This window comes from Cimex lectularius, unplaced genomic scaffold (genome assembly GCF_000648675.2).
Source record: "Cimex lectularius strain Harlan isolate CLEC.00 unplaced genomic scaffold, Clec_2.1 scaffold49, whole genome shotgun sequence".
NCBI classification, from domain to species: Eukaryota; Metazoa; Arthropoda; class Insecta; order Hemiptera; family Cimicidae; genus Cimex; species Cimex lectularius.
In genome coordinates, this window is record NW_019392644.1 from 985260 (window position 1) to 1129438 (window position 144179).

The window sequence follows — 144179 nt, forward strand, 5'->3', positions numbered from 1 at the left end:
CTTGGACTCTACTCTAATCCTGGAATCATAGTAGTACACTTGATAAAAGACTAAAAAGAGACAGTAGATATTGGCAAACTGGTGAAACGCGTCTTCAACTCATAGCGTCGATGGGATCTCTCTCATCCCTCGATACCAAGCTTATACTGCCATCCCTCACTCACCCTACAAGGCAGTGAGTTCAATAAAATTCAAGTTCATCAGAATAGAGTACTGAGACTCATCACGTCCGTGGTTCATATGGAACCAAGTGGCCCAGGGAGAATTGGATGTTCCAGAGGACAGCATAGCTGTCCCCAAGCGTACTACCGCCTCCACAGCCCAATACTTTTCGTTTCACCCAACCTCTATCTCCTCTGATTGACGTCTGAAAAATAAACTGAAAATCTCCGCCCTGAAGAGCTATTAAAACTAGCAAGTATCCTTCAAAATTTGTTCTATTTCATATTATTCTGTATTACGCTTAATTAACGTGACAAAATTAGAAAATAAAGTTGTCAGGATGAGTCATTTTTTATCCGGGTACCGTCTGTATAACTTTAACATTTTCGTAAGTCCACAGGCGGAACTTGCTCCTGACGTATCTCGCTTCCAGGATGGGTTTCCGACTCGGGTTCGGAATTCCGGAAAGAAATCCGACACGTCGTCAAATAAATATTGACTTACTCCAACAGCCCACCCAGAGCAGGGGGTCTCGCCCGGCGAAGAGAAAGAGGTTGGGACCGCTATGAATGAAAGGTGGGAGATTCTCTTCCTTCAACCTTCACCGCGGGCCGATTCACTCAGTCACCTGTGCCTTCTTAGAGACATCGACATGGTACCACCTTCGTAACTGGCCACGAACGAACACAAACAGTAAGTCCATTCATCATTGGATAATTTTTTATATATATAAAAAAATTGATTTTGAAACAACAAATAAGACGAGAAAACACATATTGCAATTCAATGGCACCAAAACTCGTTTGATATGAAACGCCTTCTTTTCAACGTAAAATGAACTAAAAAATCTTTTTTTCTATAATTTTCAAGTAAAAAAACTTCTGGTGAATACAAATTGGATTCAATGTTACAAAAAACTCTTTTGATCTGAAACTTATTTGCAAAAAAAATGAACTTGTTTTTTTTTTCAATTATTTTCTAGTAATAAATTCTGGTGAACACAAATTGGAAACTCTTTTTTTGTCAATTATTTACGAGTAAAAAATTCTGGCGAACACAAATTGCATTCAACGGCACCAAAACTCTTCTGATCTGAAACTTCTTCTTTGCAATATACAATTAACTTTTTTTTCAATTATTTTCGGGAAAAAAATTCTGGTGAACACAAATTGGATTCAACGGCACCAAAACTCTTCTGATCTGAAACTTCTTTGCAATATAAAATGAACTCTTTTTTTCAATTATTTCCGAATAAAAAATTCTGGTGAACACAAATTGCATTCAACGGCACCAAAACTTTTCTGATCTGAAACTTCTTCTTTTCTATATAAAATTAACTAAAAACACTTTTTTTTTCTATAAATTTCCTTAAAAAACTTTGGTGAACACAAATTGTATTCAACGGCACCAAAACCCTTCTGATCTGAAACTTCTTCTTTGCAATATAAAATTAACTCTTTTTTTTTTCAAATATTTTCGAGTACAAAAATTCTGGTGAACACAAATTGCATTCAACGGCACCAAAACTCTTCTGATCTGAAACTTCTTCTTTGTAATATAAAATTCTCTTTTTTATCAATTATTTTCGAATAAAAAAATTCTGGCGAACACAAATTGCATTCAACGGCACCAAAACTCTTCTGATCTGAAACTTCTTCTTTGCAATATAAAATGAGCTAAGCACCCTTTTTTTCTTTCTATAAGACCGGTAGAATTAAAGAAATCTTTGCTAAAACATTGATCATCACGGGATTGCAACAATTTGTCGTGGTAAAACTATACAAATTTATAATTAAAATTTTTACAACCACCCTTAACAAATTATAAACGTGACATGTCCGGAAAATGTAAACATGGTTGCGAAGGTTTTTTTACTAGTTTGGATATTCAAAAAAAGGGCAACATGTAAAAGATATATCAAAATATATCGTACATACACAAAAAAATCTATTTGACATAAGATTTTAACACGATAATTGTTCTAAGAAACATGTATTCTTCTATTCCCCTAGTTTGTTTTGCTTTTTAATAAAATTTATCCAAGAAAAATATGACTCCAGATCATATTTACTTCATTTTAGCTTTTCTTAATGTTTAAATATTATTACATAGATTTTAATTAACTTAAAGTCTATTTTATTTATTGTTGTGTTGTTAAAGTACAGCCGGGTTGCTGTTCTCCACGTATTCATTTTCTGCTTAAAATGTAACGGTTCTTTTTTGAACCGGGTCACGGAAAATTGCCTTTATATTTTTTTAAAATGCGAAAATCTTTGTTTATTTTATTTTGTTATTTCGTTACTTTTGTGTTGAACATTTCAATTTGTTTGTACTGCAATGGCCGTAAATTTGACACGTTAAGGGGAAAAACGATTCGCCAAGTATGACAGGCGTGTCTGTCGCGACGAATACTTTTACCAAAATGAAAGTGCTGGATGCTATGGAAGAAAATACTCGATAAAAATCTTTAACTGTTTAAATTTGATTATTTTTTACTTATTTTTAGCCAGTTTTTTTCCTAGAGATTAAGAGTATTATTGCAGGACAGTTTGAAACAGTGATGCCCGAACAGCAGTCAAGTTAAGATTCTCATGTTGAAGAAGGTCGGTGAATAAATACGAAAATCATTATAAACGCCTATACAATAAACTTAGATAACGGTTCTCCGGAAGGAACTAGGTTACCCTTTGTGGATGAAGAGGCGTCGGGTCGGAAGCCCGAAAGAAATTGATTTAAATGCCAACATCGTCGGGTCGCGGGCCTATCACAGTTAATCCGTGCGCTTTGAATTTTAAAAGGACTGTTAGCGGGTTAATTGATTTAATAACTGTCGTTATTCGTACTGATGAAGACGATGCAGCAGTGTCGGTCGAAGGTAAAATTTTCGACGGCCTCTTTGTAACCTGTGTGATAAGCCTTTTTTAATTAAAAAAATTACATGCAAAATTGATAAAATTTGAACAAAGAAGGAAACCGAACTGAAACGGCAAAGATAATCCATATCGCCTGATCCCACCAAAAACTCATCTGATCTGAAAATTCTTCTTTTCGATATAAAACGAACTAAACACTTTTTTCCTATAAATTTCAAGAAAAAAAAAACGGGAATATAAAAAGTTGGACTCAACGCCACCAAAACCCATCTGATCTGAAACTTCTTCTTTTCAATATAAAACGCCCTAAAAACTGTTTTACGTATAAATTTCAAGAAAAAACTAGGGAACACAAAAAGTTGGATTCAACGCCACCAGAACTCATCTGATCTGAAACTTCTTATTTTCAATATAATATTAACTAAATTTTTTTTCTATTATTTTAAAATACAAAAATCCCTGGTGAGCACAAATTGGATTCAACGCCACCAAAACTCATCTGATCTGAAACTTCTTATTTTTCAATATAAAACGAACTAAAAACTTTTTTACGTATAAATTTCAAGAAAAAACTAGGGGACACAAAAAGTTGGATTCAACGCCATCAAAACTCATCGGATCTGAAACTTCTTCTTTTCAATATAAATCGAATTAAAAACTATTTTTCCTATAAATTTCAATTTAAAAAAAAACTAGAACACTTAAGTTGGATTCAACGCCACCAAAATTATTCTGATCTGAAACTTCTTTTTTTCAATATAAAACGAACTAAACTCTTTTTTTTTTTTCTATTATTCTGCGAGATAGACGGATCGGAGAAATGATCAGAATAGATCAGTTCAGTATGAATTCATCTACTCGTAAACCAACCAATTTTAATATTTTTCTTTGTATTAACAAGAATTTTTTTTTCTAAGGACTAAACAAGATACAATAACAGAAAATTTTGCAAAAAAAATTTTGAGTTGAAGAATAGAGAAATATGTTACTAAAAAATCTAAAGTTTTCAAGCAAAAAGGCTAAGAAGAAATAGCCTATGCAAGGGAACATGGAACAAGAAGAGATGTACCAATGCACCTCACCCAAGAATTGGAAAATGAGAAAAAAGAGACATCAATGAAGACGTCCCTCAGGTCTACAAGTAAAAATTTTAAGTTTCGTGTGCACGATGAAAAATTATGATTATCCAAGCAGGTTTTTATTAAAGAAAAAAGATTTAATTTATAAATTTCTGTAGAATTTATAAACTAGGGCCTACAGTTTTAGTGACATCATTAAGATTCGCGTGAAAAACTATAAGAAATTTAATTATATAAATTTGTAGGCATTTTTAAATTTTTTACGCTTTTACGTAACAGTTTTGATCTAATTGTAAGTTGATATTTACCTTCTAAGTCTTTATGTGGAATATTGACCATGATCTCTCAAATGATCGGCATGTTTGATTCAGAAACCCACCCACGATCATTCGCATCGGACTTTTGACTCTTCTGCACTTTTCAATGTACCGAAATGATTTTTACTTACACCTTGGAATGCGGAGAGTTCAAAAGGAGAAGTTGAACCAGGAGGAATTCATAGAATTTCTCGTTTGGAACGAGTTTTATCAGGTCAATTCGAAATTTCTAGAGACATACTTAGACGGCGGGATATCTGTCTTTCCCTCCCAAAAAAAGGTCCCAGAGCGAAAAAAGCCCCATTTGTAAAAGATCTCTTTCTCGAATGAACCAACAGTTTGAATTGTAATGATATTAATTCATTATGCAAAAAAATGTATAAAATCAACATCGTTCACTCTCGTTGTGTAATCAAAATTTTTCCAAGTTCTGTAAATAAAACTCTGGTTATTTAACCAGATATTTCGCTCATTAGTTAAATAACGCACTGGTAGGATAAAGATGGATATTTTATACCAGTTTTAATTTGCAAGACGATTATATTGATAGTTTACTTTCCCCTATAATTTAATACTCGGTTGTGTTCATTAACGCCTTTTCGCTGGGTTGATCGAATATTTAAAAAAAAAGAACTGTCTAATGGGAACGTTTCAGTTTCATTTTTTCTCCCTTCATTTGAAACATGTCTGACTGTTTTTCCCCCTGAACCGCCGATCAGACCATATGGGCAAGATAAACGATGGACCGCAAGACAATCATCTTCTGGGTGTTCCGGATAAAAGAACCTTTTTTTTCTGTTGTTCGAACTGAAAAACCTAAGAACAACAAAACAACTTAAGAATCATTCAACACACGCAACAACTTCGGTTTCTGTTAATAAACCTGAACCAGATTTTTAATATATAAAATTAAATCCGCTTTATCCACAAATGCTAACATTCAAATGTTATGCAATTTTTTTTACATAATAAAACTTTAGTAGAGGACCGCCACGCCATTGTTTCTAGGTTCGTGAACAATAAGATAAGCTAGTGTGCACTTAAAATATAAAATAATGAGAGACAAGGGAAGAGAGAGAGAGATAGATAGATAGATAGATAGATAGATAGATAGATAGATAGATAGATAGAGAGAGAGAGAGAGAGAGAGAGAGAGAGAGAGAGAGAGTTCAATCGAGAAATGAAACTTGATAGATAGTTCCATCGATAAATAGAGAGATAGCACATATAAAGATAAGAAGATAGATAATAGAGAGAGAAAAAAGAAAGAAGGAACAGGAGAATAAGAAGAAAGAGAGGAGGGAAAGGGAACAAATAAAGAAAAAAAGAAGAGAGAGAGAGAGAGAGAGAGAGAGAGAGACAGACAGACAGACAGAGTTAGAGAAAGAGCGATTTATATACATATTGTACTTACTCAATTGCAAGTTTATAATCCATTAGAGTTCGTTGTCCGATTGACACTTCTTTCAATTAATTAAACTTTATGTAAAGTTCACTAATTTTCGTTCAAGCGGACCACGAAAATTAGTGAATTTAATAAAGTTAAAATGAAGTATATCTTCACTAAAGCTCTCCGTGGCCATTTCATTTTTCGCCGAGAATCAAATAGATTACACGACATTTGAAAAATGGCAAAAAGGAGGGAAAATTAAAAAGGTGGGGTTGAAATGGGAAGTTAGTGCCCGAGTGGATCGAAGTCACGATAGCTCAAGTGGAAGAGTAGCGGCGTATTTAGCCGAAGATCACTGGTTCGAATCCCGCTCGTGATATACCGTTCCCGAGAACTCATCGTCAACAAGACAAGAGGATCTTTAGCGTCCGCACCTGGCCTTTTCGGCCTTATCGGACGTTTTGATTCTCAAGATGAGAGCTGACGCACCTCCGCATACGACGGAATAGTGTTACCGTCGCAGCATTGGTGTAGAGGCGCCCCAGCCCCTAAGGGCCGAGAACAACCTGCTCTCCGCTTGTCCACTCCGAATAGTCGGGCCCGCATTGTGCATAGGGTCGTATGCCGCGCGCAAAGGGCTAACAAGCCGAAATACATCAACCTGTTCTCCCGCGTACTCCCTAGATAGAGAAGGCCACTCTATCTCCCTGAGTATAGGGGTTTCTCTAGCGTAGAAACTTTCGCGGGAACGCCCCGGCAGCGGTTTAGTTTAAAGTGGAATTGCTAACCACACCCTAGATGGGCCCGCCTACGGTAAAGTCTCTTATCGAGCTAGGCCTACACCTGCCAGGCGCATTCGAGGGACGCCATAGGCTCAGCCTAGGTGGTCCTATCCTTCGCTTCCCCAAGGGTACCACGCTGGTCACACGCACAACAATGCAAAGCATACTCGAGTCAGAGACACCGTTCACTACCAGTTTCCTTTCGCTTACTCACGCATTCGAGGGACTATTCAGCATGATCATCGCGTCCTCAACGCTTACACGCTGTCGTCCGGTCGCAACGTCTCCCGTGAGGCCGGGGGTAATTACGCTGGCCATACGCAAGCTTCACGAAGGTCATAGGTAGAAGACAGCCTCTTCTCTAAGTTCCCGCCAGGGGCGTCACCACGCGCCACCACGAATCCATTCCCAGTGTAACTAGAGCTGAATTTGGAATGTTTAGTTACCCCGTGGTACAGATGGCCATACACCCTCCCTCGTCTATGCAGACAGGGTCTAGTGCACTGGCCCTCGTGTGACTCTGCTAAGACACCCGCCACCCATGCCGACCCTAGGCCGACACCCATGCCGACCCTAGGCCGACACGAGTACAGCTTGTGCTTTAGAGAGGTTGCCACGCCCTCTGGACTGCACCTTTATTTTGTGCCCGGATACCCCTCTTGCAACCAAGGGTTGGGAGGGGTCACAGGATAGAATGAAGGAACTCGGATTGAGAAAAAGGGCCGTGGATGAGAACACGAGGTGAGCCGTTTCGGGGTCTCGAGCCTCAAACCACACTATACCACCCGTCGTCGTCGTACTTCCACACATAGTGAGCCACGACTCCCAGGGTGGTGTCCCGCTCGTGACACTGACTTTTTTATCTCAACTAAAATCCTTAATTAATTGAAATTTATGTAAGGTATTTATTTAGAAATCGTGAGATGCGGTCAGGTGTGATGTAGGTTTCAGAAAAACATTTTCTTTATCGTGCCAACGTTTCGATCTTTATTGAGATCATCTTCAGGGCCTGGGATTTACAAACATTGTTTACATATTATAATTACATTTTGGATGTGGAAAAGTGAAGTTATACAATGCAAAATATTTTTTATATATTCAATCAAAGTATTTCTTATTTCTTGTAAGGTATTGGTTGAGATAATTGTCATTGACATTTGTCGCCGAGAATCGAATAGATTACGACATTTGAAAAATGGCAAAAAGGAGGGAAAATTCAAAAGGTGAGGTTGAGACGGGAAGTTGGTGTCCGAATGGATCGAAGTCTCGATAGCTCAAGTGGTAGAGCAGTGGCGTATTGAGCCGAAGGTCGTGGGTTCGAATCTCGCCCGTGACATTAATTTTTCGCCTCAACCAAAAACCTTAGATAAAAAGAATTATTCATTAGAATAATTAAATATAGTCAATTATGATCACTATTGGCTTGCTAGTGTTGATTTCTTGAGCAACTTTCTCCCAATTTAGCCGAGAAATATCTCTGCTGTGATATGACTTTTTTTTATATCAACGAATACCTTACATAAAGTTTTATTAATTGAAAGGTTTTATGTAATGTTGGTACTACAAAAAAATAAAAAACTTTACTCTTTTTTCATCAAATATATCTCACAGTTTCTTTATTTTTATGTATATGATTATAAAGTTTGGCTCCTTGTGTATAGGGGGACTATTTAGTTTATGTTATTGTATTAAAATTCGAAAGCTGGATGAAGTAATGTTTTTTTTCCAAATTGGACTTTCGTTTGTTTTTCTTTATAATACAAAAGTGTAATGTACAAAAGTAAAAAATTTAAAATAGGTCGCTTGTGCAATTCAATTTTTTTTCTCTTGCTTATATAATTAATATAAAATTTCTATATTGAAAGCCAACAGAATGTTGCTGTGTATAGAGTGTCTATTTGACAAAGCTTTAAACGGTCTTCGTCACAATTTTAGGAGTGTAAACAAATAATATACCAACATCTCGTCGTAATTTTCGCATAAAACAATTGTGCAATAAAACTCACCCTAAAATGAAAAGTTTATTGAAAGTGTTATGTAATTCTCAGGTAGGAAGAAAGTGGTGGCGAGGGGGATAGGAGAAGATCGATTGTAAAGTAGGAAAGAATGTGTTAGTCGGAAGTCCGTTGGAGTCAAGGTTGAAAGTCCGTTGCACCGAAGTGCCTCAGGAACTGTCGGTAACGGTAAACCGGAGGGAGACTTGTATGGTCGGTCGTACAGATACTACCTTGGCATACTGGCCTACATCTTTATATTAGCCGGGGAAAGTGGGCACCTATCTATTCCGCTCTGCTTCTCGTCTCCTTTTTACACGTTTTCTTCCTTCCTTTATTCACGTTATAACGTCCTTTCCTTACAATCCTCGACAATGGCGTGTGTGAACCTCTTCGGGCGGTCCTTGTGGAAATTAAAGATTTTTTTTGTATCCATCCTGCCTGGAGTTGGAAAGTTTCTTACTTGCAATAAATTCCGGTTTTTTTATTCTATCGCCTTGACTTAACCATCGAACACTTTGCTGATTTGCATCGGATGTGGTTAGATGCAATAACATTCCATCAAAAAGGATGATTTCTCGGATGCAATGTTATGATAAAACATAAAATAATTTGTATTCTGTAAAATTAAATGATCAATGCAAAAAAATTCAAGTTTCTATTTTTTTTAATGACACGCGTCTTCTTAATTATTGTGAAATAATAAGGATAATGTAATTACCTATATTATAAATATAAACACTCATTCCTGACGATGTCCGTCTCTCTCTCTCTCTCTCTCTCTCTCTCTCGTTTCACTTCTTTTCTTCTCTACCTCTCCCTTTTTATTTTATTTCTTTCATTTCACTCTTCAATATCTCTCCTTTCTCTCACTCTCGCTCTCTCTCTCTCTTTGGTCCTAGAGACCAAACCTTGAGCGATTGTTAAATAAAGCGATAATCCATCAATATTCTCTCTCTCTCCCTCCCTTCCTCCCTCTCACACACTCTCTCTCTCTCTCTCTCACTCCCCCCTCCCCCTCCCACACTCTTATTTTCCTATACACATACATACTATAAGCAGGCTCTGAACTAAATCGTGTGTGTGTGTGTGTGTGTGTGTGTCCCTGGTTTTTTAAAAATTATTCAACCTAAAAAGATTTACACGGAGTTCTCACTGCCTGTGACGATGCGATGCTGAAAAAGGAGCTGATTTCAAGACGTTACGACGAAGTACAGGATTTATGCTATGGGTATTCAATCTCACCTTCTGTAAAATTTTAAATTGCCACATAAAAAAGAAAAGGCATTACCNTCTCTCTCTCTCTCTTTCTTTCTCTCACACTTTATCGCTTTCTGTTTGTATTTATCTCTTTTAATCGTCTGGAATTAATCCCAGAACGGCTGTCGCTATTTACGTATTATCGTTATTAAGTGCACACAGTTCAAAAGTTAAAAAAAAAACCAACACACAGATCCGTAATTATATTAGGCAGGCCGTTAATGAGAAATTATTGACAGTAGGGTGTATTTAAAACACCGGAAGGGCATGTTTAAAAGAGAACAATGAAGATTCGAAGGAAGTTTAAAAGGACGTGACTGGGCATGATTAGAATGCAAGAAAGTGTACTAAAAACTGACTACTTAAAGTCCCAGGAATCTTAAAAAAGTCGTTAACCGGTTCTTTTGTGTTATAATCTATTTAACCTGATATATAAAAGATAAAATTAAAAAACTCAAAGATTTTGCAAACTTTTATTAAGTCAACCTTTGTCGTGGGTGCTTTATATTGTTTTAAATTGAGTGATTTAATGTTTTATTTTAATTGATATATTAGTTTTTAATTTTTTTTGTAATTTTACCTGATAGAAATGTCTGAATCTTACAATACAAAAAAGTAAATATCATGTGTGGTGATTAGTGACCGTTAATCGATATTTATTTGGAAATCGTGAGATGCGGTCTGGTGTGATGTAGGTTTCAGAAAAACATCACGACACGCAAGAATGGCACAATTACACAGAAGACAAACACTTTGAGTGAGTAGAAATACTTTGATTGAATATAAAAAATATATTTTGCATTGTATAAATTCACTTTTCCACATCCAAAATGTAATTGTTATATGTAAACAATGTTTGTAAATCCCAGGCCCTGAAGATGATCTCAATAAAGATCGAAACGTTGGCACGATAAAAAAAATGTTTTTCTGAAACCTACATCACACCAGACCGCATCTCACGATTTCCAAATAAATAGTACATATATTCACGATCTCATATTTTTGTACGTCTTCTTTGTAATTGTTTATTTTTTCAGTATGATATCACTTTTATAAAGAGAAACTCGCCAAGAAAGAAATTGAGAGTGCAACAAGTTAAATTTATCGGAAAGTGAAATCTGTTTCTTTCGGCCTTTTAACATACGATAATTTACTTTCTCCAATTTAATCTCTGCTTGGAGAATAACCGTATAACGATCAATTAAACGCAAATTGTGTTGTCTTTGCAATTTTCTTTTAATGAACCTATTGCGAAACGTTACGCGCTTGAAATAACCTCACGAGAAGTTGGGGTTGTCGCAGGATGTTTTCTCAGTGTCATAAATCTCAAAACGGATTTGTTGAACATCTCAAAAAACTTTTCTTTTCCCACTAATTCCTAATAATCTATACATTTTGTAATCCAATAAATCTGTATATTTTCTTGAAATGTTTTCTTCAACCGTTCTGAAAAATGTTTGAAACTCAGTTCAGGAAAAGTTTAAATATTACGAAATAACACGCTTCGCCTTTTTTATCAAGTCAAAATCATTTGTTCTTCAGCTTATGATATTTGATTTATTTCTACTGCTTAAGACCAATGGATTATTTTTTTTAAAGCTTATGCGATATCGCGCGATTAAAATCTGAAATCGCAAAGAAAGGTCATTGAATTTGCAAGAATCTGGCGACCTTTCCTATATAAAATGGAGGTCGAAAAATTAATTATTTGTGACGACCAGGATCTCGAACCGTTTCGACATTCTCAAATTCACTCTAGACATCAATTATGAAGAAATAAACATAAAGTTATATTTAAAAAAAAAATTAGATGGTTACAAGTTGCGTCAAAATAACTCGCTTTGTTGTGAACAACATCTCTAGTAAGTTTAGGCGAATTTTTGTTTTTTTGTCTCTGTCTGTTATCTGTGTTTGTCGTAGAGTGTTGTACACCATATCATTTGATCCATTCGGTAATCGTTTTTCTTTTTTATGTGGCAGTTTAAAATTTTACAGAAGGTGAGATTGAATACCCATAGCATAAATCCTGTACTTCGTCGTAACGTCTTGAAATCGGCTTCTTTTTCAGCATCGCATCGACACAGGCAGTGAAAACGCCGAGTAAATCTTTTTAGGTTGAATAATTTTTAAACAACCAGGGACACACACACACACGATTTCGTTCGCAGCCTACTTATATTATGTTTGTGTATAGGAAAATAAGAGAGAGAGAGAGAGAGAGAGAGAGAGAGAGAGAGAGAGAGAGAGAGAGAGAGAAAGAAAGAGGAAGATAATGAATGAGAATGAAAGGCCTAAGAAAATCCGGGCAAATAAGAAAGAATGAAAGAAAAAAGTATCTTGCGTGGGGACAAAAAGAAGTAACGAGAGAGGGATCAAGAGCGAGAGAAAGACAGAGAAAAAAAGAGCGAGAGACAGACACAGACAGACAGAGAATGAAAGAGAGAGAATGACGTAGAAATAAGTTCATAGATATATGGATACATAGAGGTAGAAACAGGTAGGTAGATAGATAGATAGAGAGAGTGAGTGAGTGAGAGAGATAGAGAAAGAGAGGAGAAAAAGGACAGAGTGTCAAAGAAAGAGAGGGAGAGAGAAAGAGAGAGAGAGAGAGAGAGAGAGAGAGAGGGAGGGAGGGAGAGAGAGAGAGAGAGAGAGACTGACAGACAGACAGAGACAGAGAAAGAAAGAAACAGAGAGAATGATCTGGAAATAAATTGATAGATATATGGATAGATAGTTAGATAGAGAGAAAGAGAGGAGAAAAAGGGGAAAGAGAGAACGAGAGAGAGAGAGAGAGAGACAAACACACACACACAGACAGACAGAGAAAGCAAGAAAGAGAAAAAATGACGTAGAAATAAGTTGATAGATATATGGATAGATAGAGAGAGAAAGAGAGGAGAAAAAGGGGAGGGGGAGGGAGAGAGAGAGAAAGAGAGAGAGAGAGAGAGAGAGAGAGAGAGAGAGAGAGAGAGAGGGAGAGAGAGAGATTTGATTTTGATTTGATAAACTATTTATTTTTACAAATCTCGCAGAGTTAGGCCAATTTGAACTTGCATAAATGCGCATCTAGACGATCATGTGTGTATAATAATAAAAATAAATAAAACATTTAAACTGATTGTGGAACAGTAGAGAAAAAGAGAAAAAGAAGAGAGAGAAAGAAAGAGAGAGAGGATGACTTAAAAAATGGTAGATATATGGATAGGTAGAGATGTAGATAGATAGAGAGAGATGGAGAGTAGAGAGAATTAGTTAATCTTAAAATAAATTACAAAACACTTGTTTGTTTATCAGTAAACCATTATATTCAATAGGCACCACGAAAATGAAACATGGATTACAAGTTCAAATTTGAATTTTGTACAAGGTAATCAAACGAATTCCAAATTTGACCCTTGAGTCATTAAAAAGAATTTTTGTACAACAACAAACATGTTTGATCACTCGTGGGTATTTAGGTGGCCATGAAATTTTTAATTTGTTTGAATAATCCATACTGATATGAGCAATTTGAGTTGAAGTGTCGTTTTGTACGGTTTTCTTTGTTAAAGAAAGAATCAGAGCGTTTGCTATTTTTTTTTCTTTCTGTGTGCCTCGTAGAGTTTGTGCGTTTCGCATTGACGGTCATGCTCTTGTTTCAAGCCGCAAAGGGTCGTAAAGTTGGCCGTATTACGGTCCCGGTCATCGATGGCTGACTCCTGGCGTGAATAAAGAGGCAGTTATTACATTGTAAAATAATCTCGTCTAAACCGGCGTTTTCACAGTTGATCTTCTTGTCAACACCAAATGCAGAATCGTGTCTCAATTTATTCGGATGATACCGAACAAACCCGACGTCAATCCGTCGAGGAATTGACTTTCGCTTTGGGTCAACGCGGACGTGACTCTCACGACTCGGTTTCACACGCCGCGGGGTTGGTATTTGAGGATCGGTTTACTTTTAGGATTCTGTACGACTCAGTGGAATCGGTTTACTCAGCCCATTTCCAGCGTGGTACACCGTTAAGGAAAACAACCGAGATATAGGCAACGTTGTATCTTTCCAAACACAAAAGGCAAATAGAAAATGCACATATTACTATCAGACTGGGAAAGAAAGAGAAAAAAAGAAAGCAGTCTTAATATACCCTGAATTTATTTATATCTCAAGGAACGCATGCGTGAAGTAGTGAAAACCACCTAATTTTTTCGCGTTAATTATTAAATATCACATAATATACGTTTTCACTTACGAACACTCTAGATCAGGGTCTTGAAGAAGAAAGCAAAGCTTTGGCAACGTTGGGTCGGTCTTCAAGGAAATTTGAGATCACGTGTAAAAACTGTAGAAATATTTAAGGTTGTTTTGCCCTGATGATGACCTTATAATAGGTCGAAAGCTTGACAGTCTTTCCCGTATACTCGGTCGTCCTAAAAAGGATAATGAGGATTTTTAACGTCCGCACCTAGCTTATTCGGCCTTATCGAACGTTTTGATTCTCAAGATGAGAGCTGACGCACCTCCACATACGACAGAATGGTGTTACTGCCGCAGCGTTGGTGTAGAGGCAACTCGGCCCCGAAGGCCTACGACAACATCACTCCCCGCTTGCCCAATCCGAGTGGTCGGGTCTGCATTAAGGATCAGACCGTATGCCGAGCGCATAGGGCTACCTAAGCCGAAATACATCACTCGGTCTCCCGCGCACTCCCTAGATAGAGAAGGCGACTCTATCTCCCACAGTATTGGGGCTCCTCTAGCTTCGAAATCTCCGGATTCGCTCCAGCCTCGGTTTCGTTTAAAGTGGAATTGCTAACCACCCCGTAGAGGAGTACCGCCTACGGTAAAAGCCTCCAATCGAGCTCAGCCTACACCTACGTGCAAAGCACACTCCAGTAGGAGCAACCAATTCACTACCCGTTCCCATCCGCACTACTCACGCAGTCGAGGGACTTTTCAGCATAATCATACCGTCCTTAACGCTTATTCCCTGCCGTCCGATCCGCCGTATCCCGTGAGGCTGGGCGTATAACGGTGGTCATACGCAAGTTTCGTGCAAAGTCCACAGATAGAAGACAGCCTCTTCTCTAAGTACCCGCCAGGGGGTCTCGCCACGGACACTACGAGTCCAGTCCCAGTGTAACAGCTGGATTTTGGAACATTTCTGTTACCCCGTAGTTCAGATGGTTATGCACCCTCCCCCGTCTATGCAGACAGGATCTGGTACCCTAACCCTCGTGTGCCTCTGATAAGGCACCCGCCGCCTAAGCCGACCAGAGGCCGACACGAGTATAGCTTTTGCTTTACAGGCCCTACGGGCTACACATTTATTTTTCGCCCGGACACCTCCCTTGTAACCATGGGTTGGGGAGAGGGTCACAGGATAGAATGAAGGAACCTGGATTGAGAAAGGGACGTGGATGAGGACTCGAGGCGGGCCGTTTCGGGGTCTCGAGCCTCAACCACACTATACCACCAGTCGTCGCTGTAGTTCCACATTGAGTGGGCCACAACGCCCTGGACGGGTCGAAAGCTTTGCAGTAGCAACTAAATTTTCTTTCTACTTCAAGACCATACCTTGATTCAAAGTGTTCTGTCAAGATGATGTGAGTTAATGTGCAGGCCAAGTTTCTACTGACGATCTAAGAAAATATAAACCTTCCAAATACAAACAAGTATTTGGACAGAAAACAAAGTCCAAATACAACTATCAAGGCTATAATAAAAAAACTGAAGATAGTTATAGTGATATAATCCTCCTTCTTAGCAGGAGCATAATAGTTCTAAACTGACAGACAACAAAATTCCACCCAATTGATTTTTTTTCGTTTTCTGAATAAAAGAAAATTCTGCCCTTATTTGTCTCATTGTTTTTGCCAATAAATATTTGTTTTAAATTGAGAATATCAAAAACACACGTAATCCTTAATCCAAAACAAGAAAAAAGGATTTTTCAATGTTGACCTTTTACGGAATTTAAGATGTTTATTCAGTCTCATTTGATTTATAATGCAATAAACTATTTAATTTTCACCTTTGTTTTCTTCATTTCAATTTTTAAACTTAAAAGTGCCACTTAGTGCTGAGGATGATGCGCGTGGTGTCGCACTTATTGATGATGACGTTCCATTAGGAATGCGGCTATTGCCATCGGAGTTCCCAACGAAACCCTGCGCCATTAGACGTTTTCGGGAAACTGGGTCCAATCACGGAAGGCCCGGTTCTGGACGCCCTAGGGTAACAGGACCACAGGATGACTGTTTTTTGTTCTGGGAATTTTGCGAAACGGCACCTTGTTGTTCATGAGATTCATCAGCTCCGGGAAGTTCGAGGCGTCCAAATTTCTGAACGCACTGCTCGAAGACTATTAAATCAGTATGGACTGATGGCTTTTCGCCCAATAAGAGGACCAGAATTGACCAGAACACACGGAGTTGCAAGTCGCATTTGCTCGAGAACACAGCCATTGGTATTTGGACGATTGGTCCGCTGTACTATGCACAGATGAGTGTAGATTTGCTCTACGATCTCCAGATGGGCGGGAAAGAGTGTAGAGAAGGCTAAATGAAAGGTAATCCTGTAATTTTCCCCTGAGCCAACTTTTTCAACGTAGTTCAGTGATGGTGTGGGCGGGAATTTCAATGGAGAGTCGCACAGAGTTGGCTGTTGTTCATGGAGGGCCTTTGACTGCCTCTCGCTGTCTGGATGAAATTTTGGAACATCATGCGTTCCTTATCCTATCACGTCGAAATCAGCAGCACTCTGTCACGATAATGCCACAAACATACCTTCAACAGCATAACATCACGGTTTTAGACTGGCCAGCCCGTTCTCCAGACTTGAATCCCATCGAATATACGGGATAACCTCAAAAGACGAATAATAGCGCGTCCATCACTTCCTGTACCCTCCATGATGTTGAAAGGACTCTTCATGAAGAATGGGCTAACCTCCAGCAAAGAGACGATTCCAGACTGATAGAAAGCAGGCCGAGGCGTCGTAATTTCGGCAAGAGGAGGAAATACGCGATATTAAAATTAATTAAAAGTGAATTAAAAATCTAAAACAAAATTAAAACAAGTTTTATCTAACTTTTCATTTTCCTTAGCAATTTACTTTTTTAAAAACTGTTTTAGACAAAGACTCAATTATTAAACGTTAAAAAACGTGAAACTTTGATTGTTATATAAAAATACGTACAAATCAAGTAATGTTACAAGTAGGTGGATTTTTTTGCCTATCGGTGTATATGATGGACTCAGTGCACAAGGCTCTTTAGCCATCCTAAACAATAGAAAATAAAGGGCCAGACTATATCCAATTTAAATGAAGTACATCAATTACAATTTTAACACGTTTTAATAAAAGAACATACAGACAGAAAGACGTACTTTTTTTGCTTTGATCGAGGCAGCCTATTTCCCAGCTGTTCAGTACACATTTCAAGCTGCGCCCGCGTCAAACCGATTTCTCTAAAAAACGAAGCAGGTGCAAAAAGCGTTGATGTTACCACAACCGCCCGACTATTCCAGCCTAGATATGCTCAATTTGGAACATCTCGACATTTCATTGTCTGAAGAAAAGACAATTTTTATATTCTTCTGGGAAAAGCTGTCCGGTTGGGGTGACGTTGAACCTTTTAACCCAGAGACGAACTTTTTTTTCAGCGGCCTAGTAATCGAAAATCCCGTTCCTCGGCGATTATCTGTTATCTAATTGCGGTGTAGAGCCACTTTTGATTCGTACGACTCCTCCCTTTGGGAATTTTAATTTTACTTTTTATCATTTAAAAATGCCTGTTTTGACCAAATTAAAACAATAAAATTAACTTATTGTCTTCTGTAGCTGTAAACGCCATTTTTCGAAGACTTTGAGCCCGGGGTCCGGCGATGTTAACGCTCGGTCCTCTTCGCCTTACACAGTTGGCTGTTGTCGTTCGAACCATTCATATCGGCCGTTGGCAAATCGTCGTGCAAATTTGCTATTTTGTCTTTTTTTATTTTCTTCTCGCGATCGTCGTGGCGAGATCACCGATTGACAGGGGCTCTTCGAGGAAACGAGATAAAAGGTATCCTGATCCCGATTTTCCTACATCGTCCGCACGCCTGTCCTTTCCCCCTTTAATTCATCGTGGAGTCATCTGAATGCTGAGTTTTTCTTTCTTTTTTTCTCTTTTTCAATTTTACCCTATTATTTCTCGTTCGTAAAATTACAGTCCACTTGCTCGTTAACACTGGTCCTTACCGGGTCGGATCAGTAATCGGCTAATTTTATTGAAACTCCGATTGAGTTCAATTAATTTAATTTTTCATTTTGAGTTGGTTTCTCAATATTATTTTAATAAAATTCGTTGTTAAAATTGGGTTGATCGTGAAGAACCCGTTTGTTGGAACCAACTTGCGGCCGGTGCGGATCGCGTCGAGACTTGCCGGACCCCCCTTCCCTTGGCTCTACCGTCCGTTAAATTGCGTTCAATTCCATAAACTTATAGGTTTGTTTTAACAATTTAATTTTACAATGAGCAAATCAATCGAAAATAAATTAAAACTTTTTCGCTCGAAAAAAAGAAACTGTTTCAGAGAATACAACGCGTGTACGATCTGACAAAAAATATAGACTACCCTAATGTCCAAAATCAATTTCGGATTTTATACCGATCGATAGGGAAGACGGTAACCGAATTTGATGAGTTAGATTTCCAGATTAACGAATTGGAATTGGAAAAAGACCCCTCGTACATGCCGAAATTCAACGAGGCCCTGCACGAACTGGTCGAGAACGTTGAGACAGTCGCCACTAAACTTGAGGCTGTCATGAAACCATCGGCAGAACTTTCTTTTGAATTTCCCACCATACCGAGAAGTTCTATTAGGCTTGAGAAGATCGATCTTCCTCATTTCGGAGGAAATTTTGGAGATTGGCCAGTTTTTTACAAACTTTTTAAATCTCTCGTGCTCGATGATAGTAACCTGTCGGACCAGGAAACGGTTCAATACTTGGTCTCTAAATTGACAAACTCTGCCTTAAATGCCTGTAAACATTTAGCACAGGTCGCGTCCAATTACGAGATTATGTGGGACTTACTGGTCAAACGTTACAACGACCCTCGGGCGTTAACAGATTCTTATTTGGAAAAAATTTTTGAAGTCAAACCAATGCGTGTGGAATCAAGGGAGGGATTGGTCACAATCCTGGACCCCAATCGCAGCGGTCAAAAGACTGGATTGTCCAGACCTGAGCGGCGCAATTTTCTTACATTGGGGCTTGAAATTGTTCGACCCCATGTCCCGTCGTTCGTTTGAGGCGGCTGTCCGCGAAAGATCTGTGCCTACTGATGAGGATTTCGTGGATTTTATCGAAAAACAGGTCAAAACAGTCCCTTTAGTCGCCCGACCGCCCAGAGAAAATCAGGTTCGATTATCTCATAAACCCCACGCGTTTCTCGTTCAGACGAGTCAGAACGAGAATTGTTTATGTTGTAAAAAGGGTTCCCATAAATTGATCAATTGTAAACTTTTCCTCAAGCTTTCCCCCTGGAATCGGTATCGTTTCGTCAAACAAAAAGCCATTTGCTTGAGGTCTTTTTCTACACAACATATTTCGGCCGGGTGTGAAGAGGAGAGTTCATGTGTGAAGTGTCATCAAGCCCATCATACCTGTTACATTTTGGATTTTCAAAATCCTCAACCCCGCGTTCAGGCGAAAAAGGCACAGAGAATGCCAATAATGTTTATTGTTGTTCCGCAGAGGCCTCCACTGTGTTGGATCTACCGTTTCGTTCGTAAAATTACAGTCCACTTGCTCGTTAACAATAGCAATAAAAAGTCTTAAGCACTGCAGCGTTTGCTTGTGTTCCGAGACGATGGAGGCTCTGACAATCGCGTCTGGACTTCCTGAACGCGGTTTCAGCCATTCGTAGATTCGTGGTGGACCCTGGTCTCGGAAAAACTGTGGAGGTCGTCTGGGCACCAGGACACGTTGGGCTGGAGGGCTACGAACATTCAGACCAAGAGGTGAAAGCTAGGACGTCTTGTCATCCACATAGAACCACCGCGATGGCCGGATCGTCCGAGAATACAAGTTGTCAAGAGAACGACTAGCCCGAGGATCCGAAGCTCATCCGTTTGAGGACAGGCCATACTCGATTGACATACGGACATCTACTTATGGGGCAGATCCCGCGCAGGTGTCCTCAACAAAGATTGCTCAGTGCGTTATACTTGGTCAAAAAGTCTATCCTTACTGCCCTTACGGGGAGCGTGTAGGCATAGCACTTAAAACTAGTACTTGGTTCTTGGGTCCCCTGTTTCGACTTTTAAGAAAACAGGGGTGTTTCCCCTTCTGTAAATATTATAAATATAATATATATTATTATTATGTAGTTGTACAGTGTGTTTGTTTGTATATAAATTTGTTTATACAGTTATTTGTTTGGGTGAATGAATAAGGAAAAGGGCCGATGGCGGAATATCGACTCTCACAGTGAATTGGGGGCTTTTATGACTTCACTATTTATTAAACAATAAATAAATAAAAATAAAAAAATCAATAAAAAGTAAGACAATTGATGCTCCGTTTACGTTATTTCAACACTAAACCTTCACGACCGACAGGTCATGCGTCTCAAGTATTTAAAAAGCTACAAAATAGACATTAAAAAAAATACAAATAAAAAAAGGAAAAGTTCAGAACTGGCATATAACAAGTAGACATGAGTTAAGCGAATCTTCAAGTTTGGACTTGAACTTATTTTGAATGTAGAGTGGTTACTAAGAAAATTTTTCTAATAAACCAATTTTCACCTTCCTACATTAAACAAGTAATAGTTCATAGAAAAGATAAATGGTGGAGTGAGTGTGTTCAATCTTTTTAAAAAGATAGTTCCTGCTCACAGTAAGTTGTTTTCAACGATCCGGATTTCATGCCTACGCTCATCTTCAGGTTGTAGAGCTCCTTCAAACTGATGATGTAGGAACTATCTTTTTAAAAAGAGTAATCGTTCATCTTCCCCTCAAAAAGAAATCTGGATTTGATCTGATTACTTGTCAAATCCTTCGGTACTTTTCTTTACTTTTATCTTTAATTCCGTCCTGTGAACATCTTTCTTTAGATGTAGATGTACTAGGATGTAATATACTGCGCCTTTTAAGAGTTATTGTATACCACGTTCTCTGCCTAAAGCACACCGGTGAGTCTTTCGTCAAGGAACTTGATTAGTAGGCCCCACATTGTACATCCCAAAGCACTTCCTCCTGCGGGCAATGTGGCACTGGAGTTTGTTAATAGGTGTGTTGGTGCCTCCTCTGCCTCTTTGCAGAATCTAAATGTGCCGTCTTGGGTTATACTAATTTTCTTTAAATGTCCATTTAGTTTGGAGTGTCCTGTTAAGAATCCTGTTAGGAAACATTACTTGATATTTGGAAATTTTCCAATATAATTCTTTTCCATAAACCAACCAAACTTGCCCATCTTCCTTCATCGTACCGCCGTCAGTTTCCTTCCTGATCATTGAATCCCTAGAAACTATTGTTTCAACGGTTTGGACTTAGGTCCTTACACTCCACAATCCATCACATCGCATTGTGGACGTCATTTCATTATCCCTTGAGCAGAAGCACTTGACATTGCTCAAGCCTTGTGGCCTCTTGGGGAAGTTGGACATGCTACCCAGTACGCGGGATTGAAGCGGATTATGAATTGTTGAGTAAGAATCGTGTTCGGCACCCCACGGGGGTCCCGGGTGTCGGGGTTGTATTCCCAACTTTCCTGGCTCTACCCCTCCTTCCGTGAATCCGTGCACAGTATTTCCTAGGTTGCTATCTTTTCCAGTTCATCCAGTAGGAGTAGTACTAGTAATAATCTTTCAATTAATTAAGGTTTTTAGATGAGATAAAAACGTCATTGTCACGAGCGGGATTCGAACCCACGATCTTAGGCTAGATTCGCCGCTGCTCTACCACTTGAGCTATCGTGACCTCGATCCAATCGGATACTAACTTCCCATCTCAACCCCACCTTTTGTATTTTCCTTAATTAATTGAAAGATATTAATTGGTCAAGCGGAACACGAAAACCAGTGAATTTAATAAGTTAAAATGAAGTATACCTTCACTAAAGCTCTCCGTGGCCATTTCATTTGTCGCCGAAAATCAAATAAATTGCACGACATTTTAAAAATGGCAAAAAGGAGGGAAAATTCAAAAGGTGGGGTTGAGATGGGACGTTAGTGTCCGAGCGGATCGAAGTCACGATAGCTCAAGTGGTGTAGCAGCGGTGTTTCTAGCCGAAGGTCGTGGGTTCGAATCCCGTTCGTGACACTGACTTTTTTATCTCAACCAATACCTTTCATACCGATTAATTAATTAAAAAAATATGTTATGAATTTTAACATAGGTTTTTAACAATAGGTTTTTGAGCTGGATAAACAATTTCATTTTTGCGTAAACATTTTCGCTCCATCAATTTCGCGGGAAGTGCGCTTGGTTGTATTGGCTAGGGATTTAGGCTTAGTACCGTTAGATTTAGGATCAAGCTGGATTAGGTTAACATAGATTTTCTGTAAATTATAACATTAAAATATAAATATTTCGTCGTTAAATAAAGATGATTCGACAATTCTGACAAATTTTTCAAACAAAACTTTGTCAAACTTGCGAGATTTAGATGGGGTGATGAACCTCGTCGTTATAGATCTGGACTGCCTATGCTCGCTGACTTTCCAAAAAATTATACAGACAAACTGATAACTCAGCGAGGATAGGAGGATCATGATGATCGGTAACGACCAAATTACACATATTACAGACTTGTTAAGGTTTCTTTTAACGTCATTAAGTCAAAACCACACTCTGGGACTCTTAGGCTTTTTCTTGTCTTTACTCCCACAAGGAACTGCTATGTTCTAGTTAAATTTCCGTGAAAAAAGATCTGAGGATGCACTTCCGCAAAATAAGTCCGTGAGAATCCAGTTACTCAACCAATTATTCACTGTTGAGTTTAATTGGGTATTCCGTGAGAAGTTTTTTTTTTTTAAATCTAATAATATTGGCTTTTTACTTTCTAAGACGGAGAGAGTTATGCGGTTGAGCGCTGTTAGCCACTTCTTTATATGCCAAGCGGGTAAAAACGCATTTGAAAAACTAGACAACGCCTTTCGAAGTGCAACGGGATTATACAGTTACAATTATTAATTTCGCAACTGAGCTGTGGCATGAATTTTTAAACTTTTAATTAATTTTTTTTACCAAAGGAAAAAACTCGTATTAAAAACATAAGGTCAATAATATAAAAACTGGAACTGCCTAAATACTAGAAAAAATTATGATGCAAAAATAGTTCTTTTTAAAGGATTTTGGGAGATGTTGACAGTTCTTTCCTGCACTGCGACCTAAACAGGTCTATTGTCGAACGGTAGGCTGTCCACTGGAGCCGTTTTCGGCCGAATAGGGCCGGATGATCCAAAAGCGAAGAAACAAATGAGCACGCGTCCATTAGAACCAATTCGTTCGGTCGTGTTGGGCGTGTTCGGCCGAAGCACTTTCCGATCCAAATAAAGTTGGATTTTTCAGTTCTATTCGGCCGAATGGTTACTTCGACTATATTTTTTTCTTTCCAAAAGGTAGATCGGGGATGAGGCGTACTTCGACTTCAACTGTCAACCAGGTGACATCAAACGCTCACCATTGTTTAACGCCGTTCTTTGCTTTTTGCTTACCTTTTCGTTTCGTTTTCATTTCGATGGATTGCGAAAAATTGATAAGTGCGGTTGAGGAGCAGGCTCTTGGGACATGCGTGATCCACTCTATCATCGGAGAGATGGCCAGCGTAAGCTGTGGTCTTCCAATATTTTTGTTTATTTCTTTTATTCCATTTGTGCGTAAACTAAGAATTTTCGAGCAGCAACAAATCTTCTACATCCATTTGGGCTGTGTCGTGAACTGACGAAAATCGGCTACAGTGGACGACGGCGTTCGGCTATATTGCCGGTCGTCCGTTTGGTCAAATAGTTCGGCTGTTGAACGGCCGTCGAAGATCGGTTCCAATTATAGGTTGTACTCATACCTCGCAAAGTATATTCCTTACAAAACTGAGCACTTTCGTCGATGCCTGTTCGTGGCCAAAATGGCTGTACGTAAACGTACTTTATATTCACATAGGAAAAATTCATTCTTCCTCCTGAAAGAGCTGGCTTTTTTCTTGCCTTTGCCCATTTTCTTAAAGGCAGTTAATAAGGCAGTGGCCTTTTTTCTCCCCAAAACCTGCCTGCTGAAAGAGAGAAGTTACTTCGACTTCAGTTTTGAGAGATTTATAAATCTCTTAGCTTGCCTCATACCTGAGTCAGGTTTTCTTTCTTAATCTATTTTTCAAGTGCCAATTTAAGCTCTCCGGAGAATTTAGTGGTGGTTCTTGTCCCATGGATGAGAAGGTTGCCGGTTTTTGGCTAGTCGATCAGCCTATTCATTTCCTTCTATGCTTTCATGTCAGGGAACCCAGTTTACGGTAACCTTGTTTTGCTTTCCCAGAGTCATTAGGTCTAGGTACTCCAAGACAACTTTGGAGTTGAATCCGTACGCATTAACTGTCTTAATGACTGCCTGGCTGAGAGTACGTATGTCTGTCCTTTCATATTTTTTCTTTATTTACTCCTGCACCGAGTTGAATTGCGTGGACTTAGTCCAAGGGGCTTCGCTAGTGTGAAGGCCCTTTTATATCTTCGATCCTTCTGTGAACCATATTTGAACCTCTTCTTCAAACCTGAGGCCACCTTACCACCAATGTCTCTAGTAAGTTTATTTGGAAAGGTCTGCCATAGTTGAGATTTCTCCGTTGTAGCAATTTTATATTTTCATTCTTTTTAGAAGTTTATAGTGGCTCCTTTCTGTTGACACTCTCAATAGCCACGTTTTATACATAAACATTTAAGGGTGAGTGGTAGAGTGCTGTTTTGCCGTGGGATGAAAATGAACACAGGGATACGACATTGCCCCTGTAATGTAGAGACGCGCACTTTTTATTTAGTGTTTTTGGCCACCGTGCTCCATATGTGACCAAGGGTTTGGTGTATAAGCAATACTCCATTCTGGGGTTTATTTCCCAGTTTTTCCCACTGATGATTCCTATGTGTTTTTCCCATTTGAACCTTTGGCCAAGTGTTACATCAAGGTTAATTATTTCTTTGGAGAAATTTAAACCTTCACCTTTTATTATGGGAGCCTTTAGAAAAGGCTTCCTTCTTTTTGTGAAGGGTATGAAATAGGTTTTTTAATTGTTTATATTTAAACCCTTCCTCTTACACCATATTTCTATAATATTTAGAAGGCTTTGCATCTGATTTGACAGAGTGGCATAAATAAACTCTAAGGTTCCAAAACATGGCTGGGAAAAAGAGCCAAAGAGGAGAAAAAGGAAGCCTACTAACAGAAATCAACTCTAAATTCTGGAGGACATAGTACAACTTTGGACCATTTGGACTATTAATTTTTTTTATTACAATCTGTAATTATTATTTACAATGTGTAATTTGCGGATACATGATCTTATATACAACTATTTACACTGAGGGGAGCAAATAATCAATGTTATCCTCCCTCTTCACTTTGTTTATGTTTATTTAGAAATCGTGAGATGCGGTCTGGTGTGATGTAGGTTTCAGAAAAACATTTTATTTATCGTGCCACCGTTTCGATCTTTATTGAGATCATCNGCCCTGAAGATGATCTCAATAAAGATCGAAACGTTGGCACGATAAAGAAAATGTTTTCTGAAACCTACATCACACCAGACCGCATCTCATGATTTCTAAATAAATATCCATTAACGGTCACTAACCACCACACATTTGTTTATGTTGTTTGACAGTTTACTCAGAAAGGAGGTCGCGGGGCGATTTCCTCTAGAGACGCCTTATGGGGTTGTAGGGATGGGTTCTATTGGACAGGGCTTGGGCAAGACTATTTGGATGGTGGGAGAGTTTTCTGTGGAACTCTTTGGTTAAATTTTTGGGAATTAAATTTTTTGGATATAACGAATGTGAAGGTCGTTGTGGAGTGTAGCATTTGAGTCATAATAAGGAGCATTTACAATGGACCTGAGGACTTTAGATTGAAAGGATTGGAGCCGTTGGACACAGTTCTATTCCGTATGTCCAAATCGGTTGTAGTAGTGTTTTGTAAAGTGTTTGTTTTTTGTCGATAGTTTAGACTGTCGTCCTATAAATCTGTGCAGTAGACCATACCGTCTGTTTAGGTTTTGTCGTGTCAGTCGTGTATGTTGATTCCACGTCTCTGCTATACATGAGATATGTTCCTGATCTTCCGAAGCAACCGCAGGATCGGAATTGGAGGATAGTACAGCTGTATCATCGGCGAAGGATGCAAGTAGGGTGGTTTAGTGGGAATATCTGCAGTGTAAAGGATGTAGAGGGTTGGTCCGAGCACACTGCCCTGCGGTACGCCCGCGACCCGAAAGAACCACTCTGTTAGATAAGAGGGGAGGATTAAGTAAAGGGTATTTGGAAGGACACGCTTTAATTTGTACAGGAGTCGCCTGTGCCACACACGCTTGTGCCGCATCAAGGAAAGCTCCCATACAAATTCTTTGACGGAGGAGGATATACGGTCAACAACGCAAACACCTGCTGGACTATGGAATGATGGGGCGGACGCCAAACTGGTGATCGGGGAGGAGGTTACACTTTAATTGTAACAATAGCCTTTTAAGGAGAATTTTTTCAAATACTTTGGACACGATGAGAAGTAAACTAATTGGTCGATACGATGAGGGTTTTTGAACTGGTTTGCCAGGTTTCAGGAAGAGGATGATGTTAGAATATTTCCAAAGTAAGGGAAAATGGGTAGTGCGGAGTATACAATTGTAGAGGTATGTGAAGAATATAATGGCTTTTTTAGGGAGTTGTTGGAGAATTTGGGATGTTATTAGGTCAAAACCAGGAGCTTCGCGGTTCGATAAACGAGACAGGATATACTTGACTTCGGCGGGAGTGACGGCTTTCGGAGGGAGGACTATTAATAGATAAGCAATATTGACTATGTCTAGAGGATACAGATGCAACAGAACATATCCTATGCAATGGGCATTGCAGTAGCTAGGAAAAGGCTATGGTACCTAGTAAAGCCATCTCTAGCAACACCTCTGAAAAGAAATCTCTTCTAGGATAACCATTAGACCAACCAATAGACAAAAGTGCTAAATAATGTTAAAAAACATTATTTCAGCTTTTTTTTCACTGTTGTCATGATTAGACGTAATACAAACTTACGACTTTTATTCCTTTTTATGTCACTGTTACGAAGTCGGGCCGCGAGAGATTCCTTGTTTCCGAACGGCATGCTAATTGGCTAGGAGTGTTAATGGATGAGAAGGGCAGGGAATCTCTCAGCATTATTCCTAATCGCTTCCAGGTGAAAGTAGACGAATGACTCACAAATGACAAATGACGACCGACAATCGTAGACAAACATTAGTCACACCCATAAATCTCTGTCCTACATACGATAGGTTAGATTCCTTTTGTTCCATTAAGAAGTCGATGACGCCAGGTAATTTAGAAAAAAACGAGTTTTAAAAACAAATCCAAATATCTGACGTGTTTACTCTAAACCTGGAGAATATCTAGGTAAATAAGGAAAAATCATTAGTGGCCCTGATCATCTTTTAATTAGAAAATTTAAATATTTAAATGTTCAAGAATAATCGCTAATTATATGGAAATAAGTAAAAATAACAGTTGTATAAATCAGAAGAAACAGATTTTTTCCAACCATCTATGGTTTGATTCAGCCAATTTTAACTTCTGAATTATTTTCTTCTTGAAAGTAGGCTATGAATCTAAACAAGTAATGCACTGAAGAGGCGAGGTCTGTAGGTCCTGGTGGGTATGGCAGAAGTTTGGCCCCACGAAGATCTTTCGATTTGTCCCTGGTCCGAGAAATACAAAAAGGCAAAATTTCTTTACATTTAAACCGTGTTCTTTTTAACTGCTGGTAGAATAATTCAAAATTCATATAGCATCGGGAACAAATATTCCAAAAAAACGAACGGTATTGATTTTTTTCCTTGTTGCAAATGCAAAGGCCGTTTGACCACGATCCATTTTCCACGGGGTTCTATTTCGCCACTTTACCCCATGCCTGGCAATCTTCGGTTTTTTTTTAGAAGATTTGTGAAAGTTTCTGTTCTCTTGGTGAATTGCTGTGATAGATGTTCTTGCTGATCAAATCTGCTGTTCTTTTTTTTTTCTCTTCATGATGATTTAAAGATGTCGACTGCCTATTTCTTCGGGACACTCCACACTTATTGGAAAGTATGCGAGTACTTGGCAAAAAATCGTCACAAGATCTGATAGCACGGCAGCCATTAAAGCATTAGCATGTAAAAAACAATCACATCAAAGTCAGTGAATGCATCCCAAATCTCCAAAACCTGGGGAAACCAACAACCTGGTGATATTATGGGTGCCAGGACACAGGGGGAATTTTGGGTGATGAGAAAGCAGACTGGCCAGAGGAGGATCTGCAAGAACATACATAGGCGCCGAACCTATCCTTGGGATAATAAAAACAAATATAGAATGAAACTGATGTATTGGATCTTCTTGAGGTCATTTTGTCAACTAGAAATATAGAATCCTCCATCGCCATCCAAGACTGGCAAACTTTCTTCTGCAATTGGACAGGGCTACTCAGAGGAGTGATAGGACTAACCGGTCACTGGCATCTGAGGACACATCTGCACAACATGGGTATATACAACGATGATCCCATCTGCAGATTATGCAAGGAGGATAACATCTTTGAATGCGAAGCAACAGCTCCTAACATACGAAAATAATCTAGGGAATGAAATTGTATCAGCGACAGTCAATGACCTGATAGATCAAAGAAGGATTGAGTCTATTGCACTGAATTAGGAAACTAGGAAGGTACAATAAGCCAGAAGGCTGCAGTGCCTGGGGAACAGAAACACCGGTTCCTAGTATTCTCATTACCAGACCATACCAATAATACCATGCAGTACTTGTAACTGGATTAGCTTACAGCGGAACTTCATCTACGGCCATGTTCGACGTGAGCTCTTCTTCCTTTCCTAAGATTTGACCAATGACTCCATTGTTTCTCAAAAAAAATGTGTGCGTGTTTGTGTGTTTAACACAGAGAGATAAGAAGAAGAAGAGAGAGCGAGAGAGAGAGAGAGAGAGAGAGAGAGAGAGAGAGAGAGAGAGAGAGAGAGAGAGAGAGAGAGAGAGAGAGAGAGAGAGAGAGAGAGAGAGAAAGAAAGAGAGAGAGAGAGAGAAATAAGAAAAATTTAACATGAGTTGTTTCGTAAAATTCATTGGTCTAAAAAAAGTTTATCAATTACATTCTAACCGAATAATATTTTTGTAAGAACGTTTCTAAATTGAAGGATGGAAAAAGGAGAAAAATTGTCCGAATTTAGACATTTTGCAAATATTACCAAATCACTGTCCCCCTTTGACTCAGGTCACCTATTCTCCCACTGTCTATTGTTTATTAATTACAAAATAGAATCGTTGAAAAACTGCTGGGCTTTTTCCTGCTGTTTCATTGTTATCAATATAGCTATCTTTTTTCATAGTTTCATGGATGACGTTTTAGAATTATAATACTTAAAAACTGTAATATTTTAACGTGGTAATGATGTTATTCTATTCTATTGGTTGTTATTATAATTGATATTTTATTTTGACCCACACTATTCCAAAGACGGAAACAACCAAAGATTTTGATTGTCTCCGTCTGTGGAATAGAGTGGGTAAAGATAAAAAAAAATTATAATACTAACTGGCAAGATATATAAAATTCTTGGGCGGTGGATTTCCTGTGAGAGGAAAAGTGAAAGAAAAACCCATTTTCTCCAAATCTGGGTTGACAGTTTTAAGTATAGTCCGAAAGGTTAAGTGCTCTTGATGACCGTACCGAGATAACATTGAAGGGACGGCCCGTTAGGACGGATTTATTTAGGTTTGACGAATTCCCCAACAGCCTTAGACGACCTTCTAAATAATGTTTCTCACTATCAATCCTGACCCACTTATAGCATAACGGTTTAGTTCTCTTCCATCTTGCATACCTTACTCCCTAACGGATATCAACGCCTTCTTTCATCGTTTTTTTTTCCTCCTTTTTTTCCCAATGTGGCAAACGCTAAATTAACTCTTTGCGGGTGTTTGTGGCTAATTTCGCAGATCCGCTACCGTTATACAACTGAGTTTACTTATTCCGTACGAGGACTAACTGTATAACTTATTTTTAATCGGGCGGATGCTAACAATAAATCTTCTGAAATCTTTTTAATCCTTTTTTAAGTTACTTTCTATTTTATAGATTTGATATTCTTTATCTGCAGTTTATGCATTATTTCGTTGATTCAATTATAATTTCACATAACTTTGCAGATGGAACGGAATAGCCAAGAGATTTTCAAGCTTCTGAATGTTTCTAAAAAAACACATTTTTTTCTGTGTCTTTTTGAATCAAAAAAACACTTCTTTTTGTTATTTTTTCTAGATTTGATATTTTTTATCTGCGGTTTATGCATTATTTCGTTTCTCCAATTACAATTTCACATAACTTTGCAGATGGTACGCAATATCCAAGAGATTTTCAAGCTTCTGACAGTTTCTAAAAAACAATGTTTTTCTTTGTCTTTTTGAAACAAATAAACAACTTATTTTATCACACAATACTGAATTTCCTTACGTTATCTTTACAAAAGTGTATTACGAATAAATGTGTACTTTTATGAATTTCTTCGGTTTAATATTGTTTACATGTGAAAAATCATAAATTGAAATAGTTTGTCTCATGAGCTTTTTTAATTGTTTATTGATAAAATAGCCGAGACATTTTTTTCAAAAAAATGTGAACCCTAAGAATGTGGCCATTTCTCGATTTTTTCACCATTGAGAATTATATACGCTTTCTGCCCTGTAATTGTTTAAAAAATCTTCACCTTTTTATTTATCGTTGTTACTTACGTAAAAGGTGGAGTTTTATATTGGCAAAATATATTCTTGGCCTGATATTGAGATTGGAATTTGTCTATCATTCCGTTGATATACCGTTTCCATTTCCCATTTTCACCAAATGCAAATTTCTGTGATTCCAAAAATTTGTTAACTTGATAATCCATATCGCAACTTTACAGAAGGAAGTATATACGTTGTATATAAGAAGAAAAGTATTATTTTATTACCGCGGACAATAGAATATAGAAAAGCCTAAATTAAAAGCTAGTGTATTCAATCTGGAAATTAGGGTTTTTTCCAGAATTCCATAAAGTTGGAAATAATAAGTTCGGATAAGCAGCTTGTGTGCTAGTAACAAATTAGAAAAAGGACAATACAATTTTGTTATTTTCAAGTACTCAATATGTTCTAAGTTGTCCATTAACCCAGTTTTGAAAAAGTTTTCAAATGTTGTTTAATTTCAGGACGAGAATGGAGTACTCGCCAATGATGGTGCTCATGCTTTGGGCGCTGACACCAAGCGAAGCCACGAGCGAAGGAGGAATTTCAGCACGTGTCCAAGAGTTACCTCAGCCTTTGATGTCCGTCCAGTCGTTCACGTTCAACAACGGAAAACCGTTTTTGGCAGAAAGAGACCCTCTAACGGGAGCGCTCGACCTGCGGACGACCCCAGTCGCAAAAGGAGCCGATTACCTCTACGAAGAGTTCGACGAGTCTGGAGAGACCATAGACAGAAAAGACGGCGTATCGAGTCAGAACATCATAACACCTTTTACCAACTCGAAAGAGTCCGAGTTGCATAAATTCCTAAACTTGCCAGTCCATTATTCCAGCTCAGGGAAGTACCCTCTTGTCTCGAGTTCTTACGCTAATACAAAAATACAAGGGCATGCGAGCAATCACAGACTATCGACTACTTCGACCGCTCAGACTCCTTCGACAGTACCTCCTTCTTACTATACTCACAAAACCACTTTACAAACGACCCCTCGACCTTCTACTTCTTCGACGACCGTGAGCACCACGACATCTAAAACGACCACGACGACCACACCCCCTCCTTTGTACGAATACGAATACGACTACGACTATTCGGATAGCAAGTCGAAAGGAGACTATGAATTTTTAGGCGTTTCGTCCGAAGTCGGCAATGGGACTAACAAGAACGGTTCAGAGATCGATGTGCCCACGCCATTCACGGATAAGCCGTCTAAGGTCGAAACGTCCACGACAAACGAGGAAGATTATAAAGAGCCGTACGAATCCAACGATAGCATCTTTGAAAACATTTTGAGCTTTGTAAAAAGCCCGGAAGTGACTCCTAACCGGGGAGCGATTAAATACCATACGTCCAGTACTACAAATGCACCATTCCGACCAACGCCAGTACAAACAACTGCGGACAATCGGCTGACGACAAGGATCACAACCCTTTTGCAGACAGTCAAAACCACTTCTACAACCACGACCCCCTCGACGACAGTACGGACCAACTATCCCAAAGAAGGCATTTCTACTTTAAAACCAAGCGTAGAGGATTATAATCGTGAAAACGTTAAACCGACGACTGATTCACCTCGAGTAACTTTAAGCACTGAAAAAATATCAATTGTAAGACCTACTGATAGTTCTCAACCTGAACAACCATCAGACAAACAAAAAGTCAATGATACCAACGCTCATACTTATTATACAGGTTATCGGCCCGATTTACAACCACCTTACCCGACTTACGAAAGTACGACAACTCACAAACCAACGAAAGCACCAGCTACAGAAAAAATCCCGTCTAAACACGATGTGGCCGAATCGGGAATCGAAAATCAAAGTCCTACTAAGCCACAAGGGGATGATTTGAAGTCATCAGAAACACTGAGTCATCCAAAACCGGTTGGAGTCGACGATTTTGTCAAACCGACTGGAAATCAAAATCCGTTGAAACCACCTTTCCAGATTTCTTTTAAACCGCCTGGCCTTCCGAACCCCGTGAAACCGCCTTTCGAGATACCCTTCAAACCACCGGGCATCCCGAACCCTATTAAACCACCTTTTGAAAATCCCTTGAAACCACCGAATATTCCCAACCCTATTAAACCACCTTTTGAAAATCCATTGAAACCACCGAATATTCCCAACCCCATTAAACCTCCATTTGACGGTTCCTTGAAACCGCCAGGGATTCCTAACCCTGTAAGGCCTTTCGAAAACCAACCCGGTGTTACACATGAAAAACCTTCGGACAATGACAATCCCCTATCAGTCCCTCAACTTTTCCATCTAAGACCGCCTGTGCGTCCACCTCTGCGTCCGCATCCAGAACCGTCGAACGTAAGGCCGCAGCAGTACCCTAATGGGTATCAACATAATGTCCCTTCTAATGTTCATCATTCAGAACAGCAGGAGCATTTAAATAAGAGACCTCCGTCCGGACCGCATCACTACCTCCAGAGACCACCTCAAGATGTAAAACCACACCGACTAAATCAAGAATCGGCTAATTCTAGGCCACATCCTAATATCTACCCGCCTATACCAAATCAACAATATAATGGTCCGTCTAATGTCCCACAACAAGGAGCACAAGAGACACAGTATCAACTACACCCAAGACCTCAAGACGGAAAACCGGCTAACAATAAACTTTATTTGAACGCGCATCATCCTGTCAGACCTAACCAAGGTGTGACGTTCCCTCAAAAACCATTGCCCTACCCACATTTACCACCGTGGCAATCAGAACCAGACAGGCCGTACCCCAACCCCACAAGAAATCAAGAAAACGATGGAAATGGTTGGCCAGCCAGACCTGCTCTGCATAACATCAAACCCACGAAACCCCCGTACAGCTTCTTCGCCAGCAAACCTCAAGAAAAAGATCATAACAAGAAAGTTGCGGAATCAACAGCCCAGGCTGTAGGCAGTGTAGAAGCGGTAAGTGTAGGAGATCAATCTCAGCCCACGAAAGCTCAATCCCACTTTATCAAAATCTCTCCAGGACAAGAGAATCCTAGCTATTCGTTACAGACGTCCTTTTCCATAGGCGTTCTGCCTTCATCAGATGGGAACGTCGGACAAGTGCAATTCCCTCAAGAAGAGCATGTCAAGAAATTACCAAGGCCACAATGGGATCACCAGCAAAAGCACCCCAAACCTCCTAGCAATCTTCCGAACATCCTTCCACAATTCAGACCCAACGCGAAAATAGGGCATGCTGAGCCTCATGTGCATTTCGTAAGAGAACCGTTGGATACTCTCCAGCCTCCTCCACTACCTAAGCCGGAGTTCTTGCGCGCCGAAGAACCTTCAGTGCATAGGAGAAACGGACAAAGCAACCATGTGACAACATTACAAATGATGCCCAACCCACCACGAGGCGTCCTGAGAGCGGAAGACAAAGAAGAGCCTGTTTTTGTGGTATACCCGAGCAACGGAGGAGAAGGCGTAGTCGTTGGAACGAGAGGGCCTCAAAGGCCTCTTCCTCCCGACAATCTCAACCTGAACGACCAGCTAGACTCCTTCCCATTAGAGAGTGAAGGGTTCAAATCCAGAATCGACACACCCATTCTTAAAAGCAAACCAAATAAGCCTCCCGTCAAAAATGATTTTCCTTATCCACTCGTAAAACCGTTGCCTGTGGAAGAAGAGAGCGTGAGCACCAAATCTCCTCCTGCAAAGGAATATTCAGCATTCAGCCCAACTGTGTCTACAGTGGAGAAAGATATAGCAGAAATCAATGTTATTCCATATTTACAAGACTACATGCCTTTTGCTACAAAGAAACCGCTACCGAAAGAACCCCAATGGCCCGTCGGATCGGAAAACAAACCGATTTCGGTCACTTTGAACACAAAAACCACAGTGGTGACCGCTTCTCCGGCGACAAATCACAAACCTCAGGATTCTCGACCTACGCCTTTGGATTTTCAAGCCCCTTTTCAAGCTTCTCTCACTGCCCCCAACAGGGGTTGGAGCGTAGTACAAAAGGGAACTGAGAACGAAATCTCAACCGCTCAACAAACCACGACCCCTGCTCAAGAGACGACCGAAGAACAACCCTTCGACGCTCAAAATTTCAAGCCTCAGTTGTTCGGGGGGTTCAAGCCAATTTTACCACCTGGTCCAGTTGAAAAAGTAGAGTAATACCGCTGAATACCAAAAAAGTTTTTAAAACAAACGGAAAACGAGAATTCCTTTTAAAAAAAATATGCGCTAATTATTTTTCTCTTTACTATCGCTTTGATTATGCATTCTAAGTAAATGATTGGTTATGAAAAAAAAGTTTTTATTTAATTTATTTTTAATAGGAATGGCTTAACCGCCTCGTTTGTATCATAACTTTGGAAATGGTGTTGGGGATTAAACGATTATTATTTTACAGATGAGTTGCAAATGAAAGCAATAGTGAGAGAAAATACTGTAAATAGGACACGGAACATTAATTTATTTCTTTTAATTATAAGGTTTTGCACTTTAAAAAAATATATATATTTAAAATTTATTATATTATAGTGGAATTAGGTAAGAAAAGTGTACAAATGTTGAGTCTTCTCATATTTGTTGTAACTCACAATGTAAATACTGTATGAAAGTATAGTTAAATAATTGTTAAGGTTGTAGCTAATGAAGACTAGTTAATGGAAAGACTTATTTTTAATGAATCAGATAAATCAAATTAAATTGATATGAGTAAGCCAGATGCTGGCTAATCCGAAGTCGATATTTCGCACTTTATTTATCTTAAATTTGTCTATTTTAAAAATAAGTTTACTCATTAAAACAATTGTTAATTTGTGTAAATAGCTAGTCAATTGTCTTTCATGAAAAGACATACAAACTAATCAGCTACATTCAACTGCCTTTAGGATTAATTTTTGTACTTTTTCTTTTAAATTAAACGTTTTTTCATTTAATGCAAATTGTATTCATAATAATTAAAATATTGATACATTTTCATTGCTTTTATTTTTTCCTTTGTACCCAGAACCTCAAAATGTGTATTCATAACTAACATCTATTAATTAAAATAAACAAAATAATAAATTTAAACCATCAAACATAAGAGCGTGTAATTCGTAAATACATAGAATATTAAAAAAAGTAGGAAGGTGTAATCATTTTCAGAATATAGTGTTAGACCACAATTCTACGGAATTATACACATAATAATCCGCATATGAAATATAATAACATGCACCGCATTGGGAAGCATTTTTCAACTGCAGATGAAAATAAAATGTTTCAAAATTCAAACAAAAATTGTTCAAAGAAAACCATTTTTTTTAGATTATAAAAATCCTCTTATCCCTTTACCCGGGTTGAAAGAACTGGATAAACTTCTGAAAAAAAAGTTTCTCCTAGGAAACACACCATGCTCAAGAACCTTATCTTCTTTTTAAAAAATGTCTTAATAAATTTGTTCAATAGTGTGAAAAAGAATTTCTTCCCCAGACACATTTTGTAAACAAAATATTTTAAAATTATAATATAGTTATATGTTCTAAACTTAACAAGCCTAATAAGCAATAAAAAGTAAATAGCGGTTGGGATGTTCAATAAATAACCTCATCATAAAATCAGCAGCATTACCAAAAGTGAACAACTTCCATTACCACCTTATCCATTTATGGAGAATCTTTAAGAAATCCATAAAACTACCATTATCCGTAAATACTTATCAAGACTGTCATGGCATTTACTTCAGCTGCCTTCTACCTAAATGTTTTATGGTAGGTGATTAAAATCAGCCTAGTATCCATCACCATTTTGTTTTTGTTCATCATGAAAGAACTAAACAATTTGGACGTCGTCAACAAATACCATGGGAGACCACGATACCCAAGTGGTTAGCATGACTCAGGTCATAGACCCTGCGGTTGTAGGTTCAATTCCCACCACCACCTTCTTTTCAAGATCCCCCCCAACATACATATGCATAATAATTGTCTCCTTGGAATATGCATCGATCATAAGACTATTAAAAAATAAATAAATAAAAAATTATGAAGATCCTATTGCATGATTAAAAGGAAGTACAATAAAATCTTGATATTTTGTATATCCCGAACTATCATACGAAAGTACTGGTCCCTTGAAAAACTCATTAAATCATATAATACCAATGCATTTCAGTCCCCTCAGAGCAACATATTTTTTCTGCCTTTAAGGTCGACAAAATATCTTACGATTCGAATTTTAGCAATGAAATCCTAATTAAACTTACAATACTTATAAGGATGGATTGTCTACTGTGACCGACCAGTGGTGTGTTTCTAAGATTTTGTTTGTTACACACAAAGCCACTGACTCAAGATAAATCACACTGCGATGAATATACTAAAGCATAAAAAAAAGAAAAGCAACCACAAATAAAAAATTGTTTTAGAACGTTAGCTATAGAACGGGAAAATGAAATTATGCCTTCGGATGTCATGTCACAAAATGAAAAAAATCCTGTCATTTTTCAGTAATTCATTATTTTTGTTTTATATGTTGCAGTTACTGGAATTTTTAATGACGATGAAATTTTCACTGTAACAGAAGTGGATGGTGAAGAACTGGAAGAAAAAGTTTTGAGTGTTAATACAATAATATTAATACAAATAGTGTTTATAAAAATAAAATAATAAAAAAATGCTTTCTTTACATACATATGTATGTATAAACGATACACATTACAAAAAATTAAAACTTTCAATATCTTATTTACCCTTGATATAGTGAACATGGTGGCGGCGATATAACGTACTTTATCTTTCATCCCTGATAAATATATACAGCGATAAATCAGGAGAATTTAACCATAATCCCTTCTGCAGTTGAGTCGTGGCAACCATTAACCAAAAGCATAGAAAAATGTATTGAACCACTAATAACAGTCATCCTACAACGATATAAACAAAAAATATAATTTTTAACATTGCTTTTTTAATAGCTATTTTTGATGAAATACGAGAAAGAATTCGTGAGTTAAGACGAAATGATGAAGTAAACCGATGACTAATAAAAAATGAAAGCTCCTGCAAATGATTTTATTCAACAAATAAGTAGACTTTGCTGAATACTTCTTAAAAGAAAAAAAAAAGAAAAAAGTAAGGACTGTAAAAATTAATAATTGAAAGTGTAAAAAGGAGTGCGAGTAGAAATAAAGTAAATATTAAAACTAAAATTAAGGTAAAAACAGATTTATTTTCTGCAAGAAATTAGTACAATCTCTGAGGAGGCCCCATTGTTGATTTAACATGGAGAGACCTTACGTTCTGCCAATGTTTCTTCAATAGAGAAACAAGGAAGTTAACTGCAAGGTGGACATTTTGTACTAATTCATCAGCGGTCATACCAACATGGCCGACAGCAACGGAAAGGCACAATACCTGGGGACAAAAATAGAAATAAAAATACATACACTTTAAATAAATGATTTTGTATACCTTTTTCATTTGGAACTTGATGGTGGCTTTGACTTCATCAATTTTCTGAATCATGGACTCCTGGTGGGAGAGTAGACCAGGGAACTTGCCCGCTTTGTTGAGACCAGGACCGAGGAGACGGGGAATCTGCTTAATCAGGGCTTCACTGGCCAAAAAAGCGTCGTATTTCTTGGCAAGTTTCTTTACTAACTTTTTGTTTTTATTCAACTTTTTCAATGCCTCTACATCCATGAACGGCACATTGTTAGCCTGCGCTTCATCACAATGCTGTTGATCACCAAGCATGCAAACTTGCATTTTTGGCCTTGGAATATGCTTCAACCTGATGGTAAAAACCAATTTATAGTGTTGTCAAATCTTAAATCTACTACTTAATAATTTTTTAATGTATAGTTTAGAAAATCCAGATTTACTCACGCATATCCGTAAGAACTGTCTTAAAATTTATCGGGCGATTGCCCTCCCCAAAGATTTAAGACCCTGGGTAGGGGTCCGTCTAGTAAGACTAGACTACCTAAGCATTAGAACCCTATTTTCCATATAAAACGAGCTTAAATAATTAACAAATTCGTTTCAGTAATGTTCAACAGAAGATAAGGCTCATAATGCTAGGTGTTAAGTAGAAACATGACATACTTGACAGTTCCCGAGAAACGTTTGTCCTTCTGAGGATCGTAATTTTTGAGACCGACTTGGATTTCGACAGTCTCAACGAAATTCCTCTTCTTCTCCTGCGCATGAGTCAACACAGCGTTGACACACTCGTAAAGAGTATCCTTTGATACTTTTGACCTGTTGACAACAAATGCCAAAAAATATATTTACAAAATGTAGTACTTATTAACAATTTTTATCTAGGCCATTAGAAGGCAAGTATTTTAAGCTGATGATTTCCATGTGAAGTAGGTAATGCTTTCCTCACTGCCAAGAGAAGGTTTAATTACTTCATGTAAATTCCTTGATAGTAATGATTATTTGGAGATTATGAGATGCAGTCTGGTGTGACGTAGGTTTAGAAAAACATTTTCTTTATCATGTCAACGTTTCAATCTTTATTGAGACATCTTCAGAACTCAAAGTGTTTTTCTGTGTAGACGTGACATTATTGTGTGTCAAGTTGAGAGTGCCCACTCAAACACTTTGGGCCCTGAATATGATCTTAATAAAGATCGAAACATTGGCACGATAAAGAAAATGTTTTTCTAAACCTACGTCATACCAGACCACATCCCACGATCTCCAAATAATCATTAACTAACAGTCACTAAACACCTCATACTAAATAGTAATGTTTTGCGAGAACTAAAAAGTTTCAAATAACCTACAGATGAAATAGATTTCTTTACAAAAAAAACAATTGTGCTAAGAACAGCAAGAGAAACACCCTTACAAATTATCCAAATGTTAAAATAAAACTTCTGACCCCCTTCCTCTTATTTTAAATCATGAAACTATAGGCAATGGAATGTCTAGACAAACAAAAAATTTTGGCCCAACACAACCTCAAATATAAATTAACTGGAATTCCAACTTTTTACTAAAAAAATAAAAAATACTATATTCAAATGCATGTTTCAAAACAATTTCACATGAAACAAATATAACACCACAAAAATAGCACGACACATTATGTGAGCATTAAATACTTAATTCAAAATTTATATTGACATCAGTGTGTATTTTTTCCAACCAACATGTTTTGTAATTCACTCAGGCCCTGACCCTATAAAGGTCGGCAAAAAATGAATAACACGTTTTTCTAAAGGTGTCTCCAGACTTGGGAATCACCAAATACAGATTAGTGGGGACAGGTGATTGGTTATTCGCTGATAATATTCGGTGCTTGCCTTGCTCAGCTTTCTCATCCGCTTCGAAGTGCATTTGCAAAGCATTCAGGAAATGTAAATCTACTGAAATTTTCAATTAACAGTAAGTTTTCATTTCTATTTATTACTACTTGCGGCTAGTATAGACATATTAATGAAAAAAAGCATTGTTTCTGTTGGTTAGGCCTAGCCCAACGTAACAGTCTTGGAGTTCCTCCATCTGTACAAAGCTGAATCAATATTTTGGAATGGTTGTTTAACGAGATTTTTGATGACTTTGTGACTGAGTTTGTAGTGGTTACAAAACAGAATTGCAGCTACAGCAATGACTGTTTCACTGTTGACCTCATGACTGGAAGTTAAGTCATTTATTCACAAGGCACTTGACCAACATATTCACCATTTCCACACAAACTAGGTGGTAGTACAAACCTCGCATGTGTCTATGCGCACACTATTTGGCAAACGCCAGGACGAGCATCTCGAGACTTGGCACATATTCTACAGCAACCAGCTAATACAGCATGTCTGTAGCCACGTTAAAATACATCATTCATGACCGCACCTAATGACCAACTTCCACAATTTTTGAATCGGTCACTAAATAAGTTTTTATTGCACTTTTTTTTTTGAGATGCCTAGAAAATCGGTTTACTACAATCAAGGACCATTCCCAGGCCTAGTTTGTATGAGGCTAAGGCTTATTTCAATAAGCACAGTACTTCACACCTAACTTCTTAATTGTTTAAACCACCTTTACTTTAGACTTTTTAGTACTAACATGAGACAGGACAAAATTATAGCTTAAAAATTCATAGCTGGGCTAGCCGATTAGCATGGAGAAAATGGAAACCACGTGGTCCACTTTCTCCAGATAACTCAATATTCCATACAAAGGTTAAATATGTGACTAATACATTTCTTCCACTTCGAATAATGATCTTTTTTTAATAATAAACAAAAAAACAGAGTGCATAAATGTTTCAAGATGCTCCAGTAATATATAACCCAAAGCGAGTTCACAAATAGGCAACTTTTACAAGTATGTTATTTTATTGAAATGTTAAAAAATAAGTACATAAACATATTATATGCAAAATAAGTATACTTACGTCATTTTTTATGAATAGATTAGATGAAATTTACGAAGTTGTCTTACGGCCCGATAAGAACACTTACCGTAAGACGATCTCCTACCGGAATGGAAAAATGGTTAAGGCTTAGAGGAAACGTGGCTGAATTGCGGACTAAACGGAAATCAGTGATAACTAAATCGCAAATAAAACCAATTCGTAGTTATTTACAGACGATAATTATTAATTCTTGGCGTTTAAGTAGTACGATTAAGTTTGTTTAAAACATATAAGGTTTTTGTTTTTAATATAAAATTCGTCGGTTTTGTAAGTTGCCGTCTGTAAAGTTGAAAGTGGCATAGTGGTTACTGATTAGTGTCTACTGTCTAGTGGTAGGTTACTCACTGAGCCGGACACAAGCTTCAAATTGTATCTATCCGTGTAACTATGGGTGACAGATACAACATCCACAGCCAGTTGGAACATTTGCAGTCCAAGTATATAGGAACTGGCCACGCGGACACGATTAAATACGAATGGCTCGTAAACCAGCACCGGGACAGCTACTCGAGCTACGTCGGCCACTTCGACATCCTCAACTTCTTTGCCATAGCTGAAAACGAGGCGAAGGCGAGGATAAGGTTCAACCTGATGGAGAAGATGCTGCAGCCGTGCGGACCTCCACCTGAAAAGCCTGAAGACTAATTTGTGAACTGAACAAAGACCGTTTTTTTTTTTGTAAATTGTGCTAATTTTTATTGTATATTTTTTAATTGTCGTGTATGTTCACACAAGAACCTTTTTATAAGCGTTTACCGTTAAAAAAAATTGTTAAAACTAAGTATTGTAACAAAATATATCAAATAAAAAAACTAGTCTTAGAAAAAAATCAGAAGATTCCTTTTCATACAGAATTCAGTGCTTTTCCACCAAATTCAAGTTTCAGTTTAAAAAAGAACATATTATCAACATATTTATTTGGGAGACATTTTTTTAAAATGTGGTGATGAACCTGCAGTATGAATTAGTTTCCTATCCAAAGAATTCAGTCGTTCCAATCCCAACATCTCAGAACGAGACAATACTCCTTACTGTCTTCAATACCGCCCTCCACATCGACCTCAAAATACCATTTTTAAATAAATTAATCCTTGCCGAATTCTAGGTTTCTTGATAAACTCTCCCTTCACACCAATGACTGACATAATGGATGGGGACCGCAGTAGACTAGTGGTTAAGGAGTCAGATTCTGCTGCTAGTAGATCCCATGACCGTTGATTCAATTCAGATTGTTGCCTCTGTTCTTTTTTTTCTGACCCCTAAGTGGACCGGTGGAATGAATACTGACTGGCACTTATCAATGAAAGATGTGAGGCAGGATCGGATCTCGGTGACACTGAATTTTGTTCTGGCCACCTTTGAAAATTACTTTCTTCGATGGAAGAACACTGGGGGTTCACTTCATACATGTTCAAGCTCCCAGAAATGGGGCCAGGAAGAAGTAAAATAACCTGCCATGCTAGCAGTCCTGGGTTCGAATTCCTGCATAGCCAATGAATGTTTAATTAGACTAAATTTAAGGCAATAAAAGGATAAATGCTGTCTGATAAAATTGACATTAAACAATAAATAAAGGTAAAAAACTGTACAAATGCTTTAATTGTTTTTAAGTTCATATTTATCCGTTAAGGTTTAATGTTTCTACCGCTGCTCTTGCCTGAGCGGTATCTATTATGTGCTTGGCTGACAGTTTCAATTCTCTCATCAAATGCTGAGCACAAAGTTTGTGCAGTTCTTGGCAACGATTTAACATACCCTGCAGAACTTGATCCAAAAGGCTAGGTTTTGCAGTTCCATTCATCTGATAAAGAGTAATCTAAAATATATAGTAAATTTCATTACATTCCATGCTAAAAATGAATTATAGAGGATAAAAATTTTAGAACAAACTTGTTTAAGGTCGTTCATATAGGCGATTGTTATGAGCCCGAAATTTTTTACAGATTTGGCATCGTAAGGATTGCTACAAAAGTCTTCTTCCAATTTTGATGGATCTACTATTACTCTATTGTTGTGTATTCCCTGGAAACATGATTTATATGTTTTAAAGGTAAAAACAAATCCAACGTTGATAATGTTTTACCACTGTGACTGCTGTAACAACACCAAAGGTTGGAAGACGAGCCTGTGTCATGGCAAGACTTGCTGCAGTAATTGCCGCTGCTAAAGCCGATCCACCGTCTTCGATTATAAATGCACTTACTGTGATTTGCAAATTAGGAAACTCATGCTGCAAAAAGTATTCAAATAAATAATTGTGAAATAATAAAACCAATTTGTCAATTTACCCGACAAAGCACAGGTTCTAATGCGAGTCTCAACGCCTCAGCCATAAAACCCTCATCGGACGTCGGCTTTTTGACAAATGGCGCATATTCGACAAGACACTCTAATGCACAGAGCTCAGTATATTCCTGGATGTTAGGGATTTCTTTCGGCCCTCGGATACTGAGAATAACTTTAGTGTCACCCAGTTCCACATAGCAAGATCCCCTAGCATCAGAAACAGTTCCAAGTTGTATGACTGAAACAAAAAACCATCTGTAAGCTGTTATATTAGAAATTATAATTTTATTCTCCTTTTGGTGTAAGGAGGTTGGGTTAAAAATACCAGGGGTGACGGAAATCAAACCCATGACAGTGGGATTTACAAACAAAGAGTTTGGTGCTCTAACAATTCGACTACTGCTAAATAAACCCTTACAACGAAATTTATACTTTTAAGCAAGAGGGAAACTAAATTTTTTATAGCACAGTGTAAAAAAATTGAAATTTTTCCTATAAAGGTGGGTGTAATAATTATATCATAGCCAATATTTATACAAAATTCATGAGTTCAAAATCATGGGTAAAACCTGGTAATTGGTTGGATAAAAGGCCATGCTGGTATACAGAAAATGAAACCGTTGATACATTGGTCATTGAAGCCACGTCATCAGGAGTACCTTGTAATATAAAAATTCCTAATGATGTAAAATTGCCAAAAAAAAATTAATTGTATATGCTGCAACCTTAGAAATGAAGAATGGTGGAGTGAGTGCGGTGTTCAATCTTTTTAAAAAGGATATGTTGCAACCTTTGGTAGAAGAATTATGATTCAGCAAGACTATTGTTCCCCCCCCCAAAAAAAATGTGGTTTTTGAAGGGCGGTAGGCCAAACCATTTTTCTCTTATATCTTCAGAAAGAAGACAAGCCATGGCCTCTGGGGAGGGGTATCTTTTTAGAATAGGATCAGCACCATTACCAACTTGTTACTCCATAATGAGTTCTAGTCACATCATTCTAGAATGCCCATATTTCGAAAACCAAAGAAAACAATTTTTAAAAGGACTTATACCCTATGGAAAGTATTACAATAAGCTTAGACACACTATTAACCTATAATGAGCTAGCAGTTTTTGATTTGCTATACACATTTCTGAATTCCGTCAATATCTCCTTTTAGAATCTGAAATGAATATTTAACTTTGGAAATTGTGGAATATTCAGGGGATGGGGGTGGCAGTCCAGCCTGTCCAGGTTTGCAATGCAACCCAGGTTGATTTGAACTCCTGTCTGGAGGGATCTGAATGAAGGCGGCACATTCCCTCACATAAAGGTACGCACTAAGCAATTTTTGGCCAACGAATTACAACCAACCACTTTGTTGATTTGCTTAGTGTGCATGGGAGTCGGAGCCAATGAAGCGGTTATCCTTGACTGAGGTTCAATCTTCTGGCACTAACGTTAAAAGGATTGATGTTGACTGCTTTTCCACATGGCCCCAACCCCTTGTTTTGATAAGGATAGCCAATGTGTCGGTGACCGATGTATATTGGTTGTCTTTCATTGACCAGGATTTGCTTAGTATGCGCCTTATGACACAGGTAATTAATATGAAAGAGACATCCTCCTCTACTCCCCATCTGATGCGGGCAACCAATATGGGCAATCGTGTGCGCTTCATCAGGTCTCCCCTCATGATGCAGTTATTAACGTTACTTTTTAAGTCAACTATTAATCTTTATACCGGGTTATTTTGAAAAATGTACAAATAAATACAAATGTTTGGGTTTTTGTTGTTTATTATTACAGTAAAGAAATATACTCTTAATTCTTTGGAAAAAAATGATGACTGGATTTTATGTAGGTAAAACATGCTTACATATTTTTCTGTGATCATTGTCCTTCCTTCCATCCTTCCTACGCTCTTTGTCTTTAAATACTTCTTCTCTCTGCTGAGTATAGGATTTGTATCTCTTCTCTAGAGGTAGAAAATCGTTTAAGGACTTGGATTCCTCTTTGTCCTTCCTTTTAATCTCCCTTATCATTTCCTCAATATCAATCATGATGAAGGATTTTAAATACAATGTTTATGTTCAACTCCCAGTGCTAATTTCTTTACTTTTTGATCTAGAAATGTTTACACTTTACAGAAGGGCAAGCGTGGGAATCTCAAAGCCTCTATCACGTGACAGTAAATGAAAGGTTAATTCCTGGTTATGAGGATCAACAGCTACAACGTTTGTGGTGACTCTTGGTAATTTTATTTATACAAAGAATAATTGTGGTAATTTTTAAATCATGGAAGTGGAAGAGGAACGAATAAATCCGACGTGCATAATTGTCCTTGGAATGGCAGGATCAGGTAAAACGACATTCGTGAGCAAGCTTACTAACAAGCTATATTCTTCGGTGGTCCCACCGTACGTTATTAATTTGGATCCCGCCTGCCTCGAAGTACCTTATCCTGCCAACGTCGACATCAGGGATGTCGTAAATTATAAAGAAGTGATGAAACAATACGGCCTTGGTCCTAATGGAGCAATCGTCACTTCGCTCAATCTCTTTTCGACCAAGTTCAACCAGCTCCTCGCGCTCATGAAGAAAAACGAGGGGAAACACAAGTATGTACATGAAATTGTTAATGTTTGAAAATGTCATTGATATGTTTTACTTTTCAGGTATTACATATTTGACACACCTGGGCAGATAGAAGTTTTCACCTGGTCAGCGTCAGGAAACATCATAACTGAAACACTGTCATCTACTTTTCCAACTGTTATTGTCTATGTCATGGATACAGTTCGCAGTGTAAAGCCTGTCACTTTTATGTCTAACATGCTTTACGCTTGCTCTATACTTTACAAGTCACAACTCCCGTTTGTTGTCGTTATGAATAAAATCGATGTCGTTTCTCATGAATTTGTACTGGAATGGATGAGAGACTTTGAATCTTTTGAGGAAGCCTTAGAATCCGAAACATCTTACGCTTCAAATCTCACGAGGTAATTATGGTAAGAAATTAATTAATTAACATTATATATGTTTTTACTTTTTTAGATCGATGGCGCTTGCATTGGATGATTTCTACAGGGATTTAAAGGTTGCTGGATTTTCTTCACTCACTGGTCAAGGATTCGAGGAAGTGATGAAAGCGCTGAATGAAGCCGAAAAGGAGTTCCAACAAATATACAACAATAAGAAAAAGGAAAAAGAAGACGAGCTGCAGCAAAAGAAAGATAACGAATCAAAGAAAGGAACCTCCAGTCAGGGTGAAGAAGTTAATCTAATAAGCTCAGTCTCTTCTGGTAAATTTTTTCCGCTTATTTTCTAGTTTGTTATTTATTTTAAAATAATAAATATTTTATTCTTTTGCAGGTGTTCATTTATCCGAAATCTTTTTGAGGCCAGACAACGATGACAGCTCGGATTCAGAAGGAGAAGAATTGTCGGCAGAGGTTGCAAATGAAAAATTGGAGCATGAAAGCTTTACAGAATTTGTTTCTAGGGTAAAAAAGGCTAAAAAAGAAAAAGAAAAACCCAAGCTTCAAACCGTACACGAATAATTTCATTTACAAGTCACTATTATATATACTTTTGTATTATATTTTATTGTAAATATATTTTAAAATTTACAATTTGTGTTTTAATTGTTTTTTTTTTTTTTGCTGACTAACTTCCAGGGTCATTGCCGGCACCTCACATATATAGCCTTCTCACATTTGTCGTGTACATTCTTTTCTAAGTTCTCTTATCCCCAACTAAACGACTGTTGCCTTCCGATTCACCTAATTCACCTGATAGGAGATTTGTTATCTTTGTTGTTTCCCTCCCACACGTCATAAATTAAAATACATAGATATAATATTTATAACATTTCATAATTCACATTCTTACTAATTTACTAACCTTCACTACAACTAAATTGGAGGTTGGAAGATTATCATGATCTTGCGGCCTCCTTTCTTTCACACTAATAAATACATTCAAACGGTATTTACAAATTTCACTCGGTTTTAGCACCTTTAGTTTTTCATTCAGGGTGTTCCATCAGTTTTGCCATTCATTCCAGCTTAATTGTTTCAAGGAATTTTTAATATCTGCCGGACTAACCAGTGTCCAGTTCATGCAGCATTTTTGAAGTTTCTTTTGCCTCTGTCAGCCTCTTCGTTCCCTTTAAGGCTGACGTGACCCGGAATCCAGGGGAAGATAATTTCACACTCATTTTGTGCTAATATGTTCAAGTTTTCATGCACTGCTCACACCAATGGAAAATTTCACAGAAATTTTTTTTTTTGTATGGCTGAAACTGTGCAGATAAAATAATACACCGACACTACAGAACTCCTTGTCCTCGACAATGCTACGAATATGTGGAATGCAGTTTGTAAAGGCTTTGATTTTGTGCTTTGTTAATTGGGACATTATTATTATTATTATATTATTGCCACTATAAATAAATAAAAATATATTATTTATGAAAGCAATTTGATTAATTAATTTATGTGTGCTTGAAATGGGGGATGCACTATAGTGACAAAGTGGTTGGGGGTCTGATCATATTTGCTAGAGGTTCTGTGTTCAAATCCTGGTATATATTATGAGATTTTAATTGAGAATAATATGCAAAAAGTATTATGAAGTGGTTTGACCCCTCATCCGTGACTCAATGGGTAGACTGAATGTTAAGCTGTTCAGTTTGACAGGAGTTTTACTTTTATATCGTTGAAATATACCAATCAGTTTGTTCTGTACAACTCTGCCTATTTTCATTTATCAAATAAGTAACAAATTGAAGAATCGAATTCCGCGAGGTGATGAGTGAGTTTGACATCAGGCTGTCTCTGATCGTCTCGGTTTGCTTGCGTCTAAATTGTTGTTATTTTTGTCTAACAGGCGTTTTATCATCTTCAGTGTCTGTGGGATAACCACATTTTTCTCACTGAAGTCCTGGGCAGAAAAAAATAGAATGGACAAATATTTTAAAAATTGGCTGGGGGTGTCATTGGCTGCAACAGTTTAGGCCTTGAAAGCAATGATATATCAAAGGGAATTTGAACCCAATGTATTTAAAGATTTTTTTTTCTTTCAAAAACGACACTTTATATCTTGTTTGAGTTAATTTATTATTAACAATAATCTTATATTTAAAATTATACATATACGAGCTAAAATTTTCTTCCTTTCTTAGGTTGCTTTTCTATTTTTGATTTTTGGAGGAATTTTAACTTTATTAAATATTGGCTAAGGAAAATAAAGTTTTCTGCTACCTTGAAGTAAAATGACGCCTGTAAAATTCATAAATCAAACTTGTAAAACAAACTGTTGAATCATTTATCCTTTCTGAATAAATTTCCAAATGCAATTTGTAGATGAAAATCGAATGAAAAGAACAAAGCAAGAGGAATATACTTGCGATGACTTTTTGGTCAGAATTAAATTAGGTAATTCCTGACATAAAGAAGGGCTTTAACATGTAACAACCTGATTATTCAAACAGTTTGCCTACATGTGAAGTTTGGAAATGGGGCGGTAATTAGATACTACAGATTAGCCGCTGGATTTAAAGATGGGACAATGTAAGACAATTTACACACATCAAGAAATATGCATGTTTCAATTGATTTGTTGAATAAGATTGAGGCATAATTATGGAGGAACTACAGTTTTTTTTTTTTTTTAATTTAGGAAAATGGCAGGGATATCATCTGGAACAGCAGGTTATTAGACTTGAGAGTTTAGTTTTTTAAGTTACTAACGACTGAAATTTACTATTAAGTAGTTAATTTTCATTGGGTGAGTGAAGAGTGGAAACATTATTTACACCAGAAGTGTAAAATAGATATGAGAAGGCATCAGCTATCTGTGCGCCAGTGTTTTCATTATGGCGGAATAATGGTTAGAATTGGATTTTGAATTTACATATTTCCAGAAATTGCTATAACCTTTAGTAATTGACTGAGGGTCTCAATATACTCCAGGTAACATTGTTTAGTTAGATTTTTGCATTTGCAAGTTTTTGAATTTAATGTAATCATTTAAATTGTTGGTCGATTTATATTTCTTATGTAGTCATTTTGGGTAGTTAGATTTGTTTAACTCTTGAAACATAAGTTGAAATATATTATTTTTATTAATTGTGGTGTTCCACAGAGAAGTGTGTTAGGCTTTATACTATTTTTAATTGACATTAATGACTTCAACTAAAACTTTCAGCTAAAATATTGGGATATGCTGACGATACAACTATACCTTTTTTTCTGGCAAGAATTATGATGATATAATAAAAAATATTAATGTGTGGTGATTAATGACCGTTAATCGATAATTATTCAGAATTCGTTAGATTATTCACACCAGACCACACCTCATGATTTGTGAATAATTAAAAATATTAATGTTGAAATAGTAGTAATTCAAAAATGGTTAGATAGTAATTTCTTACTAAATCATTTCGTTGAATTATGCCAAGTTTTCTATGAAATATTTATTTTGAGTAATGGTTTATTAGCACCTTATTTATATTATTCAAAATAAATATGTAATTTCTTACTTTTAAACACACTTAAAACTAAAATCATTAAATTTAGTCTCTCAAATCAAAGCATCTTAAATGAGAACAGTATTACATTTTTGAATAAATTCATTTAACTGTAATTGCCCAATTATACCCTATTCTAAAAAAGTTAAATATTTGGGAATAATTTTTGATAATAAAGTAAACTAAGTTTCATATTGGTGCTTTGGTAAAAAAGTTTAGGAAATTAACGATGTTTTCTTATATTTCGACCTCAACAGTTTAACTTATGATTTTTCCTTCTTGAAGGTGGATAGTACGGCATGTGCGTCCCTAACCATTTAGAAAATTATTTTATAAAGTTTAAGAAACATTCTTCAGCTAGATTTAATGAGGACTGTTTATTTTGCATTAGCACAATCCTTGATAACATATGGGATCTTAGTTTATGGTGGTACCGTAAAATCTACAATTTCTTCAATTGCTCAAATTTCTTTAAAAAAATATTGTTAAATAAACATAGAAGATACAACACAAAACAACTTTACATTGATTTTTAGTTAAAAGTCATACAATTATTTATGATATACTCTTGTCTTCGTATTTGTAAGCATAAACTTTTATCTATTATGAATTTCAATTACACTACAAAAACCAATGTGTTAATAAAATTTATTGTTCCTAAAGTAAACGTTCCATATAATGTAGGATTAAGATTCTTATATCTCAACAAAATTGATATAAATTCCTTTCCCTCTTATGATAATTTTTTTTTATATTACATTTATTTGGTATTTACAACTACAAGTGATGTATTAAGTAAATATGTTCATATATGTTGAATTATCATTTGAGGCTCTTGTAGGAGAAGTTGCCCAGTGGTAACACTCCTTCACACTAATATCTTGTTCAGTCTTGAGAAGGTCTCGGGGCCACTTTCGCTTCAATTGTCTTGGAGGATTTTCAGGTAGGGTTGGAAGTGATAAATTTTGTACAAATAGATTACTGTGTGTGTTCAGTGATTGATGAAATTTGTTATATCGGGTTTTGATAAGTTCATGTACAAACGAGATGTGTAGGTCTTTATGGATAGTGTAATTTGAAACGTAAAAAGGAGCATTTATAATTTGACGGAGAATTTTAGATTGGATTGATTGGAGACGCTGGGAATTGGAATCCTTGGTTGAGCCCCACACTTCACAACTGTACGCCCAGAGAGGTCTAATAATTGTCTTGTAAATTAAAAATTTATTTTCAAGGTCTAATTTTGATCATGAGTCGAGTAGTCTTTTTAATACTTTATAACGTCGGTCTGATTGCTGACTTTTTAGTCTCGAGGATTCCAAGTCAGTCGTTTATCCATGAAAAGTCCAAGATAACGCACAAGGTCAGTGGTAGGCAATGGAATTCCATTTATACTCACCGCAGGACAGACATTTTTATGTAAGGTAAAATTCATTTGTGTGCTTTTTGTTAGGTTTACCTTTATTCTCCACTTTGTGAAACACATTGTTCATTCAGGTGTTGTAAATGTTGAGTGTTAATTGAGAGTTCTGAATTGCGTGTAAGAATCACTGTATCATCAGCGAATGGTTGTCGAAATGTTAACGTGTGTAGGAATATCTGCAGTGTATATGGAAAATAGAAAAGGGCCAAGTATGCTTCCCTGAGGAACATCCGCCCTTATGCGTATATAAGGTGAGAATTCAGTTCCCTGACGGACTCGACAAAATCGATCTGTCAGATAAGATCTCAGTATAAGATAGTACGTATGAGGGAGGATGTTCCTCAGTTTCCAAAGCAAGCAAAGCAAGTTTTAAAAATAAATTTAAAATTAAAAAATTAAAAAAAAAAAAAAAACAAGAAGAGAAATTTTTAAAAGTAATATATTAATAAAATAATTTTTAAAAAATACTTAAAATGTCAATAGTCAACTAAAGAATATACTGCTATCACTAATTTGTACAAATATGTGTTTTGTTAATTTTTGTAATGTATAAAACTATTTGTGAGATCTGAACTCCTGCTCTCAAGCACAAGTTAAGCTTACTGAGAGTAGACTTCATTTTACATTATTGTGCCCTACATTTCGTTTAATTTTTTTTTCAGAATAACGTATTCAATGTAAAGCAAATAAATTCATTTTTGTCTTGAAATACATTTATCAGCCTATATAAAATTTATTTTTATTGCATTTCTGCAAGGTACAATGTAATTTTATGCATTGTACATGTTTAGATAGAATAGAGAAAAAAATAAAATGAAATAAATAAAGAGCTTTTGGTTTTGAATATTAGAATGTTTCGATTTTGTCAATATCAGACATCAGACATCAGACATCAGAGAGCGCTTTAAACTTGAAAGCTGATGCCATCTACTCTCCACCTTCTCTACCCAGCGCTGGAAATGGAATGACGTCGTCTGTAAAGCAATTCAATCAAATTAACGGAGTACGTGCCGCGGCCCACGACCCCACAAGCCTTTTGACTTGACTCCAGCGCACATTAACCGACCTGTTGCTTCCTGCCTGGCCGAGGTACGTTCCACTTTTTTCTCTCTCTTTCCGATAAAAAATTAAATTCAGGCCGGTATTTCATTCTAAATTAGCCCCAGAATATGAAAATGAACCCCTAGAAACACCCAGAAAATGAGAACTAACTTATTTTCTGGGAAATGTCTCCTAATTGAAGAAGTGCAATGAAATAATATATTTTCATTAGCTTTTAAAATGTACACAAAATTTTTATACTGCATATTGCACAGAAATGTAGAATAAATTACTTGTTAGAATATAATTGGTCTATGAATTATCTGTAATTAAATATTTTCATTGTTTAAAAAATATATAAATAAGATTTAAGAAATATAATTCTGTATAATATTACAAGGAATATGTGTTGTAATGTTCATTATATTATATATTATTTTATAATATGCATATTGTATTGCAAAATAATATATAATATAATCAACAGTATGTAATTTTACACAGAAATATATTTCTTAAATATAATTTCAATACCTTTTAAAATGTATACAAAATTTGTATACTCTACATTGCACAGAAATGTAGTATAAAAAACTTGTTAGAATATAAATTGGTCTCTGAATTATTTGTAAATATTTTCAACCGTTTAAAAAATATGTAAATAAGATTTAAGAAATATATTTCTGTACAATATTAGAAGGAATATATGTTGTAATGTTCATTATATTTTATAATATGTATATTATATAAATATTTTCAATTGCTTAAAAAGAATAAAAATTTTATGTAAAATATCTTTCTGTATATTATTGCATGGAATATATATTGTACTGTTCATTATATTATATATTGTTCTAAGTTTTCCTGCCTATTCTATTTAGTTTAATTCTATTTCATTTGTGTAAAATGCTTATTGAAAGATTATGGGTCTAACCATACTCCATAAATTAAATAAATAAACGTAAATTACCACAATTTCCTTTGCTCATCCATCACCCTGCCATGCCTTAGGGAGACCCTATTTCGGCGGACTGCGCCAATTTACTAAAATTTTGTTTCTTCAAAAGGGCCTTTTAGTAAATAATCACATTTGTGCACAAATTAGGAATGGATTAGGAACAAAGTGACATGTGGAAGGGTTGAATATAAATGACAGCACTTATATTAGTAATAAGTAAAAAAAACGCCAGATGAAAAAAAAATGTGAGGAGATCAAAAATAAATAAAATAAAATACTAATAAAAAATAACTGTCAGGATAGAATATGTCAAATTAAGATATATAATAAAACTTCCAAGAAATCGATGTGGAATATGTAATTGGCCAGAAAACCATTTCTAAGAGTTGTACTATATTTTATTGAATATTGATCTGCCTGAATCAATAGCTATATTGGATTCTTTTCTGAAATATTTTCAATGGAATGGTCAAATATTTTGGTTGTTACATTTTAACAAAGCCAAGCCAGATTTAACACTAACTTTTGCTTGATAATTAAACAAACAACAACTAATTTTTCTCTCCCTATAATGAAATGGGCCATTATCAATTCTTTGTTTTAGATAAGACAGACAAGAAGATGCAGTAGGTAAAAGAAGATTGTATTGCAAGCTTCCTATTATTAAATAGTTGAACATGATTATTTAAATGCTTTACAAAAGCATAAATCAAAAAAGGAAAAACTTAATGTTTAGCTGAGTTTATAAATTGATCTTAATCTTTAGAACTTATTATATAAGTAGAAGATAAGAGGTCTAGATAAAAATAAATTGTATTACCTGTTTTTGAAGTCTAGTGGATCGAACAAACTTTTTTTTTGTTCTAAAAAGAAATGGATCAGAACCAATTTTCTAGATAAAATAAAGTTTGGCATTGGCTAGTGAGACTAGATAAATAATTAAAATACATTTATTGAAATTTTTGAAAATGTAGTTTCTTTTAAGATGTGTTTAACGCGAGTTGTAATTTCAATTTTAATCGATCTTGTAGGGCACACAAAAAAAAAAAAAAAAAATTAAACGTTCTATTTATTTTTGTAATTTGACCTGTTGGAATACCTTATCTTCCCTGAAGGTCAGCCGCATTGAATGTGTTAAGATCATAATAATTATTTGGGAGCTCTGACCTCAAATTGTTTATTAATGTTTAACTCACAATAAATTCATTTTAAAAGTTCATAAAAAATTTACTAGATCAAAGAGTATAATTATATAACACAGTGTGGGTGCAAATTGTGTAGCTACTGATTTTTTTCTTTACTGGCCATTCGTACATTAATCGCATATTTTTTTTAATAGATGTCTCAATACAAACTTACATATTTTAATGTGAAGGCTCTTGGCGAGCCCATAAGAATGATACTTCATTACATGGGCAAGGATTTTGAAGATGAAAGAGTTTCACTTGAAGAATGGCAGAAGTTAAAGCAAAGTAAATTTTTTTTTTTAAATATTAAGATTTGAACAAATTAGTAATATTTTTTTCCGACAGGATCTCCTTTTGGAAAATTGCCGACTCTTGAAGTCGATGGAAAGGTTTTACACCAGTCGAATGCAGTCTGTCGTTATTTGGCCAAAGAAGCCAATCTTAGGGGGTCGAATGATTGGGAAGATCTGCAAATTGATATAATTGTCGATACTTTCCAAGATTTTAGAAAAGGTAAACATTTTACATTGAAATTATATATCAAAATTGTCGAATTTAACGATATTTTTTAGAGGTGAGTTTATTTCACCACGAACCTGACCCAGCTGTCAAGGAAACGAAGAAAGCTAAAATTTTAAATGAAACTTTACCCTACTACTTTAGCAAGTTTGATAAAATGGTTGAAGAAAATAAGGGATATTTCGCTAATGGAAAGGTAGACAGTTTAATTTTATATTTAAAAAAAAACTATAATAATGTGCTATAATTTGAATTAATATAATATTGTTTTAGCTTTCATGGGCTGACTTTTACTTAGGAGGGTTTTCAGATTCACTCGTGACTCTGCTTGGTGTGGATATATATGCGGATTATCCCAATTTGAAAACCTGGAGGGCCAAATTTTTTGAAATTCCACAAGTGAAGGACTGGATTTCCAAGAGGCCACAAACTGCATTGTGATTCAAACCATTTTTAATGATACCGTTTTGAAATAAATAAATTATATAAAAAGTTTATAAAATTTTTAATTGAATGTTTAAAAAATAAATTTATTTAGACACATTTTGTTATTGATTGTTGATCCTTCTAGTACAAATAATAGGAAAAAGACAAAATACTTGCATGTAAGAACTATGCTACTATCAAGAAGTGAAGGTACTATGAATCAAGACCTACACAACAAGTCTCTACGACAAAAAATATATAATACATTATAATGGTCAAATGTGTGGTGATTAGTGACCGTTAATCGATAATTATTCAGAAATCATGAGATGCGGTCTGGTGTGATGTAGGTTTCAGAAAAACATTTTCTTTATCATGCCAACGTTTCGATCTTTATTGAGATCATCTTCAGGGCTCAATAAAGATCGAAATGTTGGCACGATAAAGAAAATGTTTTTGTGAAACCTACATCACACCAGACCGCATCTCACGATTTCTGAATAATAATGGTCAAAAGTTAACATTTACAATTGATAAATTGGTATTTTGCAACTGATAATTTCTATCATATGCTTGTTAGTAGTTTACATGCTGTTTATCAAAAATTGTTTAATTTTATGTTTGTTGTTTTGTAAGTACTTATGAGAAATGTGGAAAATGTGTTCTTTTTTTTCTAAATAGAAATTTTCTAGGCTTTTTTATAACGGACTTCTCATTGCCTTTGAACAGTCCTGATAACTCCTTGGCCCGATACCCTTCAAGTCAAGAGATGGTGCTTAAAAAGCGTGGAACGGGAGACTTAGCTCAAGTTGGAGATTTAGGAAAGTCTGCGAATTCGAATAAATCGCTGACCGAGAGCATTAATACTGTCACATCATCTACACGCAATAAAGAGGGACATCAAGAAAGCAATTTAAAGAAATTTGGAAGGATTTTGTTCGTGACAATTGTAGCACTGATATACTTCATTGTGTTCTTAATAAGCTGCCTTTTCATATTCTTGCTTATATGAAATTGTTAACATGATAATGTACATATAAACTTTTAGTAAAATATATTGAAACAAATATATTGTTTCATAAGATTGAACATAATTAAAAATTGAGAGAGTAGTTATTTAAATATATTTAAAAAAATATTTTTAATATAATTCTGACAAATATAATAAAAATTGTTAAAAATGTAACAATTCAAAAAGAAATTTGATCAATATCACTGAACATTGGTGAATCTTAAAAGGAGTTAGCTTCTTTAAGAGTTGCAAACTTTGACTAACATTAGTCTATTCTGCAGTCTCTAATATGTCTGGAGGATATTTGTTAAGTTTATGGCTTGTTGTCAGATCCCAAAGCTTTATTAAGGGCTCCCATGTGTAGCCTTCAAGCCTTGGCTTTTTCTTTCTCGAGAGTAAAATCTCAGCCTGTATAGGACATATTCTGTGGTTTCTTAGTTTTTCTAGCAATATCTGCACAGGCTGGTTTCTTCTGCTTTTAATTTTGATACCTCCATAGTGCAGTGTCACATCAACAGTCCTAATATGTACTAAGGTTTAGTAGTTATGGTGTTTAGTTTTTACATTGGTCCTTAGATGAATGTTTTTGCATGCCTCTGTCTGAGGTTATATTCCCATTAAACAGAAGGCTTATTTTTAAACCATTGTCTGATGGATCCACGTTTTTTGGCAGTTTGGTATGCCACTAAAGGGTTTGAGGAGAAAAGGTGTTCTCATGAAATTTTCCTTGCCCAATGTTATCGCCCTTTTTGCTGCCCTTCTGCTGTGTACCCTGATAGCCAGAGAAGTGTAATTTTCTTGTTTTCCCCCAATGTTTTTATTTTCCGAACTGTACTAAAGTTTAGTAATTCTTGTAGTTTCTGTGATGTATGGGAGTTAGTATGTACATATAATATGAAGTTTCTTAAAATAAAGAAAGAAAAAAAATTAGTAGCTGTAATAGATTTGAGGACATTCCTTTGTGACTGAATTAACAATTTGAGTAAATTGGTTATAAATCCTTGTAGCTTTGTTAAATGTTTAGGAAAATTGATCATGATCCACTGCCATAGAATTATCATTTTGAGTGAATTGATCATGGATCCTTGTAGCTTTGTAAAAATTTAGGAAAATTGATCATGATCCACTGCCATAGAATTATCATTTTTAGGGAATTGGTCATGAATCCTTTTATTAGGTTTCGTGGTCCGCTTGACCAAATTAATTCTTTTCAATTAATTAAGGTTTTTGTTGAGATAAAATATTTAATATTTTATATATTTAATAGTATAGCTATATTTAATAGTACCCATACTTTAATTCGCCCCAAACCCAGATAGGAGTGCTAGCGTCTGTAAATGACCTCTGATGGAGGTTCCATTTAGTGGCATTTACAGATACACGTGTTGTTCAACGGATTTGTTGTTGACGGTCTACAGTACCGGCGTTTTCCGTGTTTGTTTTTATTAAACAACATCTCAAGAGCCTTAAAAAATGACTAAAGACAAGAAGAAACAAAGCCTGAGCGAGTTTGAGGAACAACCGCCTGAAGATACATCGATGATGGATAGTAAACAGGTCTTGACTTACGAGGAGAGGCTCAAGTTCGTCAATGAAATCGCTAAACCCCTAGCCAGTAGGAAGCTCACGAAAAAAATCTACAAGCTGATAAAAAAATGTACGCTTGGAGTATTTTCCCGTATTTTATTTTATTTGTTTTTAAACAAATTTTTGTGTTTATAGCGCACAAGGAGGGAAAGGCATATTGGAGTGGTTTGAAGAACGTACAGGCAAGACTCAGGAAAGGAGATGTTGAAGGGTAAGCTACATTTAATATGACTAGCTATACACTTATGACTATTGCTACAAATGATCTATTGGTAGGACAGCAAGTTGTATATTTCAAACTTCAAAGATGCTTGTCTGAAATTGTTGTAACCGTATAAACTAGGTTTCACTTTTCCTGCATCAGATCTGATTCTATTAATTGTACAGCCTCGTAGCAGCAGAACGAAATCTGGGCAGATATTACCAGGCAGGAGAAGGAACAGCAGAAAATGTTTGCTGTTGATGCAAAGGCCTATGCAGGCTGATATTCCTACTGCTTAGAGAGGAAAAGCCAAGGCATGAAAGGTACAGAACAGCTCTTAATAAAAGCTTTGATTTGATAAAAAGCCTTAAGCTTAATGAAGAATTCTGAATCTGAAGCTGGAAATTGCAGAAAATCTACATTAGTATTGACAAAGTAGTTTGATCAACTCTGAAGAAGAAAAGGTTAAGTACTTGATTAGAACATGCGTTTGTATAGACACTCATGCCACATATATTACACAGGGCGGGCGACCAGGACCCGAGGGGTTAAAAGCCTGAGTAGGCCCGTACCCCATACTCATGCCACATGCAATCAAACGGTTGTTACATGTCAGATCCCCTGCTGGAGTATTCAAGCCAAACAACAGGTGATCTGGGAAAAGGTCAAGGAGTTTAGTGTAGGGAATCATTAATGACCTCAGATATAGAATATTAACAGGAATAATTTGATTTAAGATGAAGATTCTATTGGGTTGTCTGGAAAATAACGCAAGTTTTCTTTCAAAAACCCCCCTATCAGATAAACTGTTTATGTTTAATGGATTATTCTTTTGTATGAATGTCAACATTTTTTAATCTTTTTACAAACAAATATGTTTGTTTACTTCAGTAGCATTTTGTTCAGACATTCTAAGATGTCAATGCGCAATTTTTGTGTAATTTCGTTCTATAAGTTTAAACTTGGATGGAATGGTGCCCAAACAGCCAGAAACAAACTCTGAGGTAATGACAATGTGTGGGAGAGCAGCGTTTAGAGATGGTTTAAAAATTTTGAGAGGATACTAGCTTTGATGACTAAGGAGATCATGGGAAGGATTTCTTCCCTAGATGATGATACTTTTCAAGCCTTGGTTGAAGAAAATTTCAGAGAATCTTTCAGTTAGCAAATCGACCGTTGCTGACCACCTTAAGACAATTAGTAGGGTGAAAAAGCTTGAAAGTTGGGTTCCACATGCATTAAACTACCACAAGTCATTGTTATGAAGTTTGCACAACACTTCTTTGCCAAAACAGAAGTGAACCTTTTCTGGATAAAATTGTTACTTGTGTTGAAAAGTGGATATTCAGCGATAACAGCAGACATTCTGGACAATGGCTTGACAAAGGAGACGCAGCACCACATTTTCCAAACTCATCAAAAAAAGGTGATAGTGACTTTTTCGTGGGCTTCATTTGGGCTGATCTACAGCTTCTTGAATCCTGGTGAAACATTCAATACCAAAATACAATCACTCCAAATGAAGCAATGATAGAAATTGGCATTATTGAAGCCATCTTTGGTCAATCAGAAAAGGCTGATTCTTTTACATGATATTGCTCGGCCACGTGACAACATGAAAACTTAGATCTTGGTTATGCTGTTCTGCCTCACTCTCCCTATTCTTCAGATCTCTTGCCTACCACCCTACCATCTTTTCAGACACCTGGACAATGTTTTACAACATAAAAACATTTATTGATCAAAAGTCATTGGAAAATGCATTTACAGAATTTGTTAATAATAAAGACTCAAAATTCTATTTAGAGGGTAAAGAGAAGTTGCCAACACGTTGGGAGAAGTGTATTGAAAGTGATGAAGAGGATTTTAATTAATAAAAAATGTTTGAAATCATTTATTTATTTGTTTTTATTTTATAACCATAGAAAATCTGTTTGGCTCCTCTTTATGCTTAACCATGAAGTAGCTACTTTGGTAGGATGTACAAAATTAACACAGTACACCTATTATTTTAAAATATATAGTCTATTGACCAATTTTTTACTCACGAATAATCTGAATCTTGGTATGGTCTGGGCAAAAAACCAAATTCAGCTGTTACAGTTCAGGGTAAAACAATGTTAAGTATGTCTTCAAATTGAAATAATTAGATTTTTAATAGGTGGTTTCAAATTTCCTTGAAGATAAGGTTAATTACAGTCCTTGACAATGTTGGGACTGAGTCGTTCTTCAAAGAACCTACCAAAACCTGCTTAGACTACTTCTGTTACCTTTTTATTAGGTGTGTTTCGGATTTTTTCTGACCAACATATAGCCAAAATTGGAGACAAACTAGTTTTCTTAATGTTTGCATTTAAATGTATTGTCATTGCTACAAACAAAACCCACTTTCATAAGGATATTGCAGAGTTAAAACTCGTGCTCATATTAATTATGAAACCTGTATTTTTTTTTCCAGAATTGCCATTTTAGCAGGAGACGTTTCGCCAATAGATGTCTATACTCATGTGCCAGCTGTGTGTGAAGACAAGGATGTACCGTACGTTTTTGTTCCATCAAGGGAGGATATTGGTTTAGCGATGGGAGTAAACCGAGCAGTCATCGCTGCATACATTGGCGAGTCTGAGGGGTATAAAGAATTATATGACGAAGTCAAAAGTGAAATAAAATCTCTTCCTATACCCATCTAAAAAATAGAGTTTTAATTGATCCATTAAACACAAAATCTTATATTTTACATTGTAAGTTTTAAACAATTTATAGAATAAACATTTTAAAAAAATTAATTTTATTCTCTGTTGTTTCTGCCCTTCCTTTCATGAATATTAAACCTTTAAACTAGAATCATGATTAACAATATTATGTAAAATCTCAGCAACTAACAAATAAAAGATTTTTTGACAAGATGAAAATATTACCAGATGTTTTATTTAGAAACATAGATCATATGATCACACAAACATGAACATTTAGCAAGTTAAGCAAGACATGTAGACAAGGCAAGACAAGAACTTCAAGACTCAAGAACTCAAGAACAATTCACAAGCACACCCAAATAAAACAAATAAATCAGTAAAAGAAAAATAAACACAATGTCGTCATTAACTCCAAAGCATGATATTGAAGCCTGCAGAAGCGCCGGTGATTGCTACCGAACTACCCTCAACAATTTGAAAGCATTGCTCAAGGAGGTTGAAGAGTAAGAACAAAATTATTATTTTAATTTTTTTTAAACTACATATTTCAACTATGAGGTTATATGAACCTTCAGGGTGAATAATGATATTTAAAATATTTGGAGATTGTGTGATGCGATCTGGTGTGACCTAGGTTTAGAAAAACATTTTCTTTATCGTGCCAATGTTGCAATCTTTATTGAGATCATCCTCAAGGCGAAACATTGACACGATAAAGAAAATGTTTTTCTAAACCTAAGTCCACACCAGACTGCATCTCACGATCTCCAATCAGTCTAATTAACAGACACTAAATACCACACATTATCTAAAAAAAAAGAAAAAAAAAAGTTCTTCAATATCTTACCTATTTTTGAAAGTTTATTTAATTTTTATAAAAGTAATTTTATAAGCAAATTTTCACAAAGAGTAACATTAGTTTGCCTTTCTACTGCAATTGAAATTTTCAGCACTTAGTGCGAATTACAGAGATTTTATACTAACAATCCAGGATAAAACCATTCAGTTCCATAGTCAAGCTTGCAAGGAATATATATTTCCTTCATCAGGACTATGAAACTATTATTAATAATTCACAAGGTTAACAAATATGAACATCTACATACTCTGTACAGACACTTATTGTTTTTTCAAAGTGCAGTTCAATGGAGTGCTGTTGTGAAACAAGATCTATAGCCTCCATTTTATATTGGAATTGTCTAAATTAGATCCCTGATTTTTTATTTCAAAATTATAATATTAAAGGCTGATATCGATTATTTTAAGATGGATACTTTAATGAAGCTTTTATTAAACAATTTTTCAGATGTGACAGACAAACTAAAACAGGAAAGAATAAATGCTGTTCAGAAACCTTTCCTCCAGATTGGAGTATCCCAGTTATTACATATCCCATTACTCCCCAAAGAGAAAAGGAGTATTTTATGAATGTACGTATAATAATTTCAAATGCAAACCAAATATTTATATATATATATATTTTTTTTTTTTTAAAGCTGAAAATGCCTTGGGAGCGTCAGCATTCCCAAATAATAGCCGGGAAATATTATATATGTTCCTGTGTCAAAAGGGATGGTCTTCAAGCTGACTGCCCGCTTGTGGGATGCCAAGGTAGTGAACTATGCTTGACCAAACCCTATCCAATCTGCCCCCCAAGCGGAAATGCAGAAACGTAAGAAATCGTTTTTATTGATAAACTACAACAGTTGCCAAATAGATATTACAAATAATTTAAATTTTTAACAATATACAAAAGTAATGAGTTATTGTTTTCTGTTTAGAAAAGTAACACCTGAAATGGCTGAATGCTTATTAGGTGGATTACGACCCAATAATCCAAACTTGGAGGTAACTGAGTGCAAAGAGAACGAACCCTGCAACGTTAAATGTGCAGAATGTAATGCAAGCTTACAAAATATTTGCAAATGGAATCCAGATTTTTTTAACTCTGCAGGAAATGCTAACAATGATGCTCGTATTCCCGCTCCACCCACAAAGGATACAGTCCCTGGTAAACCAATTGTTTCGAATGATAAAGTGATTGACCCAAGCCTTGCGAAGATCACTTTTCAATTTAGGATGGCTGGACTAGACAATGGAATGAACAATCAGAATATGGCAGACCCTTGCAATGGGATGATTAATCAGAATATTATAGCAGATCCTTGCAATGATATGAACGGTAAGAAAACACCTGTTCAATACAATGGAATAAATAATCAGAATAATATGGCAGACCCTTGCAACCCTTGCATTGGTACGAACAGTAATAAGATAGCCGTTCAATACAACGTGATAAATAATCAAAATAAGGCTGATTTGAATAGTCAGAACATGAGAGTCCCATACAATGGAACCAATCAGAATAATATGGTCGGCTTGTCCACTAAGAACAATGTTCGAGATAATACATTTGACTTGTGTAATGGGATGAACAAGACAGCAGATCCGGGCATTAGGTCGAATAATCAGAATTACGTGGTTGCCCCAAACAATGTGGCTAGTAAAAGCAATAAAATGGATTATTTCAACAAGACAGTGGAAATGTGCAGTAGGGTTCATAACATGGATAACCAAAGCAATGGGATGAATAAGAATAAAGTGGTTGCCCCAGGCAATGGGAGAAATAATATCAAGATGGTTGACCCATGCAGTGGGACGAATAATCAGAATAATGTGGTCGTCCCAAACAATGTTGCTAATCAAAAGAATGGTTACAATAAGATAGTTGAAATATGTAGTAGGGTTCACTACAACATGCCTTCCCAAAATAATGGGATGAATAATAACAGAGTAGTTGATCCGTGCAATGGGATGAATAATCAGAATAATATGACTAATCAAACCAATCAAATGAGAAATAATATCAACATGAACATCCCTGCCCAAAATAATGGGATGAATAATAGAGTAGTTGATCCATGCAAAGGGATGAATAATCTGAATAATATGACTAATCAAACCAATCAAATGAATAGTTACAGGGTAGTTGATCAATGCAATGGGATGAATAATGGTAAGCCTGTTAACATTGGAACGAATAGTTACAAGACGGGTGACACAAGCAATGTGGTGGATAATCAGAATAATATGGTTGTCCCGTTCAACCCAACTAGTCAGAACAATACGCCTACCCCATACAATCCTGGTAAGAAGACTGAACCATGCTCTAAGATGGTACTTAAATTTACAATGGTTGACCCGACTAAAACCAGTAATGCTAAGTTGGCTAACCAATGCAATGGAGAGAATAGCAATAAGATGACTAACCCATGCAACGGAATGAATAATCAAAATAGAATGCCTGTTCAATCCAATGGGTTAAATAATAACGGTAAGATTGCTGTCCAAAACAAAGGGATGAATCAAAATATGATGGCAGACCCATGCAATCGGGTGAACAATGGTAAAATTGCTGGCCAATATAATGAAATGAACAATTACATGGCCAACCAAAGCAATGTAATGAACAATTACATGGCCAACCAAAGTAATGTAATGAACAACAATTACATGGCCAACCAAAGTAATGTAATGAATAACAATATGATGCCTATTAAATACAATGGGTTGAATAATCCCAATACGATGGCTGTCCCTACCAATGGAAATCAACCAAGTTATATGTATAATTGTTCACCATGCTCAACAAATCCAAATTTGTTTTGGTGTACCTTGCAAAAGTGATTTATCATCACCAGTTCTGTCTTATTGCACCATATGATGCTTTGTGTTTATTTGTATTATCGCTGTACATAATTTTACTACAAGGGATGATAATACATTCTTTTACTGAATTCTTGTGTTTTTATAAATATTATATTTGATATATATGAATAATTATAATATCAGGCGAGTAACCTTATGCTGGCCATGGAAATAATTATCAATTTAGGTAAAACATTGACCACAGTCCCAGTAAACAGATCATAGTAATTTTTAAATTACTTAATAATAATAATAATAATAATAATGAAAACCATAGTAATTTTAAACCTTAAAAAATTCTGAAATTTTAATATATTTAAATATATGTAAGGTTTATTCATATTTTGCATACCAAAAATAGGTTTGGTTGTAACAAAAATAAGACATTTAAAAAGAAAAATTTCAATACCTAATTCTAAAAAAAATTATTTGAATAAATAAAAAAAAAACCCTGGAAAATTCAAAAAACAAATAAAAATGTAAAAAACTTTTTCTATCTCCTTTAATACCAAGTATTTCCAACTCTGGCATGAATCATGTCCGTTAAATGCTTATGCATGCCTTGGAAAAGATTTCCGATAAAATCCTGAGGAATTCTTTCCCATTCATCAAGAACAGCTGTTTCAACTCTACTAGGATGTTAAGACCTGGGTCATATTTTTTGTGTAAGTTGGTCCCAGATGTGTTCGATTAGGTTCAAATCTGGACTTCGAACTGGCCATACCAAGCACCCAATTCCAACCCCATTCAGGTTGTCATCCACAATATATGCTCTATGGGGTCTGGTGTTACCCTGCATTAGCAAGAACTCTCCCCAATGTGGGGGGGGGGCAAATGGCACTTCATGTTCTTCAATGACTTGTGTGTACCTCTGAGGTTAGAGATCTTCCTTGCATAACAACCACTTCAGTGCGGGAGTCCAAGGAAATGCCACGCCAGAACGTTAATGATCCACAGAAAGAATTTCACCTGAGGAACCATACAGCATAGGGTGTACCTTTCTCCTGAGAGTCTCCATATGAAATAAGCCCCATCTAAAGATTTAGGCCAACTTTCACCTCATCTGTAAAAATAACTCGTCCTCAATCTTCCAATGTTCCAAGCGAATTGATGCCGGAGCTATAGTAAGAAGAGATCCATGAGTTGTGTGAGGTTATTTTCATTGAGCCTTCTTCTTACAGTCCTAGAGGAAATCGAAACTTTCGAACTTGTCTTATCAGATTTCTTATCCCATTTTCCCTTTCTGTGGTTTTGTAGAGCCTGATGACAGATTAATAGTTTCTCTCTCTCTCTCTCTCTCTCTCTCTCTCTCTCTCTCTCTCTTTCATTTGTAGACATAGGTCAACCCTGTCCTGGCCTTCTCAAATGAAGCCATGTTCCTCTGAAATGCCGAAGAACCTGAACCCTTCCTATTGTAGAGTGATTTACACTCAGTCTCATGGAAATTTCATACTAGCTGTGTCCTTCCTCTAATAGTGTTGTCCCTGACTCTGTCATACTCACTCAAATGACTGACTGGACCATTGAAAAATGTTTAAGAATAAGAATAATGTCAAATGAAATCATTACTATTCATCATAATCAATTAAAAATCGACAAAATGTTAAACAATGGAATCTGTAATTTATTTGCAAAGTGATTAAAATCTTATTATTATGCAATATTATTAATATTATGTAGTCAAATTGATCAATATATTTGTTATGGATAATTCAATCATGTATTTGTATTATTCAAGCATGTTATAGATCACTAAAAAGAGACAATTGTTTTAATTGATTAATTTTAAATTAACTGGTAAATCTGAAAATTTAAGTTGAACTGGCACCACTGGATCACTTCGTCTGCACTTGCAGGTTTTAATGACACTCAAACACATTACAGCTTGGGCCATCTTCAGTGAGACACTAAAAATGAAAACCCAGTGCTACTTCAACATAACTAGTTTTAATTGCATACAGTAAAACTGTATGTTGAACTATTATATTTTAAAAAGAACATAAAAGCGGAAACAAAAATAGAACAGTAAAAGAAGTTAGCATATTTATTTATTGAATTTAGAAAAATTTATTCATAATGTAATACATAAACATAATTAATTTAAAATGTAAAAGTAACTTCCAACTAGCTGTTGGTGTTGCAAACTTTTTTCATATTCATTAAAATTCCTTGAGCTGTTGGGATGTGAACCCAGAACCGCTAGTGTGGTGAATACGAGCATGATGTCCAATTGGACACAAAAGCCCCCTTAATTATTTAAAATGAATTGAGTTGAAATGAGTATAAGTGAATGCATAAAAATATGCATCTTTAAATATTTAATGAAGGGATTATTTATTTTTGCCAGTCTAAACATCTGGCAAATAAAATAAACTACATATGTTGTAGTTTACAAGTAAATTTTCACGATTCAAGTTCAAGCAAGGAAAAGTAACAAGAGTACTCTTTACATATACACATACACACAACACTACACAACACAACACACACACACACACACACACCAAACACACATACCACACATAAGTAACATTTATTACAAACCATATTACTATGGGTGAGGGACTGTCATGGAATCACGATGTGGTGCGCTGTCACGAGGCAACAGAGATGCAGAGGAATTTAATTTGCAAATTGAAAAGACTCGCTTGCTGCATCGATACGTAAGAACTTTAAAAATATTTGATGTGTTAAAACATTTACTATAGAAAAATCCCAGGTTATAAGTAAAAGACAGGACAGCTTAGTAAGATTGTATTGAAATGAATATTTTAAGAATTTGAACAGATCATTAGATAATTAGACAACAGAAATTAAATAATTTCATTGGTAATATGATCTAAAACTCAATTCTTGATGAGTCTATTTTATTTTTACTAATGCTTTTTAGTAAATTTTGTTTTAAGTGGGTACAAGGTTTTAACGTTGCTATACTAAAATTTTTCAATTCAGTTGTGACAGATACCAAAAAGCAACACATGAACTTGGTGAGCCTTTTCCCCCAGATTGGGCAGTCCCTCTTATTACGTATCCAATGTCAAGACCAAGAGAGTGTGATTTGTTTGACGCAGAAGTAAGTTATCCCCCCAAAAAATTATTTCTTTTTTTATTACAAAAAATTGTCAATAGTTTCAGCCTGAACCTCCTCCAAAAGATAACATCTTAAAAATTAAAGGTGGGAGACGTATAAACCGTTGCATTTGTGGAAAACGAGATGGTTTGCAAGCAGACTGTGAACTTCCGGAATGCACTGATAATGAACTCTGCTTAATCAAACCATATCCTTTATGTATACCAAGCGGAAATGCTGAAATGTAAGACTACTTATATACAATTTGATCTAACCAAAGACATTGTATTTTGCTAGCTAAAATTATTTTGTAAATTTTAAACTTTTACAATCAAGAGAATTTGCTGGATATTTATAATTTTATTTACAGGTGTGTTACACCGTGCCAAGCAGAGAGGTTGCTAAGTTATCTGAGCCCACCAGATTATAGCTCATATTATGGCTCAGAGTGCAAAGAAAACGAGGCTTGCAGTCCGAAATGTCTTGAATGTAATGCAACTTTGCGAGACATTTGCAGATGGAACCCTAGATTTTTGAGGGGCAATTCACTGTGCAACTACAACCCAAATCCTGCTATTATGGCTGGCAGTTACAACAACTGCCTCTCACCGTGTTACACACAGTGTTATCCTTATGCATCCTGGTGCTATTCAGGATACCCAGGATGCTGAAAATCAGTCATTGGTAACGTTATGATGCCATGGAAAACAACAGTAACAGCTTTTGTTTAATGCATGTACAGTTCAAATAATGTGGTTTGTTTTAAATGGTACAAATAAAAAAAAAAAGAAAAAAAAGAAAAAAAAAGACCTTGCTTTTTGTAAAATTTTAATGATTTATAATGCCATTAGGTAATGGAAACAACAAGTTTGACAACAGTCTTCATACCTATTTATTTTGTATTGTTTAACTTTAATAATATTGATTAACTCATATCCTCAATAATTTTGTCTCTTGGATGCTGGGGGTAGCTTGAATAGGATTCAAGTTAGAAGACAATATTGCGGTATCGTTCACGTAGGTGGTGATGTAGGTATTGGGGTGCATGTAGGTACTGAAGATTGCAAAATGCGACCAAACCAACAAGAATAGGAAGACCAAAATTATTGGTAATGATCAAACTACTTTTCACTTTGGTGTCAATGGGTTGAATAATAAGAAATATAGCAGACCCTTACAATGGGATGAATGATAATGAATATCTGCCCAATACAATGGGATGAATAGGCAGAATAATGTGTGGTGTTTTAGTGACCGTTAGTTAATGATTATTTGGAGATCGTGAGATGCGGTCTGGTGTGATGTAGGTTTTAGAAAAACATTTTCTTTGTTGTGCCAACGTTTCGATCTTTATTGAGATCATCTTTAGGGCCTGGGATTTATAAACATTGTTTAAATTATACAAATACATGTATGGTGTGAAAAAAGTGAATTTATACAATGCTAAAAATCTTAGACAACTTAAAAATCACGTGAAGAAGAACCAGTTAGAAATATTATTACAATGAATACATTTCATAAAATTTAATAAACCAAATAGAGAAGTAGTACTATAATTTTGTAAGTCCTGCCCGGAGGACCAAAGATTACAATTTTACCTCATTTGCACAGTCCAACGGTTTAGGAATTAAGGAAATTCACTCATTGTATGTGCGATGCACTTACTTTCGAATATAAAGTTGGACAGGCGTCATCTTGCTTTTGCGGTTAAGACGGCCTGAAATTGTGACCATGAACTGCAAGGAGGCAAGGTCACTGGAGTGAAAGTGCTGCTGAAACATTTTGTACTTCTCTTCCGTTACTAAACAAAAAACGGAAGCTGAACTATTCCAGCGGATCTTTCAAACTTCCAAAACGTACGTCCTTTTCGTGAGAAATCTATTTGGATGCAAATCCCACATTAGAATGAATTTGTGTTACCAAACCTATGTCTGAGAAAATGTCGATGATCAATTTATTCCTGTTGCCTCACCCACGGCGTTCAAATAGTGCTAATGGGACTTTCTCATTATTTCCAGCACCCGCAGATAATAACGGTTGCATTCTAATAACACAGATAATTAATTGTGTATGCAAATTGGTGATTTTTGTCACATTGTTTTCTCGTTGTTACATTAACACAAGGTGATAAGATTTTGGTCCAGTTTTTAACTACTAAGGACTTCAGGAAAGTGTGTTCCATGGACGATCAAGAAGTCCAAGAAAGCCCCATGTAGGGCTCTCTGGGAAGTTTTGCAAAACATGAGTGCCACCAAAAGGGTAGAAACTAGTCAGTGGTTGACACGAGCACGTAGGAATCAGAGTTGTCTCTGGTGAATTGGCCACAAGTAGTAACAGTTAGTCACTGGTCAGTAAAAGCTAGATTTTGAATGCGACAATTGTTGGTCGGAAAAAGGAGACAGTGAGCTAGGCATTTTTCAGATTTTTATGGAGTGAGCGAACTTTGAGGGGAGTGTGTGTCTTCCGCGTCGATACCATCATTGTATATCTTAAACAGTTAATAAACTTTGTTTTGACACGTGAAAACCTGGGTTACTTTTTCGCCCCAATGACGGATTCGGAAGAAAAGCCAATCCTGACGAATGATCGACGCCTCTCTCTCACTCTCTCTCTCTCTCTCACACACACACATCCTTTCACAATCCTGTAATATTTGGCCATTTTAACAGCTTAGTTAACGATTCTCAAGTAAACGTTGTGAATTCTTGTCAATCCCACCCTAATTGACATTTTTTTACTCGGAAAATTAATTTATAAATGACCAAGAGTATGTTTTTTGAAATATTATGCCCCTTTGTCAATATTAAAAATTCTTGTTTGTCTTTACAAGCTGTTGAAGGTTATCCGCAGCTTGAACACCACTAGTCCGCCGGTTCTAGCGAGATTTCTTAACATGACGGTTGATACAATCTATCATTATGATTGGGACCGGTAATATATTACAAATTGTCAAAGCTGTATTTAAATTAAAAAGACTTGGCAAATTTGGCATTAGCTTGTACTCACCTTACAGGAAGCATTTGGATTTTTTGGTTAACATGGTAACTAACAAGGTGAAGCTACGGATGAAATGGTTTTTTGCCTTTATTGTGCATGTACTTCACAATTAATTTTATACACGTCGATTTGTTTTTGTACCTAGGATAAGAAATTAATATGCAGGATAGTGCTTAATGAAATTAGATATATAAAAAGTTACAAAAATGAAAAGTCGCTTCCTGTAAAGTAGGCAGAGTTCTTTTTTTAAATAATCCGAATTCTTTTAAAGCATTTTTTAAAGTCCTTGAATGAATACAAACTTTTAAAGCATAAAATATAAATTTTTGGGCTTAATCGGTTGCAATTAGCCCCGATGGCCGGTGTTCCACTTAAAAATTCACGCCTTTGGTTTTTGTCCAATTTCTGCAGTATATTACAATGGAAGTTGCATTTCTCTTTCTTCTTTGAGTTTAACCAACAAACTTTGGTTTTTATGTTATTATAAGTGCGAAAAATATGAATGGAATCAACAAAAACTCCACAAACGTTTTATTCTATACCGGTTCTGAATTACTCACAAACGCCAGCTTTGTGCCATTATATTTAGTAGTTTATTTATCATTTCTATTACATGATGTTTATAAGATTCTAAACCTGAAAAGTTTCTTTTTTATCAGTGGAGTAATAACAGTTATCACCATTTTTGTGATTTTCGAGAAAAAATTCGTCGGAAATTTTTTTTACAAAAATTTGTGGTCAGGGGTTTTTGGAGGTGCAAAAGTGAATATCGACGCAGTTTCTTGTTAAAAAATATTTTATTCTATATTTTTACTTCATTATGTCTCAAATTATGTATTTCATTATCTGATATACATGCTGTATGTTGCTGCCAAATAAGTTTTGACCGGCAGAACAACGATAACTTTTTTAAATCAGAGAAACAAGGTTACTACAATCATTAAAAGAATTCAGTTATAATAATAGAAAAATTTGTGCCATGTTCGAATAGTGTCAGAATAGGCCAGTCGATTTGCCTACGGTTATTGCAAAATTAACGGAGCACATGACTTAATTTGGCTGTGTTAAAATTATCGCAGTGTGGTTATGAAACAGTGTTGTTGAGAAATGGGCACATTGTGCTTTTGAGGTAAAAACAGGCACCTGGTATGAACCGAGTAATGATAGGTCTCATTCAAGTTCCTCCCCCTACCAATGCATCACTGTCATTGGTGAACTCTATCCTCTGAAATATCTTGAATACTTGGTCCTTTCTTTCCACTTGTGCACCACTTGCAAAATCTGTGATGAAAGTTTGTACATATTTACCCAGGGCGACCCCCAGGGATATCGGCATCCCATATGACGAGTTTCGGCGAAATCGGTCAGCCGTGAAACGACTGAAAAGGCGAAATAGGAAATACGCTCTTGTGAGAAATAGGAGACATCATTCACGAATATCTAATGTAATAACCCGAAGCAAATATCCTATCTTGATTTTACACCGTTCCTTTCGTGGGACAACGAACCCCATGTGCAACGCTCGTTAAAAAATCCAAGGTGTTCGTTTCACGAAATGCACGATATTCCCAAAGATACCATTTTCCTATTTTGGACAGTCCACTTGAGAACGGTTTACATCCTTATTGAATAAACATTGCCTTCAGGCTGGATAATATGCACGCCATGCCTGGCTTTAACACAAAAAATTGGTTGGTGAAGTTAAGTTTCTATGATTTATACGATCAATAATATTCTAATACTTAAATTTTTTACAAAAATAACAATCCTATTTATGTAACCTATTAACTTATCTTTTACAGATATTTAAGAGTTTATGCCGATTACAAGAGGACTGTTGGATAAGAAGTACCGAAGTAATGATGAAACGAAAAGAGGCCTAATTATGCGACTTCATTTCGGTTTTATATTCGTGTTATGGTAACGTTTCACTTTTCAATTAATTAATTTTAAAAATTAATAAAGCACAATTTAAGTTTAAGAAGTTTTGTAGACTGGCACAAAATCTTGCCTATTGATTAGGGTTCGATTGTTCCATAATTGACTTGAATTTTAATCAATTCAGCAACATCGCCTACAAACCAAAAACAAAGATAGAAAAACTAAAGTTATCGTCATAACAACACAAGGAAGTACCATGACATTAACAAAACAACGTTTAAAACGAGAGCACCACAGCATTAACGAAACAAAATTAAAAGCAATTACAAACATCATATCATCGACGACAAGAACATCAATGAAAACTTAAATAATGTTCAAACAGAACATTAACACCATCGATCCAACAAGAACGAGAACAGCATGTTGACAAAGCAACAACAAACATCACCTTCATCATCAACAACAAAATCAATGATTACGACTAATAGCCCAGTTGTCAGCATGATAGACTATCGGCTTGTAGACCCCGGGGTCGTGGATTCGATTCTCACCGTGCCCCTGCCCCTTTTTTTTCAAAAGCAGTAACATCAACAAAACTAAACCAAAAATTATCATAATTAATTTCACAAAAGATAAAACACACAACAATCACTGCAATGCAAACACCGTTTTAAACAGACCACAGCATCAATCAAACAAAACCGTAATGAAAATCTAGAGCAAATATCATCATAATCAATGACAAAGGCAACGGTGACGAATACAACAAAAGTAGCAACATCAACAAAGCAAGAACATGAGGACATCATATCCAAGGACATATAGAAAAAATATGCAATTATAACAGAACGACGACAACAACAAAAATAATAAAACAAAAGCAACACAGTAAACAAAATAAGAACAAGAGAATATCAGATACAAGAACAATATTCAGTAACAACCGCCTAAAAACAAGATTCGGAGGACATGCTTATTAGAACAAGCACAGCAAAAGTGTAAGAACAAAAAATAACAAAAAGAACGACGATGTTCAGATGTGAGAACGAAAGACAGAACAAAATCTAGGAGAAGCAGATAGAAGAACAGGAGTAAGAAAATGAAAAACAACAACAAAAATCACTATCAAGGGAAAAAACAAGTACAAAGACAATGACTACAAAAATGAAAATAATACAACAAAAGCAACAACACAAACAATACAAAAACATGAGAACATCATAAGCAAGAAGATAAGATAACAAGAGGGGCACAAACAAGAGAAGGAAAGGGATCAAAAATAAACAAATAAAATAGAACGGGTACAGCCACATTAATAATAAAAACGAAAAAGAATGATAAAAAAAGAATGTGCAGATAGGAGAATGAAAGCAACGTAAAAATAAGAAGAAACGCAAGTAGAAGACAACTAGTAAATGAATAAAAACAACGACAGAAACTGTTTTATAGCTGAATAAAATGCGTAAAACAGGTTCTAATTTGGAGCAGCTTCAACAACAACTAGGATTAGGTCTTCTATTAAGAACAAGAAATTGAGCTATAAAATTAACAATGAAAGGGAATAGTAATGACGATAGTAAGTACAATAAAAACATATAAAAACAAAAAACAAAACAAGAATAATTTAAGGAACAGTTTTAAGCTAGAAATTTCTTAAATACAAATAAAAATCATGAAAATAAAAATTTTGACAATATTTTTTCAAAAATTGCTAATGATATAATTGTGTAATGTAAATTACATGTCTACTACATCGATAACTGCATGTACAAGTGAAAGAACTGACACAAGGCCAAAAGCAAGTACAAGAACCGGGTCAGCAACGTCAACGATGATAAGACGAGAACTATAATTAAAAAAAACCCAGAAAAAGGTCTAAAAAAAGTGACAAGGGGAATGTATGAACAAGAAAATAAATAATGACATTCATTCATTCCTGATGATGGCATGAATTCGAAAGCGTTTGACTGACATCTAACAATAAGCCCACCAGAGTAGGCAGACCGAGCTAAGTAATCAAGTACCGATCATCAGGCTTTCTTTTTAATTGTTAATGCTAGAATTATGTTTTAAAACAAATTTTTACTATTCTAATGTTATTTTAAGACGGCATTTTTATTTTGAACTACTAGTTTTTTCTTTTTTTGGGTAGGGCAGATATTACATAATAATCTACCAATCTTTATCGATGAACGATCTAAACGCTCCTAGATCGAGCATATTTTCACATGTTGCACACACGAGTAGGGCACGGAGGGCGTATTTCCCAACTTGCGGTTTGGGCGTGTTGGAGGTTCGTGGATGGAATTACAAGCAGCCATTCGGTTTGGCTTCCACGACCTGTGAAAAATTGCATGCACTCGTAACCAAAACTCGGCTACGACCCTGCAAAGTGTGAAGGCCAACCTTGGCGAATCTTTTCTGCAATGCTTCCATAGAGAGGTAATTTGTATTACTTATGGCAACGCATTCACCGCAGCTTTTTACACGTCTGAAGGTGCGGCTGACTATTTTTTTACTAATGGATTTTTGTTAAATCAAGGCCTTTTTAGAATTTCTTAAACTTTAATTATATATAATAATAAAACAATAATTATTAATTTCTTTTATGATATTTACATGTTAATAATAGGAATTAATAACATAAACTTTATGTAGTTGTACAAGTTTATTAGCTTACAAAATTGGCCATGTCTAATCATTTTCCCACCCAATACCCTGGATTTTAAAGATCTACTGGAAATATCACATTTTGAGGCCAAATTCCAACTTTTCTCATGTTTTATTTGATCATTGGCGCCCACTCAGCAATTTTTTTATGTATAGCCCAATTAATTTTCATGGGCCTGATAGTTGCAGACGCCTCTAATTTTCCTAGATGGCGTTTCTTTTCTTCTCTTTATATTGCCTACTTTATAACTTTTATTACAAGTCTGTACCACTGTTATGTAAACATTGGTTTTCGCGACCATCTATCGATATAAATTTTACATTTATTATTAAGAAATTTTAAATGTGTTCCAGAAGTCTAGCTCCGGAGCTTAACCACCGCGATTCAACTCTCACGCTAAAAATATAATAAAAAACTCGATTAAAAGAAACTAGGCGGCGTTGGTGGACCGGATAGGCAAAGAAGTTTTCATGTATCAAGAACACTGTCGATAGGTGGCCCTCGAAGGATCTGATTTGTAGAAGATTAGTTATACTCGCCGGATAAGAGTAGGCCATGCGGGGTTACATTACACCGACACTTTTGGGCCAAAGCCCGCGTGTCTACATATAGAGAAAGGTTCCACGTGTCCCACCTAATGAATGGTGCATTCCTTGGATCCATATAGAGTGCGAATAGGAATGCCACCCGATATGACGATCTTTCTTGAGAGAGTATCTGTGTCCCTGTTCCGATTTATGGAGGAAAAAGAATTGTTTGATTGTATATTATAATGATATAATATATTGTGCCCCTAGATTGTGTTTTATACGTATTTATTGGCATGAGTGTGTAATATGAGCCGATGGAGGCATATTACTACTCTTATTGAGTGAATGGTATGTAAATAAAAAAATGTATTTTAGAGAGAGTAAATGGGTTTGGTTTTAGGAACTAGTGCTGAGGGCTGAACTAGCTGTTGGTAGTCCTTGGAGCCCAGCCGAGGTCTGAGGTGGGTGATTTTCCCAATCGGTAATTTATTAGGCATAATTGCCATTACAGGGTCAACTATGCTTTATAGTACATATCAGTGCATAACCCCTTGATTTAAGTTTATATAAATCAGTAATCAGTAAAAATAATGTGAAGACCTGCAAGATATGAACTTACCGCTTGGTCACCATGGTCTGTCATATCTCACTGGTTGACTCACCACTCTTGTGGCTGGTTATGTTATTTATTCATTTTTTATATTTTAACGAAGCACATTTTATATTTGAATATTCTTTTTCATTTTGTCAGTCATTTTCATTAGTCAATCAATATGGTGAGAACCCTTTCTTCGATTCTTTTGCAAGCTTTTAAATACAATATTTTGTTAGCTTTGAAGGAATAATGTTTTCAACCCTGCTTAGTTATATTTGTTATATGTTATATTGGTTCATATTTTACATCCTATATTTTTTAATCAGTGTCGTAAAAATTTCAATTTTTTAATATTGGTTTATGTTTGGTAATGTTAAGTTTTTTTATATATAAAATAATGTAATGTTGACTGTTTAGGAACTTTTGAAAAACTTGTTTGAACTGTAATTTTTTTAATAAATAAATTACCTCTTATTTGTTTTATTCACATTCATGCTGGCTTTATACAACTTACAATATGTAATAAGGTACTTGCAGATTCACGAAAATCTTGTTTGTCAAGCAATTCATAAGTTAGGTCTAAACAATGTCTTTCGAGTTATTTTATAATTTAAAAATGTAATATGTTTTTGCAGAAAAGTAAGGCGAAAACATGTACAAGAATCAGTAAGAGAATATCAACCGCAAAAATTAGTACGAGAAACAATACAATAATACGAAAAAGAACGAGGGCAAAAACAAAATGGACTGAAAGCGAGTAGAAAGTAAAAGAACAAGAAATGTAACCTGACTGTACGTGAGAACTACGTTTGCTGCTTGTAAAAAAAGATACTTCTTGGATAAATTACCTACTTTGAATTATTTATAATAGCGAAGGTTGTGACCATGTATCAAACTAACTATGAGGCGCTGATCGGAGAAGTTGATATTCTTCGATCCTTGAATCTTTAATTTAAACTGCCCCAAGATAGTAGTTTGTATTCAGCTGAGCTATACGCTATTTCACAGTTACTTAGTTTCACGAACATGAATAAATGCTAAATAAGTTACTTACTGAAGTTGAAGAATTGGAACTTATTGTTGGGCGCTTCAGACAATCAACTCCTATTTGAAATCTTAGAGAAAATTATCTCAAACAATTGAGAACGACAAGAACAAGAAGATATGAGCACGAAAGCAAGAAAAAAAAGAAAAGAAAAAGCACAGAAGGAAAAAACGAAACCGGAAAGTGTATCGATAACAGGTCCACGAGAAAGAATATAAAGTTGAAGAGATGAAAGTACAAGAAAAAGAGCGGTAATCTTACAAATCACTAATGGAAAAACGATAAAAAAAATTAATTATAAAACATATAGTGAGTGAAACTAATGCAAAAAACGATAGCATAACAAGGAGAAAAAACGAAACATATAAAAGTATTTCTTTAGTAAGAGAAAGATTATTAGGAAAATTGATAGAACAATTTACAGCAATTAAATAAAAAGCAAGAACAGAAGGAAGAAAAGGAAGAAGGAAATAGGTAAGTGTATCGAGAAAAAAAAGTACATGCGAAAGAATGAATACAAAGTCAAAAACCGGTACAAGATCCAGAGAAATAATCATGTGAATAACTAGTGGAAAAACGACAATTCAAACAAGAACAAAACTTAAATTAAAAAATAAACATAGCAATCACAGCAATAAAACAAAACAGTGCTGCAAAACAGCAGCAAAAACAAGAAGAAACTTAAGCGAGAAAATGAATGAAGATAAGAAGAAATCAACGACAGCGTCATTGTCATATTTTTTCCCATAAAATTGCTAATGCTAGGATTATTTTATAGATAGTTTAAACTTGACAAAAAAATATACTTTTAGAAGAGAAAAAAACAAAATATTGACATTTACCATCCCTGCTCTCAGATCANATATATAAGAGCAAAATTTGAGATTTTTATGAATTAGTAAAAGTTAAAAATGTCGAAACTTACATCTCTTTTTCCTCCCTTCTAGTTTTGTATTTTGTTTATTTTATGTGTAAAGAAAGAAATTTTAATAGTAAGAGATTACCTGTTTCAAAATAATAATAAATTATCCGATGGTTTGTTCGAATATTTTAAGTAAATTAAAGCTTTATCAGGTCAAATTTCATGTTATCAGATTTTAAAAGTATACTGGCTTATGTGGTATGTTCTATTTGATAATTTTGCACTTATAAAAAAGAAATAAGTGAACAGACCCAACATGGAAATCGGAAACGACTAAAATAACGAAACCGTTTCGAAAACGACAACTTAATTTTCACGTCAACGATTATAACAGTGCAACTGGTGAATCTAAGAAATTCGTGGATGGAATGTTTGCACGACGGGTCCTGGAGATAGAATAAACAGACCTGGTTCATTATTGCAACATTCGTGTTTCTCAACTGAGGACTGTTCGGGGTCGACCCGAGTCCACACCGGGTTACTGTAATTTTTTTAAAACTTGATTGTAAATTTATTACATAGCGATCGATTTAATTCCTCATCCAACTTGCACTTTCTTAGAAGATTAATTGATATTGCATTTACTGTTTTCCTGAAACAGAAGCTCTTTGAAAGGCTCAAATCAACTAGCCATTAGTGTTTTTAAACTATAATGGACTTTTTTAATGCTAGGAGGCCTTGCTACTTAAGCAGTTGCAAGAAAACTTATTCCGTTGCCTTAATAGGGAGATGAGTATGAAAAAAGTCTCACTAGATGTAATAAAACCACAATTGATGTTTTTCACCTTCTAAATTAGCCTTAGTCAATTTTTATAAAGCACACTTTACCCAGTAAAAAATACTTAACTCACAACCAAAAAATATCAAGCATGTCATAGCATACATTTTTATTTGTACACGTTCAAAACAATATATAAAATAATTTTAGAATGTAGGAAAAGTGACATTTCACTGTGGCTTCCTACTATTTACAACTAATCATTTTTATATACCAAGAAGTATGAAAAATTCCACAATAATTTGTTGGAAAAAATTTATATTCAAAAAACCACATGCAGAGGGAGGAAGTCTACATATAGATAAATAAAATAAAATAAATGCATATAAAAAGTGTAGATCAGAAGTAAATAAATAATTAAATACATAAATATTTTGATAACTATAAATTTCATAACTTCGACAAGGTTATAAACCAAGTACATTGTGTTTGAAGCATGTCAAGAATTCAAGTTTGATTCATGCCAAAATATCGATAAATAAAAAAAACACCTATAAATGGCCTAAATAGAGAAATTGAAAACAGGAAAGGTTTCATTTATATTTTCAACGCTTCGTGCTCATTTGAGAGATAATTAATATCATTAATTCATATTTTTCTAAAGTCTTTTCGGTGATTCATAAATAATTTTTATTTTTAGTTATAATTGATATGCTCTGACATTTTGCCTCTGCGTTCTATATATTTACCGCGTAATAACACACTAATGTAATGACAAGGTTTGTTTTTTGTGTAATTACATGTAATTATATGTAAAGGACAAATTTTAACGCTTTTATTTAGATTTAAATTACGTTTACTGATTTGAAAAAGTTGCTTATCGACCCAGATTGCGGTGACCTGTTTATACTCAGAAAATTAGACATATTTCACTTTTATGAGATAGACAACATAGAAAATGTCTATTTTTCAAATGAGGTGTATAAAGACAAATTAAGAACACGGACACTTTTCAAACAGTACATCAATGTGATGATACGTAAGACGTAAGGACTAAGGAAAGTTCAATTCTCTTTTTTATATAACGTTTTGAAGTTTGGTTGACGGGTCCCTGGGATAACAAATCACAAATAATCCTCCAACACAGAATGGTTTCATAAAATGCAAAGAAAAACTAAAGAGGTGCTAGAACACAGTAAGTTCATGCTAAAATAACCCTCACCAAGACTGGCAAACTCATTACTGCAGTTATAGAGGGCTATCAGAGGTGCGACCGGCATCTGGGAAAACACTTACAATATGATCCCATGGCATATGACCCCATTTGAGGGTCGAATGAGTTTTTTTATTGCTTAGTGTTGATTTTGGTCCAAGTGGGTGTCTGAATAGTTCCTATCTTTCGTTAAATTTTTGACGTTTAATCTTGTATAAAATATGCTATCTAAGTAAAGCACTAGGTAGCTGTCTCAGTTGGATTACCTTGTTGGTTATTCGCATTGTTGGGCAGGTTTGACGTTTGAGCATAAACGTAACTTATTTGCTTTTTTACTCGGTCAACCTGATCCGCCTACGGCACCATCCGTAATGAAGTTCAGATATTGTCGGATTGCTTCTTTGGCGAGGAGAGGATTGGAGTGTATTGATAAGATCCCTAACCAAACAATAAATAATATCAAACGAAAACAGGTGGTAAAAAAAGCTGAAGAAAAGGCAGATAGAGATGGAAAAAATAAGCAACATGATTTCAACTAACAAACTAATTAACAAAAGCCACCCTACAAAACTAAGACAAATCATAATACAAATAGTTCACAAAACGGTTTTTATTACTAATAATTACTAATGGTTTTTTTTAAAAACACAATCACCCCGGGGGCTCATAGAACATCGTAGTTTAAAAAAAATAAGTAACTCAATTCAATAGTTGAAAGTAGTTTGTCGTTGGTGAACATATTGCACCAAAATACGATTAAAAAACAAATTCACTGCTAGAAGAATATACCAAATAAATTACAAATCAAAGCTTACACAAAATGAAAAATTCAGAATTGTACACAAAACAAACTATTAATTTAATAAGACATACCACTGGTTAACTTTTAACAAGATCAAAAACAAACGAAAAAACTGTATACTATACGTTGTTGAACAATATACTGCAGCATGGAATTTTCTTTATTAACGGAACTTGCGAAAGACGAGTCCAACATTTATGCATTTTTAGGAAGTCTAGTGGATTTAGAAATGTAATTAACACTGAAGAGGACTCATGTCATGATGTCGAAAACGTTCTGTTAATAAAGAAAATTCCATGCTGTAGTATATTGTACAACAACCTACAGTACAAGTGATACAATTTATTGTAGAGTAAACAGCAAAAATATTTAAGCATTATTTAAAAAAATAATAGAACTATGTATAGAAATACTGCAAAGTCCAAATTTGCTTAAAATTACGCCAATGGAGTAATCAGATATCAACAGACAAATACGAAAAATCCAGAAGGTCCTACAAAGTCAATGATGATTTAATTACACAAAACATGTAATTTACTCTTTTCCAAGAGTCCCGTGAAAGATTGAAACAAATTTAAATTTCTTACAGATACCATTAGAGTTCGTGGTCCGACTGACCAATTAATTAATCTTTAACTGATATTTTAGAGTTGAAATAAACGGAAAAACATTAGTTTCGTGAACTTAAAAAGAATTTGCCAAAACACATTTTAAAGCACACCATTAAAAATAACAACAAAGAGACAAATTTTTTTTTATTGAATAATGCTAAGAAGAAAAAAGAAAGCAAACTTCCGCAAGCTCTCCTTTTCATTTCAGTTTTACCCGATATTACAAAAAGAACGGGGTGAGAGACAGCAGACAAACATTCACTGAAGGTGCCTAATGGTTTTGCTTATAAAAATAAAAATAAGAAGTTCTTTTATTTATTTTTTGGATAACAGATTTTCCCAAAATAATTTTTTCCTTCCATATATAATAATCCGTACAAAGCTTGCTACAAATATGACGTCCTTCTATCAAAATATTTGGCTCATTAGAACATTATCTTCAGCTTTTATTTGGGTACATAATGAAATAAATACATTATATCATGCACGGATGTGGTAATTAAAATTAAAAATTCAATATTAATGCGATTGGTTAATGAACCTGTTGGTCGTTTCCGATTATTTTCGCTTGTCCATCCTTGCTGTTTTGGTCTGCCCTAAGAGTGTCGGCTTTTAGACGTCTTTATATCTCATTAATAGTAACTTTAAATTGAAAGAGATCAAACTGAAGATGGCGAGAAGCAGGGAGACTAATCTGCTGAATAACTGGGAGAATGAGCATCAACAATTTTTTTAAACTTGTTATTTATATTTAAAAAAAGTTTAATAACGTTCAACTGTCAAATGTGAATAAATTTGGTACGTCTACTTTCTCAACTAATTTAATATTTGTATAATTTGAAGGAAATTAAGTTCCGGGGTTCTTACCCAATTAGAATGCACAAAATATGGATGTACTCTTTACAGAGTGTAACCAGCGAGAATAGGCAGATCATAAAGAGATCTTGTTTCTGGTAACAATAAAAACATTAATCGCCCTGAACTTGACCCAGTTCATTTCGTTGCTGATTGAATGGGCGTCCAAGAACAAAGACCGTCGACCTTTAACGATTGACTTTCTTACCTCCTATACGATTATGTCATAGTGGCGAGGTTGCATTTAAAATGAAAACAATATACTCCAGAGGGGAAAAAGTTCGGACACACCTAAGACCCGATACAGAGCGAGCCGGTCGAAAGTAAAAGTCTTCACGTGGAGGAGGGAGGTCGGGCAGTGTCACACTCCGTCTCACGTTGTATGTCAAGTGCAGAACCCGTGAGGAAATATCTACAAATCAGTTTTTTTTTATTTTAAGAATTGGGTGTGGTGTAAGCCGATTGCGCCAATACGTGTTCCCACACTATGCCAAAATCTGAACGAATGGAATAGATTAGCCAATATTTCTTGGCTGTATTAATAACCAATTTATTAACTAGCCTATTGGAAACAATCGGGATACTCGTTTCGAAAGACTGAGCACGCCTTCCCACAGGTTTTCGCACTCACAACACGCGAAACAATTAACTATTATAATTAGGTATAATCAATATAATTTCGTAATATAAATTTCACGTACATCGCTAACATTATATANTGTACTATTCTATTCGATTCTAGCGCTTATTTTAATATTTTTAAAAAGATAGTTCCTACTCACAGGAAGTATAATTAACTATGGTCCTAATCTTAACAGTTTCGGAGTTATTTCACTTTTTCTGATTTTTTAAGATTTCACGACCTTACGTCAAGTAAACAATGATAACTCAAAAACTAAAGAGTTCTGGACAAATCCGTTGATACCAATGAAAACTACGTCAATTTTCCAATAAGATGTGATCAATATTAAACTTGTAAATATTCGTGAAATAAGCGTTTCAGTAGCAAGAACATTGAAAAATATTTTTTTTTTCAACGTTGAAAAACTTACTATGGTGATACCTAAACTACTATTTCCAAACTTAGAGACTAGCAAATTTCAGAAAGCGTACTCCATTTAATATTCTTTTTAGTGGTGTAATTGCTTTTTTAATTACTTTTTTCAGAGATGAAGAAATTGATGGAGGAAAAGAAAAAACCTTGGTTGACGGATTGGTAAGGTGGAAAATTAAAAAAAAAAAAAAAAAATTTAACTTAATTGCTTAAGAATTTGTTGAATGTGATGTTGATTAGTGTGTTGATGTGTGTTTGATTAGTGTTGATTGATGTTGACTAGTGACCGTTAATCGATAATTATTCAGAAATACACAACACGCGAGAATGGCACAATTACACAGAAATACTTTGAGTGAGTAGAAATACTTTGATTGAATATATATAAATCACTTTTTTCGACATCCTACATGTGTACATCCTACATTTGTTAAAAGTAAACAATGTTTGTAAATCCCAGGACCTGAAGATGATCTCAATATAGATAGAAAAGTTTGCACGATAAAGAAAATGTTTTTCTGAAACCTACATCACACCAGACCGCATCTCACGATTTCTGAATAAATTGTTAAATGTTTTTTAATTTTGATTCGAAATACTCTCCACCCGCCGCAATGTATTTTCGACGCGCTGCCGTCGCATTAAACGGGCAAAACCCGTATGTAAGATGTATATCAACGTATTCTTCATTAGAAAAAGTAGCCATAGTGTTAACACTATATTACACAGATAACTAAAAACATTTTGAATCTTTTATTCCGAAGATTAATAATGCAATAATCCTTTAATCAAAGTTGCAGCCGTGTTGGTAAATAAGTAAACACTTGCACTATTTCGGATTCGAACCCAAATTAAAAACAAAAGTTTAATAAATGCATTCAAAATTTCCTTAAGTTTTTTTAATTTTCCACCTTACCAATCCGTCAACCACGGTTTTTTCTTTTCTTCCATCAGTTTCTTCATTTTTGAAAAACCTAATTAAAAAAGAAATTACACCACTAAAAAGGATATTAAATTGAGTACATGTTATGAAATTTGCTGGCCTCTAGGTTTGGGAATAGTAGTTTAGAATCACTTAGCAAGTTTTTAAACTTACCTAGAGACCTGCAAATTTCAGATATTTCATTTGGATTTTTTTTTTCAAAGTTCTCGCTACTAAAACGCTTATTTCACGAATATTGACAAGTTTAATATTGATCACATCTTATTGAAAATTTGACGTAGTTTTCATTGGTATCAACGGATTTGTCCAGAACTCTTTAGTTTTGGAGTTATCATTGTTTATTTGAAGCAAGGTCATGAAATCTTAAAAAATCAGAAAAAGTGAAATAACTCCGAAACTGTTGAGATTCGGACCATAGTTCCCAATATCCAAAATTAACTGTCTACANGAAACGTTGGCACGATAAAGAAAATGTTTTTCTGAAACCTACATCACACCCGACCGCATCTCACGATATCTGAATAAATATATATATATATAATTAATTAGAATTATGATATCAAGTTTTGCTTAGCTGTCTGCTTTTGCATGAGAATGGTAGATTAAGTAAACAATAAATTAGGCTTATATAGCGTACAGCATACTCTCAAAAACACACGCTACTTTAACAAAGATTTTGCAATTAATATGAAAACTGAGTTATGAATGAGTGATGAACCTCAGTTGGTCGTTTCTATTATGCCAGTTTGACTATCTTTGCCATTTTCTGCCTTTAAGAATATTTTGTCAATTTCATTTTGTATCCGATTCTACGCCGTCTATAAAACCTCTTAAGCGGTACTCTTTTAGACCATAATGATATCAATAAAGATTGTAGTAGGAAAATAAGACCAGCTGATACAAGGAGAAAGAAAATTGCCGAGGCAAGATAAATAATTAGTAAAAAAGACTATTATAATGATTTAACTGAGTGAATGGAATGCAAATAGGAAAGAATGTATTTAAAAGTGAGTGAGAGTGCGTAGGGGAGACTACTTACGTTGACCTAGCTGTTGATAGCCTCTAGTCAGATAAGGTCGACTTATGACCCAAGGTGGGTAATTCTCCAGGCCTGACGGTAATTTATTGTGAATTACAAAAGCTTGAATTGCCGGTGGGCTGAGAGAAATGATAGGCTCAACTCTTTACACTTGTGTACCGATTTACATCCGCGTGTAGGTTTTAGATTATATAAATAGTAATCAGTATAACGATACACGAACCAACCATTGAAGATGGCGGAATGCCGAACACGACATGCGCCAAAGTAGCGAGGATAGGCGGACCAGGAAGAGGCAGTCTGTAACAACATCTTTAATTGATTGCTCACCAGGTTTGAATTTTAATGATTCCGTGATTTATTTGATTATTACACCGTTTTGTGTACTATTATTAAGACATAAAATAGAATTGATGATTGGTTCTGCTCTGCGAGTCGCTAAACTCATACTAAACCGGCACATGGTCACTTACTTGGTCCTCTACACAGTGCCGACAAAACAGAGGTAGAAAAAAAGACCCAGTAACTTAAAGAGAAAATATATAAAAACGAGCAACGATAAAGAACATAAGATAGAGATAAAGATAAAAAAACAAGCATGAGTATGATAACATACAAAATCAGGAGCAAGAAGAAAATAAAGAGCAAGCACTAAGCAAATGAAGATGAAAATATTCAAGTACACAAGAGCAGAAGATGTAAAAGATGTCAGGGCAAGAACGAATAATTTCTACGAGATTATAATTACACATAAGCCATTTATTACACGGTTTTGTGTAGTGAATGAAATAGAACATGAGGTAGAAAACATACACAAAGAAAAGAAACAGATAAGAATTATAACGATCAACAATAAAGAAGTGCTAGACGAAACACTCATAACTTATAATTACCATCCCTAATTATCATAAAGACATTATAAATAAGTTGTATTAAAAACAAGCATAAGAACGATGTTGAAACAATTTTTTTTCGTGTACAGCAGTATATTTCTTTGTCTATATTGATCATATATTGAAAAAGGTAAAACATTCTATAAATAATATAGCTAATTTTTTAACTATAAGAATAAAAATCTTTCTAGAATATTATTTATAATTGTTTCTTAATATCGTTCTACTTTATTAAATCTTGTATAAATTAAAGTTCTAATATTCTAAGGCACCATCCTAAACAATTAACTAGTTTAACTAATGAAATTTAAAAAGAAATAAAATAAAACCGGTTATTAAAACACTTGAACCCGTTTGGGACGTGATATTGAACTAGTTTATTAACATTGAAAAAAGTTGTACGGCAAATTTTAAAAACATTATATTAATTAATGGACAAGCGATTGTTTAAATGAAATTTTAAACTTTGCCGCACGTGAGATTTGCCAAGAGAATATGAAAAATATCAAAGTTAAACAGCAGAAAAAATGTTCTGTTAAGAAAATGCAAATTTTTTCCTTATTCAGCATAAAGACCAGACCTCGACCCTTCGGGTTACTTATTGTTGCACAGGTCACTTTTTTCAGACCAAACATTCTAAACAAACGGTAAAAATAGTGTTAAGCTTTTCTTTAATACATCCTACGAGTTTGTCAATAGAGATAGTAGTTATAAAATAAAAATGTCTCTAATAAAAATAATACAAGAACACATAAAATTTTTTCATAAAAACACTAGACAATGGCTGGTAGAATAACAATAATTAATAAGTCAACTATTTATTTCTTGCTCAGTTCGAATTTTACGTTAGTACATACACCTTTTTCTAAATTCCCGTGGCCCTGGACATACGAGATGAGCTATCTCTTGGACGTTAACATAATGCACGTTTACACTCTGTTTTACCTCCATGGTTGTCTTGACGGTACGAACTTAACGATTTTATTTATGGTTTATTTAAGTTTATACATTCATTTCTACTTTACATACATTCATTCATTTAAGGTGGTGGAGTACTCGACATTCCTCCATCAACCCTCTCACATCACACATTTATGCTAACAAGTACATTCACGCTAAGAAATAAATTCACTCTCAACACAAGCTAGGTATACACAACTATCATTACTATATACAACAGAACAACCTAGTTTCCTTCAAGAATAGGAACTGGGGATCCGAATACTCGCTGCCGTCCTCAAGCGCAATTTTAAAATCGGGTGCCATTCCTGCGCGCTCTCTGTATGTATCCAAGGAATTGTACCCTTCAATCTTAACATAAGTGAAGTTGTTAGCACTATCGACAAACAGTCGTGTTCAATAATGATTATTATGTATTACAGAAAGTGTGACAAAAAATTAGTCAAACGTTTTTAATTGTGATGATGCTTCAATGGGAGAACGTCAGGGGAAAAAGTAGTTCAGTTTAACATTGAAATTGTACAAATAACCGACTTTCAACAGGTAATTATTCCAACTAGGAAAGTGTGTGCAAAAACAGAAATGAAAAGTTAAAAACGAATAATTACTAAGAGAGAGGTGGAAAAATATTCAGCAGTCGATTTAAATTACATTCCATGTTGCAAATGATGTTTAAATTGCTTAATTACGCTTGGAGGCTTGCGAGTTTATCGATCAATGTATATCCATAAGATAATCTATTATCCAATAAATGTGCAATAGGAATATAAATTTGATTAAACAATTGAAACGACCACAAGTTAGATAATCGGGCCAGAGGCACAATTTCATAATAGTGCTCTCAAAAAAATTAGGCTGTTAAAAAATGATTTAGGTCGTTAAGAAGGGCTTAACATTCCTCGTCGGTTTTTCATCTACAACACGCACATATAAGAACATTGGAGCCGTTGGCTGTTTATATAGTATATCCTATCGTACAAAATCAAATTGCATATTTGACATGGTGTGTGATACAAATCATCTTTTTTTTTTAAATAAAAAACAATAGAAATATTCTATTTAAGCCTAATAGATTGGTTTATACGCTAGGATAAAAATGCAATTCTTCTACTACAACCGAGTTGAAATAGTGAGAAAAATGTTCTGCTCTGATGGTCTTTTTGTACAGTATGCCGTCTATTATTCCTTTGGGATAAGGATTTGTCATACCTTTCTTGGTTTGCGCAACATCTGAGAACTGTTATATTCATATTGTTTCTTATTGTTTGGTCAATATTAGAATCTTCCGTAGGTCGTTCCATACAACATTGGCCTTCACCCAGATCACTACGACCTCGGTTCCTAGATCTGCAATCCTTACTGTAGGCCTATGTGACCAATTATTTGTGGCATTCCTTAGTTTGGCTGTCTGTCATGAAGGCCATTTTTATTTGCCCTTGAGTAAATTCCTCTGCCCATTGTCTGCCTTTTTTGGACAGGTAGATTCTCAGTTAATTCATTAAGAGCATGCTTAGTTTATTTGATAATTCATGCTTGTTAACCTTTTCGGCCATTGCAGCAAATCATTTGATCTGCGAAGCAAACAATTGTCTTTGGCACACGAGCCGAGTTCTATGACAATGAGGCATTTGCATAAAAAATGTCACGTCCTTTCGATTATATACACATCTAGAGTTTTAGTGGTTTCGTTTGGCTAGATTTCCCCTCAAAGTTTGGACAACCAGCTTTACAACGCAATGCCTTTTTGGATTCAGTTTGAGTCCAAATTCTGGTAATATATTCCATCGAGCAAAAGGGACATTTAATTTACCCTACCAGGCTTGGGAACTCTTTTAAGAGCTAATATGTCAAAGTGTCAGATGGACCAAATAGTTAGTGATGGTGATGTAATCATTAACTCTCAGCCCAAAACATCGTAAATAAATTCGTATTTTCAAATATTGGTAATAAGGAAAATTTCTTCGAAATATGAAAGCTGTTAAACAAAAATCAAAAAGTATTTTTTCTGTTTTTTGGACGAGAATTAGTTGTTTTCCTATTTATTTAGTTTTTTAACTCCACCTCTGCTCGATGGAACTTACTTTTCAAACTCATTTCTTTTTGGGAGAGTCTGTACATTAGGTTTAAGCATCGAATTGCAACAAGTTTTCAAGGTCATATATCATGATATCATACTCCCAAAACATTTTTAGTCTATTATAACCAATATTTTTTTCGTTATGCTACGAATTCGTAGTTTTGGTTTTACAAAATATTGATTCATTAACTTTTGCTAACCACCAGATAAAACCTATTATTGTTCTAAAAAATGAACAAAAAAATCCTTTCGATGAATGAGGAGGTTTAGGGAAAAGTGTACCGAAAGGGGTACACCGAAAGTACAAATTTTCAGGAAAAGCGGTTTTCAAATCGAGCTCGAATTTTTCCTATATGTGCTCATTTTAACCAACAAAAACGTTATTACTCTCAACTTGCAGTAGAGAGCTAATAGTCGATATTTTTTTGTTGTGAAGGTAGTTTTTGCATAGAATATACATAAAAGAATAGACTTCAAACAGTGTAAAGGATTGTTCATAAAGGCAAGATATACCAGAACACATGGTTCGCAACTTCCAAAAATTATTTAAAACACTTCTAAAGTTCAAAATCTTATAGGACTAGTTAGATTCTGTAATAAAAGGTTGTAGTTGATTAAAAAATGCCTCTTACTTCTTTAAGTTTATCTTTTTTACCTCAACTCGAGCGCCAAGTCCGTCTTTATTTTCAACACCTATTTGAATCACACACCCTGCTTTCCAAGGGAAGACAACAGTTTTACAAATTTCCGATATTTACAAGAACCCAATTCTCCATATGGACTAATGGTACACAATAGTCGTAATATGCCACCCACTTCTCAATCCGTCGTTTCCATAGACTTTCTCTGCCCCGGATCATGCAATACTTCAAAGTTCACCTCCTTGTAATGTGGACTGGAATCCTATTTTTTAAATTACCTTAATTTCGTCGGATGCAGGTTTATGTACTGCGATTTTTTTTAAAACGTTATTGAAAGTTGAAGTGTGTAAACGTTGCTAATTAGTTTCTTTTTTTAGACTTTAATAATGTCAATATCGATAGATCTCGTTTATATTTTATTATTGTCTTGATATATTGCAGATGCATAAAGGGGAAATGGCCTTTGGCTGAGTCGGGAAAGTGCGTAATGTGTATAGACGCTGAAAATTGGTATCGCGAGGTACAAAATCAATTAAAATACAACTGCGAGCGTGTTGGAAATGAATAACTGCGAAACCCATGTTATTGTTGCAACATGGCAATTTCAGTGTCGTAACAGGCGTAGTACAGCGTGAGTTCCATCCATTCAAATATTTAACGGAAACTTTGAAATCGAAAAGAGCTTACATGTATTTAAAACGGTATCTAGGTCGATCGGGGCACTCCTTCTTTCATCATTCGGGCAATGCATTTGGGCAGAGCCGCGAGTCTCGAATTCTCAACCGTGAATCAGTCCGTACACTCTATTTCAGAAGCGATTGTTATTCACCGGTTTTATAATAATGATGAGAGCCCCTAGCAATCTGCTTCTTTCATAAATTGGCTCACCGTATGAGATCAGTGTCTCTATGCTAAGATAGAAGGCATCTGACATTTTGTTTGAAAAGGCTGTTTTTAGAAGATGAAGTATGTAATTGTATTTCAGAGGCATTTGGAAATGTCCAATCGCCCTGGCATTAGTAAAACGGAGAGACTCGATGGAATTGGACGATTTAGATGCCGAATTAAACTTGTTTGACGAGGGGCCAATTTGTAGTTCGGTCGTTTCTAGTCAAATTCACACATCCAAACAAGGTAACAAAAACGCATAAGTATACTACTAAACTCAAACATGATTTCAAAATCTTTAAATCCTGGGAAAACATAACAATCTGACGATATCTTGGACGCCAGGGCACAAAAAAAGTTTGGTTAATAACAACTTTAATACTGGCCAGAAGTGGATATGCCAGATAGATTATAGATCTAAAACCTATAATTGAGATAGCAAGTCAAACTTAGAATTAGACAGGTTGAAACTCGGAGGAGTGAGTATATATCGCATCTTAGGAAACGTCTTCACAACGATGATCAATAATGATCCTATTATTCCAATCCTTGTGAGGCACTCTCAACACGACACGCAAGAATGGCACAATTACACAGAAGACAAACACTTTGAGCCTGAATATGATCTCAATAAAGATCGAAACGTTGGCACGATAAAGAAAATGTTTTTCTGAAACCTACATCACACCAGACCGCATCTCACGATTTCTGAATAATTATCGATTAACGGTCACTAACCACCACACAATGATCCTATTTGTAGGTTATGCGAGGAGGAAAAACTGCTACCCATATTACCTTCAAATGCGATGCAATCGGACAATGGAGACGTAACCTAGGGTACTAAGTAGAGTCAGCGAAAAGAATTGCATCAATGATCTGCATTTTCTGGAAAGAACAATTGAGTCAATTGAACTGAACTAAAGAACTAGGAAAATTTATAAGCCAAGGCCGAAAGGATGCAGTGCTTGAGTTATACCAAACCAACATCATCATTATGTTTCACTACAAAAAGGTTAATCTTTGCTTGGTAATTTTGATCCTCTTAATACTGGATTTTGTTTGGTTTCTTATTGGTTTATTGTGCATTGGTAGAATTTATTTTTATGTAACAAAACTGGGCTCTGAGAAAAGCATGCTCATTGCTTGTTGAGTCTTAGGCATGTTCAGTGAATTTTGATTCCCGTTATGCAGTCCTTCTTTTCTTAAAGCCCAATGCTGTTACGAAAAACAAGCACACAAGTAAAGCAAGCTAACATAAAAAAACATGCATGCACAGCATATACAAAAAAATAACTTTAGTGCTCCAATTATATGTTATCAGTCTTTACAATTTTGCAATACAAACTCTGAAGCCTTTTATAAAAAGAAAAACAGATGTCAAATTTAGCAGTTTGATTATTCTGGTCCGCCTATCATCGCTGGTTTGGTCTGTCAGATGCGGTTTGGCATTTTTCTCTTTTCAGCGGTGATCCCTCACAACTCAACGCAGCTAACCACGCCAAGATAATGTTAATTAAAAGATGACAAGTTGACGACGTCGGACGGACCAAAACAGTGAGGATAGTAGGACCGAAATGATTGGAACCGAATAAGGACAGGTCAGTCAAATTGCAGACCCCACGAGAAAATCGTAACAATTTAAAAAATCGTCAAATTTGTCAAGAGTCCGTAATAATGATCTATCTACCCCTTTTGATTAAACACAATTAATTATAATTATCAAAAATTAAGCAAAATGGAAGGTATGAATTTATTTTTAGGACCTACCAATCATATAGCATTTTTGAAACTAGCAGTAAACTTCGCTAACCTGACAACCCCCTCGTAGTTGTCCCGGTTGTACCGAAAGATTGCTCAGTGTGTCACACTTTGTCAAAGAGAGGGACCTTGGCCCCTTACAGGGAGCGAGTAGGCATGGTATCCGACATAAAGCCTTAGGTACGAGAGTGTGTCGTTGGATCTCCTGTTCCATATCCTGTTACATTTAATATGTATCTGTGTGAATGAGTGAGAGCGCCGATCGTTTGGTTTTGCCTATCTTTGCTGTTTTGATCTGTCGCCTGGCCTGCAGGCCAGGGTGATTGGGGATGACCAGACTATAAGTTCATCATCCTGCAGATCTCTAGAAGAATTTTCACTATTTAATAAAAAGTGTATTTTTATGGCTTATTATCATTTTTATATTTATTTTATCCTGTGTTCGTACAAAGAAACGAACGCACTATCAAAAGAAATACCAGCAAGCATATACAGTGCAATAAAACTGTGACTATGTTCGATTGCCTAGCGTTTTGATTATTAAATCACCGTCATGAAATGACATTAAATCATAAATTGCAATTAAAATTTAGAAATGTGTGGTGTCTAGTGACCGTTAGTCGATGATTATTCGGAGATCGTGAGATGCGGTCTGGTGTGACGCAGGTTTTAGGAAAACATTTTCTTTATCGTGCCAATGTTTCGATCTTTATTGAAATATTAAAATTTAGGTAAATTTAAAGAAACTTTTTGAGGACATTGTCTCTTTCAAAATGAAATTAAAGGGTTTGAAAGATCAAAAGTTAATAAGAATGAACAGGGTCAGGCAGCTTTGACGATGGTGTAATTTTCTAAGTTTCGTCATCCTCATTATCAGAGATAAAACTGTACTAATTAAAAACAGTGATATTCTTACTATACAGAGTCAAAAATGCAACAGATTAAAAAGAAAAAAAGAAATGATTAAATTGTGGAGTGAGGAATTATCATTGACATTGTTATCATTGACATGGCGTTCCACGGAAAATGGGCCCGATTTTTAGGGACTTTTCGAACTTCGCAATAAGCAAAATGGTATTAAGACTATGCAATATACATTGTTGTAATAAACCTTCATGAACCAAAAGCCATGAAGAAAATAATATATAAAAGAAAGAAATATATTAATTTTGCTATTTAAATAGTCTATAAAAAGTTGCCGAAGCTGAAAATGTTTTGAAGATTTTTCATTTAGCCCCACACCCGACAAAATAAAATACGAGGTTACGAAACCTAATTGGCCGAAAGAATTCATTAAAAAAAATTAACTATCAAATTAAACTGTTTAGAACAGTTGAGAGAAAAAGAGGAGAGAGAGAGAGAGAGAGAGAGAGAGAGAGAGAGAGAGAGAGTGAGTGAGAGAGAGAGAGAGTGTGAGAGAGAGGTCGTACGTAAAAACCAACAGCCTCTGAATTTCATCACCTGAACTTAATTAGGGTTGTGAAATTTCGCTTGAAGGTCTTTGAGTTGATGAACTGTCGCCTGTCTTCTTGCATTGGACAGCCTAATCTCGCTTTTATTCTGTCGTCAGAATGGTGTCCATGTTTTGAGTTTCCCAGCCAGCCTGCTTGCACAATTGTTACTTTTATGAGACCGATTAAACATTTCGACATAAGAGATATAACTTGCGCGGCCGTATTGATATTAATCGTTCGTCATTGTCATTGTGTCGCTTAGAACTGCTTCATAACAGTCTTCTGTTCAATTCAGTTAAATTATGATTTTCTGAGATATAAAAGAAACCAGGAAAAACTTAAGAATTTGTCTGGCAGAAACAAGGGACAAAACATTGTCCTACATCATTAAAAAAAATAATGCACAGGATTAACTATTCACTAAAATGATTCCGTATAATTAAAAAAAGTCAGTTGATGTACTGTAGTGCTGGATTATTTTGCAAGTTTCGCACCACGGTTTGATGTAGTGGCAAATGGTGAGTTTAACAACTAGAAATTAATATTTCAAAAATCCCGTTGCATAACTATTACATGCCATTTAAGAGGGATTTGTGATATCTAGGTTTTATATAAGAGATCGGGACTGCCCAAGGGTTAAAATATAATGCATTTCGGACTAATCGAAACACTTTCTCATATTCAAGAAAAAGAAGGTGCGAACGAGGGCATGCGTTTTATTTATTTGCGTGCTTTCATTATACATAAGACGCGGTGGGAATTGAATTAGTTTTATTTAAAATTTCCCAATCAAATAAACATGCTTTGAAAATGGATTGGATTTGAGCATAACACTTCTGGCATTTCATCGGAAATTTGTAATTTACAATAAATCACCGGTAGGACTAAATGAATTACCCACCCCCGGGCAGTCCCTCTTCAGTCTTATCCGTCTAGTCATCGAGCTTGGGCTTCAGGTGCTATCACAACAGCTAGGTCATTTACAAAGGCCATTATACAAATTAAATCCAAAATCACTCACACTCCCACTCATTCTTAAATACATTCTTTTTGATTTTTTTGAAATGTGTTAGATAGATGGATTGATTGGGTAAGTAGATAGATAGATGAATATATTGGATAGATAGATAGAGGGAGCGTGTGTTTTTTCCTATTGCTCGCAAATTTGATTATAGGCGTTATAAATATTTATAATTTGAATTATAGTACAATTATTGAATAATTTTTTCTCGTTAGTTATCTTTCTTGTTAAAATAAAGGACATATTGTTAATAAAACTATGAAAGTGACGTAAATATTTTGCTTCCATAACATCCACCATTGGGAAAAGTAAGCAAAATCAACATCTTCATCTTTATCCTTACACAAACGAAAAGTGAGCAGCCGAACTGCCTCCAGTTTTGAATAGAGCTTTATATGGAGAGGTGTAAGTAGGACCTGTTTTGAACATGCCCGCTTAATGCCGTGTGAGCCATGCAGTAATTTCAAAATCGGAACAGAGTTGTGATTGTATATTAGGGAAATATATTATCTTGTGTCATTTTTGTTGTCATAGCATTTATAGGCAGATATATGGATATATGGATTGTTAGGATAAATAGATAGAAAGAGAAGTGTGTGTGTGTGTGTGTGTGTGTGTGTGTGTGTGTGTGTGTGTGTGTGTGTGTGTGTGTGTGTGAATGTATATGTGTATGAGAGAAAGAGAAAAAGAGAGAGAGAGAAAGAGAGAGATTGGGAGAGAGAGTATAGAGAATGGGAAAGGAGTTTGTGAGTGTTTTTGAGAATAAAATGTGTTTTGCAAGGTAAAGAAACAGGGAAAGAGAGAGAGGGAGAGAGTATAAAGAATGGGAAAGGAATTTGTGAGTGTTTTTGAGAATAAAATGTGTTTTGCAAGGTAAAGAAAGAGAGAAAGAGAGAGATAAAGAGAGGGGGTATGTGTTTGTTTCTGAAAGAGAGATAGACATAACAAAAACAGATTTATGAGATACATTGGCTAGATAAATAGATATATTGAAAGATAAAGTGTGTGATTGTTTTCCAGAAAAAAGAAGTTATGCAAGGTAAAAAAGGAGAAAGAAAGAGGAGTGAGAGAGTATAGAGAAAGGTAAAAGAGTTTGTGAATGTTTTTGAGAAAAAAAATGAGTTTTGCAAGGTAAAAAAGAAAAAAGAGAGAGCGAGAGGGAGGGAGGGAGGGAGAGAGAGAGAGAGAGAGAGAGCGAGAGATAGAAAGAAAGAGGGTGGGAGAAAGAGTATAGAGAAAGGGAAAGGAGTGTGTGAGTGTTTTTGAGAATTAAATGAGTTTTGCAGGGTAAAACAGGAGAAAAAGAGAGAGAGAGAGAGAGAGAGAGAAAGAGAGGGAGAGAGAGAATGTGTGTTTTTCTGAACGAGAGATAGTCATAAGAAAAACGGATTTATGAGATACATTAGCTAGATAAATACATATATAGAAAAATAAAGTGTGTGAGTGTTTCGAGAAAAAAGAAGTTATGCAAGGTAAAAAAGGAGAAAGAAAGAGGTGAGAGAGAGCGAGAGTGAGAGAGGAAGGGAAAAACGAAACTTACATTTTTACATTTTTTTGCTATCATTCACATTTACAATATCAAAAAGAGATTTGACATTATATGTGACGTTTGAGACTTTACAAAACGTATCATTTCGACACGAAAGAAGTCCTAGAATCGCGAGACCGGGAACGCAAAACCGAGGCGAATGGAAAAAGCGTTAATGAGGGCGGTTGTAACGTTCATGGAAAGGAGGCCCGAACCCCTGGGAGGGCGAGAGGTGAATATCGTGTGAAGAGAAAGGAGTGATAGCAGTGTGTTTAGAGTAGTGCATGGCACTGACATTGGGTCCGTAATGTCCAGCGACAAGGGCGCACAATCACCGGGCCGGACCCCGGTATTAAACCGGATGCTGATTGATAGGCAATCCATCTCGTTGCATTACACCTTGCGCAAGCTATATTTTTACGCAACCGTACGATTTGGACCAATTTTTTCCCTTTGGAATTCAAAGGGCAAATTGACCGGCTTGGACCAATTGTTTATTTCCTAACTAACACGTTTTTAAAATAATGGTTGCTATTTTTATGGCGCACAGCCTATTTCGTGGTTTCCCGTGGCATTTGAACTTTTAGTTCGCTAAAACATATCAAAATTAAGTTTAGGATGGATCATCAAAGTTGTGAATATATAAATAACAACCGTTTCAATATCGAATTAACCGTAACGAATTATTTAACATAATGTGTTTCGAAGTACTGTGTCACAGGTGAAATTCGTCTTTACTCGTACTGGAATACTGAGCTATACATTTTTTTCAGCAAAACAAACAAATAAAAATACAAAATGGAAATCAATAACGAGCTTTTCAGGTTGAGTACCTAAGTAAGGTGCAATTATCCGAGCCATATATTTTCAAAATCCTGTTTATGGATTGATAGATAGATAGATACATAGAGAGAAATAGAATATAGTGGATGTGTCTTATTCAGAAAAAGAAGTTACGCAACAGAAAAAAAGGAATAAGAGAAAAGAATGTTTTTACACGTTGAGAGAAAGTAGAAGGAAAATGTGTGTGTGTTGGAGAGATAGAAGGAAAGAATGAGAGAGAGAGAGAGAGAGAGAGAGAGAGAGAGAGAGAGAGAGAGAGAGAGATAGATAGAGAGAGAGAGAGAGACGGACAGAGACAGAGACAGACAGAGACAGAGAGAGAGAGAGTGAGAGAGAGGGAGAGAGAGAGAGACAGAGAGAGAGAGAGAGAGAGAGAGAGAGAGAGAGAGAGAGAGAGAGAGAGAGAGAGAGAGAGAGAGGGGGGGGGAGAGTGAGAGAGTAATCAGAGAAGAAAAAAAACTTTTACCACTTCAGAAATATCCATTGTTTGAAAAAATTACTCTACCCTCACAATTGTTTAACTATCTCTTTATTTATTTGTAAATGTATTTATATTTTTTTGTCAGAATAAAGTTAACAGACAGTGTAGTCATTTCAGCCCCGCTGAACCTGTAATATGGTCCTTTTCATTTTTGGCTGCCTATCATCGTCCCGTGGCTTTTGAACCTTTAGTTCGATAAAACATATCAAAAGTTAAGGCTGAATTGTGAAAGTTGTGAATATGTATATAACAACCGTTGCAATATCGCATTAAGCTTAACGAATTATTTGAACTATTAATAATACCATCGTCATTAATCTGACAGACGCGATCTTCAGGTGGGTTTTAACCAAAATTATTATTAAAATGATGGTGAGGATGGCGGTTGTCAGAGTCATAACAGGCAAAAGCGTAGTAATTTTTATACTCGATTGCTAGCTCTCTGTTGCTAGAGAAAGGATTTTTCCCAACTCAAAAATACTACATGGTCGCTGTTCAGAGGATCGGTATTGACGGCCAAAATAGAATTCCCTCAGTTTGATTATGAAGATTAATGAACAAAACACTTATTAATAGATGAGTGGCAGGATCTTTATGACAGCAGTCTGTAAATAAGGGAAACTTGGTAACTTGACCAGGGTGAGAACACGTTATGGTCAGCAGGGACCTGAAAATGTTCAGTCAGAACCAGAGAACTGCATAGATTGTAACGACGTCGACACAGTAGAACGCCAAGTAATGGCGAATTGTAAAAAGTACATATAAGATAAAGTCAAGCTCTTTAGACATTTTCATAACTGGTAGAGGTTAAAAACCTAAAACCATACAGGACCCATTTTCATTAATGAAGCAAAAAGAGTTATTTAACGATTTTGTATTTCTTTACGTAAGTAGAGACCCCTAGAGATAACTTCTACTACTAAAAATATGAAATATCACTGTACATCCAGATCATAATAGATAACATTCCTTAACTCGATCCAAAAATTAATCACACATTTAAAACTTTCATTAGATACGAGATTTAGTTAATTAGTTTAGTTAAATAGTTAATTAAAATTCCCCCAAGTAAATATGAACTTCAACTTTAAAAAAGTCGCGTGTTGGATGTTTTCATGAATACCGCTACTTCCTAATATTAAAGGTTAAAATTTAAATAATTCTAACATGATTATGTACTTTTAATTAGAGCAAAAATAATAGCTTTTAGATCTTGGAGATACCGATACCACAAACGTAATTGTTCCATAAACCGTTTCAGTTGACTTTGCACAACTGACTATGAAACACTTTTTTTCTCTCCAAAACCCATGCCATCAATAAAACACGGTGAAATAAGTGGAGAAGACTGTTTCCCAACCGCCGAGCGTGACCCGACCATCTAAGGACATCGCTTATTGGTAACATTGTCTACCGATGTGATTTATAGCTAACAAGGGCGGGTAATTCGAGTTAACCACAGCTGACACAATTGGGAATTTTTTATAAAATGGCGATAATTGAAATATATTTCGAATGCAATAGGTTCATTTAGATCTATCAAACATCCAGTATAAAAGTTATGGCGTTTACTATGCTTTAATAGAATATGAATTTATATACAAAATCAAGGGAAAGTTAGTGTGTCCTACTCCTATTTACCATGAGAACGTTTCTGAGTTAGAATCCCAGCCAAGCCCAAGCAATTTTACAAGAGAACAATTCGAAAAAAAATTAAAGTAATTAAACCCTTCCCCGACATCCAACAAGTAGTTGGACGTTAAGTCCTCCTGGGCACAGGAATCACTTACATTACTTCATATAGAAGTTCTAATTTTTTAAAAAACTATAAGATTATTTATTAAAAATTTTATAGATATAAATCAGGGTCGGACTCAATACCGACCCTTGGGAGACCCCAAATCTTAACTTCCTCAGTGATAATTTATTTTCCTATATTCATACCAAAAACTTCAGATTAAATAAATAATTGCTTATACGGAGATTTAAATATTTAGGGACTTTCATATTATTTTAAAAATTATCCTCCTTTGTCAAACATAATGGAATGACTTTTATACTCCAATAAGAACCATTCCTATGTTAAGGAAGAAAAATATGTGGATTTGGCAAATATTCAAGAGTTAGAGGACTCTAACAGTCTCATGCTGTCTATATTTATATTATTAAGTATTAAATCTGTAACTCTAGCCAACTTCGAGGTAGATAACTTTGGTCTGAATGTAACTATAGTTGCTGTTCTCTAAATTCGTGGTAGATAATTTGGCCTAAATCTATACTGACAACGCGTAATAATATTAAAAATATGAAAAAATCTTTAAAGAAAAAAATCCTCTCTGCCTACCGAAATTTATTCGAATTAGCGCGAATTCAATACAGTTCCCTTGCGTAATATAAGAAATTGATATCGGCTACACCACATTGACAATGTGGTGAAGTAGGTGGGTGTTATGCGATAGTATTTTTAATTAGAAATTGTGTTTTAATTTGGTCTTTGGGTGAGCCTGAATTCTATTTCAAGTTCATACTAGCTCGAAATCACAATTTCTATATATCAAGCAGTATCTATGACATAAGCTGTCAAGTCTAGAGTTTGTGTACTAAAATAGTTCGGTGTTCAGGGAAACTTGATTTAGGAAGTTTCAGAAGTTTAGTTTTGTTTGAGAAATTATCTGTTATGTAATGATTTGTTGGGGTTTGTATTGTAGTTTTGTGTGGTACAAGTTGGTAAACCTAAAGTTTACTACATTGTGTATATATATATANCTATACTGGGTGTCCTTTTTAGACGGCCCGGCTGAATTTCTCTTGAACCAATGACGATTTCAAAAAATACGTGTTTAATACTTTAGCATAGTTTCAAATTTTTACCTTTTTTTGGAGAACGGTTATACAGGGTACCTAAGCCCCAGTTCAACTTCAACATTTCAAATAAGACTCTATACATCCTGACACATAATTTTCAAGAATTTTTTACGCTGAAAACAATTGTGCATCGGATTTTAAATTGGTCAAAAAATGACACAGTTATGGCAAAAATTTTGAAAAACGCATTTCATTTGTTTCGTTGTTAATTCCCATAATTTGCTTATTCAATAAAGTAAACGTTAATTGCCTTTATGTTCACGTTCAATCATTTATTGTCAAATTCGCATTATGGCAGCAAATTCCTGGAAGGAAATAAATTTTACAATCGTGCCTATTAGTTACATTCAGTATTCCATTCAAAACAAACCGAAGAGGACATTTTGATATGTACGACAACGAATGATTCCCCAGCTTGATGGATGGTATGACACAGTTCTTTGCAGGTGAGACATTATTTGAATCGTCACTTCCGGGATATGTGGATAGGATCTCATGGCCCGATCTATTGACCTCCTAGGTCACCCGATTTAATTCCACTTGACTATTTTCTGTGGGGCCATTTAAAAAACAGTGTCTACGCCAATCATAATCCAGTGACCTCAGTTAAGAACTGCGGCAAAGGGTCGAAAATGCTTGTCAATCCGTCTCCCGTGACTCTATCGTTCTGTTGTGCACCTATTAGAAAGAGCAAATCTTTGCACCTTTACGCAAGGCAGGCAGTTCGAATATGAAATGTGTTAATAAATAGCAAACCAAATGACTGTTTTATTTCAAACTTTTTGACATAACTTTTTCATTTTTTGATTAATTTAAAATCCGATTGCACCTTTGTTTTCACTGTGAAAAATCCGTTAAAATTATGTATAGGGCCGTACTTGAAATTTTGAAGTTGAACTGAATCTGAGGTAGCCTGCATAATTTTTCTCAAAAAAAGGTAAATATTTGAAACTAGGCTAACAAATATTAAACACTTTTTTTATAGCGTCATTCGTTCAAGCTAAAACTATATAAAAGGACACCCTGTATACACTTTTAAATCTATTGGGAAGTTTTTCTCTTCATTTCGGTCAGTGATGAATATAAGAAGAGACGATAATTTTTGATTTTTTTAACTGGCGGTAGAATTTGTTTAATCTCCTTATCCCAGAGTATGGGGAATGTCTCCCGTTTAGGCTTTTCATGTAAATGGATCTTGTGAAATTCAGTTGTCGCTCTCGGTTTAACCTTTAGACAGTCCTTGGCGAAAAAGTAGCAAACATTTACCATTTGAAGGAGAATAGAAAGACTGTTGCCCTATTGAAAAGAAGGTCGTAAAACCATTCCAGTCGATGCCGGGAATTATTTGCTTTGGAAATTTGATCGGACCAGGGGTAAAATTTTTATCCAATAGCACTTCGCAATCTGAGTGAAACATTAAAACGTCCTTGAGAAGGTTGCACTTCGTCTACAAAGCCTTGTGAGAAATTGAACAGAAAATCGAGGATATTTGTTGATTCCGATTCGTTTATAGGCCGTTAATAGATGAAACTAGTGCTTTGGAGGTGAATGGGTTTAGAAAGGAGCTAAAGACACGCCCTTCCCAGTTCACCGTTCACACGCTCTCTTAATAACAACAATGTACATTGCATCATCTCTTTCATCACACATAAGGCACATCCATCATCACCTGAATTTTTTCGTTAATGAGCATTAAATGCATATGTATACAAAGAATGGAGAAATTATAATTCGGTCGGTGGCCAGAGGAACTCGACAGCTTGATATGCATTTCATAGGACGGCCTCTAAGCCAAAAGTATGTGTACAAATGTTAATTAACGAACATAATATAAGGCATGTAATATGTAATTAGATCAGAAATATTCTGGTCATATTTATTTATCAGGGTTAGTTGTTACATTTATGCATAGCGAATAAATTACAGGGCATTTAAAAAAATTGGTATTTAGATCAACAAAAACATCAATCTAGACAGAAGAAAATGGTAATTAGAGCATTATTTAAAACAAACATTGGGACAAAGTGTTTGAACATAATCATCCCAACTTGATCTCTAGCCTCGCTTTTTTTGTGTTGAACATAAAAATTGAACGATATCACAACTTCATTTTAAAAGAACGAATGAACTTTGTCACTGGTTCGTCTACTTCAGCTTTTTACCTGGCGCCTTGAAAGTTTGCATCAATGACATTTTGTAATAGCAGTTTTTAATTAGTTAAAAAAAAGATGGATCAAAAAAGGTAAACCAGTAAACAGTCAACAGTTATATGTAACCCTATAGCTAACACTAGAGCTTAAAAAAATGCTTTTCCTTGTTTGACAGCATGTCCGGATTATCCTACCATAACCACGTATAGGAGGAGGAAAATACGAAACCATAGATTCAACACATAGGAACTGAATGCAGTAATATTCTTATGTCCCTGACTTGAAACTGTTTTTTTTTTTTTTTTTTTTTTTTCATTTGGAAACAAGAAGTACCTATTGTTAGTACCTCATTCATGTAGAGTCTGAAATGTCACCTGCATTAAGACATTCTAAAGACATTCCTGAATGAGACTATTAGACCATATTTTAGGACATTTTGAACCCATTAAATTTTTCTAATAGCGACATAAAAAAAATATATTTTGATGGCCGTGCATCTTTCTCAAAAGCAATCTTACCAAAATAATATAAATAGCTCCCAACATATAATTTCATAAATTATATTTTATTGATATCGGAACGTCATACTTAAATAATCCCAAATTATCTGTGTATATTCACTTCTTAGCACTATGCCCACTTCGATTCAAATTTAGATTTTATAAATTAAAATTTTTTAAAACTTTTTTGATAATTTGCTTTGGCACCACTTATTTATTTCTATAGGACAGCGAGGATGAAATGGAAAAAATCAGTACTACTTATGTTGCTACTTAAGAAATATTAAAGTTACAGAGATTTTTTAATAACGGTTTTAACTATTGACGTAAAAACCTTTGTCACTGAATTTGTATAATAGTTTCATCGCTTATTTTGGGTTTTCTTTCATTACTACCATCCCAGTCAAAGTTCACCCTGGGAGTTAACATTAGAACATAAAAAGAGATATGGACGTATACATAAAAAAAAGAAGAAGGCAATACTTGCTGATAATGTGATAATGTTTTGTAGACGTATGCGAAGATGTGATCAATGAAAGAAATTGGCCAAAATTAAAAATATATTACAACTAATTAAGGTTTTCAGGTGAGATAAAAGAGTCAATGGCACGAGCGGGATTCGAACCCACGATCTTCGGCTTGATAAGCCGCTGCTTCACCACTTGAGCTATCGTGACCTCGATCCATTCGGACACCAACTTCAACCACAACTTTCAAATTTTCCCTCCTTTTTGCCATTTTTCAATGGAAAATTTTTTTGAATGGAATTAAAAATATAGATATAACCTTTTGTAGAGCCTTAAAGAAGGTACAATAAACTGCTGAAAGCTTGGCGAAATTTTTTAAAATTTATTTATTTATTTACAACTGCCCTTTAACATGCAACAAACTAAAATATTGAAATTGTTATTATATTGTATGAACGTGCACACACGATTGTACGTCGGACACACAAAGGGGCATTTAAGGCATGAACGGCATCCATCCAGTGATCCTATCCTTTGCCTATGTTAGGCAACTAAGTTGTTGCGTTAATCTACGACGAGAATTGGCGGGTAACGTTGAGGATGACAATTCGGGATTAAGGGGTTTGGGTGATCGGGTAATTTAGAATGAACTAAATTTTTGCAACGAAATTAGGCAAGGTCGGATACGAATGGGTTTTTTAAGTGGGAACGAATTGTATGGTAAAAGACAAACAAATAAACTATTGTTAGAAGAGTTTTAGATTGTAGGGTTTGTAATCTGTTAAGATTGGAACGCTTAGCGGCTCCGTACAGTCCAAGTCCGTATGCTCGGAGGGAGACTAGCATGGCAATATATAGTCTTTTTTTGCTTGTTACTGTAAGTTGGGATCGTAGTGTCCATGTAAGTCGTTTGTCGAGATACATTTCAAGGTATCGTACGTGGTTCGCAACGGGGATTATTGAAATATAAAGGTGGGAGATTTTTTTTGTTAAGAGTGTAAACAATGTATTTAGATTTAGTTTCATTAAGCTCGATTCTTCATTGGCGGAGCCAGGATTTGTGTGTGTGTAAGTCATTTTATGAATTACATGAAGCTATAACGGGTCTTTGTCGGAGGTGAGTATTGAAAATGAAAGCGTTAGGGTGAGGCGGTAGATTAGCCGTGTAGATTGTGCAGAGGAGAACGCTCCCCACCAGCGAAAATCGGGTAAATGGAGGAAAAATAAGTGTTGGTGGTATGACTTTAGTATCTGGGATAGAGTGAATGATAAGATCCCAGAATCCTCAGGTGCCATACCTTATCAAATGCCTGAGAAATGTCCAGGACGACACCAGGGTGGTACTGTTTCAGCTCGAGGGCAGTGGTGTGTACAACACAATGAGCTTGATGGATAGTCGGGTGGCAACATCGAAAGCCGAATTTGAGATTAGGAATAATATGATATGGAAGTTCGTTATAAGGGCGCAGCAACAGTAGTTTTTCGAAAATCTTCCCGATTATAGGTAACAGACTGATTGGTTTGTAGGAACTAGGAAGGTCCGTGGTTTGTTTGGGTTTAGGAATAACCTTTATTTTAAACATTTAAACTTAAAAATATCTTTCATTGACCACACTCCTGATAATAACTAAGGGAACATAAAAAAACCGCCAATTCAACAATTTTGATTTATTAGATTAAAAAAAATTCTACATATACGATACTGTTGACCTACAGATTACCTATTATTGTACAAACAGCCAGAATAAATGGACTATAGCAGAATATTGTTGACATGTCCTTGTTCTTTGATAATCAAAATATGTTTATCGATGAAAATTTTTATTTTATAGGACTGCTGTGGTTATAAATGAAAATATAGATGTTAATTGCCCATTTTCACGAAATATTTTATTTCTGTAATTTTTTTTCTAGTAATTAATTTAATAATAAATAAAATAATTACCTATCAAAAATATTTAGCTCAAAAATTATATAAACATTTTAAAAATTAACTAAAAAGTTAAAATATAAAAACCATAATAGATAACGGTTTTCTAAAATTGAAACCTTATTTTAAAAAACAACCAGCAGGTTTTTGCCCCAACTAGTTTTTCTTTGGCCGGCTAGCTAGCAGGGTGGCTTAAGCAATATGTTCATGTTCTTTCCTAATAAATATTTTTGTAAAAATTTACGTTTTTTTCTTGAAAAATAGAAAGGATACAGGGACACTAATCAGAATTGCTTATCCTCATTAATTAATTTTTTAACCAAGCATGCTTAAGTATGAGTGAAGATAATAATAGATGTCTGCGAGGTGACAATAAATTAAGGGTAGTTTAATGTAAATCGTTCATACTGGTTCGTCTATTATTTATCGCTTTATACCAAACCTCGACTCAACACCATCTCGTATAAATTTCAATATTTTTGTAAATTTTTACAAGATTTAAATATCTACATTTTTATCGATGAGTATAGTATCGGCCTTCATGATAAATATGAAAGTAAAGTGATCAAAATCAAAATGATCACATGTCCGAACTGATTGTAAAGATTTTTTATTATTATTAATTTTTTTTATAAATGCTTTTTATTTCTACGAATATAACAATGATTATTAGCAAAGCAAAGCATAATGCAGGCATGGATCACAATCCGTCTGCCGGAAAGATTTCTTAAATAGTTTTTCAAAGTCCAGAGGAAGGCTTCAAATACAGCCGAAAGCTCGACAGCAGAAAAACAAGTTGGTTTTCTTCACTTACATGGCTTCATCCCTGATCACTTCACTTTAATATCTACATTTTCATATTTATCTAACATTTCAAAATAATATGCTGTGGCCTGTATATTTAAAAATTGTAATGTAGTCTCAATGAATGGACTTTTACTTTGTAACGTTAAAAAATTCTCGCTATTTGCCTTCTAGACAAACAAATATTATTATTTAATTCTGTTTTATTAAAATTAAATACCAGCCCCGTTATCGTATTTTTTGTCCAATAAATAAAAATTAGTCTATATTATGTCATCTTTGAGGTATTCGATAATGTGGAATTTTCAATTTTTTGTTGATTTGCAGATCGTGGAAAGGCAAACAAACACAAAAAAGAACTAGTCTCTAGTTTTAATAATTTGTTGATTATCAAAAAAACTTTTTTTCGAGGACACGAACATATCAATTTCTTTTTCTTTTAGCTAAAGTCATTTATTTGCAGGTATAGTGTACGATACTGTATAAATTGCTGACTCAAAAATATCTGCATTTTTGTTCATATTCAAAAAATCATAATTTTGGAATTCCGGACGTGAAGTTTGTAGCTTCGAAGACCTTCTTAACCAAATGAATCTTTGCCCTATTACCCAAAATTGAAATATTGGTGTTTCTACACTCCTTGTTTGTTCAATCCGGCTGATTTGAATAAGTTGCCGATCGTAAAAGATCGAACTAATTGATTAACATCAATTTATACTAGTTTCATCACTGTTAGAAGAATCATTAAAACGTTACTATGAAATGTTTCTCAAGGAAGGAAGGCAGATAACGTTTTATCTGATGGGTCTTGTGGTCTCGCCCATATGCCGGTTAAGACTTACAATTTAGAATATACGATGCACAGACCTAATGATAGTTATTAGTAAATTAGTTCAGATGAAGAGTTAAGCGCGATGTTGGGAAAGAAGTAATTTATTCCTCCATACCTAACAGGTCAATTTACATGGATTGTCCAATTATTGAAAAGAACGAATGATCTGAGGGTGGTGACGACGAACACGTGGTGTTGCTAGACTTGATGGAGTGATTGTAGTTGTCCTTGCGCTATTGGGTTTCTTCGCCTAATTTAATAGCCCATTTCGAGTTCGAGAGCAAAAGTTATGAACTCGATAGAAAGAACGAAATCCTACCCTTGGTCTTACGAGGCTATCACATGCTTCCTACCTTTCGAGTTTTCCACTTCCAATTATCAGTTATCGGCTAAGGACATCGTTTCTCCGCTTTATCTAAGACTGAAATACCTAATATTTTTAAACAGAAATGACAGGCTAATATCTGTGCAGTCACATGGATATAAATCACTCAAGCCGTGTCTAATTTATAACAACTACTTGGCAAAAGTTGTAAACACGTCTTACAATATTAGACAATATTTTCATAATTTCAACTGGTAATATTTTGAAAATCTATGGAATAAATCGAATAGACATGATACAGTTATAAAATGTCAGGGGGGAGATAGCTGCTAGATTAAGAAGTGTTATTTGTCGTCTTGACAAGCACAAAATTATTTGGTAATGGTTAGGTCGAAATTGGTGTTCACTATTTGTCATACCAAGACGAGGGAATATTTTTAATATTTTAACTTAATGCCTTAAGTAATTTTAATTTACTATTGATGTTAGATTTTAATATACTCGGGAACAAACGCTAGTTTTAATAGGCAATATACGTCTTGCACCTTTGCTACCTTGTTTTAAAAATTGGAGTAAGAAATACCCACCTTTTTTTATAGAGCGAGTAATTTATTAATTCAAATTATTAATTTTAGCTTACTTAATGAATTAAAAGTGGGGTACTGAAATTTTTATTTAATTTTTTCGATTAAGTTTGTTAGAACGTTTACGAGTTAAAATTAATAATCAAAAAAATAAATTCTTTCATTTTCTGCCTGCGTAACTATAATTTCTTATAATATATTAACATTGATAATAAAAATATAATTAAACTGTGATCAAACTATAAAAAGCATGTAAACTGTTTTCAAATCTATTTAACTCAACACTTCAGAAACATATTTACAATAAAAAATTTACTTCATACTTTGTAGACGTTTAGAGTCTAGTGCTATCTGGCCACCCTATCCAAAATATCTTCATACCGTATTTAAAATAGTTCGAACTCTCTTTTGAAGATATGCTGCTTTTAATTTTATTTAAATCCCTTCCACAGATATTTTTTTATGCTCATTCAACCTGCTACCTCTTCGAAGGGAGCAAACTGATTCCCTTTTCCTCTAATATAACAATAATCGTTCTAATAAAAGATTATTGAATATTTCATTTGATAACAAGAAATGGATAGAAATACATAAATAATCGAGTAGGCAAGGAAATTCCGTCTGCCGGAAGATGGCCTTAGCAATTGCATTTATGAATACATTTTATATATATATATATATATATATATATATATATAAATTAACAGAAAAATCTCTCCACAAACAAATAAATGGTGTATGGTCTACAGCGGTGATACAATGAAAAAAGTGTAAAAAGATATCCTTTCATTTGTTTTTCTTAAAAATTAAATTCATGAACCAGATTTTTTTCTGCACATCTAAGCTGCTCTGGTGACAGTAAATCATTTTTTAAGTAATCATTTACAGCTTCTAAGAAGGCAGCAAGACTTTTTCTTTGTAAGATCGAAGAAAAGGATAACATTAGCAATGTCATGTTTTTGTGTTAAACTCTTCCATGTAGAAGCCTAAAATTATCTTTCATGATGCGTGCGCCATAACCTTTGGTAGCTTGTATGATGGTAAACATGATAATCGAACCATACATGTATTTGAAGTGAGAGTATAAACAAAGATTGCATCCAACTCAGTCACTAATATATAGTTATTCAGATATCGTGAGATGCGGTCGGGTGTGATGTAGGTTTCAGAAAAACATTTTCTTTATCGTGCCAACGTTTCGATCTTTTATTGCGATCATCTACAGGGCTCAAAGTGTTTGTCTTCTGTGTAATTGTGCCATCCTTGCGTGTCGTGTTGAGAGTGCCCAGAAGACAAACACTTTGAGCCCTGAAAATGATCTCAATAAAAGATCGAAACGTTGGCACGATAAAGAAAATGTTTTTCTGAAACCTACATCACACCCGACCGCATCTCACGATATCTGAATAACTATCGATTAACGGTCACTAATCTCTACACACTAATATATAGGTTGGGGAGAAACAATTTACGAACAAAAAATCATTAACCCTCTCGACATCCAGCAAATATTGAAGTCCCCAAACTTATGAAGCGAAGCTTACTGAAGAATTGCTCAGGATACTGAGTTAAATACTCGTAGTTTGGCACTTGAGGGATTAAGTTATTGCTTCTCCTCTATAAACTTATCGAAGCCCCCAATTGCTCAGGCTAATCACCTTCAATGTCAACTCTCACAAAACTGGAATTACCCTTTCATGCTCAGTCCAAACTCAAAGATATAATTATTTACTTCACTCTGGCATCTTTAGAATTTTTAACTGTTGTCTTAGCATTTTTATAACTTTAGATTTTTGTTGTTGTTGATGTATCTTTGTAAATGGGCTTCTTGCCCGTCTATATTAATAAATAAATAAATAATAATGTGTAATGGAACCCACAGTGTCCAAAGAAAATTTATAATTATTAAATTCAATTGAAATAACATTTTAACTACAGTTTTAAACTCACGAATTATCTGGATCTTGGAAGAAGCAACTTCAATTGTTACTTCCACGTTTTCGATCTATTTTAAGGTTTCATCAGGGCGAACAATCTTAAATATGTCTACAAATTGATATAATTAAAATGATTAAACTATTTATCATTAATCATTAAACTATTAAAAAACTTAATTATGTCAAAATGTAGACATATTTACGGTTGTTTTGCCCTGGTGATGACCTTAAAATTGGTCAAAAGCATGGCAGTAATAAATGGATTTATTTCTTCATCCAGACCATACCACGTGCGTTTTAAATTTCTTAATACATATACTACAGCGTAACTATATCAGAATAAGACAAATACTCTATTTCAAATGATTTTTATTAATTTAATTTAGTGGTAAAATATTTCACAATCTGGGTTGTTGGTTAAGAAAAATACCAATTATATTTTGTGCCATATATTTCAAACACTCTCCATTTCATGCCACGTCCCTGCACTCTCTACAAAGCTGTTATTTGAAGAAAAATAGAACACTTCTAATAATCTATTTTGCTATTGTATTGGACAAAAGGTGTGATTGTGTTAATAAAGGGACCAACGTATAAGAATAGTTATACGTGGATATATAAATACATGGAGAGTTGCGTGAATAAAAATTAAGATAGATTTTAATATAAACATTGATATGCAATTGTAGAGATTACATAAATGTGGATTATGGTATAAAAGATGGACCGAAATGTAAATGTACGAGTAAAATTAGATAAAGATGTATTATTCAATATCCGTATGAATGAAAAGAAAAGATACATGTCCTAATAAATATGTGCATAGGTGCGATAATATGCTTGTAGATATCTATAAAGTCAACTGATTGATTACTGTAGAGACCATGTATTATATGAAAATATAGAAAATATGTGTACATAAAATAAATACAAATGAATTAATGAAACTAGGGTAAGATAAAAACATAATATATATTTTACATGATTAAAATAAAAATAGATAGTTGTAAATAATAATAGAGTTACTAAAATTTCTAAAATAATATCCATATATTAAAGGAATGCATGTTTACACATATATAAATTTATATATGTTTAGTAGTCATAATAGATGTATTAATTATTTTAATTAATTATACTTTTTTAATCGTCTATATTCATGTGTTAATGTACTACTATTCTTATACGTTTATCCTCTTCATCATAAACACTTTAGACTAATACGACAGCAGACAAAGTTTATTAGTCCCATACTACGTCATCAACTTTCAAATTAGACCCAATGAACTAAAAAAGAAGCGACGTTTATTTTGCTGAATTTAAATACATTATGTTTAAAGTCGTAATCACTGTAGACAAAATATATAAATAGTTATATAAATAGAGCGTGTGTCTATATGTGAGATGTGAGTGTGTGTGTGTGTGTGTGTGTGAGAGAGAGAGAGAGAGAGAGAGAGAGAGAGAGAGAGAGAGAAAGATAAGATAGATGAAGAAAATTTTTATTTCATATTATTTAACAAATATTCATATTACAAAATATATATATTTAGTAGTCATAAAATTGACCTTTTAATTATTTTAATTAATTATACCTTTTATCTACGGTCTAAGTTGAGATGAAAAATTTAGTGTCATGAGCGGGATTCGAACCCACAATTTGAAAGGTTGTACAGGTTAAGATAATGTAGTTGGTGTCCGAATGGAAGCCACGATAGCTCAAATAGTAGAGCAGTGGTGTATTTAGCCGAAAGAAGTGGGTTCGAATCCCTCTCGGGATACTAGTTTTTCATTTCAACCAAGACCTTAGATAAAAAGTATAATTAATTAATATAATTACAATTAAATATAACAATTTTTGTTTTTAATAACAAATTGTTTTGTGTGAAATACAGGTATTTAGCAAATATAGAATACTAGTGTACTAATTTGACAATTTTGAAAATGAATTTTCCGTGTTCAGAATTATAGCATTTCGATTTCAGGTATCACTAGTCCAATTGTGACAAGAAGAAAAAATAACGATGTGTGAGAAAATTTTTAAATAAAAAATAAATGTTCCCGAAGGAACGAAACCTAATCTCAAAGCATTTTTTCTAATATATGGACCATTTAAAAATTAACAAATACACAAACAATGAACAGCGTTCGGGAACGTGGCGAAGTTCAAGTGGGGGTTGGTGAAAGGGGGCCTCCCTTCCGAGGAGTATAAAAGCTTTAGTCTGCCCCTCAGACAGCATCAGTCAGCTAAGGACTAACAAAGGACATCACCAGCAATGGCATTCAAGGTGAGGCGATTCGGAGTATTTCGAAGTTTGCAGTACCCAAGGGCGGTAATTAACAATGACAATACTAGCTACTACAATGAGCCAATGTATACCTGACAATACTCTATTGTAGGGCAAAAAATTCCAAGAGAACATGGGTTCAAATTAGAATTCAATTTTGGCCACCGTAGTTCAACAAATTGGAATTTAATTTTTTTCAAATATCAGGAAGGATTTAAATTCGATAAGAGGGAAACGGGAAAGTTTCAATATCCGTAAAATTAAACTTGCCTTTAATAAATTAATTATTGTCAATAGTTAAAACATGCAAAAAAAATATATAACGGCGAAATAAATTTATTTCTTACGAGTGAAAATAATACAATTTAGCAGAATATTGCCTCCACCAATAAAAAATCATGGACGTCATAAAACAAAACGCAGACACGAAGGCCATAAAATAATATTATCAATTAATTTTTAAATCTTGGTTTGAACGCCAAAAAATGTTGCTTGTTTAAACTTTTATAAGATGCTAAAAATATTGCGTTCTAATAAATTTATAGTTTATAAAAATGTATATTTGTATTTAAGTTTCTTTTCTTTCCTTTTAGCATACGCCTTTCATGAATGGATACAACAAAACAGACCTATTAACATGTGTAGAATTGAAGAGTGCACAGGAGAATAAATCAATATGAAATTTATAATTTCAAATTTTCACTTTTTCTGTATAGCTTTTGTCTAGTTTGACAATAATTTTACCGAGTTTATTTTGAGTAATCCACCAGTTATAATTTTTATAGGAACAAAAAAAACTGAATTTAAAAAAATGGTTTATCTTTGGTTTTCGCTAAAATCCGTACAGATAAAATTTTTCCTGAAATGTAGCTAAAGATCAGTTACATTTAGTGCTCCAAGCAATTCATAAAAGTGAGATGTTGATTTAAAATCGGTGCACTAGTATCAAATGTTGAGGGAGTCCAAAGAACTAGTTTCGTTTTAAATTTGGTCACCAAAGAGTTATAGGGCACTAAAATATGATAGAGCAAAAATTAAATTCAAAAACGTCTTCAATGACTAAGGGATGTGGATGACGCCAACTCATGGAGGTAAATAAGTTTGTTTTGTTGCAGTTTTTGGCTTTCGCAGCTTTCGTCGCTGTAGCTAGGGCTGGAGTAGTCCCAACTTACGGAGGACACGGATACGCCGCCCCCTTGGCTTACGCCGCCGGCCCGGCTTACGCTAAAGTCGCCGCCCCCGTCGCCTACGCCGCCCCTGCAGCTTACGCCGCCCCCGCCTACGCTAAAGTCGCCGCCCCCGTCGCTTATGCCGCCAAGGCTGTCGTTGACGAATACGACCCCCATCCCCAGTACTCCTTCGCCTACGACGTCCAGGACGGACACACCGGTGACTTCAAATCCCAGCACGAAAGCCGCGACGGAGACGTCGTCCACGGCAGCTACTCCCTCGTCGAACCCGACGGTTCCAAGAGGACCGTAGAATACACCGCTGACCCCCACAACGGATTCAACGCCGTCGTCCACAAAGAAGCCGGAGCCCACCCTGTCGCTAAAGTCGTCGCCGCCCCTGCCTACGCCAAGGTTGCCGCTCCCGTCGCCTACGCCGCCGCCCCAGCATACGCCACTCATGCCTACGCCGCCCCTGCCTATGCCAAAGTCGCCGCTCCCGTCGCTTACGCCGCCGCCCCCGCATACGCTAAAGTCGCCGCCCCCGTAGCGTACGCCTCCCCCGCCTACGGATACCACCACTAAGACTTAACGACGCCAAAGTCGATTCGTTCATCATTCATTTTTGTATTATAATTCAAAATACACCATCTTCCTAATTTATATCTTTTCGTCATTCTTCAGTGTAGTGAGTAGTGAATGTGTTATGGCCACTCATGAGCATGGACAGCTCTTTAACAAAAATTTTTAAATTTTTCAGGCATAAAACATCTCGATTTTCAGAAAGAAAACATCTAAGTTCGAAACATTTCTCCAATGGGGAGAACAAGTATTCACTCCTGATTCCACCCATGACAGCATACAAAACATTGAGTAAAAATCACACAACTGACGGAAACCATTGACTGACCAAAACAGCGAGGTAGCCAGACCAAAATGATCAGAAACGTCCAAAGTGCAGGTTCACACTCCGCACACATCCTGAGGAAATCTCACAGTACATACAAGGCTTCTTGGAAGATATAAATTTTGATCGGCAAAATATAATACGACGTAGCATTAATCTTTTTTCAAAACGTTAAACTATTTAAGAAAAAATATTGCATCCGGAAAAGCAGCAAAAGATGATAAAACTTTATTGCACTTGAAAATGAGAGATAGAAAAGAAAATTTTCAATTTATTATGGCATAGTAAGCGTGGATTAGGTATTTTTATAAAATTAACACAATTAGTTAACACTCATACTATCAATCCAAAATTTTTACATAATTACCCTCCTTAAGAAGATAACAAAGAATCAAATCAATTTTCAAACAATCAATTTTCCCCATTGTATTAAGCTCTATTATTTATGATAGTTAAAATTATAAAGGGGACTTGATTAAGTAACGTACACACAGATCACATGGCACTAAAGGCGAAATGGATTTTTTATCTGACATCTCAAAACAGTGAGAATTAGCAAACCAAAATGACCGGAAACGACGCAACTGCAGGTTTATCAACCCATAGAAAACATGTGGAAAAATCTCAATTTAAAATACAAATCTTAGACACAAAGATTTTATAGGCGAAATCAAATACGACTTAGTGTTGATCAAGTTGTAAAATTTAACGAAATGTTGCATCCGGAAAAGTATGGCAAAAAAAGGTGAAACAAAAACAACGTGAGGAGATGAGAATAGCCACATTTCAAAAAGTCACAACATCCATTTTGTAAAATGGTACTTATTATGTATATTCGTAAACCTAACCATGATTACTCATGCTATTAACTTTTACATTAAGTTTCAAGCAAAAATATAGCTTGATCGTTTTCAATCATTCTAGTCTTCTAAACTAAATAAAGTAACACACAAGCGCACTGAAGATATCAAATCGTCGAAGATAAGCAAACAAAAATAGTCGGAAACGATCAAACTACTGAGCCATCACCTCGTAGACCTCAAGAAATCTTCCGTGGTTGTTTTAAATTATGAACACAATTGAATTGATCAGCCACGCTTCATAGCACTTATCATATTGGTTTCACCCTTCTACCGCACATTTTTTGAAAGAAGAAACCAAATGGTGTAACGTCATTAACTTCCTCTTGCCCAACAGGGGTTGTGGGAAGATGTTAGAACAATGACTATCTCTAGGTTCTTGAGGTTCTTGTTATCTAGACCTTGGGTGCTATTGTTTCCCAACCGATCAATCAATAAAATGATATTGCTTTATGAAAGTCAGCAGGTGACGAAATAAAAAATAGGTTCATGGTTTTTTTTATATAATTAATTTTTAATCCTATGTAACCTTACTGTGACAAATGTGATGGCAAAGTCATATACATATTTATCTTTACTTTATTATGCTGTACTGAACAATTGGTCATTCATATTTAATAAGGTAACTAGTATAATAAAAGATTTATATACGTTTAAGAAATCAACTATCTGATAGTCTTTAAACTTTGACAATAGTCGTTTACTCTAAGTCAGCATTTTTCTTGGCTGTGAAAACACTGGACAACTTGTATTTAATTAAATAAGAAGTTATATTACTATAAGTTTGCTCGGGAGGATAATAGTTTTATTTTGAATATATATAATAATAATATAATTAACAGTATAATATAATTAACATAATTGCTAGATATAGATGTATAGCTATGGTAGGTTTCCAAATAAATTAGGTATTAGTAGATAGGAAATGAAACGTCTGGAACTGAAAGGTGAAGGTGGGTGAGCTGGGAGAGGTGTAGTACCATCGCTGAAACTCATAAAACCGTGTGTTAACGATATCTTGAATGCTTGACGAAAAACAGTAAAACTTATTTGCTTTCTGTCATTACCATACAATACTGTCAAAAGATTAATACTTCATTTATCAAATGATTTGAAACAATCGCTGATTTCTCGCATCTAACATAAATTATTTTCTCTCCAAATCGACGGATCAACTGACGTAGCGGGTTGGTTATTTCGTTGGCTTTGATCCGTTATGAATACTCGGGATGTTTCGAGGAGGATCTCTTGTGCAAACCACTTCCTGTCAATGCAACAGGTGCCGAAATATTCCTTTTGTTTTTACAACTTACGAAATTCCTTGATCTAATTGCATTGACGTGTGCACAGATGGTGCAAAAGCAATGACTGGCCGAATGATCGGGGTGATTATTAAAATAAAAGATAAATCGAAGGATTTCAGCAGCAGTCGTGTTTTCCACAGACATGCTTTAGCTTTGAAACAAATGCCAGCCTGTTTTAAGAAAGTTTTGGATGAGTGTTCAAATTATTAATTATATCAACTTGCGGGCATTGAAATCAAGACTTTTCATACTATGTGATGATATGGGAAACCTTCGTCAATCCCTGCTTCTTCGTACAGAAGTGAGATGGCTATCTCATGGGAAAGCACTTTCACGATTTCAGGAATTACGTTCTGAAGTCTTATTTCTGTTGATAGACCACAATATCAAATTGGCCAATATTTTCAATGATAATAAATGGCAATATATACTGACATAAGATGTTTTCATAAAAATGAATGGGTATTTCTTTGCAAGGGAAGATTATCACGTTCGATGCTAAAAAAAGTTTGCATCTTCAAAAGAAAAATCCAGTGTTGGGTTGAATCTGTTGAGGAGGAATGGGAGTAGTGTTTTCCTGTGTTAAATGAATTTTTTTAAATTAAACAAACTGAAGCTTGTGAACGGCAAGTTGATTGATGAAATATATGAACACCTTCGAAGTTTGGAGAAGTCAGGATAACAAAAACAAACATAGAATCCTCCATCGCAGAATGGATCCAAACAAAACAAAGAGAGAAGTGGATAAACTCTAGCAGTGCTAGACATAGTAAACTTATGATGAAACAACCCTCACCAAAATTGGCAAAAACACTGCTGCAATTGGAGAGGGCAAAACTCAGAGGAGTGGTGGGACTATCTGAGAAAACATCTACACAACATGGGTATATACAATGAACCCATTTGTAGATTATGTAATGAGGAGGAGGAAACAGCCACTCATATCATCTTCGAATGCGAAGCAACAGCTCAATGGAGGTTTAACCTAACGTATGAAAAAGACTCAGGGAACTGAATTGCAGCAATAACAGTCAATGACCTGATACTTCTAAGAAGAAGGATTGAGTCTATTGACTGAACTAGGGAACTGGGAAGATACAATAAGCCAGAAGGCTGCCTAGGGAATACAAGCCCCGCTTCCCAGTATCCTTTCCACCACACCATACCATACCATTGGAGATGTCCTTTGAGCACTACTTCCCAACAGCTTGAGATACAACTTACCTACCGAATCCGTTTTTCTGTCTATACAGCCACTAAAACTAAATACCAAAACTGTCTAGATGCTGAATGAGACATCCGCCTTCAGGTATCAAAAATTAAACTCAACATACCTAAATTGTGCAAGGTAAAACAACCTCACTTTTTCCATTAATTCATTAATCATTAATGTTCAAATTATTACTTTTGAATTTGGCTCGAGTTTTACCTACCTGTTGATTCTGTTCTGTCCTATTTGATTTTTGTGTTCCGAACTTTGCAAAAATAAAATTAAGCATGTCAATTTAATGTTTGTTTTGAGGGGTCCCCCTGGATTTAGTTCTGTGAAAGGAGTCCTATGGCTAAAACTTTTGGGAAACTCGGATCTAGAGGGATGATCTCCTTTCTTTGAAAGCCTATGTGAAGGTTTAATGTATGTGGCCTTAGGGTCCTTTACCAAAGATTCCGCCAATTTGGACTTATCTTTTCCACCTCTCATTGGTTGCCTTTGTTTCTCGTCTTCTTTTTGGAGGCTATAAGCAATTCTGAAAATATTGTCCTTTCTGTGATACGAAGGCAGACATAGCTTTTCCTTAAACCTCTTTAACCTCTCGTAATCTGCCTGTTTCGGTTTCATGAAGTCCATGAACAACTTTATCCTGTGAGACCATTCCAATCTTGTAAAGGAAGATGATGTGAATTTGATAAATATTTCAGAGTTTGAGGGCGTCAATTCAATAAATATTTACAATTAGATTAGCGAGCACAGTCTACTGGCATTGAAAAACTTTATCTGGTTAGGATATATATAAGTATATTTTTGTAATTTCTTAGTTAATTAGTGTGCTATGCAAGACAGATAATGTTGTCCTAGTGCTGTCAGACTGCCAATCGTACAACCTCACATATCACTTTTTCCTTTTCTATCTATCAATCCTTACCAAATTCCTCAAGTGAGAACTGCTTAGATGAGGGATGTGTGGTTAGAAGGAAGACTACTTAAGCAAACTCTGGTTTAAATGACAGTCTTCCTCACCATGTGAGCACTGTGGGGTTTACTGTTTTGACAGGTTATCCTAATCTCCATCTACTTGGCTATTCAATGGAATCCATACAGATCCAAATTTTAAACAGAAAGAAACAGAGGCCGTAAACCTAGCAGCGAAGAGAAAGAAAGCCGTTTAAAAGCCCTCCCAGCTATCACGATGGATATTTCAAAGGGGACAGAGCAGCAGACTCCTGGAAAAGATTGGAATATTCAAGAATTAGAGGGCATCAATCCACTAAATATTTATTGTCACAAATGAATCATAAATATAGTTATAAGAGTTAGTAATAGAAGATAGTTTATATTATTGACTTGTACTAAACAGAATTGGCCATGCCGTGATATGAACTGTTTGCCAATACTTGGACTTACCTAAACCTAAAACTAATTTTCTACGACGAACAAAATTGAACTATTTTATTACTAAAATGTCAGAAAGAACTGCCAAGAAGAGACAAACAACAATAAATTACTAATTAATAAATGGAAAAGTAAATGGTAAGTAAGTGAATAGAACATTTTAAAGCATTTACATCATTTCTTTTTTAAGCTCAGTAATTGTCAAGATAGAGTAATTCTGTCAAAGTTTTTAATGAAAAATAGTGTTTTAAATGAAAAAATTGTTTTATTTACAATAAAAATGAAGGCATTCCTTGTTTTATTTCTGTAAATTTGGAATTTTATTGTAAATTATTCTTTTTTTCATTCAAAGTTTATAAAATTCAAAAGTATCTCATTGCTTGGTTACTCGTGAATGGTGGGGGTTCTAAAATTATTGTTGTTGTAAAATCTAAATTTTTACAATTTTGGAAACATTTTAAAGTTTTAACTTAAATTTTCTGACTATTCTCGTTTTCCCCGTACCCTTCATATCTTACTAGAATTACCTTAAAGCTCACTAACCTGACTGCCAGCAAAGAGAATTGACTTACACTTTGTAAGCCCCCCTGGTAAAAGAAAACAAAATAATTAAAATGATAGATACACATACATATGAATAGTAGGTGTTATAATACAAATGAAATGTACCCTTTGAAGGCAACAATCCTCGCCTTAAACAGCAATGAAGAATCAGCTAACACACTTTTTAACACTCACGGAACAACTTTACCCACTATTTAAATATCACTCGCAAACACAAAACACATGTAAAGATGGCTGGCCAATTCCTGGAACATAAAAGTGCAACAAATAAATGAAGAATTCAATAAATAAAACTTTACACACAAATTATTTATCACAAATTCACAACCAACAAACAGATGTAATACTACTATATGTAATTAAATTCAACTGTAATATTTACAAGAGGATTAATGTAATTTATCATACTAAATACAAATAAATTATAAATAATTAAAGGAAATGTGCTTTTCTAATAATTTTTCAAAATTAGTGTCTATTAGTATCTAAAGTTACCTGCTATGACATGGTAGATATACCATCAATTAATTAAGTTTTAGTACCCCACAATTATAATGTAAAATGTGCAATAGGTTGTAGTATTGTTTTGCAAATTATAAATTTGTCTTTCATTGTTAACATTGAAGGATTGTTGCCCCATAAGTAGGACCAGAGGATCTGTTTAGGGCTTGTTATTTCAGTTGCACATGTTGATTTCATGTTAACTGAAAGTAGGGATATGAACATTGTTATTTAATTATGAGTATTATGTAAAATATAAAATTTATTTTGTGAAATTTCCTCTTATTGTGTTGGAAGTGATGAACCTATATCAACAAATCTATAAGGAGTATCAAGCAGAAATGGCCCTGTGAGGAAATTAATTACTTTTACCTTTTTGAGGAATCATGATAAACTGTTCCCCTCAATGCAAATATATGTAAATATTTGTAAATAGATATCCTCTAATAATAATAAGTATATTTGAAGAAAAGGTATATTTTTTTACAAAATAGTACTTATAAATATATTGTTATATAAATAAAACTTATTCATCAAATTTCTTCTTTTCTTATCTAAATCCAGCGGTCGTTAACGCAATATCAAAATTCCATACTAAGGCTATAGGACCTGACGGTGTCCCAAACAAATTTTTAAAACTATGCCTTCGTCGTACTACTGCCCTGCTACATATCTATGACTACTCCCTCTAAAACTCTGTTTTTCCTTTATCCTGGGAAAAAACCCATGTGCATCCCATCATTAAAGTCGTAACCCAACTTCCCCTATCGATTACCGCCAAATCCTACGAAACCTGTCCAAACCCCGCACTGACTACCGATAATACATAATGCCCAGTTCACATGGAGGTGATCGGTATGAGAGATCGGATCGAGGAGACCGATGTACATAGGGATAGATACAGTCATTCAGACGGAGAGTCTGGCAGGCAACAAGTATGAGATACCAATTTTTAGTCGCATGGGATGTTTGTTTAATACTTTTTATGTATGAAGGCAACTGACAAGCCGTTGCAAAACATGGTGTCATTCACAGTTCATACTGTATTGAGCAGATCACTCCGTCTGTCTCTTGTTCCTCTTTTACCTTTGTAACTTTTAAAAATAGATAGAAGTGACATTTTTGATACTAACAAACTAATTTCATTAGTGCCGAAGTTCTTTATAAAGATGGGCGTAGCTGCCTCTGTGCCACGTTCTGTATTAATTGGGTGAACCCACATTACTCTACTTTTACTTGTTTTTCATCTAATTAAATGCTAAAGAGCTATAGCTTCTAACTCGTCCATTGTAAAAATATGACAAAATGAAGCATCTAGATGTTCAAACTAATTGGGAGAGGATCGGATGGAGATGAAGGGGCGGCGACTGATTCTAGTCGGCTGGATACTTTTTGTATCTCATACCAGTATCGCATACGCATCTCTCATACTGATCACCTCCATGTGCTGATTGGTTTTAAGACGTTATTGTTTGAAATTCAACATTCCAGTATTTTAAAACACTCATATTGTGTCCGGTTACTTAACAACCCTCCCCCCCACACCATCATGTAATCTTTATTCATTTTCATCATAAATTATTATTAAATAAACATTTCTAGTTACATCAGTAAACTTATAAGACTAGTCTTTTTTAAAAGACTTACTCACAATTTGTTTTCAACTATCCGGATTTCAAGCTTAAAGCTCATCATAAGAAAAAAGTAGATGCGGCTACGTCCCTCGACGCGAATTGTAAGAGAGAACCCGCCAAGTGCCTTTCGCCGATCCCCCGCCAACGAGACGAGCCAATGACCATTAATGCCGCTTAATTTGAAAGTGCAAAAACCGTTAATTACAGCACAACTAAATATTATCCTAATAATCACTGTAAGAAAATAATTTGAACTTACTGATCAATTTGTATGTCAACTATTATTTAGGTGCATGCTTAAAATAGGAGATAAGTCAGTATCTATTATATTATTTATGCATTTATCCCATGTTTAATGTTATATTTTTTAAATTCAAATATGTCAAACCATCCAGTTCCCTCCCTTTGTCGAAACTGTATAACACTGTGGTGTACAAATTGAAATTGTGTTTTGTTTCATTTAGATTGTACTTACATTCAGAAAATTTGTTTCTGTTCTTTGTTATGTTCTTTAATTATTTTTATTTCTCCTTTGTCCTATATATTTAATACCGCAATCATTACAATTAAGTTGGTAAGACCCGCTTTTGGACAAGTTGTCAACCCTGTCTTTAAGTTTTGAGTGAATTTTTCTAAGTGAACACGTACATCTTGTGATTTTGTAAAAAATATTCTCAGCTATCTCCGAGTGTGTACAGTTAAGTTTGCATTCTGGTCAGGTCAGAAATAGCTTCTAGACAACTTGTAAGTATGATGTTAAATTATGAAACTACATTAACACATTTTTTCAAACTATCTATTAATATAAACACATCATTCTGTTGTCTATTTTAGCAACATCTTTTAAACCTGTTCCCTTGGCTTAACAGTTCCTTCTTTCACCAAATCTGCTTTCTTTTGATCATTTTACTGTCTGACAAATTATCGATAACATTTTTACGTGGATTATTTAATTTATGTTGACAATTTAATCATTTTGGCTGTTTAGAATATGTCTGTAATAAATAAAGTACATATAGATTAGTGTTGTAGATAGTCTGACAGTAGCAGGACAGCACTATAGGTTTTGCCTAGTGAAACTAGATTCCTGGACTATACGTAACTATATTTCACCATCCTCGATACCACTCAATAGGAGACCGATATAGTTTCAATAAATCCCTCTATTAGAGTTTTAAAAGTTTATTTTAGATTAATTATAGCTATTGCTGATATGCTGATTTACAAAATGATGGGGTCCAGAAGGAAAGCATGTTCTCGAGGGGGGAAATGTACTTTTGAGAATATTATCTACCACACACTAATTGGATCAGGATTTTTCCGCTCAGTCGCCACCTTGCTGTACCTACAGGGAATCTTTCTGACAAAAGCAGCGAGTGAGAAACTCATCTACAAGCAAGAGCCTCTTTCGAATTTTATAACTATGGTAAACCAACAATTCAAAACTTCTCCATTACATGACAGTCCTGCTTAATCTGGAAAAATTCAACTTAAACCAAACATTGTCTAACCCTTTTTGTTAAATTAATCCAATTCCCCAAATTTATGAATAACCAAGTATGTGGACAATATTCCTTTACATAATAACCCTGTAATAATAATGTTATTTATAGTCCATTTAGTGGTCTGATTGACCAAATTACTTCTTTTGATTAATTAACATTTTTATGTAAAGTTTTGGTTGAAATGAAAAAAGTTAGTGTCACGAGCAGGATTCGAATCCATGACCTTCGGTTCAATACACCGCTGCTATAACCACTTGAGCTATCGTTACACTAACTTTTTCATTTTAACAAAAACATTACATAACAATGAAAAGAGGAGGGAAAATTCGAAAGGTAGGTTGAAATGGGGAGTTGGTGTCCGAGTGGATCGATAGTTCAAGTGGTGAGCAGCGGCGTATTTAGCCAAAGGTCGTGGGTTTGAGTCCCACTTATGACACTGACTTTTTTTATCTCAACCAATACTTTCCATAAAAATTAATTAATCTAAAAAAGTTATTTGGTCAATTGGATCATGAACTCTAATGGATTTACAAAACAATGTTAATTAATTGAAAGAAGTTATTTATAGCGTTCTATAAACAAATAGAATTGATAATTATTAGTGTAGAAATGTGTGGTGTTTAGTGACCATGAACCTATGGTTATTTGGAGATCGTGAGGTGCAGTCTGGTGTGATGTAGGTTTTAGAAAAAACTGTTCGGCACTCTCAACACGACACATCTACACGCAAAACAAACACTTTCAGCCCTGAAGATGATCTCAATAAAGATTGAAACGTTGGCATGATAAAGAAAATGTTTTTCTAAAACCTACGTCACACCAGATCGCACCTCACGATATCCAAATAGTAATTATTCATACTATACATCAAGATTTGTTAGAAATGTAAGGCAAATAATACATATTATATGTTATTATACTTTATATGTTTTAAATTTTATGTTTATAGTTATAGTTAATCAAATTCATTGTATTAGCTTCAAATTTAATATTTACAAATGTAAATTGATAATTCATATCTAGCTAGATTATTTTGACTCATTGTAATTAATCATAACACAATAACTGTAAGATTCTTTTGAGGAGGGTGATGTTATCTAAATAATTATCCTATATTTAACATAAAGTATATCATTTCACGCCTAACAGCATTAATCCGGTCTAGTGTCCTCCACGTTATTGTAAAGAAGATAATAGCAAGGGGTATAGACAAATAGATGTATTAGTCAGGATTATATTACACTGGGCCCTTTAAGAGTTATTGTATACCCTGTTCTGTGCTTAAAGCACACCCGTAAGTCCTGTTCATCATTTCAATGGTTGAATCTTTTTGACGGGTATGTTGTATGTCCCAAAACACTTCCTCCTGCAGGCAATGTAGCACGATAATTTGTTAGTAGGTGTTTTGGTGTCTCCTCTACTTCTTTGCAGAACCTGCACGTGCCATGTTGGGTTATGCCAATCATCTTTAGATGTCCATTTGATTTGCAGGGTCCAGTTAAAAATCCTGTTAGGATTCACAGTTTTTTCCTGCTTCCTTTAATACATCTGTTACCTCTTTCCTTCCAATGTTTGTTAAGAAGTTCTTGGATTGTTTGTGTCTAATGAGTGAATTCCACTGTTCCCCCATTTCCGTTTTATCTTTCTTTCTGAGGTGCTCATTGATAGTGTGCATTCCTATGTCACAGAAGAGTTGCAAAGGAAGATACAGAGTACCCATAGGAAATAATTTAGAGATTAAAAATAAATAAATAAACCCTTGCCATCTTCTAGCCTCATATTCAACCAGGTAAGGCCTTAGTTAATTACACCTACTGTCTTGACAACAAAATTTTAGTAAATTAGTATTGTTCACCAGTATAGGGTCTCCCTAGGTATGCAAGGTGGCGACTGAACAAAAAAAATCCTAGATTAACAATTAGTGCTTAATATATATTATACTCGTAGTTACACTCCCCAACAGAACAATGTTTGTTTTTCCTTCTCTTGAATCCCATCATTTTGTAATGAGCTGTAGTCATCGTAAGCTAGAATAAAATGATAAAAAATAATAAAAGTTGGTATTAACGTAGAATCACAGTCCTGCTTATGTTATACAGTTGTTAATAAATTTGCTTCTACATGAAGCCATGATTTGCTGACAATTAGAATAAAATGGGAAGTCGTAATGAGAATTTTGTGGCATGGGTGATTGAAGTAGATCAAGTGGTTGTAGCAGCGGCGTTGGGCTGATGATTGTGGGTTCGAATTCCACTGTTACACAAATTTTTCATTAAACAAAATCACGAATATTAATGGAACATATGTATAATTAAAAATAAAATGATAAAATATAATAAATGTTGGCACTAATTGTAATTATTGTGATATTAAATATATAGGACAGGGCGGCAAAATGAGATTTAAAGAACACTTTCCCAAATAAAAAAATTATCTGAATTTAAGGACCATCTAAATGAAAAAAATACAATTTAAATTTAAGTTTAAATAGAACAGTGTTAGCAGTTTCAAAAAAGGGAGGGAAGATTGTAAAAGGTAGTTTTATAGTATACAGGCTTAGACAGATTGGTTTGAGAAATTTGAATTGAAAAAATATAAAATTAAACATGGAGATAAATAAGATAATATATTTTCATTTACCTCCTATTTTAAACATGTAGCTACATAATATTTGACATACAAGTTAATAAGTAAATTAAAATTAATTTCTTACAGTATTTGTTAATATAATATTTGTATTTAACGGTTTTCACACTTTCAAAATTAAGCGGCATTAAAGCCAGCTTCTCATTGGAACGTCGTGTTGGCGGGGGATCGGCGAAAGGCACTTGGCGGGTTCACTCTTACAATTCGCGTCGAGAGGCGTGGTCGCAATTTCTTTATCATTATGATGAGCTTTAAGCTTGAAATCCGGATAGTTGAAAACAAACTGTGAGTAAGTCTTTTAAAAAAGACTAGTCTAATAAGTTTACTAACTTAACTAGAAATGTTTATGTAATAATAATTTATGATAAAAACGAATAAAAGTAATAGGATGCAATAGTGTGTTAAAATACTGGAATTTTGAATTTCAAACAATAATGTATTAAAACTAATCAGCGCTCTAAGGCCCGGTTCACATGGAAGTGATCGGTATGAAAGATGCGTATGAGATACAAAAAGTATCTGGCGACTATGTTCAGTCGTCTTCCCTCCATCTCTTCTCAATCTTCTCCCCAGCAGACATAGAAGTTTGATTCTGCCATATTTTTATAATGGACGAGTTAGATGCTGTACCTCTGGCATTTAATTAGACAAGAAACAAGTAAAAATAGTGGTGGATTCATCCAATTAATACGGAACGTGACACAAGAGGCAGCTATACCCATCCTTACAAAGAACTTCTGGCACTAACATTGTGTTAGTTTGTCATTATCGAAAATGTCACTTCTATCTATTTTTAAAAGTTATAAAGGTAAAAGTGAAACAAGAGTCGAACGGAGTAATCTGCTCAATACAGTATGAATCGTGCGAATGTCACCATGCTGTTCAATATTTTGTCAGTCGCCTTCAAACGTAAAAAATATTAAACAAATGAACATCCCAAGAGACTAAAAATAGGTATCTCATACCGGTCGCCTGCCAGTTTCTCCATCTGAATGACCATATCTGTCCTTACGTTACATTGGTCTCTTCAATACTGAACTATAATTCCAATTGCTTCCCTGTGAACTGGTCTTGTATTGTAGGTGGTATTGAGGAGAACATTTTAAATGCACTGCACGTTCTGCAAAACGGGCAATAGAACATGGCTAACGGTCAGGCTTTACTCCCATGAGAATTTAATGAATTAACATATTCTCAGAGCCTTTATAGAAGGGGATTTACATGGCAAAATCTATGCTGGTTTGATCAAGTGAGAAGAATTTTGAATAAATGTGATTTCTGTACTCTATGATGACATACCAAATCCTTTTTCTAAAGTATATCTACTATTGGTTGAAGAAGAGAGACATATTAATTTCATTTATATACCAATTATATATAAATTTATATTTAATTCTTATCATAAAATCTTAGATTACAATAAATAAATTTGGCTGTTACCAATAATTTTGGTCTGACTTTGTTCACTGGTTGGTCTATCAAATGTGTTTACAATGGTAGAAAGAATAAAGTTGGTGAAATGCTGAAACTGCCAACCAACCAACCCAGCTAGGACAGGGTTACCTAAATGATCGGCAATGACTAATGACCAAATTACAGGTTCTCATTACTTTAGAGAAGAGGAGGAAATTTCACAAAATAAATTTAACATTATACTCATGATAACATTGTTCATATTCCAACTCAAAATTAACAAATGATCAACATATGGGGCTGACATAAAAATACCTAAACAGATCCTCCGGTCTACTCTACTTACTTATGGGACAACAATCGGGGCTAACAATGAAAAACAAACTTTTTACAAAACGATACTATAACCTATTGTACATTTGGTACATATAACTGTGGGGTACTTCATTTTCAAACCTTCTGATATCCAACATCTCGAAACCTTCCATTTAAAGTCCTTAGATTCATAATAAATTGTGTACCTTAAAATTCCATTTATCCATTAATCCTATAAGGCTCAAAATAATGTTATTAAGAATGTACGTACTATTCTCTCTCTCACTCTCTCTCTCTCTCTCTCTCTCTCTCTCTCTCCCCCTCTCTCCCTCTCTCTCTTTCNTCTCTCTCTCTCTCCCTCTCTCTCTCTCACTCTCACTCTCACTCTCACTCTCACTTCCTCTCACTCTCACTTCTCTCTTTCTTCTCTCTCTCTCTCTCTCTCTCTCTCTCTCTCTCTCTCTCTCTCAAAAAAAAACACACACACACACACACACAAATTAATTGAAAGAAAGTGTGTAGGAACTATCTTTTAAAATGATTGAACATCACTTATCCATCATTCATCATTTCTATTAATTTGCTAGTCAAAGCAGTAATGGACTTACTGTGAGTAGGAACTATCTTTTTAAAAGGATTTCACAAATTAATTAGTTGTATATCAGTATATGTACCATGTTCACAGCAAGTAACTCTAGATACTAATAGATACTAATTTTGAAAAAACATTAGCAAAGCACATTTCCTTTAATTATTTATAATTGATTTGTATTTAGTGTGATAAATGACATTCATCTGCCCTTAAATATTACAGTAGTATTTCATTACATACGTTTGTTGGTTGTGAATTTGTGATAAATAATTTGTGTGTTAAGTTTTATTTATGTATTGTATTTTTATTGATTTGTTGCCCTTTTATGTTCCAGGAATCTGTAAGCCATCTTTACGTGTGTTTTGTATTTGCGAGTAATATTTAAATAGTATGTAAAGTTGTTCCGTGAGTGTTAAAAAGTGTGTTTGCTGATTCATCATTGCTGTTTGAGTGCGAGGATTGTTGCCTTCAAAGGGTAAATTTCATTTGTATTTATAACACATACTGTTCATATGTATGTTATTTACCATTAATTTTAATTATTTTGTTTTCTTTTTCCAGGGGGACTTACAAAGAGTAAGTCAATTCTCTTTGCTGGCAGTCAGGTGAGTGAGATTTAATGTAATTCTAGTAAGATATGAAGGGTAAACGGAAAAATCAAGCATAATCAGAAAGCTTAAATTCAGATAAAATTTAAGTTAAAAGATTAAAACATTGCCAAAAGTGTAAAAACGTAGATTTAGCAACTACTGCAATAACTTTAGTACTCCCACCATTCGCTGAGTAACCTAAAAATGAGATACTTTTGAAATTTATAATCTTTATTTATAATAAAGAACAAAAAGAATGATTTACAAAAAAATTCCAAATTTACAAGAATAAAACAAGGAATGTCACCATTTTTATTAGAAATAAAACCCAACTTTTTCTTTTAAAAACACTATTTCTATTACAAAAGTATTACAGAATTATCCTATCTTGATAATTACCAAGCTTAAACAAGAAATGACATATTTTGTGTATCAATATCAAAAATTAAATTGTTGGTGGTGCAACTTTTTGAAAAATTTCTGGTTTTTGGAATGGCAAAAAACCTTCAATATTAGAAATCATCATATTTCAGTTTTGCCAATGGTAGGCGTTGTTTGTACGATCTTGGTGGGGCAGCGCAAACTCCCTTTTTTTTAAATAGTTGTGCAGGTTGGGTCAAGGAGGATAGTTTATTTTTCTTTCTATTGTAGATGAGATGGTTCTCCCAAGCACCATTGTAAGTGTTATGATGGTAAACTAGGCCAAGTTTATCCTGAGATAATCTCGGTTCCTCACTTTTTAAATTGGCAATGAGCAATTTGGGGAAAATCTAGTTTTAGGAAACAGCATCCATGGTGACGCATAAACTATTCTTGTTTCTAGACAGTTTTTTAATCTTGATTTTCATTGGACAATCGTAGTTTTAACTTTTTGATTGTGGTACCATTTGAAAGTTCTCACTATGAGCAACAGAATGCGCTGAAAAAGTCAACATCTGAAAAATGTGGACTATTATTCTTTTTTCACTGTACCTGGTACATAAGGTATGAGTACGATATATCTATGCAGGGTGGGTTCAAACGAAAAAAAGATACTTTGAGGTTTTTTAGAAAATTTCATGCTGAACAAAAAAGTTCCTATAAACATAGGCCCTCAAATAAAGCCTTCTATGAGAAAAACGCAAAAATCCATAAAAACAGTATTTTTATCTTTTTTCAAGAATTGCTATTGTCTACTTGGTAGGTAAATTTTCTGACATTGACTCAAAATTATATTTGACATTGACCAACTTTATAAGATAGAAAATTGCTAATACCAACGGCTGACTAACCCAAGAATATCACGAACTTTTTTTAATAGTTTTTGCCGTCTTTTGTGTTGGCATTTGGTTTTCCTTTATATTCCATTTCTATTGAATTGGTTAGTCAACAATATTTTGTCTTATAGTATAGTGTTTTTTGTTTGTTAATAATCTAAAATACAATTTTTTACTGCTCAGACAGTTAGTGATATGGAATTATGTGCCTGTTTTGATGTTTAATTGAGTTATTGCATGCTCAAACGACGCCTGTTGTTGATTCTTGTCCTAGTACAAAGAAATTTAATTGATTTTCTGTTTCTACACTAAACTTTATTCCTTGACAGCAAATTCTAATAATTATAATACTTTAAAACACTTAACTGTAATCATGCAGATATGAGTAGGGACGTTGAAATATTTGACTGAATGTATTTCCTTACAATTCAGCAAACCTCCTGTCAGTTACACGTTTGATTTTGTTTACTTCGAGCCGTTCTCATAATTTGAATCGCGTCGTTTCGCTTGTCGACAATATTAATTTGTGTCACTAGCTCATGAACGAACGGGAATAAACATGTCACTTGACACGTAAATATTTTACTCCATGCTAAGTTTGCAAGTAAATAGCGTGTTGTAAGAGTCGACGAGAATGAAAATTCACTCAATGGAAGTCAGTAAATATATAATTAAAACTTTCCCTTTTGTCGTAGTCCAAGATTTCAAGACTTCCCCAAATTAATTAACAAGTTTTGTAAGCTTCATGTCTGAAACGTAATACAACTTAATAATTGTCAAATTTTCAAGTTCGTATATTTTAAAAATACTCCTGGAACTTGTATTATTCAGCCTCTTAATAAATCATTAAAAAAGTATGAACACAATTCTAAAAACATAAAATAAAGCCGACTTGGGAAATGTAAAGCCCAATTGACCTGCTTAGTTGGCAAGATCAATGAATTCCCATTCAGAGCACATCCTTTTCCTAGCTGTATGCAAATGAGGCGAGATCCGGGAAATTGCTCTGCCAGTTTTTTCTTTACAATTTGGATTATTATGACCAACAATAGATTTTAATATGTTTTCACATTTTCTTCCAAACTGCACTGCAGGTAACAGATTTTTAAACGAATGTTTCTTTGACCCGGTCCACAACCGGTATTATAAGCTTTTCACTCAGTCTCGCCGTCATTGTCACTATTTGATCTCCCAGCCAACGACTTTTAAGGCACTTTAGGCAACGTTAGATGGAATAATGTGGGTGTCCTGAAGTACACTAACATAGATAGGAGAGAGAAAATGGCTCGGTGTGGTTGAGAGGATCGCTGTATCGTCGTGTGGAATGGTCTGCGGAGAGGGAATTGCCTTCAGTGACTCGGACAAAACCGTTCAGCGAGATTGCTGCGAGGTATGAAATAGTAGGTTAGAAGGATGCCCTTGGTCATGAACAGCGAGCCCAAGCTTGATCAAAAGCTTGCTTATCCAAAATAGTGCTGCTCCAGCTCAAAGGAGGAGGAGATAATGTCTACGTCGCAATGACACTGTTGGATAGTTGCGTGCCAGTTGGGAAAACCAAATTGATGGTCAGGGATTATATTTTAAGAATTGGTTAAGCCAGACGAAGATTAAGCTTCATTCTTTGTTTAACACCTTTTCAAAATATTCCGCCCTCATCCTAACATAATAGGTCCTGAACATTCAAGAACAATAGAAAAAGAACTAGTCTAACTACTAACTCTTTCCCTTCTCACAAAAGCTTTTCATCCTTCAGAGGTCCAGTATAACACTAAAACCGTTTGCTCCTGGATACGATCTAATATCTACTGGAACCCTTCGATTTCTCCCTACAAAAAAGCAATAATCTTACCAACATTCTTTTATAATTATTCAGATATCGATTAACGGTCACTAATCTCTACACATTCTTTTATAATGCGATCCTAAGAACTACTCACTCTTTCCCTTACAATGAAAGATTTCTGTTATAAAGGTAATCCTTCGCCAGATAAGACTCCCGAGATAAGATCTTATCCGAGGAAAAATCCTCGAGCAGCCTTCCCATCCTAGATGAATGAAACATTAACCCATCTCACCAGTTTGGCTTTCGTAAACACTCCACAATCCAGCAACCACCGGGAAAAGTAGATCCTTAGACTCGTGGGATATGGACAAAGAGCCCGGTACAGGCCTACAATCGAGCCAGCCAGCTAGAAGTTCTCGAAGTTCTAGAGTTACCCGAAAAGAAACTCTACCTCTTCACCTATAACGTAATTTTTTATCATTTTTTGGATGTGAAAGACCAATGACTTTGGACAGCCACCAGATGCATCCTATCCTTTCGTATAACTTCCCTTATGCTTCTCAATGACGACGATTACGGGCTGTTAGATGAAGAAAAACCTCCACCCTTCTCTTCGCCTTAACAAAATGGTAGAAAAATTAGTACTTAGTACAACCACAACCTCTTTCTCTTCCCCCAAAGACATCTCATTCTTCAGAGGTCCAATAAATGATCGAGAATCTTCCCCAAAAGAATACTCTTGGATAACTTATAACTGCTGACATCCTTTGACTCAGCCATAAAAAAAAAATCTTCCTAACATACTTTTATAATACTGTCCTAAAGGACTACTCATTCTTTCCCTTACAATGAAACGTTTGCTACATAAAACTTATCACCAATACACATAAAGCTGACCACTTACATCCTACCGTCCGATAAGCTTCTTAACTATGTAGAAAAAATCCTCGAGAAACTTTCTGACAAGAATCCTTCCTATACTAGAAAAAAAACTCTATCCTATCTCACCAGCTTTCGTAAAAACCTTGTATACTCGGGTTCTTTTCTTGATTTGGCTCATGTTCAATAGGGTCTGGAATCTGGGTTTGCTGTGGGAGCTCCTTCCTTCTTCTTCATCCTCCAATCATACCTGAACAACTGCTTCTTGAAGGTTCCTCTCTGATTACTGACCTGTGACTAGAGAACATAGATATACGCAATTCGATTGTACAACGAACATAATTTTACGGTGGCTTTATTGGGAGGTGTTTGGTATGGCATCACAAACATCAGAAGGTGGAAAAGCTTTAGGAGTAATGGGGTGTAAATATCCTTTGCTAAGTAACTATTACTGGATTAACGTCTCACCAGTTATTCAGAGAAAATTTGTTTTAACATCGCTCTGGGCTGTCTGCGAATCGTTAGAATGTTGACTGTTGCTAGAGGAAAATTGGTTATCTCTGATACCCTATTTCACAAAGGAAACTAGGCAAGACGAAACGTTTTTCACCCTATATTGTAAGGGGAAATTGACGAACCAAACTTGCAATTTCAATTTCTTCACTCTCTATTGTACAAAATTCAAAATTCAGAAAAGTAAGACTAGGCTGGTAATAAAAAGGCCTACCTTTTAATAAAATCTTATTTAATTTTTCTGCAAAACAAATAATGTAAACTTAAAAAACAATTATAACACACTTTAATTATAATAGTTAGAATCTAATTGTGTGATATTCCACCAGCGGAAATCGTGGCGGTTATTAACTGTCGTAACTAGTCTAATTCGCAAACTACATAGCGGTCGAACTGGAAATAAACCGCTAATCTAAATCCCTTGTTTTACATTGTGAACAATACGCAGGAAGTAACGATTTGTTTAACAAATGGTTTCAACTTCCCTTCCGCTCGCTCCCAGAGGTAATGTCGTAAGCACGTCGTAGAATGCTATCTCTGGTAACGGTTACGTCCACTCAAGTAAGTAGCAATTAAAGAGTTCGACACATTGGTAGATAGATACATATACCAAGAAAAAGAGAAGTAAGAACACAAAGAAGTGTGTGGAATAGGGAAAGAAGCAGAGTGAGAGAAAAAGAGAGAGAGAGAGATAGAGATAGATAGATAGATAGATAGATAGAGAGATAGAGATAGATAGATAGATAGATAGATAGATAGATAGAGAGAGAGAGAGAGAGAGAGAGAGAGAGAGAGAGAGAGAGATTGAGAGAGAGATTTCATTGTTCGATTTCTTTCTTCTGGTCTAAATCCACTTCTCATCTCCTCATTTTCAACAATGTGCCTGCAGTAAAAAAATTATAAGTCAGGTCTATAAGCAAGTTGAGACAGGTATTCTCCCCGGTTTTGAGAATTTTTTGGCGTCCCAAATGCCGAAGACATTGGTTGCTGAGAGAGATCAGACAGAGTTGTAATAGACCAAAAGAGACGTGATCCCGAAAAGGGTGGAGGTTTATTAGCTGGGATTTGGTTTCATTGAGTTCGATCCTTTATTTCTTGAATCATTTTTACAAACGACATGGTCCTGGCGGCCACTGCTAGGTCTGGGTGTGGTGAAAGTATGGCGGTATCGTCTGTGAACAGTACCTAAAGTTTATCAGGATTTATAGAAATTCCTGCAGTGGATACTGAATAAAGAATCGAACCTGCTTCGGTATAGGTAAAATGGACGTTCGATTCGCACTTGAATGAAAATACCTATAAGAAAGTTGGGATTTAAGAATGGAAGATCGAAGGCTTGCTTCACGTCTAGGAAAGCACATGAGCAGCTCTTCCTCGTAGGAGGATTTAAAGATGGTTGGGGGGGGGTTGATATAGAATTATAACAATCCCTCCACTGCGACCGAAGAACATCTATTATAGAAATCCTCTAAATTATCGCCATACCTTGGAAAGCGCACTTTTTCTTATAAGACTAAGCATTTTCCTTGGCGCCTCTTCGCGTACCTCGTTTTATGCTGAGAAATGCCATATACTGTAACATAGATATCTCATATATCATCAATGGTTATGTTGTAACCTGGCTAATACTTCACATTCACAAAGGATGTTTCTGGTCCCTCCTGACAGAGTCGGAATGGTTCTGTCTCTGCTTTGCCCATCTTCTTAAGATGATGGTTAAAAGAGCAATGTCCTGTATAGAGAGCCAATGATTTTTCTCAAATTCTGCGTGCTAAGAGAGAGGAGTATCTCTGCCTTCCCATTTGAGAGATTTATAAATCTCTTTGTTTGCCTCATACCTGGTGGAGAGGATCTTATGATGTACCATCCTGTGGCACTGCTGAGCGGTAAGAGTGATGTAGCCTGTACCCGATGGAATGGAACAACATTGAAGTTTTTCAAAGATTTTGGCAACTAATACGAGAAATATTGAGGAGATATGATGTAAGGAGTTGCTCAGGAATTTAGATATTTATTTTACTTGAATCAACCAAAATGAGAGACAATTTAAGGGTAACATTATGTATCAGGACCACACATTTTGGTCAACATTTTCCGGTTTTGACTTATGATCTAACTTTAAATTTTAATTCATTGTTCTACTTAATTTAACAGAATCAACACTTTTAAGCTCTCTCTGATAATGAACATTACTTTCCTAATACTTCAAATGCGTACGCATTAGATATTTCGATGAAGTCCGGAAGTATTTATTAGAGGATCACTTTTCTTTTCACCTAAGGATCCAGATAAAGAGAGCTATCAAGTTTAGAATTAAGATCTTAATCTTCCGATTCTCCGGCAATTGCCAATCATTTCTTATTACAACAGTACCATGAATTGGAGAAAAGGAGTGATGAAAATCGTTTTTATTTATTCTTTGAAGTATATGACGATGTAGAATGTTGTCGAAAAGTTCTTTTTTGTTTTTCTCGATTGCTAAGAAAATAACAGCTTTTAAAAGTTTAACCGTAGATTTTTTATTTCATTTGCAATACATTAGAACTACTTTCAATTCGGTAAGAAGTAATATTGAGAAAGGAAACATTTATATACAATTAAACAAACTACCCATTGGCAGTACTCCAGTGATACAATATTGTCTACTTGATTGAAACTGGTGACGCTGTCACTGGATAGAAGATAGTGCCTATTTTGTCGGCAAATAGGGTTTGAGGGGACTCGTGGGGATGTGAGTTTTGGATGAGAGGATTTGGGAGTACCTCGGGACAGTGTACTTGGACCGATCCTTTACCTTTTCTTCACCGCAGATATCCAACTTCATACTCCACCATCCTTGCATCCTTTGCCGACGACATAGCTGTGCTATCCTACAGTTGCTTTGGAGGAACTCCAAGCACATGTCCTGAAAATAGCCAAATAGAAGCAAACATTAGCGTATAAAGCTTAATGAAAGCAAAAGCACACATGTTCAAAGCAAAACCCCTCATACAATAGTCCTCAATAATACTCCCATCCCAAAAATAGACTGCGTCTGTTACCTTGGGTTCCTAGACTCAAGACTAAGACTGGAACCAACACACAAAATTAAAACGACAGGCGCTAAATCAATGTTTCTGACTACTCTCCAGATTACTGTCGCGCAAATCTAACGTTTCAACGAAAAACAAACTGACAATTTTCAAGACAATACTAAAACCAATCTGAACGTACGGACTAGAACTCTGGGGCACCACCAAACCTTCCAATATCCAAAGAATACAGTCCTTCAAATCCAAAGTCCTCAGAATCATAGTCAATGCTCCTTACTACGTATCCAACGACACCCTTCATGACGATCTCAAAATCCCTTTCGTGCAAAAATAATTCTTAAAACATTTCCACTCTTCACACTACAATCGATTTGTCCAATCCTTATCCAATAGAAATCCCTATAATCCCACCAGACATTGAAGTGGAGATGGCCTCGCGTACAGCTGAGAAAACAACAATGGTTCAACTCATAAAATGTAAATAATAATACAGGTCGTAATTAAAAAAACAAAAAACAACTAACTTCTAACTTTTATAACTTTTTTATTTTCTTTGAGAATATCGAAGGTGAATTTTGTTTTGTAGTAGCAAAACTATCTCGATAGTACTGGATCAGGTGTCGTTAGAAATAAGGTTTCCGTTTCGCTTTACTTCACAGTGCATAAGAGAATAAAGGTAGGTTGAACCTGGTACTTGTAAATTGCAGTCGTTTTCTATTGAACGACGACTGTTGAGGGAATTCGCCGACTGTAAATCGTGTGAAAACGGTCACCGAACGAAATGGGACCCCCTTTCTACATCTATCTGTTCAATAAATTTCGTGTAGCCGGTGATATCTACAGCCGTTCACAACCGTTCAAAATTGTATGGCCGACCACCGCCATTCCCAGCGGATCTCTTGAACATAGAAAATTATTGCTCTCCAGACAAATAAATAGCTTGTCGTTCAAATCTTGAGCATCGGTATTTACTGTGTTTTATATTTCGTATCAGAGTTATCATTAAATAACCCATAAATCCGATCAATAGACTCAAAGACAAAAAACCGGACACCGGACGTATTTCGCTGTTTATTTCGAACTACATGTATTTTTAGAGTTATATTAATTACAACATACTTATTTTCATGTAAACCAAATTAAACGGAATCAAAAATTTACGAGTTTTAATGAAAAATATTTAATTATGGTGGTTTGAAAGAAAATCCTCCAAAACACCAAGTGATGGCTTAAAATGTTACTAAAAAATTGTTTTTACCTGGTTTTGTTCTTAATGCGTCATGAAGTACAAAATCAGCTAAGTGAGGAACGAATTCCGATACGCGTTTGAGTAGTTCAACAAACCCGAGAGTGAAAACGGACCCAATAAAAGTAGACCCAATAAGTAACCCAATGCCGGTTTAGTATGCATTCATAATGTGCCACTTGTACTGGAATAGCCCAGTCACCAGCGTCAGAGAACGAGGGAGATTCTGCAAGGAGGCAGAACCAAGACTAATAATGAAATGCCTTGATAAATTAGAACTCCGCGTTGGTTTTATCAAAGAAGAAGTTTTCTGGTCTACTTTACCGAAAGCGCAACTTTTGAACATCAAATCCCATTTAATACCATGCTATTTAGTAGTTTCTTATTCTACGTAAAAATAGTAAAAAAAATTTTAATTGAAAAAAAAATCGACTGATATACAGGGTGTCCCGTGGAAGGTGTCCTTCACAATTTCCTTAATATTTGTCTTTTTTTTTAATAAATCTTGTTTTAAAAATTTCGTTCTGAAGCATATTTTTATATGATTCATTGGTTCCTGAAATGACTTTTTGATTCATAGGTTATTGACATAGAATATGCCATACGTTACTATTTTTTAATTGTTAGCTTTTTCTAAGCTTTCTTTTAACTACATCTTTTTTTTAAATTGTCATTCTTTAATTAAATTGTCTAAATAGGTAACACAAATTTCCTGGTCTTTATTGTAACTGGTCGACGTAAACGTGTTAATGCCTAGTGAAACTTTCATTTCGGAAATTACCATTAAAATTAAAATATCAAACTTGAAAAAACCTTACAAATTATCAGTTTTTATATCCAAGACAATATAAGTTACGTATATTTTATGCCAAAAATCAATGAACCATAAAGTCATTTCAGAAACCATTGAAACAACTGAATAGTACACTTCATCACAAAAAATTACCAAAATAGATTTACCAAATTTCATAATTATGGAAATTAGAGGGTGGACATGTTCCTAGGTATAATAACTGAAATACCTGCACAGCATAGGAGTTTCATTAAAAACGATGATAAGATCCATATTCTCTTTTTGCGTGGCTCGTCATTATAAATGGATTTTACTATATTCAAAATACATATACTATTTTTAACTATTTAGCTTGAATTATTTTTTAAATTTGGCCAACCTTATTTTTTCGGTCTCTCTTTCTCTCTCAATCTAGATATTATTATAATATAATCGTTATAATTATAAAAATGATGTAATCTGACAGATATATCTTCGAATTTTTATCGACATCTTAAATAATGTCAAACGTTTCTCATGGAACCATGAAAAACATCAAAATATTATTTTGATCTGACAAACGTTTACACTCAAATATTGAAATAATATTTTTTTTAAACAAAATAAGTAGAGTTGGCTAATGATTTAGTTCAAAGCTTAAACTGTGCTATTTAAATTTGTTTAAATCACTTGCTTTTAAATTTTTAAAAATAAATTTACTTAGTTTTTTTAATAAATGAAGAGCAAAAACAACTTGGAATTGCAGTATTCGTAATGATTTTTGGCCGACTCTCCCAGCACGCCAGGTGGCTTCGCCGATAACAAAACTTTTACCTCAGGTCATGAACAACATGTCTTGTCTTGATGAAATCATAGTTTTTATTTATTTCCCTCTCTTTAATAAAAATGTCGACTCGCTCTTGTTCCAGCGTAATATTTATTGTACATATTTGTTTTCCGAGGAGAAATATTGTAACATCTATGTCGCTTTCTTAACTCCTAACTCCCAAAGGTAAACAAGAAATATATAATTTCACATTTTTAACTTGTTTTCTTAGTATATGAAATTCGTGATTTTTTAAAAAATGTGTATACTTTTATATCAAATTTCAAGGTTTTGGAAGAAATTCGAACTTTGTACATTCTTATAGCTTCTAGTTGTCCAAAATAAACCGGATTCAATTATTTTAAGGCTCGAAATCTAGGACATACGTACGCGACTTCACGTATAATTTCCTCCATTGCAGACTACAATAATCAACAAAACACAAAAGGTCACTAATTTAATTTCTGTTTTCCCATCTACAGAAAGTTTGTCTTTCATCTCAACAAACCTAATCCAGTATTATGAATTTTTTATGCTTACTTTACTTTATTATTATGAAACCTTTTTCCCCTTTTATTTCCAACCTGTTTTAAAACCCACTCCGACAGACTCATTAACTCGATGACAATGTATCTTTAAAATTTTTGTAATATTCAGAATAAAAATACGACTCATATTTTTACATAAGTCTGTCGTTGTTCGACGGTAAATTTAATATCAGCCAAATTAGGACCGTTGCTAAAGGTGGGGATTTAAATATTGCCAGACAGCTAAACCTAAGCAACGAAGGTTCCTACACTTTAAACTCAAGGCAGCTCAATGCGATTGCCATAAAAATGTAGAAAAACGTGTTTGACAGCAGTAGGCAGATCAGGTCAAGCTACATGTTTAGATAGTGAATGAGTTAAAATGAATGAACTCTGTAAATTAAGCAAGCTGAACGAGGTTTTCTACAACTGTAAATTTGTTAAACATGTTAAAATTTATATTAAAATATCAATCGAAATGTGAACGGCCAAGCAGCGCTGATGGTTTTGGTCTCTTCCTTTTATTTTTCAAGCTTGTCTGGAAATGGCTAACATATTTTGATATTAACTCCAAGTACTGGGAAAACGAAATCATGTAATTCTGGTGGGGGTGCCTGGAAAAGAAGGGATTGAGGGCAAAGAGCTACGGCTGTCAAACTAGCGAAAACGACACCCTTTGGAGGGATTAAATGGTGCACATATTCTCAGACAACCAAGTATTAAAGCACTATATGCTTTAGACTCATCTAGCTTTCAGCAAAGCTGAACTCTGAATGCCTACCTTCTGGGAATAACGAAATCAGTGATGTGGGTGCTTGGATACGAGGTATAAAAGGCAATGAACAGGCTAACAAACTAGCAAACGCAGAACAACCTCCACATTCTTTGTTCAAGAAATGCAAAACCCAAAGCATGCTAAAAGCGGAACCAATCAAATAGATAGCGAAAGAAAAGACTACTCGGGTGCTTATCCAGGTGCAAATCAGCCAGAGGTTCATCAACATTTAACTAGAAGCAAAAATCTGCCTCTCACTCAGCAGGTAATAATTAAGGGAAATAAGAGACCTCTATGGCTATTGATCATTTAATTACCAGATGAAAAAATATATAAAACAACCTAAGTCGGCAACCTGCCGACTAATGATGAAACAGGAGAGAAATCGGAACATGATCTGTGGAACCGCGGAAAGTGCTTAACTACCTAAAAAGTTGTATACGTCCCATGGTATAGAAATAAAGAAGGGTTTAGGTCTTACAGGAAAAAAGAGAAACTAGTCATTAGTCACCCAGGAAAAAAGAAAAAATACAAATCTGCTGTTGGATCTTTCAGGAATTTTGTTTTGGAGAAACTTATTGAATTAATTTCTTGGAGACGATATGTTAAATTTTCACAAGAAGGAAACGTGAAATTCAAATTTTCTAAAAACGCTGTGCTGAACGAAAGAATCAATTCAAGTTGTTCTACTTTTAGATGCGAAGGTGCGAATTTATAAGCTTGATCAACATTGCTAATTTTATCGTTGAACCTACAAGTTCCTATCACTTTTGGGTGTTAGCCGCTTAGAAAATTTATTAGTTATTAACTTTAAAAAAATTACCACTGGGTTAAAGGACATAAGAAAAGGTGAATCCATTAAATAGGAGCGAGATTAATGCTTAGCTAATACTGGTTATACATTCTAGAGATTATGATATACAACTGCCTAATGATGGACCTCTAATGAAAACAATGACAATGAATACAACAATAATAATGAAAATTCAAAAAACTATATTTTTGGTTATAAATTTATTACCATTATCGTATAGGGGTATGAAAAAGTTTTTTTTTTTTTTTTTAATTTAATGTAGTTACATTTTTGGTTTTGTACTTTTATAGCAAGTCAATGCTTGAAGCCCGGCGAGCTTTAACATATATCGAATTATCCAAAGTTGGATGTTGAAGTTGTCCAACTCGACTAATCTACTCGTTTAAACAGCGAAGCCGTTGAGAAAGGATTGAAGTACGACCTGACAGGCAGCCAGGGCAGTCCTGCTTTCGAGACGCATACCTCGCTCCCACCGCCCTGCGGACTGGGTAAAAGACGGCAGCGGGGGCTTCTATATTTATTGATAACCGTTCCGTCCCCCACTGTGATAACTGTGATAAATAGAAGGGGGAAAATAAGCTCCTTCACCTCCGTGTGATCCTGGTAGTCGGTCGGCCGGAGACGGCGGTGGACGTTTAATCCACCCCCACTACACCCCCCTCTCTGAACGCCCCCATCCCCTCTTGCGAGGAAGAACGGGGCTCGTTTTCACCCTTTTTTCCACCCCTAGGGGAAATTCGGCTAGGCCGATGAAGAAAAACCGTGGGATTCGTTAAGGATGACAAAATATACTGGGGTTTTTTGAAGAAAAAAATCTTTTTGATAAGTGGTGCGCAAGGTGGGCGTAAGGGTAATTGCCCCACTACCATACACAAAGAGGGGGTGCTATGAGGGTTGAACGGGGAGCGGCGATAGTCAAAGAATCAGATTCGTGGAAGTACCCTGTACCACTTTTCACCAGCCACCCAGGGCAGCGAGCATTTTCGTAAAACGTGAACTTGGTTCTTCAATGCAAAAAAAATAAAACAAATTTCATGAAGCTCAATATCACCCTTTCAGGCAAAATGTCCGAATAAAACTGAAAAATCCCGTTATGAGTTTCCAACTTTAAGCGATTTATTAAAGCTGTTGAGTGAGTGAGATTTGACAAAAAGAAATATTCTTCTGGATCACAAGTTTCAGTACAAGTAATCCACAGTCCCTTTTACTTGCTAAATATAATCAACAGCCTCCAAAGTGTTGCGCATTCTATATCCGTGTTAACAGACATTTTATAAATGAAATATATGCTATATGTTCTATCGTGTCCGAGTTTAGAGTCAAACAATTCATCTTCAATATTTATTTTGTAGAAATTGCCCTTCTCACTTTCTCCCTCCTTCTCTTTTTCATTCATTCTCCTTCTTTTTTTTTCTTTAATTTTGTTATATAGTAATTTATCATGTCAATATTTTATGAACTTACCAATTTTTATGTTTTTGTTGCCAATAAGCATAATATGCATATACATATTTCCCTTCTTACTGTTATTTTACTGTGTGACTTTTTCCACCTCTCACTCTAACTCTCTCGCTCACTTTCTCTCTCTTATTCATTTCCTCACTCACTCACTTTATAAAGACATACTTGGAACAGACGATATAAACTAAAAAAAGTATTGGCCAATTGGAATAAATTTATGTTTCCACTAGAAGACGGTTCTATACTGACACAACATTCGCAACACCGAAATGAAAGCGTAGGCCTTCAACCTCCTTATATACCTGACTATAGAATTTTTTATTAGGCCTATTTGTTTATAGGCGCATTGTCTACAATGACGAGAAAAGAAGAAATTTTTTAGGCCAAAAGATTTAGAAACCGAACAATGAATTCTATCTATGTCTCTCTCTCTCTCTCTCTCTCTCTCTCTCTCTCTCTCTCTCTCTCTCTCTCTCTCTCTCTCTCTCTCTTCATTTTTCAAACTCTTTATTTCCCTCCATTTTTACCTTACCCCCCCCCTCTCTCTCGTCCTGACGCACTTATTCTCGCTTTCTCTCTCTCACTTTCTTTGTCTCACACACTTGATACCTTTCTCTCCTTCTCACTCTCTCTCTTTCTCCCTCTCACTCTATCTTTATCTCTCTCCCTTGCTCTCTCTTTCTCCCTATCACTCTATCTTTATCTCTCTCCCTTAC

The 144179-nt window shown here is 35.2% G+C and overlaps 10 protein-coding genes across 10 annotated transcripts; 8 read left to right on the top strand and 2 right to left on the bottom strand.

The window, feature by feature from the left end:
- Positions 1-754: 754 nt before the first annotated feature.
- On the top strand, positions 755-35736 carry LOC106670051 (proteoglycan 4-like). Its single transcript, XM_024230350.1, has 2 exons — positions 755-855; positions 31312-35736. Exon 2 carries the CDS (start codon positions 31319-31321, stop codon positions 34985-34987), a length of 3669 nt encoding a protein of 1222 aa, XP_024086118.1. The 5' UTR covers positions 755-855; positions 31312-31318; the 3' UTR covers positions 34988-35736.
- A 2276-nt stretch (positions 35737-38012) lies between these two features.
- On the bottom strand, positions 38013-41322 carry LOC106670068 (60S ribosomal protein L10a). The gene is made up of 4 exons (XM_014400072.2): positions 41213-41322; positions 38911-39066; positions 38275-38596; positions 38013-38217 (listed from the first exon to the last, which is right to left on the bottom strand). The coding sequence occupies exons 1-4, from the start codon at positions 41215-41217 to the stop codon at positions 38047-38049; spliced, it is 654 nt and encodes a 217-aa protein (XP_014255558.1). The 5' UTR covers positions 41218-41322; the 3' UTR covers positions 38013-38046.
- A 189-nt stretch (positions 41323-41511) lies between these two features.
- On the top strand, positions 41512-42048 carry LOC106670069 (probable splicing factor 3B subunit 5). Its single transcript, XM_014400074.2, has one exon. The coding sequence runs from the start codon at positions 41621-41623 to the stop codon at positions 41876-41878; it is 258 nt and encodes an 85-aa protein (XP_014255560.1). The 5' UTR covers positions 41512-41620; the 3' UTR covers positions 41879-42048.
- Positions 42049-42803: 755 nt separating this feature from the next.
- Positions 42804-45685, bottom strand: LOC106670067 (exosome complex component MTR3). The gene is made up of 5 exons (XM_014400071.1): positions 45379-45685; positions 43522-43757; positions 43317-43463; positions 43124-43255; positions 42804-43049 (listed from the first exon to the last, which is right to left on the bottom strand). Exons 1-5 carry the CDS (start codon positions 45560-45562, stop codon positions 42852-42854), a joined length of 897 nt encoding a protein of 298 aa, XP_014255557.1. The 5' UTR covers positions 45563-45685; the 3' UTR covers positions 42804-42851.
- Positions 45686-45716: 31 nt separating this feature from the next.
- Positions 45717-47074, top strand: LOC106670066 (GPN-loop GTPase 1). The gene is made up of 4 exons (XM_014400070.2): positions 45717-46120; positions 46178-46501; positions 46557-46804; positions 46875-47074. The coding sequence occupies exons 1-4, from the start codon at positions 45798-45800 to the stop codon at positions 47060-47062; spliced, it is 1083 nt and encodes a 360-aa protein (XP_014255556.1). The 5' UTR covers positions 45717-45797; the 3' UTR covers positions 47063-47074.
- A 5341-nt stretch (positions 47075-52415) lies between these two features.
- Positions 52416-55708, top strand: LOC106670087 (glutathione S-transferase-like). The gene is made up of 5 exons (XM_014400103.2): positions 52416-52549; positions 54799-54931; positions 54992-55159; positions 55219-55361; positions 55439-55708. The coding sequence occupies exons 2-5, from the start codon at positions 54799-54801 to the stop codon at positions 55604-55606; spliced, it is 612 nt and encodes a 203-aa protein (XP_014255589.1). The 5' UTR covers positions 52416-52549; the 3' UTR covers positions 55607-55708.
- Positions 55709-57933: 2225 nt separating this feature from the next.
- On the top strand, positions 57934-61178 carry LOC106670065 (H/ACA ribonucleoprotein complex subunit 2-like protein). Its single transcript, XM_014400069.1, has 3 exons — positions 57934-58260; positions 58326-58401; positions 60851-61178. Exons 1-3 carry the CDS (start codon positions 58077-58079, stop codon positions 61080-61082), a joined length of 492 nt encoding a protein of 163 aa, XP_014255555.1. The 5' UTR covers positions 57934-58076; the 3' UTR covers positions 61083-61178.
- A 133-nt stretch (positions 61179-61311) lies between these two features.
- LOC106670064 (putative uncharacterized protein DDB_G0286901) lies at positions 61312-64885 on the top strand. The gene is made up of 4 exons (XM_014400068.2): positions 61312-61591; positions 62395-62518; positions 62585-62760; positions 62870-64885. Exons 1-4 carry the CDS (start codon positions 61485-61487, stop codon positions 64773-64775), a joined length of 2313 nt encoding a protein of 770 aa, XP_014255554.1. The 5' UTR covers positions 61312-61484; the 3' UTR covers positions 64776-64885.
- A 2239-nt stretch (positions 64886-67124) lies between these two features.
- LOC106670092 lies at positions 67125-68673 on the top strand. Its single transcript, XM_014400107.1, has 4 exons — positions 67125-67459; positions 67749-67869; positions 67926-68110; positions 68237-68673. The coding sequence occupies exons 1-4, from the start codon at positions 67350-67352 to the stop codon at positions 68535-68537; spliced, it is 717 nt and encodes a 238-aa protein (XP_014255593.1). The 5' UTR covers positions 67125-67349; the 3' UTR covers positions 68538-68673.
- Positions 68674-112911: 44238 nt separating this feature from the next.
- Positions 112912-114803, top strand: LOC106670088 (cuticle protein 7-like). The gene is made up of 2 exons (XM_014400104.1): positions 112912-112971; positions 114087-114803. The coding sequence occupies exons 1-2, from the start codon at positions 112960-112962 to the stop codon at positions 114723-114725; spliced, it is 651 nt and encodes a 216-aa protein (XP_014255590.1). The 5' UTR covers positions 112912-112959; the 3' UTR covers positions 114726-114803.
- Positions 114804-144179: the final 29376 nt, after the last annotated feature.

What these genes read in the sequence shown, in the direction of transcription:
- LOC106670087 (XM_014400103.2), top strand. Translation starts at nt 54,799, where the DNA reads ATGTCTCAATACAAACTTACATATTTTAATGTGAAGGCTCTTGGCGAG. An exon ending in TTTCCAAGATTTTAGAAAAG is followed by an intron (nt 55,160 to 55,218) that starts GTAAACATTTTA and finishes GATATTTTTTAG; the next exon opens with AGGTGAGTTTATTTCACCAC. An exon ending in GATATTTCGCTAATGGAAAG is followed by an intron (nt 55,362 to 55,438) that starts GTAGACAGTTTA and finishes ATATTGTTTTAG; the next exon opens with CTTTCATGGGCTGACTTTTA.
- LOC106670092 (XM_014400107.1), top strand. Translation starts at nt 67,350, where the DNA reads ATGGGTGAGGGACTGTCATGGAATCACGATGTGGTGCGCTGTCACGAG. An exon ending in CTCGCTTGCTGCATCGATAC is followed by an intron (nt 67,460 to 67,748) that starts GTAAGAACTTTA and finishes TTTTCAATTCAG; the next exon opens with TTGTGACAGATACCAAAAAG. An exon ending in GTGATTTGTTTGACGCAGAA is followed by an intron (nt 67,870 to 67,925) that starts GTAAGTTATCCC and finishes AATTGTCAATAG; the next exon opens with TTTCAGCCTGAACCTCCTCC.
- LOC106670067 (XM_014400071.1), bottom strand. Translation starts at nt 45,562, where the DNA reads ATGATTGATATTGAGGAAATGATAAGGGAGATTAAAAGGAAGGACAAA. An exon ending in CAATGATCACAGAAAAATAT is followed by an intron (nt 43,758 to 45,378) that starts GTAAGCATGTTT and finishes TTTTTGTTTCAG; the next exon opens with TCATACAACTTGGAACTGTT. An exon ending in ATATGAACGACCTTAAACAA is followed by an intron (nt 43,050 to 43,123) that starts GTTTGTTCTAAA and finishes TATATATTTTAG; the next exon opens with ATTACTCTTTATCAGATGAA.
- LOC106670051 (XM_024230350.1), top strand. Translation starts at nt 31,319, where the DNA reads ATGGAGTACTCGCCAATGATGGTGCTCATGCTTTGGGCGCTGACACCA.
- LOC106670064 (XM_014400068.2), top strand. Translation starts at nt 61,485, where the DNA reads ATGTCGTCATTAACTCCAAAGCATGATATTGAAGCCTGCAGAAGCGCC. An exon ending in TTGCTCAAGGAGGTTGAAGA is followed by an intron (nt 61,592 to 62,394) that starts GTAAGAACAAAA and finishes ACAATTTTTCAG; the next exon opens with ATGTGACAGACAAACTAAAA. An exon ending in AAAAGGAGTATTTTATGAAT is followed by an intron (nt 62,519 to 62,584) that starts GTACGTATAATA and finishes TTTTTTTTAAAG; the next exon opens with CTGAAAATGCCTTGGGAGCG.
- LOC106670066 (XM_014400070.2), top strand. Translation starts at nt 45,798, where the DNA reads ATGGAAGTGGAAGAGGAACGAATAAATCCGACGTGCATAATTGTCCTT. An exon ending in AAAAACGAGGGGAAACACAA is followed by an intron (nt 46,121 to 46,177) that starts GTATGTACATGA and finishes TTTACTTTTCAG; the next exon opens with GTATTACATATTTGACACAC. An exon ending in AATAAGCTCAGTCTCTTCTG is followed by an intron (nt 46,805 to 46,874) that starts GTAAATTTTTTC and finishes ATTCTTTTGCAG; the next exon opens with GTGTTCATTTATCCGAAATC.
- LOC106670069 (XM_014400074.2), top strand. Translation starts at nt 41,621, where the DNA reads ATGGGTGACAGATACAACATCCACAGCCAGTTGGAACATTTGCAGTCC.
- LOC106670065 (XM_014400069.1), top strand. Translation starts at nt 58,077, where the DNA reads ATGACTAAAGACAAGAAGAAACAAAGCCTGAGCGAGTTTGAGGAACAA. An exon ending in CTACAAGCTGATAAAAAAAT is followed by an intron (nt 58,261 to 58,325) that starts GTACGCTTGGAG and finishes TTGTGTTTATAG; the next exon opens with CGCACAAGGAGGGAAAGGCA. An exon ending in AGGAAAGGAGATGTTGAAGG is followed by an intron (nt 58,402 to 60,850) that starts GTAAGCTACATT and finishes TTTTTTTTCCAG; the next exon opens with AATTGCCATTTTAGCAGGAG.
- LOC106670068 (XM_014400072.2), bottom strand. An exon ending in CGTTTCTCGGGAACTGTCAA is followed by an intron (nt 38,597 to 38,910) that starts GTATGTCATGTT and finishes TTTTACCATCAG; the next exon opens with GTTGAAGCATATTCCAAGGC. An exon ending in TCAAGTTCCAAATGAAAAAG is followed by an intron (nt 38,218 to 38,274) that starts GTATACAAAATC and finishes TTTTGTCCCCAG; the next exon opens with GTATTGTGCCTTTCCGTTGC.